Source organism: Peromyscus leucopus, chromosome 2 (genome assembly GCF_004664715.2).
Source record: "Peromyscus leucopus breed LL Stock chromosome 2, UCI_PerLeu_2.1, whole genome shotgun sequence".
Classification (NCBI taxonomy): Eukaryota; Metazoa; Chordata; class Mammalia; order Rodentia; family Cricetidae; genus Peromyscus; species Peromyscus leucopus.
In genome coordinates this window covers 147,302,479-147,444,512 of record NC_051064.1, presented here as the reverse complement: position 1 = coordinate 147,444,512, position 142,034 = coordinate 147,302,479, and the positions used below count along the sequence as shown (strand labels likewise).

The window sequence follows — 142,034 nt, the reverse complement described above, 5'->3', positions numbered from 1 at the left end:
CCTAGAAGGGGAGCAATGTGACACCCTGCAGGGCCTGGGAGAGCCCGATGGCAGTGTGCTTGGCCAACACACACAGAGCCAAGTTTAATCCCCAGAAAAGGTGGGGAGGGGAGGGAAAGGAAGGGAGGGGAGGGGAAAGAAAAGCAGAAGAGGAAGGAGAGAGGGAGGGAGGGAGGGTCAGAGGGGAGAGCAAGGGAGAAAGGGAAGGAGGGAGGAGGAGGAAAAAGAAAAAAGGAAAGAAAATTCATCCTAATGATACAAGTTTAAAAGAGGGTTTTTTGGGGGGGTCGGGGATTCGAGACAGGGTTTCTTTGTGTCACTCTGACTGTCCTGGAACTCATTCTGTAGACCAGGCTGGCCTCAAACTCAGAGATCCACCTGCCTCTGTCTCCCAAGTGTTGGGATTAAAGGAGTGCACCAGCACATGGCTTAAATATATCCAATTCATATAGAAAGAGCATTTAAATTTTGTTCTATTATGTGCGCATGCACAGGAATAAGGGTGCACTACCTCAGGAACACGTGGAAGTCAGAGGACAACTTTCAGAACTCAGTTCTCTCCTTCCACCACGTTTCTGGGAGTCGAACTCAGGTCTCCAGGCTTGTGTGGCAGGTGCCATTATCTGCTGAGCAGTCTTGCTGATCCCATAGTTAAGGTTTTTGTTGTTGCGTTCTATTTTATTTTACACGTATGAGTGCTTTGCCTGTATGACTGTATACACACCATGTGCATTAAGTGCCCGTAGATCCCTTGGAGCTGGAATTATGGATGGTCATGAGCTGCCACACGGGCACTGGGAACCAAACTTGGGTCCTCTGCAAGAAGAGCCAGTGCTCTTAGTCCCTGAGCCATCTCTCTAGGCCCGAATTCTGTTTTGCTTTTGCAATACTACAGATCAAATCCAGGAACTCACACATACAGCATGTGCTCTAGCACAAAGCCACACTTGTAGCCAGGATAGTTATCTTATTTTTATTTATGTGTATGCCACCTGTGCCTGTGCCCGGGCGAGGTCAGGAGAGGGCATCGGATCCCCTGAAGCTGGAGTTACACGTATCTGTGAGCTGCCTGGGAAGAATGCTGGGACCCGAACTCAGGTTCTCTGGACAAGCAGCCGCAAGGCATCCTCACTGGCAGACCACATCTCCAGCCCCACGGTACTTATTTTCTATTTGCGACTTTGAAGTACAGAGGATGCGTTCTAGTTGTTCCTGGTTTGCTAAGCAAGCACAGGCACTCCTGCACCTGAGCACAGCCTTTTCAAACCCTTGCCAGGAGGAAATACTTTGCTTGGGAATCACACGCAGGTGCAGGTGGCTATTTACAGAACCTCGGAAGATCAGCCCTCACCAATTCCGGGCTTATAATCCACCCTGAGGATTTCGAGATCCCCCGCCATTAATGCCGCACCATGAGTGAGGGCTCAGGCACAAAGCCACCTCCTCAGCGCCAGTCCCCACCCCACCCCACCCCACCCCACTGTTCTTCCACAAATTTCACCCAGAGGAAGCCAGGAAGAAATTAGAGACACGTCAGCGCACACTGTTCTTATTTCTTTGATAAACGTTTGAAATGCATGGCAGGGAAAAAAAAGATGAGGGATTAGCTGTGCATTTTAATTACTGTCATCCTAGGTACTAATCCCATATGCAATTTGAAACTGGCAGGAATTAGCCAGTGTACTTAAAGGTACACACAATCTGTTTGACACAGGGTTTTAATCCCCCAAATCATGCACCAACCCCCCTTTTCTCACCGTCTCTGATGAACTCAGAATAACATGTCTCTGGCAAGGTGTTGTGCGCACAAAGAAGAGGCAGCCTGCATCCTGAGGCTACTAAAGAATGAAAGCCCAGAGTCTCCCCGTGGGGCAGGGGAGGGGGGGAAGGGGGAGGGGGCAGGAGGGACCGGGGGAGCGGGAGGAGAGCATCAGCTGGAGGCTGTACACTGGCTGGTTCATCGGGAAGGCTGAGGCAGGAGGACTGTTAAAAGTTCAAGGCCAGCCTGGGGGACACTGAGTTCTAAGCAAGTCTGGGATACCTAGTTAAATCCCTGTGTCAAAAATGTGTGCATAGAGCCTGGCGGTGAGGAAGGCGGAGCTCTGTCACTTCCAGGCCAGCCTGGTCTACAGAGTGTTCCAGGACAGCCAGGGCTACACAGAGAAACCCTGTCTCAAAAAAAAAAAAAAAAATAAGTGTGCAGTATACACACACTCAAGTGTGGCTTGACCTGTAGAGTACTTGCCTAGCATGCACAAAGCCACACTCGAGTGTGAGGTGTGTGTGTGTATGTGATCCGCACCACCCATAAACTGGACATGGAAGCACGTCTCAGCTTTGTATGGAGCTGGAGGCTGGTCTAGGCTACACGAGACCCTGTCTCAAAAAATTTTTAAGTATTGGGAGGAACTTAGAATAAATATTTTTGTTTCTTTCATTTTAAAAATTAAAGATGATATTTATTCATACTAACTTTTTTGTTTGTTTGTTTTTTGTTTTTCGAGACAGGGTTTCTCTGTGTAGTTTGGAGCCTGTCCTGGAACTCACTCTGTAGCCCAGGCTGGCCTCGAACTCACAGAGATCCTCCTGCCTCTGCCTCCCAAGTGCTGGGATTAAAGGTGTGCGCCACCACTGCCCAGCTAATTCTTACTAAGTTTTAAAGTACATTTGATTCTAAAAAAAAATGTCTCTAAATGTTTTGTACTAGGATTAAAGATTGGGTAAATAAGGAACATTAATTAAAAAATAAAATCAAAGGACCAGACAAAATACTTTTCTTTTTAAACCCCAGTCTCCAATTAGCATAACAAAATATAATGACTGAGCAACTGTCATTTTCTAAGCTAGCTGTAGCCTAGGAATTCACATGTCATTTACGACGCCTTCATGAAGTTCGGCCCTGCTCAGAAGCCTAGCCCCACATTCTGCTATGAGCTGGCTCCATCTCAGATCACCAAACATGAGAACCTGAGATACTGGGTCACAAAATGTTGTGGGTCTCAGAGTGAAAAGTGACAAAGAGAGCCTCAGGCTGAGATGACGCCAAGATAGGAAAGATAGGGCTCAGTCCAAAGGAAAGCAGAGTGTGAGAGAGAGGCTTTGTGTCCGGAGCCTGTAGGTGCGCACAAGCCTGTCTGTCCCGGGGGTGGGGCTGTGCAAGCAGAGGACAGCGACTTCAAAGTTCCTCCCCACTCCACTCAAAACCCTGGGACAGACACAAAGGAAGGAACCGGTTGGGTGAAATGTTTCTTTGCCCCGTGAAGAGAAAACCAGCAACCTTCAACTTAAGAACAGACAAAGGGGAATGTTGTTTGGAGCAGAAAAATGCTCCCTCAAGTGACTGTAGAGGTCACAGGATGTCACAGTCTCTGAGAAACAGTCTGAGGTCAACCGGTTAAACATAAAGAGGTTAAACATGAGGTTAAACCAAAAGCAGCCAGGTCCGCTGACACGCACACGCCTGGGATCTCACCACTTGACAGTGGGATCAGAGAATAACAACAGCCCCAGCTCTGCAATGAGTTCGGGCTAGCCTGGGCTACATGAGACTCTCTCAGAAGAAAAAAATTACCCTAAGATCCATAAGTCCCACTCCTAAGTATATACTCAAGAGATCTTAAGACACATCCTCCCTTAGGCTGGAGAGATGGCTCAGCGGTTAAGAGCACTGACTGCTCTTCCAGAGGTCCTGAGTTCAATTCCCAGCAACCACATGGTGGCTCACAACCATCTGTAATGGGATCTGGTACCCTCTTCTGGCCTGTAGTCATACATGCTGTATACATAATAAATAAATAAATCTTAAAAAAAAAAAAAAAAAAAAAAAAAAAAAAAAAAAAAACATCCTCCCTTTAAATCCCAGCACTTGGGGATCTCTGTGAGTTTGAGGTCAGCCTGGTCTATAGAGCGAGATCCAGGACAGGCACCAAAACTATACGGAGAAACCCTATCTCGAAAAATAAAAAATAAAATAAAATAATATAAAATTAAGACACATCCTCACAAAATCTTGTGCACAAATATTCACAGTATAAGAAAGGTACTAAGTGAACATAATCCAAATGACTACAAACTGATAAATAAAACAAAATGTAGCACAATGGGATATTATTTGGCCAAAAACTGAATGAAGTTCTGACATATGCCATGATACTGATAAATCTTGAAAATACACTAAGTTGCCAGGTGCATTTTTGAGGAAGAGGTAGACAGGTCTCTGTGAGTTCGAGACCAGCCTGGTCTACAGAGTCCAACGACAGGCAGGACTACACAGAGAAACTTTGTCTTGAAAAAAAAAAGAAAAAAGAAAGGAAGGAAGGAAGGAAGGAAGGAGGGAGGGAGGGAGGGAGGGAAGGAAGGAAGGAAGGAAGGAAGGAAGGAAGGAAGGAAGGAAGGAAGGAAGGAAGGAAGGAAGGAAAGAAAGAAGGAAGGAAGGAAGGAAGGAAAAGCAAATACATTATGAGAAAGAAGTTTGGCCAAATACCATGAGAACACTAGTGTACAATGTCCAGAACAAGTAAATTCAGACAGAAAAAGCAGCGGTTGTCAAAGGCATGGCAAGTGACTGCCAACGTGTACAGGGTTTAGGATGGACTGGAATTTGACTGGGGTGATGGTAATGAAACTGTGAATTTACGAATATCACCGTCACCAAATCATGCACTTTAAAAGGTTAATTTTGGGTTCCATCTCAGCACTGTGTAAACTCTGGAGGGTGGTGCACACCCATGATCCCAGCACTGGGATGCAAGGTGACAGGAGGATTGCAAATGCAAGGTCACTCTTGGTACCTGGCACACCAGAGGCCAGCTCTGAGACCGTCTCCTACAGCGGAGACAGCTCAGCCGGGAATTAACTGGCCTGCTGCACAAGCATGAGGTGCTGAGTTCAGATCCCCAGCACCCACGGAAAGGCCAGGTGTGGTCAAGAAGGCCTATGACCCTGTCCTTGGGTGCAGAGAAATGGAGACATTTGCATTCACTGTCTAGCCAGTGAAGCCAACTGGTGAGCTCTGAGTTCAGTGAGAGACCCTGGATGAAAACATAAGAGGACAATGGAGAAAGACACCTGATGTCAACCTCTGATACACACACACACACACACACACACACACACACACACACAGAGAGACAAAGGGGGGGGGAGGTGCCCTGGGTTCAGTTAAAAGATCAAGAAAAAGGAATGTGTTAAAGAGAAAAATCTGAGAACAGCCTCAATAGGAGTTCTTGGGACAGGAGAATCAGACTGATCTGAAACAGGTAACAGAGACACTGTCCATCTCTGACCAAAAAGGCACAAAGGCAAACACGGGCCTTCTTTTGGTAGGCTGCTGCCTGCCACTAGCCTCCTGCTGGGGTTCAGAGAGGAAGGAGGTTGACCTTCAATGCATTTTACAGGCTTTTAAGGCACTTTATATTCAGTTACTTTGAAATAATTGAATCTTTGCCGAGAACCTTTAGAAAAACACACTCAGCAAGGCATCCTGTGAAAATGTCTAATCTAATAATATCATCCTAAAGCTAAATGATAGAATGAGCTAAACCACACCTAACGCTGAGACAGAGGGCAGGTCGCTTCTGTGACACAGGGGTGGTGGCTCTTCAGGAAACCTGTTCAGGAGGGGCTGTGACAGCACCAAGGCCCCACCTGTGGCCTTTCCTCAGCACCCGCTTGTGTCTGAAGGGCACCCTGGAGTTTGGGTTTTTTAACAATCAAAGAACACGACTTCGCGTAAATCACCTCTACCAGTCTAGAGTACATACTCCTCCTCACCATCTATGGGGCTGTAGTTTATAGGCAAATAGACATTTTAAATTTCCATTTGCAAACATGAATTTTGTCTGAGAAACTCTGCTTCTACCAAATCAAGACCACAAGAAAAGCAAGGTAGAATGTTCTGAAGCCTCAACTAGAATACCTGAGGGTCAGGCTCCTGGTGGCTGGCCTTGAACTCATTACATGGTCAGGCTTGCTTCAAACTTTTCACAATCCTCCTGCTTCACCCTCCTGAGCATTATGATTACAGGCATAAGTCATCATGCCTGGTTTGTTTCAATCTTTAAAAAAGATTTACCTTTTTTTTGGTGACAGAGTTTCTCTGTGTAGCTTTGCACCTTCCCTAGAACTTGCTCTGTAGCCCAGGCTGGCCTCGAACTCACAGAGATCCGCCTGCCTCTGCCTCCCCAGTGCTGGGATAAAAGACATGTGCCACCACCACCCGGTTTATTTACTTTTTTTAATGGGTGTTTTGTCTGCATGTACGTGCAGCAGATGTGTGCAATGCCTTGGAGACCGGAAGAGGGCACTAGATCCACAGGAGCTGGAGTTACAGTGCTGGGACCCAGACCTAGGTCTCCACAAGAGCATTATGCACTCTCAATCACCGGGTCGTCTCTCCAGCCCTGGGTCTATTTTTAAAGGGTTTTTGGTGTTTTGTTTTTGTTTTTTTTGGTTTGAGACAGGGTTTCTCTGCGTAGTTTTGGAGCCTGTCCTGGATCCAGGTTGGTCTTCAACTCACAGAGATCCTCCTGCCTCTGCCTCCCGAGTGCTGCGATTAAAGGTGTGCGCCACCACCGCCCGGCAGTTTGTTTATTATTATTATTATTATATTTCTTTATTTTATGGGGAAGCTTGCATGTGTCAAGACACTTTGTAGGGGTCAAAGGACAACTCGTGGGAGTTGGTTCTCTCCTCCCACCACGTGAGTCCCGAGACAGAACTCACGATCCATCTGAAGGAGAAGCAGTTTGCCCGTCAGCAGTCTCACCATCTGTCTCAATTCTTTTACATGGAATACAATTCTAGCCAAAAAAAAAAAAAAATCACATTTTCCTGTCTTACAAAGCAATAATGAAAATAATGCAATTGGTTTATTTGTTTGCAACAGAGTCTCATATGGTCTATAACTTTCTATGCAGCCAAGAAAGATCCCAAACCTCTGATTCTCCTGCTTCTACCTCCCACATGCTAGGATTATAGGTGCGCATTACGGCACCTGAGTTGCAATAATCTTTAGTATAAAATTTTCATTTATCTTAGGTTTGTCATTTTTAATATTCAGACTTGTTTTAATAAGTTTACCCAGTTACTGAAACGTGTTACAATTATACCATTTTCTGATTTCAATATAAAATCATTTCATTTGTCATTTCAGGCCATACTCTTCATATCTGAAATATAAGCTGCTCTTCTTTGACTAAAGAATGAAATCAACAGGGCTGGAGAGATGGCTCAGCAGTTAAGAACACTGGCTGCTTTCAAAAGATTGGAACTGGATTCTCAGCACCCACATCCAGAAGTTCACAACCACCTATAACTCCAGTCCCAGGACCCCTCTGACCTCTGCAGATAGCTGCACACACACACCCCCAAAAAATACAGGTTTTTTTAAAACAGGTTAGCAGCAATACAAATGATAATCGAAATGAATTTTTCATTGTTTTGGTTGTTTTTTTTTTTTGTCTTTTGTTTGTTTTTTTGTCTTGTTTTGTTTTTTTGAGACAGGGTTTCTCTGTGTAGTCCTGGCTGTCCTGGAACTCACTCTGTAGACCAGACTGGCCTCAAACTCATAGAGATCCTCCTGACTCTGCCTCCCAAGTGCTGGGATCAAAGGTGTGGACCACCACTGCCTGGCTTCGAAACGAATTTCCAATCGTCCTACGAAAAGGAATTTCTATGAAACTGCTTGGTTTTGTTCTTTCTCCTAAAGTATGTGGCCAAAGTATGAATTACCTCCTAATCCAATACTCCAAGTAATCAAGTTAAAGACTTTTGAACTATGGCACACTAAGAATTAGTAGTACTTTATTAACTTTATTTATTTTATTAATTCTTCTGCATCCAAATAAGTGTTAGACTAAGATAATAATAAATTCTATACTGAAATGACTCTCCTGCTTCAAAGTTATTTATAGAAGCCTATTTAACAGGAGCTAGCAAAATGCTAGATGGTATGCCTCCCTCTCCCCAAATAATAAACAAACAATGTAAAAAGAAAATCAATGAGGCAAATGCTATGCAAAAAATGAACAAATAAGTAGAGAAAGGGAGATTCAGGAGTTGAGAGAGAATTTCAAATAGAGCGGTAGGGGCTGGAGACGCGGCTTAGCACATTTGTTCGGTCCTGCTCAATCTCCACACAGGCACCTGTAGCTCGAGAGAGCCTTCCTTCCGCTGTCAAAAAGGACAGTGAGGGAGGGTTAGGCACTCCCATCTTCTGCCTTATTGTTGGTATTTGATTTTGAAGACAAAAAAAAAAAAAAAAAAAAAAAAAAAAAAAAACCCACAAAACTAATATTTCAGTTTTAGGCTGCGAGAGGTCTGTGTGAAAATTTTGCCGGGCAGAGATGGCGCACGCCTTTTATCCCAGCATTTGAGACGCAGAGTCAGGCAGATCTCTGTGATTTTGAGGCCAGCCTGATCCACAAAGCTAGGTTTAGGACAGCCAGGGCTGCAGAGAGAAACCTTGCCTCAAAAATAAAAAAGAAAATTTGGAAGAAACAAAAAAATAACAGTGACTATAACATCAGGTAGCTTTCTAATTTCTCTACGTCAGTTCCTATTTCCTGATAATATTTCAAGATCTCCTTCGCTAGAAGATAAGCTGCAGCAGACACAACCATCCAGGACCTGCAGAGACTTCCCATATTCTGATTTCCTTGATTTTTTTAAATTAAAGTGAAATTCTATAGTACTCTAAAACAAAACAACTAATTAGCCAGACAGGAGATGCGGGGTGTGTGTGTGTGTGTGTGTGTGTGTGTGTGTGTGTGTGTGTGTGTATCACCTCGAGTTCAAGGCCAGCCTGGTCTACACAGCAAGCTCCAGGCTACAGAACGAGACTATCTCAAAGATGGGGGGAGGGGATTAAAAAATTTTCAAGATAATTAATTAATAATCCAATGTAATTTATATTAGGATAGCTACCATTTTCACTCTAAGTCTGCATGTGAACTTTATTCCATTAGTAATTATTCAAGGAATATGGAGTATGAACAGCAGTTTATGCCTTTCTGACTTACACCATGAAACCATCTGGAATACGGAAGTGGAAGTGGGGGTTGGCAGCAGAGCATGGCCCAGCCTAGGCTAGGCCCTGGGCTCTGTCCCCAGCACCAACATCGCTGAGAGCACGAAGATGCTAATTGAAATAATAATGAGCCTACAGAAAGCGCCTCCACAAATTGCATATTTACATATAAAACTCATTTGTAACATTTCAAACTGAAATTGTTTTATTAGCATGTCATGGAATATTCATGAATGTGCACGCTGGAAAAAAAGAAACAACAAATGCAAAAGGAAAAATGATGTTTAAATGTTTTTATTTTGAAGAATAAGAACCCCAATGGGCCATACGTGCACCAGGGAAAAGCTAGAGAAAGCAGATTACAAATGACTCAAAAACTCAACCCACTGGAAATTTCCCGTTCCTTTCTGCCAGTCTGCCATAAACAGTCAGGGGAGACTGATACCATAGTCCAACCAAAGAAATTAAAAGATGAACGCAAATGTAGGAATGGGAACAAACTTAAAAATCATGGATTCAAACGAGCAGTGTTATTGCCAGCTGAACTAAATATTACTCCAACTATTTCTAAAATACCCAACCCAAGCACTTTTTTTTTTTTTTTTTTTTTTAATGTATGGGGTTTTTCCAAAACTGACTTTTTTCCCTCTTGGATATATCAGGCTTCAAACTTGGCTTAATGAAACATTTAAAAAACCAAACGCAGGCTAAGTAGCTGCTTGGTGCCAAGGAGGAGCTGACTTTGACAAGAATGGACAGAATGTTCTAAATGAAATAAAAGAAGTTTTCACAGTTTATCACCCTCTGTGTGGCACGCTGGAACAAAGGCTGCCTTGGCCTCTTCTGCCCTTTATTTAGTGAGCACAACTTTCCTATGTGAGGCTCCTTAGAAAAAGCAACCTTTTTTTAAAGCTTGCAAAGTTATAATGTGACCATCTCATCCAGACTTCTATTAATTCTCCTCCCCCAAAGTTCTTTTGATTACCAAAATATACACTCGAAGAAAATAGATTAGAGCACTCTATAGACTATAGACCTAGAATCCTTTAAGAGCAGGGAATGTTTACAATTTCAAGTTCCGTTCAAGAGCTTTTATCTGCAATGCGTAAGCTTTTTGGTGGCAAGCTCGGTCAATATCAGAAGGCTGGTAAAATGTTTAGTTTAAGTGGATGAATATTTAAAACAATCATTTAGCAAAGAAGTATTATTTGTCACCTACAATCCTAAGAATTAGCGGGGCTTCTAGTTTCTGTGGTGGTCATACAGCCTTGCACATCACCGTGAGTAAAGCTGCGGGAAATGAACACTTTGCTCACACCCGGTAGGCGAGAAATGGTCACAAACACCTTCTCAATTTCGCCTTGGGTAAAAGGGTGGGAAGGAAGCGGAGTTTTCGTCTCTGCTACTTCGGAAACCACGTTTCAAGGACTTAGAGAGGAGGCAGAAAGGGGCGAAGTCGTGGTGTCCACCTAGCCACAGCAGAGAACCGGGATCTTGGGAAAGGGATGCGGAGGAGTGGATTCTTATGTAAGCACACACCAAAATCCATGCGTGCATCCCCCAGCTGATGCACATCTGAGCACCCAATACAGGACCACTGCATCCCACCCAGGGGCGCACCCCCAGGCTGAGTGCACTCCTGGAAAGTAGGCTGACCCCCTCCGCGCGTCCCTTGATCTCCCCAGATGAGCACCTCCACCACCCTGGGGCTGCAACTGGGCTGCTCAAGACCCAGGTGCCCCGCCCGGGAAAAAACTGGCTTCCCCCAGGCAACTGCATCGCTTGCCTAGGTTCTCTGGGGCTCAGTGCCCGGCTCTGCACGCCTGCACCTGAACCTCATGTAGCGAACCGGCTCGGTGCTCCGCACTCAGCCCGCAGCCCCGCGCCCAAGCAATCAGTCCCACACTCGGGCCGGAATCCCGCGCCCCAGTAACACCACCTCACTCGGGACCGATCCCTGCGCGCTGACACCAGTCCCGCACTGGGTCCTGCACCTGTGTCCCTGATACGATCACCGCGCTGGGCCCCAAACCTTGCCGGATACGACTTGCGCATTCGGATCCGCACCTCGCCCAATACGACGCGTGCACTGGGACCTGGCACAATTCCCACACTCGGACCCAAACCCTGCAGCCCTAAACGACTCCTGCACTCTGCCCACCTCCTTGCACCCGGTTACTATTCTGGAACTCGGACCCAAACCTAGCTCAATACGATTCGCGCGCTCGGATCCGAACCATGGGCCTTGGCACTATTCCTACATTCGGACCCGAACCTTGCTAATACAATGCGCGCACTAGGACCCGAACCCTGGGCTCTGGCACGATTCCCGCACTCGGCCCAGAACCGTGAGGCCCTGCACGACTTCAGGGTTGTACCCACCTTGTCCACAACCCAGACGCTCCGCATGACTCCCGCACTCGGGCCCCCACCTTGAACCGGGGGCACCGTTCCCGCACCCGGCCCCGACCCGACCCCCGCGGCCCCGCATGACTCCCGCACTCGGCCCAACCTTGCACCCGGTTACGGTCCCCGCACCCGGCTCACCGCGCCCCGCCGCTTACCTCGCGCGGCCCAGACCCCGCCGCCGCTCAGCAGCCCGGCCAGCAGCAGCAGGACGGCCGGGGACAGCGCGGGCGCAGGGCGGCGCAGCATCGCTCGGGCTCGGGACGCCGCGGCCGGCCCGACGCGGAAGCGGCAGCGAGGTGCGCGGGGACGCTAAGAGGGGCGCGGGCAGCCGGGAGCCCCGCGGCTGGGCGGCGCGGCGAGCACCGGGATGGGAGCAGCAGCCGCCGTGCTGCTGGGCCGCGCGCGCCCTCCCCTAGTCGGCAGCGCTGCGCTGGAGGCGGCGGCGGCGGCTAAGATGGCGGCGGCGCTCTCTCTCGGGTCCGGCGAGGGTACCCGGCCGGGGGCGGGGTGGCGGCGGCGGGCGGGGCGGGGAGGGAGGGAGGGAGGGAGAGCGCGCGCGCACGCTCCCCGCGCCGCGGGTGCACGAGCTCACGGGCTGAGCCCGCGGTGCGCGCCTGCGGGGACGCGCCGAGGAGGATTGGCCCGGGAGCAGCCCGCAGGGACCTGCAGGGACCCGCAGGACGCGCCCCCCGCCCGCGGCCGCCCCAGAGCATCCACTCCTCCTCCCCGCGCGCGCCTCTGGACGCTGCACCTGGAAGCTCCCCAAGGCTCCTGCGGAGTCGCGCCTCGGTTCTCGAACCTAAGGACTTGCCCCTCCACCCGCCAGGACTGCAGATCCCAGGGCCTGGGAGCTCACTTGGGCCGAGCAGTGTCTCCTCCAAGCACCTCAGTGACCTCCTCTGCCAAGTGGAGGTGATGAGCGGAGCTTGTGGGGTCGGGAAAGGTTTCAGGGTCACAGCTCACCCCAGAGCGTTTGGTAAACAGACTAGGGTGGCTGTACTTGTTCTCCAGCTCCAGTCTGGGGGTTTGGAAAGGTACCGTCTCCAGGGAGTCCTGATTTACTGAAGAAACCTTTTGTGGCGTATGGGCTTGTAGCGCGCTGAGTCCGATGTTAAGTATCCTTTAGGAATACAGAGGTCCAAAAGAAGGGCCCCTTCTGTGGGTCTCTATGGGGTTCCCTTTTCCTTGTGCCCTTATCTGCCTCCTGGAATCTGGACACACACACACACACACACACACACACACAAGCTGCCCCACGCTAGAGGACAGGGTTGGCAGAGTCACGGTGGGCTTCAGTGAGCATCGTGCTTTGGGAGACTTAATTGGTTCTATTTTACTGACAGGAAAGTGAAATGCCTTCTGTGGCTGAGAAGAGTCCGCCCTAGGCCCTCGAGGGCAGGGTGGCCTCATTAGGGAAACACCTACAACAAAAAGCTTAACAGCAACCAAACGTTATTTAACCAAAGCTGGAAGAGCCACCAACAATGTCAGGGGCCAGGTTTGGGGGAGAATGGGGTATTGGTGGGTTGTTTGCGCCAGCTCGGGATGCTGCTGGAGGAAGGTGGGAAGTGATGGGGCAGGGTGGAATGGGTGGCCTCTGGAGAGAGAGGACTGTTTAGAGCAGTTTGGACAAAAAGCCCATAAAGGTTGACTGAGGTGCCTGGACAGGACAGGATGGGGGGGGGGGGGTTGGACCTGATGATACAGGAAGACCTTCAACAGCTGTGGAGAGATGTGCCATGACCTGAGAGTGTGTCAAAGCAAACTGTAATGGAAATTCTCCTCTCTGTCCTGTGTTTCCCCACAAAGCCTGAAGATTCCATACTGGTAATGTCTGACACGTTCCTGCAGCAGGATCCCTCCCAGGGTTCCTGCTGCCCATCCCCACCTCTAGACCACACCCCAGCACGCCTTCCAGCCGAAGATGTCATCCTCGGCCCATGGTTGCAGCTGCCCGCGGTGTTGTTGACTCTGGGAGACTTCCTGTTGCGACCTCAACCACTCTAGGACGTTCTGGGAAGACTTCCCACCTCTCAGCCTAGGCGCTACACAGCTATGACCATGCTGTCTGTCTGTCTGTCTTCACTCAAATGCCAGCATCCCCTGACCCAGCCGTCACTCCTGCCCAGGTGTGCCAGGGCTGCCTCCCTCAGGAAATCCTCCTAGCAGTCCCTGCCCGACCTGGTGTGGCCATATAGTCCCAGGCATGATGGCTGCTGCCATGTCAGTCACTATCCAACTGAGTCGTTTTCTTTCCCCCACTGCAACCTAGTGGGAAGGACCAAAAGAGAGAGTTCAGGCAGACAGGACTGGACTGGAATTCTGCTCTCACTCTGCAAGTGGTTGTGAGCAAATCGCAAATCATGAAACTTTCCCGAATCTTTTTCTTCACCTGTGAAGTGCAATAGCAATACCCACATATTTAGAGTCAGGAGATCTATTACAGATGGTGTAATCAAAGGGTCTCATGGGGGACTGGGGTTGTAGCTCAGTTAGCAGGGTGCTTGCCTAGCATTCCTGAGACCCTGGGTTCCATCTCCAGCACTCTATAAACCGGCTGGACGGCACATGCCTCTCAGTACTTATGAGGTGGAACCCCGAAGATCAGAAATTTAGATCGTCCTCAACTGCATAGGGAATTTGAGGCCAGCCTGGGCTACATGTGATCCTGTCTCAAACCAACCATAGCTGCAGAGATGGCTCAGTGGACAAAGCTGTAAAAGCCTCTTGCCACCAGGTCTGACGACTTGAGTTCACTCCCCAGGACCCCCATGCTAGAAGGAGAGAACCAATTCCTGCAAGCTGTCTTCCGACCTCCGGATATGTGTTGTGTCACACACACACACACACACACACACACACACACACACGTGCACAAACACACACACAGAATAATAAATAAAATGTAAATTAAATTTTTGTTTTGTTTCTGGGGTTTTTTGCTCTTGTTTGGTTTGGTTTGGTTTGGTTTGGTTTTGAGACAGGGTTTTCCTGTGTAGCCCTGGCTGCCTTGGAACTCACTATGTAGCCCAGGCTGACCTCAAACTCAAAGACCCGACTGCCTCTGCCTCCCAAGTGCTGGGATTAAAGGCTTGTGCCACCACTGCCTGGCTTTGTCTTAAACTATTTTATTATTTTATGTACATGGGTGTTCTGCCTGCATGCATCTTTATTTACCATGTGGAGGTGCCCGAGGAGGCCAGAAGGCATTGGATCCCAGGGAACTGGAATTACAGATGGTTGTGAGCAGTCATGTGGGCACTGAGAATCGAACCCAGATCCTCTGCAAGAGTAGCCAGTGCTCTTAACCATCGATCCCGTCCCAAAAAAAAAAAAAAAGCTTCATAGAGCCTGGCATACAATGCATGTAAATAGATAGCATGCATTTTCCCTGGGGAGTCGAAGGCTTCTGAGCCCTGGCACACTGCACATAGTAGGTACTCAGGTAAATGTCCCAGTGGTGAATTGGATGGATTTCTGTGTCCACTTTATTTATTATTCGCAGTGTTAGTATGGGACTCACCATTCAGGTTTGTTTTTGTTTTTTGTTTTAAGTACTCTGCAGTTTTCTCGGGGACCTTTGAGATTTGCAGAACATAAAATCAAGGTCTCATCTCAGAACTGGTTGGTGTCAACAGACTGATGTCAAAAGGGAAATTTCAATGTATTCAGTTCAATGAAACTCAGAAACAAAGATCTTCCCTGTCTGGAGCCCTGAGCCTGTTATCTCTCATCCTCACTGTCCCTTAGAGAAACAAAGAGGTAGATAGATGGAAAAGGCTGGCAGCAGGTGGTGTGCGCTGGCGAGGAGCTTGGGCAACCTGCCATGCTGAGACTGCCCGTAGGAGAGTCTGTACGCTGCAAAGGTCAATCTGAGCATCTTGGGAGCCAGTAAACTTGATTTCCGGTCTGCCTGACCAGAGCCTCAGCCATAATGGCACTTTTCAAAGGGACTGTTAGCTGTCAAAATGGCTCTGGAGCAGGGATAGATCTGGATTAGGACAGCAGAGAGTCTCAATGGAGTCTGGGGTTCTGGGAGGCACGGAGGAACAGTGGGAGGGAGCCATCTCCCAGGCCTGCCTTCTGGATCAAGAATAAGTAGGTGCTTTGTTAGTGGGTCAAGGAAGACTTGAACGCCATATGTGAGGCAGTGGGTGGAGAGGTCGGAGCTCCTAAGTCACCAAGTCCTGGGGAAATGGACTCGATCACAAGAGCCTCTGCTCCAAACTCTCACCTGCCAATGACACTTACATCATTCTCCACAACCCTTTCCAGAAGGTACTGTTGTTCCTGTTTCAGAGGAAGAAAATGTCAAATTTGCTTAAAGGTACACTGCTAGAGAGTAGGACTCCTGGAACTCAGTTTGGTGAGTGAGTCTAAAATAGCAGCCTATATATAAAGTACACACACACACACACACACACACACACACACACACACACCCTCCAGGATCCCACAGCTGGCTCCATTGTCTCAGAAGGTAGCACAGCAGAGATGGTGTGGTGGCACACACCTTTGATCCCAGCACTAAGGAAGCAGAGGCAGGTGGATCTCTGAGATCTCAGCCAGCCTGGTCTACAGAGAGAGTTCCAGGACAGCCAAGGCTAAACAGAGAAACCCGTCTCAAAAAACCAAAACTAAACAAACAAACAAACAAAAAACCAGCACTTTAGAGCTAGAGGCAAGCAGATCTCTGAGTTCAAGGTCAGCTAGGTCTACATATCAAATTCTAGGTCAGCCATAGTTACATGGTAACACTGTGTCTCAAAAAATTGAAAGAGAGAGAGAGAGAGACAGACAGAGAGAGAGACAGAGAGAGAGAAAGGAAAGGAAAAACTGGAGGAGCGGGGGGAGCCCTTGCTGTAAAGTCCCACCCTCTGTCTGTAGACACACTGAAGGGCAGATCTCAGGGAGCCTGAGCTTCCTGGCTGGGGGTGTAAATGCTAAGTCCAGAGCTGCATCATGAAATGAGGTCACCTGCAAGAAGGCCCTTGGCCAGCAATGCAGAGCCGGCTCACAGGCAGGCACGTTATTACTGGTTTGCATGGTGTATGCTTAGCAAGTGTTTGCAGAGGGGAGCCAAGGGCAGTTATTATGGGCACTCACCTAACCATATGTCGGGGAAACAACCACTCAGGGGCTGCAACCAGAGGTTAGAAGAATCTCCATGCTGATGATAGCAGCCGAGAAGCCACCAGAACCCCTTAGGACCTAGAGTACACAGTCTAGTCTGATCTCTGCCCTTGGGGAGCTTGACCAGGTCACTTTCTTGCATGTTGGCCTTGAACTTTCTTTCTGCAAGCTACATTGTGTGTGTGTGTGTGTGATCTGTGTGTGTGTGTCTGTGAATGAGGAGGCCAGAAGAGGGTGATGGATTCCCTGTAACTGGAGTTACAAGTAGTTGCAAGCCACCTGACGTGTGTGCTGGGAACTGAACCCAAGTCCTTTGGAAGAGCAGCAGCTGAGCCCTCTCTCCAGGCCCTTGCCTTGAAGTATTCCCCCTCCTGTCTTACCCTCCCATGACCTCCCTTACTAGTACTTCAGGTACATATCAGCAAGCCCTGATGGTTTTTCTCCTATTTGCTTGTTTAGTGGCGGTGGCAGGAACAGAACTCACAGCCTTGTGCAATCCTTGGCAGGCATTCTACCTCTGCTTGATTCTCAGATACAATGTATAATTATGTTTTTCTGGCTGGACACACTTGGGTTGAAACACATTTCTACTCACTTCTTTCCTTCTGTAAAAGCTCAAACTAATTGTTTTATAGTTATAGTAAATATCTACCTGGCTCTAAAGTAATACCTAGAAAGCACCTGTGGGGTGGGGAGACTTTTCAAGACAGGTTTTTCTGTGTAGCCCTGACTGTCCTGGAACTCCGTCTGTAGACCAGGCTGGCCTCAAACTTAGAGATCCACCTGCCTCTGCCTCCTGGGTGCTGGAATTAAAAGTGTGTGCCGCCACCACCTGTCTAAAGCAAATTATTTTGAAAAGTTCTCTCCCAATCCTTTGCATTTGCTCCTCCTGTCTCTTACAGACATTTACCATTTTGTCTACTTTCGGATCGCTCTACATTGAGACAGAGGCTCATGTAGCTCAGACTGACCTCAAATTTGCTATATATCAGAGAGTGACCTTGAACTTCCCATCCTCCTCCATCTCCCTAGTGCTGGGATTCCACCCCTGTGCCCAGCCTGGTTTCTATTTTGATTTCGCTATTTCTCTCCTCTTTCTGAGATGAAAGGCAGCGGATCACACCTGCTGTGCTGCATTTCGCTTTTTTTTTTTTTTCACTTAAGAAAATATTCCAGGGCGGGGTTTGGCTCAGCGAAGGAGCAGTGGCACAATATGTATGAGGCCCTGAGGAAGGAGAGAGAAGCAGAGACTGAGATTTCCATAGTGCACAGACATTCATTTTCACAGCTGCATAGTACTCACTCATGCGAACATGTGAACCTACAGGAACTTACTTAATGGGTCCTCTTAGGGAATGCTTCCCCCGTTCAAAGATTGTCTCCAGTCTTCTGTGTTTAAGAAGAGTGCTTTGTGCCTCTTCTACCTCTGAGACCTATGACCTTGGGTTTGTTATGAAGAAGAGCTGACTCAGCAGCAGCCACAGACAGCACAGTGCCTAGAGGTGCTCACCGCTGCCACAAGTCTGAGACAATACTCTGTTACCATCATTTATTTTGTTCATGGCTTTGACTTTTGAGACAGGGTTTCTCTGTTCTGTGTAGACCTGGCTGTCCTAGAACTCACAGAGATCAGAGATCTGCCTCTTGAGTGCTGGGAGTAAAGTGTGTGCCACCACTGCCCAACTGCACAGCATTTTTTTTTTGAGAAGGTCTCATGTATCCTTGGCTGGCCTGCAACTCAAAACAAAAGATGACCTTGAACGTCTGATCTTGTCTCTGTCTCCTGAGTGCTGAGATTGCAGGCATATGCCCTTACCCTGGGGAATTGAACCCAAGGCCTTATGTATACTAGACAAGCACTCTACCAACTGATCGACACTTCTTTTCTCTTTTCTTTTTTCCTTTCTTTTTTGAGAGTCTCATATAGCTCAGGCTGGCCTTGAACTTGATATGTAGAGGATGACCTTGAGTCTCCAATCCTTGCATTTTCACTTCAGTGCTAGAATTCCTGGCCCGGGCCACCACGTCTTGCTTTTTGTTTCTGACTCTTTCTAGAACTTTCTGTGGTTCTTTGTATGGGATAAGAAAAATCCTCAGGTTTGAAGCAGCAGCTATGACTTCAGTGATCAAAGGGGCCAGAAAGGAAATCCTTTCTTACTGTCCTTCTGTATTTTGCTTCCTCCCTCTGACCACAAACCAACAGCCATGGGCAGCAGAACCCCATCCCACCCTTGGATGGGCAGCTGGGGGAAGTAACAGACACACTTCGTTGTTGTTGTTGTTTACTCTTTTGGGGGTCCACTACCCAGCCAGCTCCCAAATAAATCACATACAGAGGTTTATTCTTGTACCTGGTCTTACCTTGGCTTGTTTCTTGCCAGCTTTCCTTAACTTATCCTGTCTACCTTTTGCCTCTGGCTTTTTCTGTTCTCTTCCTTCTGTAAGTCTTACTCTTACTCTTTGGCTTGTTGTGTAGCTGGGTGGCTGGCCCCTGGAGTCCTCCTCCTTCTCTGGCTACTTCTCCTTTTCTTTCTCCTCTCAGATTTCTCCTATTTACTCTCTCTCTCTCTCTCTCTCTCTCTCTCTCTCTCTCTCTGTCCCTCAGCCCCGCCTATCCTTTCTCCTGCCTCACTATTGGCCATTCACTTCTTTATTAGATCATCAGGTGTTTTAAACAGGCACAGTATCACAGCTGCACAGAGTTAAACAAATGCAACATAAACAAAAGTAACACACCTTAAAATAATATTCCCCAACACTTCTTACTATCTTAAAAGCCTTTAGATCTGGACTCAAATTGTCAGCTTGTTCATCAAGTGCATTTACCCACTGAGCCAAGTCCCCACCTCCTCCTTGGTGTTTTTATCTCCCTAGTGATTCTTTTTACTTGTCCTTGAAACTCAGCCATCAATTTCTAGCCATGGGTGGTGGGCACCAAGAGCCCTGGGCTTTCTAAGCCTGAAGCTCACTATGTTGCTTGGGGATACCTCCTCCCTCCTTCCACCTCTGTGCAGCAGGAATTAATCAATCACCCCTGTAGAGATGGAGACATAACCAGCTCTGGCTCCCACATTGTTTGCAGTGGGCCAGCCTTCCACAAAGGATGCTGTGTGTCTTGTCTGAGTCCACGCTGGCAGTGGTCCACACAATTGATAGAATTATGATCCCTCTCATACAGAGGAGGACGTTGGTGTTCAGAGAAGTGAGGTGGTTGCCCCAAATCACACAGCTGAGTGACAGCCTGTCCCTGAGGCCACGGAAAGTCAAAGCATGTATGAGAGGGGCAGAGAAAGGAAGGACGGGAATCTGATCTATGCCTCAGAAGGGGGCTTGCCACCTCTCTTCACAGGCCAGCCAGCTATCCCTAGATGCCAACCCTGGGGCCAACACTGCTACCACCACTATGTGTGGTGGTATTGTGTTCCCCAAAATATCTGGGGTCAGAGAACAGACAGCCACTAAATACAAAGGCTAGAAAATGGTGGCACTCACACCTTTAATCCTAGCATTCCAGAGATAGAAATCCCTCTGGATCTCTGTGAGTTCAAGGCCACATTGGAAATAGCCAAGCATGGTGACACACATCTTTAATCCCAGAAAGCCAGCCTTTAATCCCAGGGAGTGGTGGTAGAAAGCAGAAAGATATATAAGGCGTGAGGACCAGAAACTAGAAGCTTTTGGCTGGTTAAGATTTTGGCTGGTTAAGCATTCAGGCTTTTGAGCAGCAATTCAGCTGAGACCCATTCCGGATGAGGACTCAGAGGCCTCCAGTCTGAGGAGACAAGACCAGATGAGGATCCGGCGAGGTGAGATAGCTGTGGCTTGTTCTGTCTCTCTGATCTACCAGCATGGACCCCAATAACTCGCCTCAGGTTTGATTTTATTAATAAGAACTTTTAAGAATCATGCTACAACTATGACTCCTCTAGCCTTAAAAATCTGCAAGGCCATGAAGATCTATCTGCCTGCTACGGTCTGGCTCATCTGCTTCCCAAGCCAGCTCCGAGGGCTCGTGGTGTTATGGTGTCAGGGTGAAGCCGGTCTGCCTGTGCCTTCCAGATCACACCCTCCCAGGCTGCAGTCTCCTTGTTGGCACATGGCACCTGACACCTTTCCAAACACTCTTGGGTCTCTTCCTATATGACCCTGGCTCTGTCATGTCCTTTTAGCTCTGTGTGGTCCACATTCCATTTCCTCATCTACAAAAGTAGGGTGATAAGATGTGCACCTCTCAAGGGATGATGTAGAAGTGTGGCCCTTGAGAGTACTCCATAAAAGATGCTTGTCACTCCAGATAGGGATATTATTATTCATTTCACACCACACAAGTGTGAACAGCAGGAATACCTACACCCCCACCATCTGGCTGCCTAATTACTGGTTCTTTCGTTTGTTGTTAGAAGCTCGCTAGGTAGCCTAGGCTGGCCTAAACTCATGATTCCTCCTGTTTGAGTCTCCTGAATGCTGGCATCGCAGGCAGGCTCGACTATGCCTGCATCTGCTGGTTTCTGAAGAGTCCATTAAGTTCCAGGCATGATGATGCTTGTCTTGTCTTTAATCTTAGCACGTAAAATGCAGGGGCAAATCTCTGTGAGCTCAAGACTAGCCTGGTCTATATAATGCTTTCAGGCCAATCAGGACTAACTACATAATGAGACCCAGTCTAAAAAAAAAAAAAAAAAAAAAAAATCCATGCAATTGGGTGGAGTCTATGTCAAATGCCTTCCTCTCCCACGGTCCTGACTTATTTGGGTACTGGAGCCAGGAGCCTAGGACATCCTGGCAAGCCCTGTCCGTAGGGCCCAGTACTCCTTCCGTGCTTCTTGTAAGGCCTGTGAGTGAAGCCAAGGAAAGCGAGCACCCGTCTGGAGGGACTTCTCTGCACCTGCCTCTTTGTGCTCACACTGGAAGGAGGGCTGTTCCTGCTCCTCTGTCCTGCTGCCCACGTTCCCTCGCACCTCAGTCAGGTTGCAGAGCTGGGCCTCCGATGACTGATTTAGAAGATGCAAATGAGAAGGCGGCCTGTCTGGGGATGACAGTCCAATAGCCAGCCACAGAGCGCAGGGAATTTTCAATGATGAGCAGGAGCCAGGAGGAGGCCCAGAGAGGCCTGAGAAAGCAGAGGAGGCCAGCTAGCAAGACAGGTCCTCGACACCTTAAGGTTGGAGTTGGGAAAAGAAAAACTAGGGGCCCACAAAGGAGAGGAGGGCCACTCAGGAGTCGGTGCTGATGCTCCCTGAGAGCCTGCACAGGCCCAGCCAGGAGCTGTGATGGGCGGGAGCATTAAGACTGTCTGAGCCATAGACCAGAGGCACAGTTCTTCCCTGGTGTGTTTTGATGAGGCCAGGGAGTTAGAGGAAGAGGCAGATGGGAGGCCAGAGCAAAGAGTTCCAGATACGTGAAGGCAGAGGCAAGGAGGCCCTGCCTGGCCCCAGCACTGTGCAGGTGGTGCCGCTTGTCAAGGCTAACAAGCCTTCCAGCCCCTAGGCCCGAGCAGGGCACCTTCCTGGGGTGGGAGCTGGGGGAGGAGAGTAAGGTGATCAGGACTGTCACCACACAGCCTGTCCCTGAGGTCTTGGAGACACAAAGCAGGTTGTGTGCACTGAGAACGGCAGAGGAGGAAGAGATGGACCTCCTAAGCCGTGTCGGGGGTGGGGGCTTGCCATTCCTCTTCACCGCAGTCACCTGCCCCTGGACTTGACCTCTACTCCAGAGATGACCTCTACTCAGAGGCTGCAGCCCTGAGCTTCAGATTTCCAAATGCCACTCAGACCTGTCTCAGGGCCCCAATGGCCTTCACCTGTGTGTTCCCCCCAACTGTTTCCCCAATACAGCAGAGAATAAAGCCGGCTTGTCCAGTCACCTGAGCCCTCAGCCCTGGATGCCGGCGGGTTCTGTGCTCAAGCCCCTGTTGAGGTTTGTGATGCCATCAGGACTCATGGAGGGGTCTGGATACATCCTCTCTGCATCAGCATGATGAGCAATACTTCGACACCCTCACCTTGCCCACTGACCCTGGGCTGGGCCTAGGTGCCTGACTCTGCATAGGATCCAATTAGGGTGCCCGTCAGTCAGCTCCACCCTGAGGTGCCCCTGTAGCTCCCCCGGAGCAGGGTGAAGGGGAAAGGGTTGTTAATTTGTTCCTCTTTGCTAATTTGAAAAGGAGTATAAACAGCAGAGCTCAGCAGCACAGCGCTGCCGAGGGTGTAGCTGAAGTCCAATTATGCGCCATTAGTGCATTTGCTCTTTGTTCTAAAGGCATATTAATTGCAGATGTGGTTTTGCAGCAATTAACACGATTATGGGCTCACTTTCTCTTCCAGCAGGCCACAAGTCATGAGCTTTTGGCCAAGGTATTGTGCGCCCCTGAGGTAGAGGGCAGGGATGCCCACTGCAGAGAATGGTCACCACTGTGGGCTTAACCGTGTCTCCCCCCTCACCATGTGTATGCTGAATTCCTAATCTACAGGACGTTAGAATGTGACCTTAACTGGGTCTGTACAGAGGTCATCAAGTTAAAATGAGGTCATCAGGGTGAGGCCCTCCCTAATTCAGTTATGTCCATCTAAAGAGAAGGTGAGAATTCAAAGCCTGGCTAGAGGTGACAGAGTGAGTTCAAATCCCGCCTAAGCAACTTAGTAAGATTCTGTCTCTAAACTAAAAGGTTAAACAAACAACAACAACAACAAACGGCAGAGGAGGGGTAGGAGCTGAGCCCAGGTGAGAAGTGACAGGAGGACCAGGTGTCCAAGGCCAGTACCAGCTACATAGTGAGTTTGAAGCCACCCTGGGCTACAGGCAAATAAATAAGCAAATCTGTGTTAAACAAAACAAAACAACAAAAACCAGGAGTTCTGTGGCCAGGTAGGCAGGAAAGGATGTCTTTACAGTTGTTTGGCTTTTGTTTCTGTTGTAGATGTCTTTGCTGTGGCTTCTCCAGATGCTCACTGTCCATTATGTCCGCATCACTGTCCCTAGTCACTAGTCACTAGGTGCCCAGCACGGCAGGCAAGGCCACATGTCACTACAGTACCACTCTGATGGCACAAGCAGATCTACGTGTAAAAGATGGCATTTTCCCCTTTGTTTATTCACTGACAATTTCTTACGTGTATACAATGTATCCACCCCCATTCCTAACCCCCACCACACCCCTTTCCCACCAGCATATCCTCACCTTTTAAATTTAATTTTATTTTTTGGTTTTTGAGACAGGGTTTCTCTGTGTAGCCCCAAATGCCTGCTGGAGTGTTGTGTGAGCTTGCTGGCTTGTTCCTGTTCAGGTCTTGTGCAGGTAACCGTGGCTGCAGTAAGTTCTTGAACACAATGAGCATGGCATGTCCAGAAGACAGTGCTTCACAGCGCCCCTCCTCTCCGCTGCCTCTTCAATTTTCCCTCTCATTCTTCCATGATGTTCCCTGAGCTTCGGAGGTGTTAGTATAGAGATGCTATTTAGGGCTGAGCACTCAATAATCACTTAGTCTCAGCACTTTGACTGTCAGGGGTCTGTATTAACTGCTGCCCACTGCAGAAGAAGCTTCTCTGGTCAAGGCTGAAAGCAGCACAACCCTTGGGTGTGCACATGAATACTCAGAAGACAGTTTGGAAACATGAAGGACTTTGATCTTAATCTCCTGTGGAAGACTGAGTCATAAGGGTTGGTGTTACAGCAGAATTTCTCACCCTGGGGGCTCAGCCAGCATCAGAGATCTGTAGTAGACATCCTTTTTAAATTTATTTATTTTATAAGCATTGGTGTGTCTGGGTGAAGGTGTCAGATCCCCTGGAACTGGAGTTACAGACAGCTGTGAGCCACCATGTAGGTGCTGGGCATTGAGCCTGGGTCCTCTGGAAGAGCAGTCAGTGCTCTTAACCGCTGAGCCATCTCTCCAGCCCCAATGGACATCCTAAGCACAGAGCATCCTTCTTAGGAACAATCATGGTCTCGGGTGTCTCTGGTGGTGGTGTCCCTTTACAGGGTGCTCCACCCAGGTCATTTAGTCCGTGGAAATGTAACTAAGCCATCTTGATGCAAACTCTGGCTATCGGGATTGGTCCAGCAGGTGGCACACCTTGGGATTCCTCTGGGCCCTGGAGGAAGCAGCTTCCTTTCCACCAGCAGTGCTGGAGTTGAGTGACTGGCAGGGAGGAGGGTCAGTCTGTGTGGGAGCTGAGGAGAACAAAGGTTGAAGTCACAGAAGCAAGCAGAGTCCTGAAGAACAAGAGCATTCGGACAGCGCCAAGGCTCCAGAACCAGTCCCCGAGGCTGTGGATCCTACAACGGTCTTAGCTGTCTGAGCTGTGTTGTTGGCAAAGAGAAAGGTCCTGGCCATGCACATGCCCTCCGACCCCTAGCACTTCAGCAGCCCCAAACTGATGGGTCGAGAGGGCATGCAGAGTCATTTGGGCCAAGGCCAGCACCCCTAGATGTCCCATGGAGATTCAAGCCAGTGGCTCAGACAGAGCACCTTCCTCTCTGCACACTGCCTTGATGTCAGTCACAGAACCTTACCCAGCAGGGCAGCCATTCCAAGGCCAAGGTTATCCAGCAACTTGAGACTTTATGGAGAGCCGTGGCATGCCAGGTACTGGGGACACAGTAGTGAAGGATCTAAGTCCCTCCCCCAGGCAACTTCCCTTTCAGTGGGAAGAAGTAGAGAAAAAGCCACAAATTTAAAAAGTCAAAGGCGTCAGTAATTGTAGACAGAAAAATCAGAAGGGAACCCAATGTGAGGGGGATCACTGAAGCTGGTATCAGAAAAAAATTTTTTGAGACAGTCTCAAGTAGCTCAGGCTAGCCTCAAACCTGCTATGAAGCCAAGGATGACCTTGAACTTCTGATCCTCCTGCTCTCCCTCCCCAAGTGCTGGGGTTATGGAATGCCCCACCATGCAGTCTATGTAGCTCTGGGGATCAAATCTGGGCCTTCCTCCCTTCAGGGTACACAAGTACTCTGCCCTCAGAGCTCCATCCCAGCTCTAACAACAGAGAAAGGAAAATCATTTAACTATGTTGGGAGAACATTATTATTGTTGTTATTATTTTGAGACAGCGTTTCTCTGTAGCTCTGGCTATCCTAGAACTTGCTCTGTAGTCTGGGCTGGCTTCGAACTTGGAGATCCACCTCCTCTGCTGGGATTAAAGGTATGCATTGTCACTGCCCAGCTAAGGAGAAAGCATGCTTTTTTAATAGATAAATTAATAAAACGCCCTAAAATGAGAGCAGGCTCAGAGTGTCTGGAGAACAGAGGACAAGACGCCTGTGGCTGGAGAGAGCAAGCAGGGGTCAGAGGATCAAAGGAACCGATTACCAAGAGCAACATCACACAAGGAGGGAACGTTGAATTGTAAAGACTTACAGGATGGACCTGCACATCATTACTGTGTTGCCACAAGCACCAGAAAAAGCAAATGGCCGTCATTCAGCCCTGGGGAATCTTTGGATTCAGAAAATGGATTCCTTTTGGATATATCAAGAGCAGGCCTGCCTCCTACGCTTCAGGGGCTTAAGAGACGAGGCTAGGCCACCCAAATGGGCAGCAGAGGCTAGGTTGTGCTGCAGAACCAGACAAGGCCAAGACTCCCAGAGCCTGAAGCATTCCCTTCCTCCTCCATGGAGAAGACGGGACTCTTTGTTACAGGAGTGTTACACCCCACAGGCTCCCTGAGGCTCAGACACGTGGAACGCAGGGGCGGGGCCAAATCCAGCCCTGGCTCCAGGTGCGTCTGTTGCTCTCCTTGGTGCCCTACCCTTCCCCATGCAGCCCCCTGGTGACCTCCAGACAGTAATCCCCTAAGCCTCTCTGCCTCCTCACACTTAAGCCTCAGTTCCTCCGAGGGAGGACTGGGTAAATCCTCAGTGCCAGCAGGACAGCTGGGTGGGACACCCCTTCTCATCCTCCTCCTAGTGGCCCTGGAGTAGGAAACACAGCTTAGGGCGGGTGGAAAAATCGAGCCAGAACTGGCGATGGCTGCTACTCTCCAACATATTGGGGAACCCCCGCCCGGGGCTAGGGTGCTGAGGGAACAGAGCTGGCTCTCCCACAAAGCTTCTGGGCTAGCGGGGACAAATCCGCCCTGGGTTTTCCACGCCTGAAACTTTCTGGATCAGGGACCGGCAGACCCATAGGCCTCTGTACCTTCCCTGACTTTCCCAATCAGCCATACGACAAAGCAGAAAGTCCCCATGGGCATGTGTGGAAGTTCCAAAGCGACTGTGTCCCTCCCTGCTGGCAAGCCTGGGTCTGCCTGTTGCGACTCGTCCTCCTCCAGGTGATGAGGATTTTTCCGAATCCGTCTTCAGCGACCTCAGCAACTCAAGGGCAGGGCTGGGTCCTGCATCTCTGCCTGCCCAGCCTAGCCCAGCAGGTCCTGACCAGCCGAGATCTGGCAGGAGCCCAGTTGGCTCAGGGTGGGTTGGGTTAACTCTCCAGGAACCTGGGTGCCTGCCAAAGGCTCGGGGCTCACCTTGGTAGGCAGCTGTATGCTCTGGGGATCTCTGAAAGAGCTAGAGGAAGACAGAACCCCTGAGACAGACTCCAGGCTGGCCCTGCCAGGTCACTGCCTCTGGGCAGACAGCTTCAGCACTTCTGATGGGCATGTGGGTCAGCATGAGAAAAGTTCACGGGCACTACGGCCACAGAGTCCCCCAGGATGATGTAATATCCCTGGGAACAAACTCCCAGAGGGGCAGCTGGTAGCAGCAGCCTAGGCTAAGAAGCGGGGAAAATAAAAAGGAACAGCCAGGCCCCACCGGGCCCCACAGATTCCAAGGCTGGGGCTGGGAGCAAGGCCTTTCTAAGGGGCCACAGTAATGACCACACAAAGAGGCCCTGGCCATCAAGATAACCTGGGAGGCTACTTGGGATCCTGCCGGGGTGGATGTCCCGTTCCTGTCCGGCCAGGCCCTTCTGCACTGGAGGCTCAACTCCCTCCACTGAGGCTCATCTTGCGTCTTGTTGCTGTGGTTTCTGTTTCATGTAAGGGACACACAAGGATGTGCTCTGCGTAAACAAAGGGCTATTTTTACCACCTCATTGTTTTCTCACTCGCTTCCTAGCTCCTCAGCCAAGGTACACCCCAGCGCTGCCTGGGGCACACCATGGATATCACAGATCTTCCGGCACTGCCGGCTCTGCCCTGCCAGGTTACAGGGATACCAGCCATCCCCATCAGGTGCTGCCTCCAGGCCGACTGAGGGCCAAGGTGAGAAGATGAGGTCTCCACCTGACTCCAGTTCTGAGGCCGGCTGGGGAAGACAGGTGCCTGGGTTGGGGGCATTGCCCACTGAGGAGGGAAATTTCACCGATTTCTTCAGCCCCAGCCCACCTAGACCCGTGAAGGAGGCTGCATGAGCAGCAGAGCAGACAGAGGGTTGGTCCCCTAAAGGGGAGGAGGGGGGGTAAAGGTTGGGGATGGATCTCTCAGGCTCAGACAGAGCAGTCCCTGCAGGGAGAGGGGTGAGAGGTGGAGGTGGGGGTTGGGAATAGGGGAGAAAGGAGTAGACGACCTTCACTTCGTCTTACCATTTTGAAATTCTCTCCAGTCAGCATCGGCCCTTGTCTGAGTCCCAGGCAGGCCGTCCCCACACCACACCACACACACGATCCCACCCTTGGCACACCACGGCTGATGAATGCAGACGACAGCCGATGAGGTAAGTGCCATTGTTGTTCTTACATTCCAGATTAAGAAACATGGACTCAGAGACCTCCTCTGACCTCTCACAATATACAGCCAGTAACTGGCAGTCTGGACGTGAACCCTGACCCACAGTGCTGGAACCCCAAGCCCGGGACCTGTCTTTTTGGATAAAGTGTTGGACGTCCCCAGGGACGGCTACACTTAGTGAGTTCCCAGCCCTAGTAAGCCCAGGGCTCCCCATCTAGGAACACGGTGGTAACCTGGGCTCTGGGTCCCCACTGGGTGACAGGAGAAAGCAGGAGGGTGTTGGGCACAGGGGGTGTGACTCCCCTCTTCCTCCTCCTGCCTTCTGAGAACAGAGCTGGCTGCAGTGGGAGGAAGCCTCTGGCTGCGATGGCTTATTTTAACCACTTGATCATCAAGGATTTAATTTTATCCCCTTCCCTGCCTGGCTGTGATTGTGTCTGGAGTTTTCAGCACAAGGCAAGCAGGAGGCCCCCAGAAGGCAAAGCTGCTGTGCCATCTGGGGGACCCCTCTCAACGGGGTCCTGCTGGAGAAGGCCAAGGGACACTGCTCCAGTTAACACTCTCTCCCCATGGGCAACAAAGCCTCTTAAGGGAGGAGGCGGCTCTGTGGTGATGGGGAGGAGAGCTTGGCCTCGGCTTCTACTCGGATCATCCCAGTTTGTCTAGCCTCATCAGAAAGCATTTAATAGGCACCTAATTGGACCTGGGGCTGGGCTCCTCCCTAAGGACTGCAGATAAGTCTGTGTTCTGTATGCCTTAGGAGCAGGTGGGGGTGAAGAAGGGACACCTGCCAGGGTGACTTCATGGTGACCATGTGTGCTGACCACACACTGTACATAGGTCACACACTGTACATAGGTCACACTGATGAGTGTCCTCCACGTTGCCATTATCCCTCTGCAGCGGCCTCTTGGGATGGATGCTTCCCGGTTACATGGCTCTCAGTCTTGTTGGTTGTCTCCAGAGCTCTCACTCTAAGCCATGTTTCCCCAGACCATGGCCACCGTGTGGACACTGTTAGGTCTCTGACCCTAGAACAAACGGAGGTGCCTATTTAACATATCAAAGTGGATGCTGGCCCCTAGGTTCTCCCTGCATCCCTCAGTCCCTCGATGTTACAGGGTATGGCTAGTATACCCCCTCTACCCCAAACTCTCCAGCCCAGTGCTTGGCTGCACAGAGGCTCTTCCCCATGTAACCCTGACACTTTGGTAACCTCCCCTTTACCTTTGGCCCCCTTGGCTGCTGTACCTGGCTCCCCTCTCTGCCCTCCCCCTCCATTCATATGGCTCAGAGTCATGTCCACTCTGGATTCTCCCAGATGGCTCTGCTCTCCCTTTTATCTACATACAGCAAACTCTCTTCAATCATACCTGGGAACAGTGATGTCCCTTCCTTTTTTCATTTATTTTTCTCATTCAGACATAAAGATTTACTCTGTGGGAGCAAACGATGCTCTAAGTCCAAGAGTGGAAGAGAAGTTTCTAGAAAAACCAGCTTAGCTTAGTCAGCAGTGAACTGCCATGTCTGCAGGGTGTGATGGGTAAGAAAGCAGAGTCAAGATGGCAGACCAGGGGCAAACCAGGAACACATCGACGTCACCCATTCCTGGGGCTGGCACATGCAGAGCGCTACACACCACTGACCATTAGTATCTAATACTCATCAGCTGTGTTATCAAGACTAGGCCATGGAAGATGCCCGATGTCTTGGACTGTTTTCTGTTGCTTGCTGTATCCAAATACGAGACTGAGCAAGTCACAGAGAAGTCCGTTTGGCTCCTGGCTTTGGAGGCCGTGAGGTACAAGGGCATAGTGGACGCTCTTGTGCTGCACTGAGACATGATGGACAACACTTGGCGATGCAGAGCAAGCCAGCACAGGTCTCTTCCTCCAATAAATGCACCAGTGTCATCATGGGGTCCCACCCTATGACATCATCCCATCCTAATGACTTCTGAAAAGCCCTGTCCAGGTAGCATGGAAATAACAAATTTAGGGATTAAGTTTTCAACACATGAACTTCAGGGACCACACTTAAGTTACAACATGTGTGCAAAGGAATAAAAGATATTTGTGAGGCCGGGCGGTGGTGGCACACGCCTTTAATCCCAGCACTCGGGAGGCAGAGCCAGGCGGATGTCTGTGAGTTCGAGGCCAGCCTGGGCTACCAAGTGAGTTCCAGGAAAGGCGCAAAGCTACACAGAGAAACCCTGTCTCGAGAAAAAAAAAAAAAAAAAAAAAAAGATATTTGTGAATGTTGAATGTTTACCTCCTCCCACTGGAAGCAAGGCCAGGGAGTGGACACTCTGGGAGGCTCTGGGTCTGAACTTACTTCCTAAGGCTGTGCAGGGTAGGTGGGGCCCCCACAGGTGTGTAAACAGAAGCTCCTTCCCCAGAGCCTTAGGAAGAGGCCCAGGCAGAGAAAGAAGCCCCTGACTTTCCCTCTTCTTGCCCTCTGACCCCTTGGCTCTTCTCATAGTCCTGAGAGTCAGAGTCTGACTAATAAAGTATGAAGAGATACGGTGATATTTTAATTGTACTGAAATGTGATTTTATTTGTATGTTAATAAAGTTGCCTGGGGGTCAGAAAAAAAAAGACACTTGTGAGGGCTGAGAATGTAGCTTAGTTAGCAGACTGCTTGCCTAGCATGCATGGCACTGGTTTTATACCCAGCACTGCATAAACTCAGCCCATACTTGTAACCCCAATGCTTAGGAAGTTGAGGCTGGAGGATCAGAAATTCAAGGCCATCCTTGAATACATATTGTGAGGCCAGCCTGGGATACATGAGACCGTTTTTTTTTTTTTTTTTTTTTTTTTTTTTTTTTTTTTTGTTTGTTTTGTTTTTCTTGACAGGGTTTCTCTGTATAGCCCTGGCTGTCCTCAAACTCAAGAGATCCACTTGCCTCTGTCTTGCTGGGATTAAAGGCGTGCGCTGCTGCCGCCCACCCAGCTTTTTGGTTTTTTCTTAAAGGCATTTATTTCACTGACTTCGCCTCCTAAACACCCAGCTGTCTCCCAGAATATCAAATTATTTCAAAGGACAGCATAGGAGTAAATGCTTTCTAAATGGGGCGTCCATGGTTAGTTTGAGCCTAGTTCATCTTTTAGGAAAGGTGCAGGTGTCTAGGCGCAGGGGGCCTGCTCATAGGACTGATGGGGGTGTAGGGTGGTGCTGAGGTCCCTTGGGGTCCAGAGCTACCCCATTCAGGAAGTTGGTTCCTGCCTCCATCAACTGGACCAGGTGCCACAAAAGGAAGGATTTCTCCGACACAAAGGATCCCGTTTAAAGGTCGAGAGCAGCCTGAATGCTCACAGCTGCTACTCACCTACAGGGACAGAGACGCGCTTCATTCTCAACTGTCTCCTACCCTGGGAATGGGAAACACTTGCCCTCCAGCCGCCCCCCCCCCCCCCCCCCCCCCCCGCTGTCTGCGCTTCTCATCTCATCTTTATCCCAGTCCTACCCTCCAAGCTCATTATCAACAGCATGCATCTGCGACCATGAAGACAGATCTGTGAGGGGCCTGCTGTGTGGGGCCAGGGGCCCTGGAGACCCTTTCCCTTCAGCTGCGGAGCGTCCCGGCTCATTTTGAGTGACCGACTTGCTCTTACAGACTCATGTGTGTCAGACAGCTCAAGGTGAATGACTCTCAGCTCCATCCAAGCTCAGCCAGAGGCTGGACCAGGGCCAGCTTGCCCCCCCCCCCCCTCGGAGCGATTAACTAGATAAGCTGCAAGGTCTGCCCTGGGGCTTAGACCCAGCGAGGGGCAGATTCTATACACATCTTTTTTAGCCTGAGTCCTCGAATCGGCGTTTCTTCTGTGAGTTTGGTTAACTCAGCTCATCTGTCTCTTTCGCTGTGATGACAGACAAACTCTTTCCGGACAAGGAATTCCAGAGAAGGACAGACCAAGTGGATGTAAGGATAACCACAAGTCACTTCCAGAGGGAAGGGGCTCCCTTGTGGGGCGATGAGCCCCAGATCCAATGCTGGGCAGGCATTTTCCTGAGATGAGTCTGGCCACAGCATAGGCTGCAGGACTTCAAAATATGTTTTTCAACACAAAGGTGGGTTTTTGTTTTGAAGTAACTGTTATCTTGCCTTGAATTCCTGAATTTAAGTCATTTTCCTGCTTCAGACTCCCAAGTGGCTGGGAATACAGGCCCTCAACTCAAAACCAAGATTCACTGCTGTCTAAAAACCCCGAAGTACTGGGTGTGGTGGCACACACCATTAATCCCAGCACTCAGGAGGCAGAGGCAAGGAGATCTGTGTTTGAGGCCAGTGTGGTCTACATAGGGAGTTCAGGTCAGCCAGAGCTACAGTGAGACCCTGTCTAAAAACCAAACCTGGTTTAACCAAAAAACCTCACAGCATCAAGAGTCCAGAGAAATTTTTTAAAAATATATTTATTTTAGATTATGTGCTTGTGGATATGTGCATGTGAGGCACTGGATCCCCTGGACCTGTAGTTACCAGCAGTACACTGATATGGAAGATCACTGACCTCAGTGGGCCATGGGACGAGGATTCAGGATCATACGGAGTATCTCCATGGTCAGATGAACTCCCCTTCCTGAGGACCATGAGTTAGACAGATGTAGAAATCCTGAACACTGATCCAGGCCAAAAAATAAGTGGTCTGTTGTTTTCTGAGCCAGAGTCTCACTGTAGCCCAGCTTGGCCTCAAACTTCCTACTCAGTCTCGGATGACCTGGTCCTTCTGGTCCTCCTCTCTCATCAGAGGCCGGAGTGCTAGAATTTCGGGTATGTGCCATCACACCTGCCTCATGTGGTGCTGGGTGGGAACTGAGCTACATCCCAGTACTCCCCCCCCCCAACACACACTTTTGAGATCAGGTTTCACTGTGTGCTTTGGCTGGCTTTGTAGACCAGGCTGACTTTCAACAGAGATCCACCATCTCTGCCTCCTGAGTGCTGGGATTAAAGATGTGCACTACTACCAAAGCCCTCTCTCCTCCAAGGTAAGGTCCCATTTAGTCCAGATTGGCCTGGAACTAACTATCTAGCCAAAGATGACTGTGAACTCCTGATTCTCCTACTTCCACTTTACAAGAGCAGAATATACCCGGCTCTTTTTTTTCTCCTTTTCTTTTTTGAGATGGTGTATCACTGTAGCCCAGGCTAAGCCAGAACCCACCTCAATCCTCCTGCCTCAGCCTCATGATTATTGGGGTTACAGGTAAGTGTCACTGCAATTAGTTTATATGACGCTGAGGATCAAACCCACGGCTTCAGGCATGCTAAGCACTCCTGAGCTCTGTCCCAGTCCACACACACCCTTACCAAACTTCACGATGCCCTCCCTCCTCTACATCTCCTGAAGAGGCCCGGTAGTGCCAACCTTGAAAGAGAAACCAGCTCAGCTCACCCACCAAGCTATGAAAAATCTTTATTGTTTTATTTTTCTCCCTTAGATAGACTTTCAGTTGGAATAAGAGGCCACAGGACACTTGCACTTCCTCAGAGGGTGAGCCTGGCCAGTGCTGTAAGAGCGAGCTGAGAGCCACTGCTGGGATAGAGCACGTCACCACCAGGGCTCAGCTCTGAGGGAGTCACAGGAATTGACTGAAGGTGGCGACACCCTAACTTTATATAATCTCCCGAGTGAGGGGAGACTGAAGAAGCCCATCTCTGCCCAGGAGCTCAGCCACATCTCCAGTCATGCTGAGCTGGTTTTCGAGTGTCTGTATGTGTGTGAACTCACACTGTGCCTGCGCGCACACACACGCGCACACACACACACACACACACACACACACACACACACACACACACACACCGCTCCTCTCCAGGAATGATGCCTTCAGCGTAGCTGATTCTCCACTGTCCTTGCTCCCTGGAACTCAATGGCCTTGGCATGTAACAGTGACCATGTGCTGGAGGATACGGGGTCTTAGCTATGACATTCGAATTCTCCTCCTGGAACAAGGCTGGTCGGTGAAAACCATCCACCAGCAATGAGGTACCCCAGAGCTTGATCTCAAGACATGTTGGCATTGGGCTGTACACTCCCTGACACATGGGAGGCCTAAAGCCCCAAGAAGGGAAAAGACATGTAGGGGTAGGGTGGGTGAGATGATAACTCAGACCCTCCTCAGGAGTCGCTGTAAAATGTGACCCTGAGGGCTAGCCTGTGGGGCCCACTATTGAAGGTCAGCTGGTCCTCATCGTGGGCATTTCATAAAAGGAGCCTTGTTACTGTCCCTCAAGACTCGGAGAGATGCTGTGTGGTGGGACTTGGGCTCAGCTCGAGCACACCTGCTACCCAGGGGTTCTGGAGTGAAACTGGGGTGTCTGCGTGGGTAAAGACCCTCTTAGGATCCTCAGGATCTGGTGATGCTGAGTCTCAGGGAAGGGAGTGGGGGAGGGGTAAGGGCAGCCAAGAGGATGGAGCTGCCAGCCAGTGCTGCTGTGCTTAGCATTGGGCTGGCCAGGGAAAGGGCTGCATAATTCATTCTCACCCCAGGAAACTGGCTGGCTGCCAACTCTCAGAACTGAGTATATAAATCCTGCCTCCTGGTCGGTCACCCCTGAGGTCTGGGCTGCCGGCTCAGGACAACACAACGCTCCTTGGGGGCCCTGTTTTCCAGCTCTGGACCCTGCTCGGGGTCCCTGGGGTCCCTTTGCTGGTGGAGGCAGGTGTGGTCGTCAAAGCACAGCAATCTCCAGGTGTACCCTCAGGCCTCAAATATGCAGCAGAGTGGAAGTAAGACCATGGCAACGGGAGTCAGGGCTGAGCCAATGGGAAACCAAACCCACATACTGAATGCCAATCAAATTCAAACACAAACCCAATACGTGAAGGCAGCAGCAAGCTCTTTGTGTAATAAATATTGCAAAGCTCATCTGGTTTCTTTCTTTTCTTTTTTCAAGTCAAATCTAACAATCAATATCCCCAAACCCTGTTCTCTGCATCAGAATAGAGGAGGAAGTTGGTGATGTGAGCACAACACCTGCAGCCAATCAAAGAAAAGACCATTTCCCACAAGCCAGCCAATCCCAATCTTTTTCCAGTTTAAGCAGCCAATTAGGCCTCTTCACGTTCCTGAAAAATGACCTAAATAAAGCACCAGAGCTCGGAGAGCTTCGGGGGAAGCCAGACACCGAGGCGCAAATTTTTAAAAAAATAAAGAGTCAGAAATAAAAATAAAAGGTTTCCATTGGTCAAGATTTAAAAATAAAAAGGTTTCTTCCTGCAGCCAATCACGAGTCCATCCCTTCAAGCCAATCACAAACCACCACTGGCATCTCCCTTGATGCCAGCCCTGCTGAGTGGCTGGGGTGGGGAGGGTTGGGTGGGGCGAGGGGAGAAGAGGGAGGGAGGAAGGTGGTTTGCTACCGCTCAGCTCAACCGGTAGAGGAGCCCCACAGATCTCCAGGCCCTCAGTAGCTTTCAGGGTGTTCCAAGGGCTTTCAGCTACTGCCTCCGGTCTTCCGTCTCCGACCTGGAAAATGCCATCACCACGTCCTCTGCACCTGCAGACCAAGGAACAAGAACTGCTGATGGTTTCTGGTATCAGAACAAGGCAGATCGGTTGTGCTCACCGTGGAGCATCCCTTCTCTACCTTCCCACCCCTGGCAAAAGGGTGCAGAGTGCTTCAAAGTGGCTAGGGAGGTAATTCACTTGGCAGGGAGCTTGTCCTGCACGCAAAACCCCTGGGTTTAGTCCCTAGCACCACATGAACTGGGCGATGTCACTGACCCAGTACTGAGGAGGTGAAGGCAAGGGGATTAGAAGTTCATGGTCCTCCTTGGCTACATAGTGAGTTCAGGGCTAGCCTGGGGTACATGACAACCTAAATAAAAGAGGGAAGGAGAAGAGACATGCTTCTAATTCAGTCCATCTCCCCCCTTGTCTTCCTGCAGCCAAGCTGGGGACATGGCAGTGATCCCAGCCTGATGCAAGGCTTCAGGGTGTGGTCCAGAGGCTTGTTCAAGGCCACACTGCTAAGACAAGAGACAGGTCTTTGGTCCTAGAGCAGGGCTCTGCTCTGCTCACGTTCCTTGTTCCAAGGGCACCACATTAGGTGGGAGGCAAGATTTTCTTGGGAACCTCTACTTTTCAAGTTTAGATCTTAGAGCTGGAGAGATGGCTCATTGGTTAAGAGCACTTGTTGCTCTTGCAGAGGACCCAGGTTCAGTTCCCAGCACCCACATGCTGGCTCACAACCATCTGTAACTCCAGTTCCAGGGGATCTGACACTCTCTTCTGACCTCCATGGGCAAAATGCTCATATACATCAAATAAAATACACACATACACACACACACACACACACACACACACACACACACACACACACACACATTCTTTTTTGAGACAAAGTTCTTCTGTGCAACACCCCTGGCTGTCCTAGAACTCACTTTGTAGACCAGGCTGGCCTCAAACTCACAGAGATCCACCAGCCTCTGCCTCCTGAGTGCTGGGATTAAAGCCATGTGCACCACTTCCTTTGTCTTGTTTTCCCTAAGACAGGCTCTGACACTTGGCCAGAAGAGGCAAGGGGAGGAGGGAAGGAGCGAGCTGGCGGTGCCTCTCTGTCCTTGCATCCCACACTACCTGTCTGCCTTTTCTAACTGCTGGTCCAGCATTTTGCCCTGAACAGTAACAGTCAGGCTGCCTGTGGCCTTTCTGGTGTACTTCCCTTCTGCAATATTGGAGGCAATCTCCCTGGAAGAGGCAGATGGGAACAGTAGGGGCAGGAAAGGCCTCCAAGGATTGGGTTGGGTGGGGGTGCGGTGCAATAGAGCCTCTGGCACTTGGACTAGGGTCAACACAGTGTTAGCTATCCTTATCCACACAAGGGAGTGCTTCCGGCACACCCTGCTGCTTGGAGGAACCAGGAGGCACCTCAGGTGGCGCTGCAGAAGGGTGGCACATGTGATACATGACATCTGGAAGTCCTGCCTTCACGTCAGCACCGTGGTGCTAAGGCAACTTAATCTGTCATCTACCCACCCTGTTTCTGCCTCTGGGATTCTGTACTTATCAGCATTCTTGAAAGGGAGACAAGCCTCCAGAAAGGAGCATAGATATCTGGCTTCTTGGGAAGAGACACCTTTGCTTGAGAAGCCCTATGAATCCTTTCTGTTTGCTCGGCAACATTCTGTTCTTGCTCCAGTCCTGGGACCACGCAATATCGCTGCAGGCAGGATTGTCCTAGCAACCACAGACTCCGGGATTACATCATACTCCACATGGCAGCCGAGCTGGGCACCTAACAGACACTCGTTTCTCCAAGGGCTGCCTCCAGCTTGCTGGGCATGAACAAGATTGCCAGTGTTGGCAGAAGATGCTTCTGTGGCAGTGAATGGTGACAGCCCACTCTTTCTCATCTGCCTCATAGGCTTTCAAGGGACCCTGGGCCTCTGCAGTGAGGTGCAGGCGCAAAAATCGCACTGGGTCCCCAGGAGGGAATGGTGACTATGCAGAGGGAATGGGCCACCGGCTCCTTGGAGCAGCTCAAATCCCATCACTGAGCTCTACAGGCTGCTCAGTGGGTACATGCCCTGTACTATGAAGACAGGAACTGTGCTGGCTAGTTTATGTCAACCTGATACAAGCTGAAGTCATCTGAAAGGAGGGGACCTCAACTGAGAAAATAACCTCCGTAAGATATGGGTGTAGGGCATTTTCTTAAAGTGACTGATGGGGGAAGGTGCAGCCACTGATGGGTGGGTCCATCCCTAGGCTGGTGATCCTGGGTTCTACAAGAAAACAGACTGAGCAAGCCATGAGGAGCAAGCCAGTAAGCAGCTTTCCTCTATGGCTTCTGCACCAGCTCCTGCCTCCAGGTTCCTGCCTTGTTCCTGCGCTCACTGCCTGTGATGATGAACATGGAACTGTGAGTGAAATGAACCCTTTCCTCCCCAAGTTGTTAGGTTATGGTGTTTCAGTGACGACAACAGAAACCCTAACTAGGACAATGACCTTCTCAAGGTCACCAGTCACTCTGATAAGTATGTGAGAGTTTTAACTCCCACACTGCCAGCTGGCCACATACTCCCTGAATGGAATCCACAGGCCTCATTTCAGAGCCTCTGCTCTGTTGCTGGGGCTGCAGAAGTCCACAGAGGCTCTGCCCATCCCACACTTTCTCCTGTTTCTAACAGACTTGATGACCACTGGGACCTTCCTTCCTTTGAAGCCAAAGAGAGGGCAGGCTGAAGTTCCTCCAGAGCATCCTTTGACCTGTCCATATCATTAGTGGGCCAGGTACTCATTCAGTTAGAGCCCAAGGATGCTGGTGTTCCCTCTCTTCTCAGGAATTTGGACCAGCAAACAAAAAGGATGGGAGAGCTGCTCAGATTGTCATCATGGCTTGAGCCCTACAACTCAGTTCCTGAGCCAGAAGGGGCACGCAGCTCCCTCACAGACCCTCTTCGCTGTCCTGTAATGCCCATCCTCTACCCCCAGGTCAGCGGTCTATTTCTTTTGTAAGGCTCCACCTTTCTCATTGGTCCTTCTGTCCGAACTTGTGCTCAGCACTTCCGTGCATTGCTTCCCACCAGATGCACGTAAGCCCAGGCAGGGGGAGCTCCTCAGACACCCCTGAGTCTTCTCTAACAAATTAAACGACAGGAGTACTGAAACCAGACAATGCATCTCTCTCTCACACACACACACACACATACACACACACACACACACACACACCACACAAAAAGGCTAACAAATGCTAGCAAAATGCGTAGAACAACGTATCAAAAGGGATCATATATCCAGACCAAATTATTCTAGGAATACAAGGCTGGTTTAACATCGGAAAATCATTTGATGTAATATGGTCTACCAACAGAATAAAGTACAAACCCCACACCATCACCTTACACACAAAATGAATCTAACAGAATCCAGCATCCCTTCATGACAGAAGGTGCACTGAACAGGAAACATGGGGGTTTCCAGCCTGATAAAGGGCGCCTACAATAACCAAAACTGTCACCATACTGCATGGCTAAAACTCACCCCAGCAAGACGGGAACGAAAAAGTCTGTCTGTTCTCCACACTCTTCCTCAAATTGATTTTTGCTTTGCTTTGATTTGAGACAGGGTCTCATGTAGCCCGGACTTGCCTTTGACTGACAGGCCTCTTGCCTCAGCCTCCCCAGTGCTAACATTTCAGACATGTGCCACCACACCTGGCTTCTCTAGATTGTTCTGAAGTTCATTCCTGGCAATTAGGCAAGAATAAATAACTAAATAGCATATACATTAGAAAAAAGGAAGGAAACTATTTCTATTTGTGGATGTCATAATCTTATAAGTAGAAAATGCTCTGCAAATTCTACTTACTAAAAGGCTATCAACTAGTAAATATGATAAAGTTGTAGGGCATAAGACCAATATGCAATTCTATTTGCATACACTAGCAATGAACAATCTGAAAATGAAATTAAGAAAATAATTTTATTGATAGTATCATTCATCAACAATACTACAACACTTAGGAACAATTTTTATTACATTTACTCATTACTGTGTGGGTGAGAATGTGTGTATGCTACAGTACATATGGAGATCAGAGGACAACCTCAGAGGGCCTATCTCTCCTTTGACCTTGTGTGTGTGGCTTGGAGAAAGAACGCAGGCCTTACACTCTAACCACTCAAAGAAAAAAAAAAAGTTGAAGTCATCTGGTAGTGGTGATGCACGCCTTTAATTCCAGCACTTGGAGTCAGAGGCAAGCAGATTCCTGTCAGTTCGAGGCCAGCCTGGTCTACAGAGAGTTCCAGGACAGCCAGGGCTCCACAGAGAGACAAAAAACAACAAGCTGAAGTCCATTACCCACTCACCCTGCCCTTTTCAGTGATGGATTAAATGAATCTAGGGCACAAGAAGGAGGGGTAGACTTCCACTGAGTCACATCTCCAGTTTAACTCAGGCTTCTAGGAGACAGACAGGGTTGAACTATGTAGCTAGCCCAGGCTGGCCTCAAACTCACACTCATATCCCTCCGTCTGCCTCCTGAGTGCTGGGGTTCCAGGCCTGGCCAGCGAGCTCCTTAGAGCAGCTCTGCACCATTCTGGAAACACAAGTTCAAGTTCCCAGGAGGAGCTGCTCCTGGACACATGGACAGGCAGGAGGAGGGACAGACACTAACAGCGATAAGCAGCAGAGGAATCAGCTCGCCCTGAACAACCGCATACCCTTTGGCCATTCTGAAACAGTGCCCAGCCTCGCTGCTCAGGCAGCTGTGGTCATCTTCAGCGTTCTCAGCTCCACGACAGTGGGGGCTGATGAAACATGGTCTCATGAAGCCCAGGCTACCCTCACCTTCTGACCTCCTACTAGTTCCCAAGTGCTGAGATTACAGGTGTGCATCTCACACCCAGTTTCGTGAGGTACTGGGATCAAGCCAAGACTTCAGGAGTGCTGGGCAAGCAGTCTTCAACTGGATTATGTCCCCAACCCCATTAATCTGATCTGTTCTCCATGGTGCACGCGCTGCGTGACCAGGGACTAGCCTCGTTCTCAGTTATATTAAGAGCACCTGGGAAAGCCCCTCGTTCAAAGACAAGAAGCAGCTGGGTGAACTGGAGGCCCAGGGTCTGGAGCACTTTAACTACACAGAGCACCTTGTTATTTCTCCTAGAAGGGAAACAACTATCTATCTCTAGTCACAGCACTGAGGAATGCCACACCTCAGACAAAGCCTGGACCAATCTGTCTGTGTTACTATGAGAATGGAACCAAGACCCAGGATTAAAAAGTACCACCAACGAAGCCCGAGATGCCTTAGGGGAATTCAACATGGAACTCAAGTTCAACTGTCCTCCCTGCCTCTGCCTCCACTACTGTGGCTCGTGCATCTAGAAAGCAGGGCTGAGGCTCAGCTCTCTGAACAGGGTGGGGCAGGCACCACTGGTCCTTCCATCCCACGTCCAATGCCAGCTCTGGCCCTTTACTAGAGCTAGTCAAGTGACTGGGGAGAAAAAAATGTCAAACACGCAGAAGCATAGAAACAGGGAAGCTGGCCCTGGCCGGGGGTGGGGGCCAGACAATGGGCTCACTGGTCTGTTTGTGAGCTGGGGATGAATTCACACCAGCAGTGTTAAAAGCAAGGCTCTGTCTCAAGCCAGCACTCACACCCAAACCAGAACACAGCGGGGACGACATGGTGTGTGAAGGGCTCCTGAAGGTGGATGAGAATCACTCTTGCTATTTTCTGTTGTAACTTAAGTTCTCGATACGTAGCCCAGACTGACCTTGAACTTGTAAGTCTCTTGCAAGCCCCAAAGACCCACAGACGAGGATGGGCACAGCCCTATGTGGATGGCATTGGGAAAAGGGGGACTCATACGAGCAACACCAGCCACAGCTGGATACCATATGACCTAATTTTGAGCTCCTCAAAGCCCAGCTTCCATGATAGCGTGAGCCCTGGGCACAGGGGCCTTGGCTCTGCCGTCCTTAGGGTCACTGAAACTATAGCACCCCTTTACTGGCATGGTGTCCCAGGACTATTCCAGCTTCAGACATTCTGGGGTCAGGTACTCCTATGGAACCTTATACCTACCTAGCCAAAGTAGGAGATTAGAGACCGGGACTGGGGAGACGGGCCAATTGGCAACATGCTTGCTGGGCAAGCAGCAGGAGGACATGTGTTCAGATCCTCAGCACCCATGTGAAAACGGGGCTGGCAAAGTGTGTCTGAAACCTTCAAGCTAGTTTATACAGAGGCATTAAGATCCTTGGGGCTCACTGACCAGCTAGTCTTGCTAATTGGTAAACTCAGAGACTCTGGGGAAAAAAAAAGGAGGAAGGCTGACAATATGCCAACTTAAATTGAATCCCTAGAGCCTTGTAAAGGCACAGAATGTGTGCATCTGTAATCCCAGCATGCCTAGGTGAGACGGGAGGCAGAGCCAGGAAAACTGCCCAGAAGCTGTGGCCAGCTTGCCTGGAGTGTGAAGTCCAGCAGAGCCAACTAGAGAACCCTGCCCAAGCAAAGAGGGGCAAGAGCAACCCTGGACGTTCTCCTCTGACCTCCACATGCGGGGTGGGGGGCTGGGGGAGCATGTCCACACGCACTTGAGCAGGCACACGCACATGATTAGCAGCCTGTTGGGGCTGAGAGATGGCTCAATGGTTAATAGTTGTTGCTCTTACAAAGGACCCAGGTTTGGTTCCCAGCACTTGGTGGCTCACAACTGTTTGTAACTCTAGTTCCAGGGAACCCAATGCCCTCTTCTGACCTCTGTGGACACCAGGCATCCTTATGGTGCACAGATATAGATGCAGGCAAAACATTCATACACATAAAATAAAATCAATTTTTTTATATCAGCAGTCTGAAAAGTTAAGAAATTGCAACCCTAAGGTTGTAGAGACTCCCAAATTCCCAAGGCTGATAGAGGAAATCCCCTCTGTGAGTCATCACCAACATAGGGCACTTTGATTCTTAGTGCCTCTAAATCCCTAGGGAGCACCCCTGCTGAGCCTTGGGAGCGCCAAGCTCAGTGAGACATCTTCAGCACACAAGGCGCCAGCTCATGATGGAGCAAGCACCCCAGGCATACAGTGTGATTCCATGCTCTAGCCCTTCCCTGACTACCTGGCTTGGGGACAGCACCTCTCCATGCCGTGAGCTCATTATCTTTAATGTCAGCAAGCACCCAGTTCTGCCTCAGTTACCAGCTCTGGGGAATCGCTGTCTGGAAAAAAATAGGTCCCAAAGGGCCAGCGAAGGGAAGAACTTCTGAGGGGATAAGGCTGGTGCTCCCTCCGCACTGGGCTTTCTCCCACACACACACCAACACCCACTGGGCAGCATGTGCTGTTTTTAGCATCCCAAGGCTACGAGCCAGGTGTTCTATACACCTCCGCTTTGATACCCCAAAGCTCCCAGGGGATGCTTTTTACCCAAGGTAGCAGCACCACATTTGGGTTGCTATGGGAACAGTGGGTTCTGATTCACCAAGGGCTTAGCAGCAGGAGCAGACTAGGATGTGTGGTGCCGACTGGGTTCCAACAGCCAGAGATGTCATAGGTGGACTCGGAGAACAGGCCAAGGAGGGTACAGGAGACAACCACAGGCTCTCCCAGGACTCTGCTGCTGCAGACTTGGCATCTTGGCCCTGGACCTGACCCTAACTCTGACTACCTGGGCATCCCGGAAGTTCCAGCACACTCAGCCTCAGTTCATCTGTCTGCAAAATATGGTGAGCGGCACCTACGCCACCTCTAACACACTAGGAGTAATTTTTAGGGACAACTGTGGTGTCAAATTCCAGCTGCATTCCCTGAGGCCCCTGCACCCATCCCTCCCCTCCCACCCCACTGAACTTGCAAAACGTGTGCATGTACACACACACACACACACACACACACACACACACACACACACACACGACCGTTACAGTTTCCTTTCCCAGGCGAGATGTTCACTGCCCTCATTCAAATTTTTCCAATCTCTCCCCCAATATAAGCTCATCCAGACCAGAGAATTTGTTTATGTCCCAGAAGGTGTCCTAGTTGGCTTCACCTGTCAACTTGACATAGCCTACAGTCACCTTAGAAGGGAGTCTCAATAGAAGGACTGCCCAGATCAGACTGGCCTGTGGGCATGCCTCTGGGAGACTGTTTTTGTTGGTTTTTTTGTTTTTTTTTTTTTTTTTTGTTTTGTTTTGTTTTGTTTTGGCTTTTTTTGAGACAGGATTTCTCTTTGTAGTTCTGGTGCCTGTTCTGGATCTCACTCTGTAGACCAGGCTGGCCTTGAACTACTTCCCAAGTGATGGGATTAAAGGTGTGCACCACCACTGCCTGGCCCTGTATTTTATTGTTAACTGATCTAGGAAAGGCCAGCCCACTGTGGGAGGCATCATTCCCTAGGCAGGTAGCCCTGAGCTGTAGAAGAAAGCTAGCTGAGTATAAGCCAACTTGTGAGTCAGCAAGCATGGTTTCTGCTGTGCCTCCTTGGCTGTGAGTGAGTTCCTGGGTTAGAAGTGATGCTGTGTGCAACAGTGAGCGGGTCTTGAGTTCCTGCTCGGTATCCCTCGACAGTGGACTGATCTGTAAGGTGAAATGAATCCTCTCCTAAGATGCTTTTGGTCAGAGTGTCTACACAGCAACAGAATGAAACTAAAGGACAGAATGTGGGAGGTGACATAGTCCTGTCTCCCAGGGCTCAGGGGTGGCCAGGGTCTCACTAAAGACCTTGCACATCTCAACGTAGACTCTGGGCGTCAGGACCACCTTGGAGCTGTTCCCTTCTTTAGTTCCGTCCACCTCCTCACCACGACAGTTGGTTGATACCTCACCCCAGGCTATCCTGGAACTCCTGAGCTCAGGTGACCCTCAGCCTCCATAGCAGCTAGACAATAGACCAGCTCCATCATGTATACTAGCTGTTTAAAATGCGGCACCCTAGTACATCTGGTAGTCACTATGATTCACTGAATCTGGGGAAGGGCACAGGGTCCTCTATGTAGCACAGGCTGGCATCAGCTGCCGAGTGCTAGGACTACAGGTACACCACACCATGCCCTGCTTTGTCTAAAATGCAGATTACCAGGCTCTTCTGGTGGGTACTGTGAATCACTGGGGCTGAGGAAAGGCCTGCAGCCTATGTTCTAGCTTCCTGAGTGGGCTCCACTCCCAGTCAGTCCCACATGGAAATCTGTACACGTACCCTATTGTCTGTCCTTCATGGAGAACAAGGCTGTCATCGGACACCGTGCTGAGCTTATAGTAATGAGATGCTAATGTGACTGGAACTGTCCAACTGCTAGACAGAGTGGCTGGACAGAAGCTCCCCTCCCAGGACAGGGACCCACCTCTTAGCTCGGTGTTAGGAAATCCGAGTCATGCCAGGGGCTTTAATGTCTTTCAAGCATTTGTTGTGGGCTTTAAGAAACAGAACCACATGCTGGGTAAAAGTGGTCCTTCGGAAGCCAGAGCTGGGATGCTAAGCCTGCCTGCATCTCAGCACATTCTTCACTCTTCTTTTGGGTTCCTTTCCTTTCTCAGTACATGAGTTACCAACCGTATCCCTGTGGAGGGCTGTACCATGCACGTGACTTCTGGCTCAACTCTGTTACTGGGTTACAGGTAATTCTCACAGAAGTGTTGATTAAAGTTAAGAGGCTGAGCTTCCTGTCCCAGATGAACTCTCCCTGGGCTGACTCTAATTTCAGCACTGACTGTTTTCACCTGGGGCCTCTAGAAGGCGCCTTGAAGGAGCCTCAAAGGAGCCTCAAAGGGCCTGAGGAGAGGAGATCCAGAAACCACAGTGGAGGGTCAGCAGGGGCGGTACAGAGAAGCTGCTGCCCACAGGGAGGAGCCACTCGGAGCTGCTCAGCCTCCATGAGGCTTTAGTTTATGCAGGACTAAAACAAACAGCTACTCTGGGTCTGAATGTGTGGCGAGAACAGGCACAGGCCCTCTCTCCACAGACTCCTGATACTGTGTGACAACAGATTCAGAAAGCAAAGACTGGCATGGGGCTCCGGGGGCCAGAGCCGGGTACCAGCTGACCCTGGGAGGACCAGCTGACCCTGGGAGGACGGCGGGAGGGCACGGGAAGAGAGAGAACAGGCTGAATGGTGCTGGGGAGGATTCCAGAGAACGAACACACTGGGTGGAGGAATGGAGAAGCAGCTCATGAGGCACCCTCGGCCTCAGGGGCACTTTAAGGGTCAAGGGGGAGTAACTGCAGAACTGGGTCACTCCCAAAGTGCCCAGTTCCCGCTCACTTCCCACAACACAGCTATTGTAGTAACTTCTCAGCTTAACCATGAGACCAAGGGAACTTTTTATTTTTTTTTAATTCAGAGCTGAGGACCGAACCCAGGACCTTGCGCTTGCTAGGCAAGCACTCTACCACTGAGCTAAATCCCACCCCCCCAAGGGAACTATTTTAGGCTCTCCGGTAGCACCCTGAACCAGGTGCCTGTTTCTGCAGGGGAGAGACAGCAGGCCTGAAAAAGCCCACAGCCCTTTCCTGGAAATCCCTTGCAGAAGGTGGAGCCAGACAGAAGCTCTGACAGGCCCAGCGAGCCAATGTGACAACCAGTAGCTCTCAAAGGCAGAACAGGCATGTCCCCTGGAATTCCCTAGGCAGAGAAAAAACAAGAAAGTTCCTTGTCAAAATGAGCCATGTCCACCCTGGGACACTGGACAGGGCCCACCCAAGGCACAGCACAAGAGTAACAATTCTGCCAGGTATGGTGGCACTCAGTGGTAATCCCAGTGCTCGAGAGGCTGAGGCAGACCATAAGTTCAAGGCCAACATGGGCTATATTCAAAAACCAAAACCAGCCATATAAAAAACATCTCTAGGGGGCGAGAGAGAGGGCTCAGTGGTTAAGAGAATGGACTGCTCTTCTATAGGACCTGGGTTCAAGTCCCAGCACCCACATGTTGGCTTAACACTCGCACACATAAAATAATAATGAAAAAAGAATCATAACTCTGGTTGAGGGCTGGAGAGAGGGCTCAGCAGTTAAGAACACCCACGTGGTTAAGGCCAAGTTCAGTTCCAGCACCAATGCTGGGTGACTCACAACTAACTACCTGTGACTCCAGCTCCGGGAATTTTAACATCCCCTTCAAGATTCTGCAGGCACCTCACTCATATGTACACACACCTTCCACACAGCACACATATACACATAACCAAAAATAAATAAACCTTAAACAAAACAAAACTTAGGAGCCAGCAAGATGGCTCAGTGGGTAGTCACATGCAGCCAAGCCTGACAACTGGTATCCCATCCCTGGGACATACATGGTAGAGAGAACCAGCTTCCACAAGTTGTCCTCTGACCTTTACACACACTCCATGACATGTGCATGCATGTGCGAGCACACACACACAAAAAAAAATTAAAATATAAAAAATGTTAAAACCACAACTATGCTATGTAGGCAATTTGGCTACAGTGTGGCATTTGCAAGCCAGAGGCCTGCAACACCTGGTGCTCACTAGATGCCCTGTACTGTGTGTGTGGCACACTCAAAGTCAGCTGCAGGTGCAGGGGCCAGAGCAGCAAGGCGGCAGAAAGAGCCCCCAAGCTCCTACATCCCCCAGGTGACACCATGTAACCTGGTCCTCAGGTAACAGGCTGCTGTCCTACTTTTAAAAAAGAGCTGGGAGCACAGCTTAGTAGCAGAGCGCTTGCCTGGCGTGAGTGAGGGCCTTGGTTCAAGGCCAGCACAGAAAGCAAGGAAGGGAGGAAGGGAGGGGAGTCAGAGGGGGGGGGGGGGGCGCCAGCAGGTGAATGACAACAAAGCCCTCTGTGGCCTGTCAGCCATCCCTAAATCGGCCTTAACAGAAACAATAAGGATGTATAAATGCTGCTGGTCCACATCTGTCACATCTGGAACCCACACTGGCTGACTCTAAGGTCTTGAGCCACTCTCTCAGCCAAAGAGCCATGTCACAGGGCTCTGGGAACACTCTGTGGGAGAACCCTTGTGTATTCCTTTGCAAGGAACTTGGCACAGAGAAGGAGCCTAGTGAATGCTTGCCATTATGATGATTAATAGCGGAAATGAGATCCGACAGGAGAGACTGGTCAATAACTTACGATAGACAGATGCTGCATATCATGCAGTGACCAAAATGTCTTCTTGAAAACTGCTGAAGAGCTCATGAGACTGCCTGAAGTAAAAACACGTCTTACACATATATGCATGCGTGTGTGTGTGTGTGTGTGTGTGTGTGTGTGTGTGTGTGTATGCTTTGATTAATATCTAAGTATTCATCTGTGAAGTCAACTCTGTTAGAAGTAACCGCTTAGCTTGTGAGAGGCTATGAGGAGGCTAAGAAGAACACGAAGAAAAGGAAACAGAGTCCACAGCTACAGTAGAACCCAGTTTTTTAAGCTCATCAGCTTCTCCTCTCTCACTTCTACAGTGACCATGCATCACTTCAGAGCCAGGAGAGACAATCGATGCACACTCTCTGGGATGACACCGAGGAGAAGGGGATGCTCAGCATTCTGTGGCCTGCTTCAAGAAGCTGCAGCTCCAACCCCCACATCTCCCACCCCCTACCATGTCTGCAGCTGGCCCTTTTCAGAAGGACCAACTTCCGAGTGAAGCATTGATTGCCTTTGGTTAAAAGCAGAGTCCTGCCTGGCTGTCAAGTCGCTTGGCCATCCCTGGGGACCAGGAGACAGCACTCACAGAATCCACTGCCACTCTCACTCCTAGCCCCAGAACCTGCTCAATCACTGTGCTCGAACCTTACTGACCAAGAGCCTGGTGGGGTCCACAGCCACACCAGACGCACACCCAGGAGGAAGCCTCCGTCCCAAGCTGCAGGAACTCAGCACCGGGTGAGCAGAGGGCCGAGCCCAAGCTGCAGGAGGCAGGGGTTGAGGGCTGAGTTCCTGAGCCTGCCATGCAGAGGCAGAGAGGAGAACACAGCAGTCTAGGATGCAAGTCAGTCACTGACTACTAAGGTGTGGGTCAGGGTACTGTGTAAGGGTAGCAGGGAGCCACTCAAAGACTGTAACTCCTTTAGTACTGTTTCTTCTGAACCTTCAAAAGTCACTCTGGCTATGGGAGTGGAGAGTGAACCAGAAGACTAAAATCAGTCAAGATGCCAGTCAGGAGCCAGGCAGCAGTGGCGCATGCCTTTAATCCCAGCACTAGGCAGGCAGAGACAGACAGATCTCTGTGAGTCTGAGCCTAGCCTGGACTACAAAGCAAGTTCCAGGAAAGGCGCAAAGCTACACAGAGAAACCCTGTCTCGAAAAACCAAAAAAAAAAAAAAAAAAAGTTTAAGATCATTCTCAGCTACAAAACAAGTTCAAGATAAGACCCTGTCTCGAACACACAAAAAGCGTGAGACAACTGGGACTGGAGAGATGGCTCAGAGGTTAAGAGCACTGGCTGCTCCTGCTGCATTTAATTCCCAGCACACAAGCATGGTGGCTCACAATCATCTGTAACTCTAGTTCCAGGGTATCCTATGCCCTCTTCTGGTCTCTGTGGGTACTGCAGGCATATGGTGTACATCCATCCATCCACGTATACACACAGAAAATAAAAATAAATTAATCTTAAAAAACAAAACAAAACAACAACAAAAAAAACCTAAGAGAAGAATTCAAACAAGAAGGAGAGGCCGAGGACAATCTGGGGAGCATTAAGGCAGGAGGATCAAAGCCCCTAGGAACAACCACAGTGTGGAAATGAGTCAAGGCTGTGTCCTGCCCCCTACCTGGTGAGAACCCAGGTGGAGAAGCCGGTCTGGAAAGGAGGGACCCAGTTGGACCTGCTGAGCATGTAGGGCAGGGGCTGTGTCAAGACAGTAAGATGAAGCTCTGGGGATTTGGAGAGGGGTCTGGGCTAAGGGTATATTTGGAAGGTATTGACCTGAGGCCTATGGAAGTCATGTGAAATAGGGTAGAGAGGGAAGGGGTAGGGGGAAGACTGAATCTAGAGGCACCAATACACTGGAGAGGACAAGAGGAGGGAGGGGAGCACTGAGGACGAAGGAGAGGAAGGAGGAAGTTACAGTGATCTTTACTTAGTAGAGGTCAGCCAGGCTGAGAACTGGGAGGGCTGCTGCTGTTCAGTATCGGAGGCCACCAGACCCCTGCTGAGACCATGTGGCCAGTGCTTAGGTGCAGTTTTCTGCCCCAGGATCTTTCCAGCAACTGCCCATTCTCTATAAGCACAGCTAGATTGTGGGTAGAGAACCACTCAGGTACCAGCCTCCAACTCTCACCCCAGTGGGCAAGAGTGTAGCTAGATGGCAGCTGGGTTGCCAGGGGGCTGGGAACAGAGGCTGAGTGCTGTCCTTTGGGTGGGTCTGCTTCAGGACCTCTGTCTAGAGGGACAGTCCAAAGGAAGTTGCTGGAAGTCTTCTCAAGCTTTGGGAACCCTAGGGTGGAGCCCTGCCATCTGCTAAGAGACAGAGCCACCTAGTGGACAGAAGGTGGCAGATCGCTCACCCCCCAGCCCCATGTCCAGGCTTCGGCCACCTAGGCAGAGGGCAGGACACCTTGGTGCATGAACTGAGGCCAGCTCTGCCAATGGAAAAGGGGGTAGGTTAGAATTTTACTAGAGACCCACTCAGCCTCCCAGGATAGACGGAAATACAAGCTCCTGACCTAGACTATATACTAGATTGGGGTCTCTTTTTTGTTTGTTTGTTTTTTTGTTTTTTGTTTTTTTGTTTTTTTGTTTTTTCGAGACAGGGTTTCTCTGTGTAGCTTTGCGCCTTTCCTGGGACTCACTTGGTAGCCCAGGCTGGCCTCGAACTCACAGAGATCCGCCTGGCTCTGCCTCCCGAGTGCTGGGATTAAAGGCGTGCGCCACCACCGCCTGGCTTAGATTGGGGTCTCTTAATAGGTGTTTGTATGTGGTTTATTTGTGACAAAGAAAGCAAAAGAAGGCTTGAGGAGATCTTCCACGTTTGGGTGCCTTCTGACCCCAATTCATAGTCCTTGAGATCCCAAGAGCCTCCTGAAGAAGCATTTGGTCCAGGTGGTATGACTTCCAGAGGTAAGGGGCAGTCCACAGAGGCATCAGCAGTACAGATCCTCTACGTCCTTTGTCTGAACGATTCTTCCCCAATTCAGGAAAGGCAAGTATCTATAGATGCCACACCCAGGAGGCCCCAGATTCCAGAGTGTCTATGGATGGCCACACCCACCTGCCCACAGCTGCTTCTGGCCGAGTCGGCAGTTGTGGAGCCAGGGCAACACTGTGATCACCTCTTTTTTTTCAGAGAGCCCAGGCCAACCTCAAACTCACTATGTAGTCAAGAATGACTTTAACTGATCCTTCTGCTTTGCCTCCCAAGAGCTGGATCACAGGGGTGTGCTACCACCCATTTATGTGGTGTTGGGGGCTGAACCTAAGGTTCCATGGAAGTTAGGCAAGCACTCTACCACTGAGCTACATCCTCAACCTTAACTGTGACCCTTCTTCAACAACTTAGCGAACTATGCTGTACCCTCAATTGTTGCTTCAGCAATATGAGTTTTCACGCGCGCGCGCGTGTGTGTGTGTGTGTATGTGTGTGTGTATGAAATATATACGGTTTATTAAAATAGAGTCTCATAGATCCCAGGCTGGCCTTGAACTCTTGCTAGGATTAAACTGTGCATCAACATGTCACGCTAAATAATGTAACTTTAAAAATATATTTGTCTTATTACCTTTTTAATTATGTGTATGTGTGGGTCTGTGTATATGAGTGCAGGTGCCTATGGAGAGCAGAGGCATCGGATTACCCTGGAGTTACAGGTGGTTCTGAGTTATCTGATATGGGTGCTGGGAGCTGAACTCAGGTCCTCTGCAAAAGCCGTACCTGTTCTGCTGGGCCATCTCTCTGGGCCAATATTTAACTTCTTAAGGGCAAGTGGCTCTAACTCAATAGTAGAGTGCCTAGCATGTGCAAGTCCCTAGGTTTGGTCCCTGCTTCCACAAAATGTATTTTTCACTTTTTATTATAAAAGCATGGGCAACATACAAAAAACATTTTACATAACTTGCTAACTTGGAAAGTGAAAGTCCATTATGAAAACCTACATCCAGTCACTATATTCTATCAAGGGGTGCAGGCCAGTGGTAGAGCACAGTTTAACATGCAAGAAGCCCCAAGACTGATCCACAATACCACATAAACCATTTTTCCTATTAACAGCCCAGTATGTATCCCATTGGCTTTTCTATATACATACGTGATTGAATGTATGAGGCAGCGGACATGTGGTAGGTGTTGCCTATTCTGACACAGTCCCACAGCTTCTTTACTTTTCTTATTAAGGGCATGCCACTAGGGACATTTGTACAGAGACTCAGAGACTCAGTGACTCAGGAGCATATGGGAGGAAAGTATGTTCTGGGAACTCAGAACTGTCTGAAGTTTTCTGGTAAACATGACTTCGGAGCTAGGAGAGGGAAATCCAGACAGCCATGGTGAAGGAAAGGACTCATGCAAGAGACAGTGAAAATGTAGGACAGACTGTCTGCACACTCGGCCTCGGTGCTTGTCAGCACACAGCACACTTGAGCAGGCACGCCTGGGCAGGCTGTGCATTCACGGTCCCAAACTGCTCTGAGTTAGCAGAGGTTCCCTGGAAGATTTCTGCCGAGCTGGCTGGGCCACATCCAGCACCAGTGCTGTGAAGCGGCCCTGAATCAGGGCCGAGCCCACAACATGCAGGATAACCAGGGTGGCAGTCCAATGTGCTGGATCGGCTCCCCCCCGGCAGCAGCCTCAACACAGCAAACACCCTCAACACAGCAAACACACTCTGCTGTGGTGGCTGCCCCTGCCTGGACTTGCCATGGGCCACTAAAGCATCTTCTAGCCAAAAGTCCCAACAAAGCATGAGAAGAACAACTGAGAAGGAGCGGGAGGAGATGCTGTTCAGAACGCCGTGCTTCAGTGTCGGGCCGAGCTGCCCAGCAGCCTTGTCAGTGAGGAGCAGGTCTGACTCCTGGGCACCTCTGTGTGGTCAAGGGCAATGAGTTCCCGCTTCCAAACCCCTGCCTGCTAACCGGAACTAACACAAGTAATGGCTGTCAACTCTCCAGTGATGTGTACCGGTTCCTGGGCACAGCCCCTGTTGTCCAGTAAACACACACGAGACTTTTGACCACAAGGGTCCTCAGAACTCCCTTGGGCACATGGAGACATCAGGCCCCTTGAGCTGCCCCTTCCTGCTAGTGCCAGAACCACCGCCACTGCACAGAATGTTCCCCCCGGACAATGCTATCAGAACACACTGAGCGGCCTCGCTGCCCCTGAACTAGGAGCTGAGTGGACAGGGTCAGGCTGAAGGTTAAGGAATGCAATAATTGGACCCTCTGAGGTTACACAGGCCTCCAGACATGACTATCTCCTCCTTCCTCCAGGCCTGGGAAGGGATCTACCACCCGCCTTGTTGGATCCTTGACTCCTACCTGCAGAAGGGGATGGACCAGACGGGAGGCTGCCTGTGGATGAGAGGGAACAATAGCCTCTTTTTTCTTCCCTAACCCCCCAGATCACCCATTCAGCTTCGTGGAGAACACTGCCTAGAGTGCTGGGGAGGGCTGGGCTGGCGCCTGGCCCTTGACTCACCCTGGTCGATGGAGTGCTGTGGCAGCTGACTGAGCTGGCTGCTGACTACCCCCGCGTAGGTGCGCAGGAATTCTTCCTCGTTGGCGGTCAGCTGCAGACGAAAGTGCTGTGGTGAGGGGAGCATGCGCCTCCCCTCTTGCCCCCTGCCCTCTAGTCCTGCACAGCCTTTGTAGCTTCCCAGCAAGCAGAGCCTGTTTCCACCCCGACCACCGGGTCCCTGAGCTCACATGCCTTACCACTCACTTTGAATCTAGACCACTGTCTGTTCTGGCGTAGAGCAGGTATGAAAGTCGGGCCCTGGCCAGGCACCAGCAGCCAGTCAGCCATTCCAAATGCCCCCATTTCCTTTCAAAAGATGTCCCTGCACTTGCTTGTCTACTGCCCTCCTCAGTGGCCACCCTGCCAAGCTGACCCTCACTTGCTCCCAGGAGAGAAGACTCTCTGAGGTCAGTGAGGGTCAGAAAGGAAAGGAGGCCCTGCTCAAAACCAACCACGGAGTGGAAAGACTATCTCAGCAGTGCTCCCCAACTGGACACGCTGGGCTCTGGGCTCGGGGAGCCTGAACTGGCCCAACTGGCCCAACAGTCTTCTCCCCGGTTCTTGGAGACCCAGGAGGGGGCTGCAGCTGCTCTGTCCCCCTTCAGGGCAGGAGGTACCCAGCGGCTTGACACTTCGGGCACTCACATTTGACCCCATCTTCCTCAGCATGAGCAGCACGCGGACCTTCTGTTGAATGTACATCTCCTCCGGACTCTTACCGGGTGCTCCCTCACGGTTCATCCCCCTGGCCCAGCTCTGGGGACTCCTGCAAGGAGAGGGGAATCGAGTGTTATGGAGAGAATGCCAGGAGGAGACACACCCTAATACCGACCCCTGTAGTGATGTGCCCCTTTCTCAAACAGGCCTCCCCAGTAGGGACCTCATTCCCGACAGCACAGAGGTCACAGAAGAAGTAGTGGGTCCTCGATACGTCTTCACCCGGGCCCAGGCAGCATGGCTGAGGAGCTCTTATTCCAGAGCAGAGGCTGCAGGGGGCAGCCAAGGTGTCTGTGATGAGCCACAGGAGAGATGAGGCGCGAAGCCCCGAGAGTTCCAGGTTTGCAGTGCAGGCAACATGCATAAGAAGAAGTAAGAGGGACGGATCAGAGGTGGCTCGTTGGGGCCTTGGCTCAGGAAACTGAGATCAGTGACGGCCCCCAAGGCAGTGACATCACCTTGTGCAAAAGCCCCTACTGAACTCAAGAGGCCAGCTACTGGGCAAGGCACCAGGGAGTCCCTCTATAGGGATGGCTGGCCCAGGGTTACGGGGCAGAGGCCCTGGCTACCACCCTCACAAACGCACCCCACCTGTTAGAGGGTAGCTCCTGAAGGTAGCTGTGAAGGCCAGCGGCTGTGTCCAGGTGTCTCTGGCCTGAGCTACAGCCAGTCCCAGAAAGAGAAGCCCGGCGGGCGCCTCCTCCTGCAGAAGGAGCCGGGGGAGAGGAGGCAGGATCTAGGGGTTTGGGTTACACACTTGAACTCCTGGACAAGTCAGAAATAACGCGGCAGCTGGTGGGGTGGAGCCTCAGCAGCCCTGCTACCAAGGAGCTGCACTCGGAGAATGAGGGAACCCGGCTGGCAGGCTACGGACACTCCTTACACTATCTACTCCCAGTGGCCCATGAGTCCTAGACAGGGAAATGCTGGACAAGGCAATACTGCATGCCAAGGGCGTACCCGGGAATGGGCCAGAGCCTGGGCAACAGCTCCTGAGTATCTACTCGTCAGCTGCTCAAAAGCCTATTGGGGCCCTCGCCCCGAAAGCCCACACAACAGGTTAAAAACCTGGCCAGCTTGGGCTGACATCATGTCTGCATACTTGACACAGCACAGGACTCCTTCTAGAGTCTTCTTATCCACCCTTGGAGCCCTAGAACCCAGACTCCTTTCTTCTATGGTTTGCCCCCTTCAACTAACCCTGGGCTCAGAAAAGGGCCAAAGTAACACCCAGGGGCTGGGAAAAGGCACAGTGGCCTCGAGCATAGTCTCCAGGGCACACACCAGCCTGTGGATGGCCCTCACTTCCTGCAAGGCCCAGCAGGAAAGCAAGGTTCTGGGGGAGCTCTCCTTCATTTGCCCTGGTCTCCCTCTAGCACTGATGGTCTGGGGACGGACTGCACGTGGCTTCATGGTGATCCCTGCCTGGACCTTGAGTATGGATGCTGTGGCCTCCATCTCCTGCCTGGTGCTTCCATCTGGACTTCTATGGCCTTGGCCTCATAGCCCACTCACATCTTCCATGTGCTTCCCCCTAGAGAGGCTAGAACAATCTATATAGGTCAGGGGAGATGACATCCCCACACCCCTGCTAGTCATATCTGAAAATACATTTCCTAGTCCCGGCCGGTTGCCTCCGAGGCCAAGTGTGATCAACCCCACTCTCTCCACAACCCAGCTCTTCCCGCTCCTCTGCTTGTCAGCCTCTGCACTGGTATCCATCCCGAGTCCAGAACCGGCTTCATCTTGGCCTCAAGGTACCTTTCCAGGGGGCCAGTCCTGTGCTTCCACCTCTTGTCACACAGCCCTGTCTCACTGTCCTAGCTTTCTGAGTGTCTTGGGACGTCTGTTAATTGTCTCTTCCTTCTCCTGCTGTGTCTGCTCGGGTTGTCCTGTCCTCCTGGAGCCTGGTGCCTAGCAGGCTCTTAATAAGTACTGCCCACCTGGCTGAATGCAACAGGGGAGCAGTCTTCAGTGTCTGAGATTCCCCCTCTCTACTGTACTCATACCAATTCAAAACTAATGTCATTGTATTAAGAAACTTAAGTAGGAAGCCTGAGTCCCGCAAATTTTACTTTCCCAAAGGACTCTTCCTCCTGAGCTACTGTGACCACCAAAAACATCGGAAGTTTCCATGGAGCCTTCAAACTGGGAGTCAGAGTTCCCACGAGCAAAATCTTCCAATTCTGTCATGTGCTCAAGGGCTAGATTTTAGTAGGCCATCCCCTATGAAAGATGCATGACATATGCAACACACCAGCCACTAGGTGCCGCCATACACAAAAGTTTCCAAGGGAATTCCTTCTGTCAGTCCCCTGGGAAGCTCTCACAAACCACACTCCAATCACAGTGGGTCCCAGGAACTCCTATCTATTCACTCAGAGAGCTGCTCCTACAGGACGGGTCTGGTTAGTGCTGCCATGTCCCAGGACCCTTAGAGGGCTGTTCCTATAGGACAGGCAGGGGTCTGGTTAGTGCTGCCATGTCCCAGGACCCTTAGAGGGCTGTTCCTACAGGACGGGCAGGTGTCTGGTTAGGGCTGCCGGGTCGTTGCCGGCTGGAGGAATGTCACGGTGCAGTCACTTCCCACCGGGTCTACATTACAGAACTCTGTCCCCCAGCTCCACCCCCCATCCCACCCCCGTTGACTGGTGCACCCTCCTGTCTTCACTGCTGCAGACCTGCTGTGAGGTCTTGGGGTCTGCAGGGCTCAACCGGGTCTCTGGAGCCAAGTCATTCTTACTGTAACACACTTTGCCTGGCACAAGCTGTTTTCTAAACTCCAGAAGAATGGGACTTAGCATTTCTAAAAATTCTAGTCTTCACCATGGTGCACATGTGAAGGGCAGAGAGGACCACTTTCGGGAGTCAGCCCTCTCCTAGGGACTGAACTCTGCTTCGAAGATTCGGTAGCGAGTGCCTCCACCCACTGGTGATGTCGAACCTCTGCTTTGCTGACCCTGCCTTGCTGTCTGCCGGGAAGGAACGCCCAGGGCTGGGAGCTGGGAGAGAAAGTGGAGCACAGGTCCCTGCCCTGAACATTCCAGACCAAATGCTCTAGAAAGCGTCCTAACTGATGTCATTCTGTCCTAAATCGCAGGAAGGGTGTCAATGTGAAAAAAATAATAATTGAAGAGAATAAGCCATAATCATCTCAGACAAATGGCTGCTGGTGTGCCGCAAGCATGTTACAGTGTGCTTAGATTTGTTGCCTAGCCAAGCGAGTATGTTATTAAATTTTCATCACAATTCTGTCAAGTACTACATTAATGTCACTGGAGGATTCCTATTTTCTCCTATAGGGATCAAGAACTGGTTTCCATTAAAACGTGCTTAAATTACATCAGCTCAAACTGCAGTTAATTTAGATACTAATTATTCATCCAAGCTCATACCGAAGAATCAACAGTACCAATGCATCTCAGTGATGGCTTCAACTGTTCCCACACACACCCCGTCCCTAACACAGGGCAGCGCTTCCCTTCTACTAAGACAATTTCTTGGGAGTCAGATGAACCAGAAAAGGGAAAATGGAAAGATACAACAGGCAGCTGTTGATTATGCAAATGAAGGGGAGGGGAGAGGTCTGCGGTTTTGTATCTTGTGGTGACAAACCACATGTTGTGTCTAAGTGGTGCCATGCTAGAAAATCCCATCTGACGACTCAGTACAGTATCAAGGGTCACGACACACAGGCAGACACTGCACGCCGGACAGCTGGTGGCTCTCAGCCTGTCCCTCCACTGCAGGAAGCATGGCTGGTGAGCAGGGGACGATGCAGTGGTTCCCAGTCACTGTGCAAGACCCACAGGGAGGGACTGAAGTGTGGGGGACATCAGAGACATCGATGTCACATTCCCACCCAACCTCTGCAGACCTCCATGGACCAACTGATGGCACTTCAGAATTAGGAGGCAGTGCAGAAGCCAAGAATGTGACCAGTAGTGGTTGGAGGCTGGGAGGCTAGTACTGCCCATGTGGGTCTCTATCAGTGCTGATAAGAAGTCTGACAAGCTAGCTGGCCTCTCTTCCACCTGCCTGAGTGGCCCTGAGTACAAGTATAGCCCCTTGTGCTCATTTTTATTTATAAACCTGAAGCTAATGCTGTTTGCACACTCATGTTTATAAGAAAAGTATCAGTTTATAACTATAGAGGTCTCACATCTCCTTAGAAAACTGTCAAATAAACTCAAGCTGTGCCAGACCACAGGATGGGTCCTTCAGGGTCACAAGGGTCACTACTATTTGCCTTCCATTTTGTCCACGTTAAAACATACTAGGAAAGCCAGGTGTGGTGGCTGTAATCTCAGCCCTTGGGAAGCAAAGGAAGGAGGATGCCACAAGCTTGAAACAGCTCAGTCTACACACTGAGTCCCAGGCCAGCCACAGACAGACAGCGGTGTGGTGATACTGTGTTCCCCAAAATATTGTGCACCCTAATAAACTTATTTGGGGTCAGAGAACAGAACAGCCACTAGTCAGACATAGAGGCCAGAAAATGGTGGCACTCACACCTTTAATCCTAGTCTTCTGGATGAATCTCTGGAAGTTCAAAGCCACACTGGAAACAGCCAGGCATGGTGATTCATGGCTTTAATCCCAAGAAGTAATGGCAGAAAGCAGAAAGGTATATAAGGTGTGAAAACCAGGAACTAGAGCTAGTTAAGCTTTTAGGCTTTTGAGCAGCAGTTCAGCTGAGATCCTTTCAGATGAGGACTCAGAGGAAACCGTTTGAGGAAACAGGATCAGCTGAGGAATTAGCAAGGTGAGGTAGCTGTGGCTTGTTCTGTTAATCTGATCTTCCAGTGTTCACCTCAATAGCTGGCTCTGGGTTTGTTTTTGTTAATAAGACTCTTTAAGATTCATGCTACACAGCAGCATACTGTCAAAACTCCAAAACAAACACACACCATGAGAGCTGGGCATGCAGACTCATATCTGTAATCCCATCACTTAGGAGGCTGAGACAAGGAAGACTCCCTCTAGCTTGGAGCTACTTTGGGCTATACAGTGAGTTTCAAGTCAGCCTCGGCTATAAATGAGAACCTATATCAAAAATATTCGTTGTTTTGTTGTTTTGACATAGGGTCTCTCTACATAGCCCTGGCTGTCCTGGAACTCAGAAATCCACCTGCCTCTGCTTCCCAAGTGTTGGGATTAAAGGCCTGTGCCACCATGCCTGGGTCAAAAAAAATTTTTTTTTATGTTGTTTATTTATTATGTTTATAGTGTTCTGCTTGCATGTATCCCTGCAAGCCAGAAGAGGGCACCAGATCTCATTACAGATGGTTGTGAGCCACCATGTGGTTGCTGGGAATTGAACTCAGGACCTCTGGAAAAACAGTCAGTGCTCTTAACCTCTGAGCCATCTCTCCAGCCCCCCTGCATCAAAAATTTTTAAAGCATAGAAACAATTTTTTTTGTTTTTGTTTTTGTTTAAGGAGCTAGGTATAACGAACGGCACATGCCTATAATCCCATCACTTGGGAGGCAGAAGCTGAGGGATCAGGACATCCAAGGTCATCCTCAACTACACAGTGAGTTTGAGGCCAGTCTAGACTACAGAAAACCCTGTTTCCAAAACACAGCAGCAACACAGACAGACAGACAGACAGACAGACAGAGAGAGAGAGACAGACAGACAGACAGACAGACAGACACACACACACACACACACACACACCGTAAGGGCATGAAAACCGGGGATGTGGCTCAGTGGTAGCGCATGCACAAGGCCCTGCGCATCATCCGCAATGCACCACAATAACAAATACCTGCAATTTTAAAATGCATACATACTTTCGCAGGATTTATATAGACAGAATACATCATATAATTCATACCTGTTTCCACAGGGTTTATATAGATAGAATACATCATATACCTCGTAGTATTTACAGAAAATACTCAAGATAGCTCAGCAGGTAAAGGCACTTTGCTGCACAAGTCTGGTAAACTGAGTTCAATTCCTAGAACTCACGTATTGTCGGACAGAGAGACCCAACTTCACATGTGCATGGTCACTGCACCCCTGTCCCCATTTCATACACACTAATAAAATATTGAAATGTATAGCCCAGAGTCTGCTCAAATCTTAGCCTGAAAAATCAGCAGCACTGATTAAGACACTGACTAAGAATCCACACATCAGGTAGGGCAGCTCAGTGGTAGAGCATGGTTGCTATGCAGGATGCCCTGGGTTCAACTCCCAGCAGTGTAGGAAAACCACACGAAGAAAATGACCCCCAACACCGGAAGAAATAAGTATCACATGGGACCATGGAGGAAGGCAGTGAGATGGGTGAACCTGGTGTGTCTCAGGCTACCCCACCCTGCCTCCACAGCAGCACTGTCCCACAGCCACACAACAGAGCCTTCCCCCAGGTCCTTACCTGCTTCTGGAAATCCACTTCAGGCACACAGATGCTCAACTCTAAAGGGAAGGCTGCGACTGAGAAGAAATAAGAAGGTGCCGCCCTGTGGAAACAGAACACAGTCATGGGAGGAGCCAGAAGGTCCCAGTGGCTGCCCAGTACGACCTGGTGCACACCCCTACGCAGAGGGACAGAACTGCTGGCACAGAGCCTGTGGCCACGAGCTCTGTCATAGTCCAGAAATACCTGTGTGTCAGGCAGGCCCATGGAGCCTGCTCCAACACCTCCAAGACAGGGTGCTGAGTGTGCACCAAGCCTGTCATTTCCGGCTGAGGCAGGCCCGCCTGCTCCACATAACACACAACACCTCCTCCTCTGGGCTAGTCACCCTGTCTAGAGACATGGGACCAGAGTGACTCACTGGACAGATGATGGGCAAGCCCTCGAATCTGCACGAGATGACCTTCCACCCACCAAACACCTCAGATAACAAGGCCAGGTCCTCATCTTCTGTCTCCTGTGTGTTCCAATGTGTCCACCTGTGTGTGTAGTTGATCTGCAGCTGACCGCCGGTACGGATGAGTGTCACATGTACAGAAGGCATGACTGAGGATAACACACTGACCAGCTTGGCTGCAGTCTATGCCCCGAGAACATCTCTTCCAAGAACCAAAGAACACCAAAGGCTTCTCTGCCTTTCCCCAACAATCTCATCACCTGGCTAACCTGGTGGAAGTGCGGCCTACCAAGGGCACCAGTGGCAACACTCTAGGGCACAGAGAGCTTGTGAGCCTCTGTATCCCACCCTGCCTTGAGTGGCCTCCAGGTTCTCAACCCTGCTCAACCCTGCCAGGCCTGAGGGCAATGGCTTCTGAGCCAGATGGAGGAAGGATAAGGCATCCTGGGAATATCTCCTCATTCCCTTTCTGTAGACAAAGTTGCCAAGAGGCTGAGGACAGCACATTCTACAAGATCTTCCCACTGTGTGTGGGTGTACACACACACACACACACACACACACACGCACACACACACACACACACACCACCTAAACATGCATGTGGAGGTGACAGGAAGATGCAGGGTGTCCCCCTCTTATTCTCAGACTCATTCCTTTGAGACAGGGTCGCTAACTCAACCTGAAGCTTACCATAAGGCTGGCTGGCTAGCTGGCAATTTCTTAGGAACTGCCTATCTCTGCCCACCCCTATCCCAATGGGTTACAAGCACATGTGGCCATTTTTTTTTAAACATAGTGCTGGGAATTCGAACTCAGGTCCTCCTGTCTATATAGCAACTGAGGCATCTTTTTTTCCCCCCACTGAGCCATCTCCCCAGCCCCACACAGTGGGAGTGCAGACCGCTGTCTCTGAGTCTGCTGTGTGGGTCCCCCCATCTAGAGGACGGCTGGGATGAAGGGCCAGCATTCTGCCTGACACGCCCACCCACCATCGTCGCAGCCCTATAGGAACAGGCCATTTATAGCAATTAATTGCTCTCTTCTCCCTCCAGATATCAAAGCACTGAAATACCAAGGAACCCTGGGGAACTTTCTACCCAAGTCCTCACATTCCTTCAAAAAGGGATGAAAGGAGAACCTCCTCCTACTTCTGAGGGGCTTTCATTTCTTCAACTGCCGTGATCACTAATTATCCCTCCTGTCCACGGGGCGCAGGACCTTCCAAGGAGGAGAGGGAACTTTGTGACTTAAGTGAAGGCATCAGAAGGGCACGGCTACCCAGGCCTTCTCAGCCAGCTAGTCTATTTGCTGTTTTACTAATCAGGCCAACGGTCCCAACCACAAACAGAGAAATGAAGGCTCCCGGTGCCACGGTGCTGTGCAGCATCAGACACGCGGCGAGCTCCAGGAGCTGGCCTCTGTTTCCAACCAGCTGTCACTGACCAGCAGTGTAACCCAAGGCTGGTTATCAACCCATGTGCTTCATTTCCCAACAGGTCAAAAGGAGCCTGAGCTGTGCGTCTCACGGGGAGACATGGGATGATGGCTGGCTTCCTGTACTAGAGGCTGCGCAGTGACAAGACCCTCATGCTCGGCCTCATTGCTCTGCGGATATTGCTTTGAAATTCTTTAATTTTCTTTCTTCCTTCCGTTTCTTTTTGGATAGGGTATCCTATGTCCCAGTGTCACACTCACTATGTACCAGCGATGACCTTGACTCCTGTCTCTAGCTCCCAGTGCTAGGATTAGAGGCATGTACCACCATGCCTGCCTGCTCCTTCCTTCTTTCTTTCCAGTACTGGGGATTGAACCCAGAGCTTGAAGTGTGCTAGGCAAGCACTCTACCAAGCTACATACTCCTTTTTTTTTTTTTTTTTTCTTTATTTCTTGAGACAGTCTTTCCCTGAACCTGGAGCTTGCTGAAATTTGCTAGACTGACCAGCCCGGGAGCCTCCCTGTCTGCATAGATACAGCCGTGTATGGCTCCACTGGCCTTTCCACGGTTGCTGGGGATCTGAGCCGAGGTCTTCGGCTTGCAGAGCGAGCACTTGTCCTCACCGAGCCCTTCCCCAGCCCTGGCCAACACTGTCTGAGGCCAAGCTCCCTCCCTTCCTCAGGGTCTCACAACCCAGACTGTCTTCATTCCCCGAATCTTTCTTCCTTTAACCCTAGTGTGTCTGAAGTGTTGAGATCAAGTGTTACTGAGTTTGGCTAGACCTACCTTTCTTTCTTTCTTTTCCTTCTTCCTTCCTTCCTTTCTCTTCCTTTTTTTTTTTTGTTTTAAGATTTATTTATTTACTTATTATGTATACAGTGCTCTGTCTGCATATATGTCTGCACACCAGAAAGTATTTCTCTGTATAGCCTTGGCTGTCCTGGAACTCGCTCTGTAGACCAGGCTGGCCTCGAACTCACAGAGATCCACCTGGCTCTGCCTCCCAAGTGCTAGGATTAAAGCTGTGCGCCACCATGTCTGTCTTTTTCCTTCTTAAGGACAGGTTCTTATGTAGCCCAGGCTGGCTTTCAATTTTTTTTTTTTAAACAAGTCTTTTTTTTTTTTAATTTATTTAACTTTATTGTATGTGCACTGGTGTGAAGGTGCCAGGTCCCCTGGAACTGAAGTTACAGACAGTTGTGAGCTGACATGTGGGTGCTGAGAACTGAACCCGGGTCCTCTGGAAGAACAGCCAGTGCTCTTAACTGCTGAGCCATCTCTCCAGCCCCCTGACCTTCAACTCTTGATCCTACTGCCTAAAGTACTAGGAACACAGGCACACGTCACCAAAATACTTTCACATGTTTGTGAGTTCTTTATGATTTTCTTGTCTGTGAGTCATCTATCCATTGACTGACTGTGCTAGGATCAAACCCAGTGCCCCATTCATGCTAAGCCAACACTCTACCACTGAGCTACACACCCCTCAGTCTTATTTTGAAATTTGTAATAATTTAAAAAAATTATGTGCATTGGTGTTTTGCCTGCATGTATGTCTGCATGAGGATCTAGATCCCCTGGAACTGGAGTTACAGACAGTTGTAAGCTGCCATGTGGATGCTGGGAATTGAAACCTGGGTCCTCTGGAAAAGCAGTCAGTGCTCTTAACCGCTGAGCCATCTCTCCAGCCCCTGGAATGATTATTTTAAATAAAGAGTCCACCATTGGGCCTCATAAATTATATGGTTGGTTCAGAATGAAAGGGGCTTCCCAAACTGCCGAGGGCCCGTCTTACACAGACCACTCCCTGGACTCAAGAGGCTTTATCCAGCTGTTCTAGGCACACAGTGCTCTGTCCTGGGCTCAGGCTGTGGAGATACAGAAAGGGAGGCACTAAGACAGGGTCCTCTCTGCCAGAAACAACCAATTGGCTGAGGAAATCATATTACGCACAGCCAAGAGCACAAATAAGATACTGATGAGCCACAAAGACGGGTTAAAACACAAACCTTTCTAGAATGCCAAACAAAGACTACAGGCTGTGTCATGTACTGCCTCCTACCCTCCAGAAACTCAGAGGCAGGAAGAGGAAAGACCCAGGGCTTTAACCCAAAGCAGTGAGTAGCAGAGCAAGTGTACGTGTGTGTATACATGTGTGCTGTGCACGCACATGAAGATCTGGAAAAGCACAGGGTAGGAACTAGCTCTGGGAGAAGTCACCGGGCATGGGTCTTGACAGATGAATAGGAGTTAGTTAGCTGGAAGAGGAAGAGGAACACAGAGACATAGGTACTGACTGAACAATTACTGGCGTCTACTCTAGGGCAGGCACTGAGAATGCATGGACATACGGACCTGCGACGAGAGGAGACAGACACCATGCAGGTCATACGCAGGACAGTGCTTCTCAGACAGCGTGACAAAGGACACAGAAGGAAATACAAGGCATCCTGGGGACATGCTTCCCGGAGCCTGACTTGTTGGAGCTGCTGTGAGGGGAGACTGCCTGGGGCCCCCAGTGACAGCCCAGAGGACAAGCTGGACAAACAGACTGAGAAGCCTACAGAGAGATGACACAGACAGACTCTTTTTCAGATAAAGTGGGGACACAGTGAACATCTCCAGAGATCTCTGGAACCAGAGTGGAGACAGTCAGGCCTGAGAGTCATCAGGATCTTCTGAGCAGTTCTAGGCAAAAATGGGACTCTGGAGAGAAGCCTTGTGAGTCAGATGCACATAAAGGTGACAGGAAGGCCTGGCTACAGCAGAACACACAGAACAGCAGGAGAAACCTGAGGCTCAAGATGTCTGGGGCCTTCCCTGAACCAAGTCCAGCTTGCCAGAGCATCAAGCCCTGGTCTAGGGGTGACTGAGCTAAGTGCCTAGGGTGAAACCCAAGCGTAAGTGAAGACGACAGCAACGTGAAAGGACCTCAGAACAGGACCCCTTGCCAGGGGGAGCATGCAGGTCAGCGAGGCCAGCTCTGCTGGGTACCCCCTCCCTACTCTGCATCAGTCAGACCCCAGCTCACAGCTCACTAACCCAGCCCCTCCCACCCCAGCTGCAGCAGACAGGGCTACTGGGCTGCAGAGTAAAGGCCGTTCCCAGCCAGCAGCTATTGCGCGCGTGCGCGCGCGGCACACACACACACACACACACATACACACATACACACACAGACGAGAGTGCTAATCTTCCATTCTCTCCTCATGGGTTTCCAGCGCTCAGCAAGCCCACCCCCAAACCCAGCACTGGTTCAGCACTGGTGCTGCAGGCCACCTGCCTGTCCCCCTTAAGGAGCAGGGCAGAGGCAGTCTTATTTGTCCCGGTACCTGTATGGCTGCACTCCTGCTAGGTGGCCACCCACACCCCTATACTGTTTGCTGGAGACGGGCCTGGGTCTTGTCTGTGACTACTTTAATCTTAGTTTTGCCTCATGAAGGTAGAGCCAGCTGACAGTGTGTTTGGGGGTGATTCTCAAGTCACATCCACACAGTCTAAAAGAAACAAGGGAGTCAGGCGTGGTGGTACAGCCTATAATCCCAGGACTGGGAGATGGAGGCAGAAGTCCAAGGTCATCCTCAGTTATTTAGGGAGCTGAGACCAGACGAGTCTAAGCTACTTGAGAACTTGTCTAAAAAACCAAACAAATAAGCAGATGAACCAGTCTATACATGCACAAGGGGACGCAGACCACAGTACAAGACAGAGAAGAGCAGAAGAAAGCAGAGCACAGGAGGGCACAGGGAAGGGGGACCACCTACAGGCAGCATGCCCTTGAAATAAGTCTGCACAGATCAGATCACACTGCAAACACACACACACACACACACACACACACACACACACACACACACCACACACGCGCGTGCGCGCGAGGGGGGGGGCAGGGAGGGAGGGAGCAATGCTGGGCTGTGGGCTAGGATGACTGAGGTACCAGGGAGGACTTCCTAAGTGAACACAAAGGCCATTGTCTCTGGGAAACATCCCAAACAAAGCCCTCGGCCTGAAAAAGGAAGGCAGAGGTCAGTCTCCGAAGCCCTCAGCCTGAAAAAGGAAGGCAGAGGTCAGCCTCCGAAGCCCAGGCCTTCTCCTAGACAGAGGCAGCCTTGGGGCTGGGGCCCAGAGGAAAAGGCAATGGCCACTTCAGAGTTGGCAGAATGGATACCCAGGCCCTGACTGCTACAGTAGCCTGGCACTGTTTGCCTCCAGCACAGGTCAGGAACTAAATGAGAGACAGACTAACGCAAAAGCCCCTCTCCTACACACAGCCTCCAGGAAAGTCTACTGGTCTTGGTCATCACTTCAGAGTCCGCTGCCGGAGGAACTCAGCCCTTGTCCTCCTACAGGTGAGAAGGAACTGAGTCAGAGCAGCCATCCCCTGCCTCTACCCTCTAACTACGGGATGCATGGGAATAGGGGACAGAACAGTGCTGAGGCAAGGAGGCACCCCAAATGTGACCTAACCAACACCTGTGAGGTCACACAGGCAGGGGAGGGTCCTACAAAAGCAGGAGTGGGAAAACAACTGTGTCAGGACAGTGAGGCTTCGTGACTGACAGCTGGGCACCAGGGCAAGCCGCTGAAGCTTCAAGTCCCTGCATCAGGGACAGCACCTGGTCCCTGATGACTGTGTATGTGGCCTTGGGGACATGTGCTCATTTCCTCCATCAGCATGCGTACCTGCATACAGTGATAACTAGTCGAAATGACCACTGAGAGGAAAGGTCAAACCATACGCAAAAAGGAAAACAGCACTGAGTGAATACAGGTACAGAGGAAGCAGACAGGTCATGGATTTAAAACCGAGCAGAGCAAGTGAGTCAGTGTGGGGGGTGACGGGTGAGCTGGAAACAGTGCTGAGCAGAGGCACACGGGGCAGGAGAACTGGGGTGGATCACTCAGGCCATGAAGGCCTCTGTGGGAAGCTACTTTGACCTTTCGAAACAGAGTCACCACTGTGTAGCCCAGAACCCAGCAAGGTCAGGCTCAGACCTGAACCAGCAGGGCCTCCCAGGGCCACTGAGGCAGAAGCAGACACCGGGAAACGCAGAGGCAGCTGCAAGAGTCTTCATGAGGAGTGGTGCCAGGGAAGGCCAGTGGCCAGGCTGGGGACTCGCTGCGCTGACAGACCACAGGACCCGCCTTCTGTGGAGGAAGAGAGAGCGAGGGCGGCTGCTCGGTGGTGGCTCTCACAGGGACAGCCTGGCCCGACCTGGGGAACGTCCACCTGGGGAACGAGGACGACAGCGGTTCCTGCCCTGGGCTGTGAGGGCTACTGAGATGCCAGGATAAAGAAGCTCTTGTCACAGAGCCTGCTGCTCAGGGAGCACTCCACAAGGGGAGTCACTATTAAAGGACAGACGGACAAGGTGAGAGGAGAGCAGCAGACAAGAGGCCAGCGTCAAGCCACGGCAGGCCTGTGCGCCGTGGGAGGCTGAGGCAGAGGATCGTAATTCAAGCCTAACTAGGCTACAGAGTGAGTTCAAGGCCAGACTTAGTGAGACTTTGTTCTAAAATAAAAAGTTCTTGCCGGGCAGTGGTGGCGCACACCTTTAATCCCAGCACTCGGGAGGCAGAGCCAGTCGGATCTTTGTGAGTTCGAAGCCAGCCTGGACTACCAAGTGAGTTCCAGGAAAGGCGCAAAGCTACACAGAGAAACCCTGTCTCGAAAAACCAAAAAAAAAAAAAAGTTCTCTTTAAAGAGGCTGGGAGTAGGGCCACAACAACAGAACATGCCTATAGCAGCATACATTAATTTAAATAGATTTTAAAATAAATAATAAAATTAGATAATGTTAAATAAAAATAAGATAACATAAAACAAAATATAAATATGAACTAAATAAAAATTAAGTAAAATTAAATTACAGAACTGACTTCTACAGGCTGTCCTCTGATTCCCACACACAATATACACAAATAAATGAACATAAATTTTTAAAGTCTACATGCTTAAAATCCAAGCCTGAGGCCCCAGCTGGTTCAGGGGTGAAGAGGGCTGAGAGCTAGATGTGACTCTCTCCTGCCATCTGTGTCTCCATCACTGGGCAGGTCTCTCGGGGTCTCTAGACACAGCCCTGAAGACGTTTAACAGACTGGTCCCGGTTGCAGGCTGCCCTGAGTGCTGTACGATGACCACCAGCATCCTGTACTCTACCTACCAGATGCTGGTAAGGTACCACCGCCTCTGCAGATGTGACAATCAAAACAACATCTGCTGGGAAGCAAAACCATGACCACTTGAGAACATTATGTTAAACAGCGTGGGGGCAAAGCCCACTGGCTTGCCATTTGCCAAGCTCTTCCCTGGCTCTGCAAATACACCACTCTGTCCCCATCACCCCCAACCCTGCAAACTGCACCATGATGACTTGCATGTGACTGCCCAGCTTTTCTAGCCTGAATCAGGATTTGAACCCAGGTCACGTGGGCTCCTGTCGCCCTCCAGTAAATCAGTAAAAATGTGCTCTGGGCCAGATAGAGGGAGGTAGACCTGAGACATAGCTTCTGCTGGAATCCCACACAGGGCAGCGCCTCAGGTCCTCTGGGGACACAATGAACATGGGACACCACAGAAAAACTCCACCTACTCCACTCTCAGTAATTAACCTGCAACAACTCAGCTCCGGATGACGGCTCAGGCGAGTCACGCAGTTTGCAGGGCACAGTGCCATTCTTGGGGAATGAGCTTGGGATTAGGAATTTGTCCCAAGGATGCCAACCCAAATTCAAACCTGCCCCCAGTTCCTTCCTGCTGTGTGAAGCCGGGCCATGCTGCAGAACAATGATAATTAAGACTGCTGCTGTGGCATCTTCCAAGTGCCAGGCATGGAATCATTCATGTGCTATACATTGTCATATTTAAATTTAGTCGTCACAAGCCTGCAAGGTAGGAATTATTTCCATTTTATGGATGAGGCAACTGAGGATCAGAGTCTGAGCAATCACCCAAGGCCAGGAAGGGACTCCAAGGCAGAGCCTGGATTTGAGTCCCTGCTTTGAGCTGCACCTTACAAGCAGAGGACACGAAGAGCAATAAAGGACATTACTGGGCAACTGGAGATCATGTAACATACAAGAATACTGTGGTAAATATTAAAGGCGAGTCCCACAACGCCCAGTTCATATGATCAGCTCAACTCGGAGGTTGCTACTGTTAGTTCTCTCTGTCCATGTGATCAATGCCCAAATTCAATCAACTAGAGTTCAAAATATTTGGAGGGAAAGGACCTCTTCCTTATTGAAAATATACATACTTTTCCTTCATGTGATTAGTTTTGAAACAAAATAGAACCACCATTTACGCAGACTCTACATGGGGTTAGATATTAAGAGTGATGGTTTTGCCAGGTGGTGGTGGTGGTCGCGGCGGCGGCGGCGGCGGCGGCGGCGGCGGCGGCAAAACTTGCCTTTAATCCCAGCACTCAGGAGACAGAGGCAGAAGGATCTCTGTGAGTTCCAGGCCAGCCAAGGATGGCTAACTACACAGAAAAACTCTGTCTTGAAAAATCAAAAAAAAAAAAAAAAAGAAGAAGAAGAAGAAGAGTGATGGTTTAAAGCAGAATGAAGCAGCCAGCAAGACAGCTCAATAGAAGGGCACTTGCTACCAAGCCCAGCGACCTGAGTTCCACCTCCAGAACTCACATGATGGAAGGAGAAATGACTCCCACAAGCTGTCCTCTGACCTCCAATACATCAGATGGTGTTAAAGGTGTGTACCATCACTGCTCAGCTTATATATTTTTTTGAGATAGGGTCTCACTATATAGACCAGGTTGGCCTCAAATCACAGAGATCTGCCTGTCTCTTCCTCTCAAGTGCTGGAATGTGACACCATGCCTAGCAAATCAATCAATCAATTAATCAATCGTACTGGAGAACCTGGGATATAGCTCAGTTCATAGTGCTTTCCTAGCCTACAGGAAGACCTAAGTCGGATCCCTAACATCACATAAAACTGAGTGTGGTGCACACACTTGTAATCCCAGAATTTGGGAGGTGAAGTCAGGAAAATCAGAAGTTCAAGATCATCCTCTGGCATTTAGGGAGTGTGAAGCCACCTTGAGCTATAAAATGCTATCTCAAAAAAAAAAAAAAAAAAAAAAAAACATACTGGAAGATGTACATGGGAGGTATAAAAACACACTATCGTTTTACATAAGGGAGTTGAGCATCTGCAGAATTTAGTGTCCACAGATGGCTCTAAGGATACTAGGCACAACTGTACTATATCAGAGCCAGAAATCAAGGCCAAGAAAAACTGTCTGACGGCCACATCACTGCTGCCAGTCACGCCCTGCTCTACATACCTCTGGGCCTTTGCTTCTGCTCTTTCCTCAGCCTGAACCATTCTTCCTTCCTGCCCTGATTCATGACACCCAACACTACTGACTGCTCTCCGCCTATGTCATAGTGTGTGTCTACACATCTGCCTGCACCTCTTTCTTCTCAGGTCACTACACCCCAAGTGTGGCTGTGGGCAAGCAGGGGGCAGTTTAAGGCTATTCCTGGGCCCTGTGTAGCTTGTTCTCAGAAATGCACGATTAACAGACTCACACCTCCCATTAGAGATAACTCACATAACAGAAAACCTTTACTTGCCAGGGTTTTCTCTCAAGAGATTTTTACACGAAAAGGCGTTTTGCCTGCATGAATCTCTGTGCACCGTGTGCATGTAGGTGCCAGACGAGAGCAGAAGAGCACATCAGATCCCCTAGAACTCAAGTTGCCAACATTTGTGAGCTGCCATGTAGGTGCTGGAAACTGACTGGGATCCTCTGGAAGAGCAGCCAGTGTTCTTTTTTGTTTGTTTGCTTTTTGTTTTTTCGAGACAGAGTTCCTCTGTGTAGTGTTGGTGTCTGTCCTGGATCTCACTCTGTAGACCAGGCTGACCTTGAACTCACAGAGATCTCCTGCCTCTGCCTCCCGAGTGCTGGGATTAAAGGCGTGCGCCACTACCGCCCAGCTGTAGCTCCTGTTCTTAACCTGAGGAGCCATTTCTCCAGCTCCTCTCTCTCTAAGACAGGTTTCACTATGCAGCTCTGCCTGGCTTGGGACTTTATGTAGGCCAGGCTGTCCTTAAACTTAGAGATTCGACAGCTTCTGCCTCACAGTTTTTTGTTTGTTTTACAGACATGATCTCATGTAGCCCAGGCTGGCCTTGAACTTACTACATAGGTGACAGCTGAGACTGTTAGCATCCAATATCAACGGTAGGAGGTTAGTCTAGATGAATACCTCCTGTCATTCTTAGTTTAAGTTTTAAAAATCTTAACTAATTAACTTAGTGTCCATGTGTGATGTATAGATACAACATAGGTATGTCCAGTTCAGAGGACAACTTTGTAGAGTTGGTTTTCTCCTTCTACCTTTATGTGGATTCCAGGGACTGAATCCACAGGCTTATATGCCCACTGGCCCGTTTTTTACAATGAAACAGGATCTTACTAGGTAGTCCACTCTGGCTGGTCTCAAGCTCGTGATCCTTCTGCCTTCCAAGTGTTGGGATGATGGGTGCCAACCACCATGCAGGACCAATTTTTTTTTTAATTCATTGTTTTTATTTATTTGGAGGTCAGAGTCTTGCTGTGCCTCCCAGGCTGGCCTTGAACCTAAACTCAGATGACTCTCCTGCCTTAGTCTTCCTTCTTCTATTTGATACTTGAGATAATTCTCAAACATCAAGAGCTGATGGGCGCCTGTATGCATATGTGTGTGTGTGTGTGTGTGTGTGTTCAATATAAGACTATATATCTTGTCTTGTAACTGAATATTAAGCATCAGTTTAGTTCTGGTTTAACTCATGAACTTTTGTGATTCTGGTCCGACTGGCTGAAATGTCTCCTGGAGCACGCTGTCCTTTCCAGCCCTAAGAGGGTGGACACCACCGTCCACAGCAGGGCAGCAGGCCCTGCTGTGTCAGCAGAGAACAAAGCACACAGGAAGAGGATGTGGAGCTGAGGAAGCTTCTCGGCTGCTCCCAACCAACACTCCAACTTCTGAGCTGTGTTCTTAGGCTCCAGAGTTCTGACCAAGAAGCAGAGAGGTTTCATTTCTGCACAGTAGGAGACAGAGGTGAAGGGAAGAAAGGCATACTTCTTTTCCCCCTCCCTCGAGTACAGCTGGCACGCTGGAACCTGGCCAAGTCATGGTCTGAGACCTTAAGTCAGGAACCAGCTCGCCTACAGGATCCGGCTTCGGATCTTCCTCTAATCTAACCTGTCCCAGGACCATCAGCCTCTGCAAAGTCCCAGAGAGGCAGGTGACGTGGAATCTGGGGACCTGGTCTATTTATAAGCAAGTCCCTCAGCTCCCGAGAGAGTACAGCACCTCTCGAATTGCACTCCTGGGCAGAAGAACCCCAACCCAGAGGTCTTCTACCAGCACTGGGTCCTGGCAGGAAGGATCCTAAGCAAGGACATCAGAAGGAACCCTCTGCCCCAAGAATGGATAGCAGAAGGAATCCTTCCTTCTCCTGTGACCTGCTAATGCCACAGCTGTCCAGCCCCCTAAGGAGAGCCGGCTTCAGGCCCACTAATCCTAAGGAAGAAGCCTAAGCCAGGATGTTCACAGACCTTGTGTCGCTTCCACAGAAGGAGGTCAAAGCGGAAACATCAACCCATGGGAGGGATCTCCATCAACTCTGCTGTCCACAGTTAAATCAACTCCCCGTGGCCACATTTTACAATTCTAATTAAACTGAGGAATATAACATCGTTTTAAAGGGGAAGGGGGAAGCTCAGATAGTGGTATATATTTACTAGGCCAAGTCCATTCCAGTTTCTTCATGATCTGCATATGGCCTCTTCACTGAGCCACAGACCTGCTCAGTGGCCTTCACTGTCATGGCCAAGCCCGTCTCAAAAGCAGGCCTGACACAGCAGCCCCGCCCCCAGACCACCCTAGAACAGCTTACTGCTTCAAGAATCATCTCTTTGGCTCAGTGTTTAGAATTACTGGCTGCTCTTCCAAAGGATCTGGGTTCAACTCCTAGAACTCACACGGCAGCTCACTTCCATCTCTAACTCCAATTTAGGGGATCTGATGCCCTCTTCTGGCCTGTGGGCATCAGGCATGCACATGGTGCACAGACATATACTTATCTACATAAAATAATAAAACAAACAAACAAAGAGAAACATCTTCCTCCACATGTCTTCTGTCTTAGCCTCCCAAGCCACCTCCAAGGGCCCCAGGAGCCCCAAGCCTCCTATCATGGAGGGCTAGATCATTAAATCAGTAGACTGGCCTGTGGTGCGAGGGCTCATTATCCTCACTTGTATCCCCAGAGGCAGAAGGCTGGCCAATGAGCCACCCCATTTCTTTGCCCAGCTTTGGGAATGACAATTCTGGATTCTCAGACCCATCTTAGAACCTCAGGGGTGGCCTCCTGGGCTGAGCTTTGAGTAACCACCCTGAGTTGTAGGGTCTCTGGCTCCTTCTAATGGGAGCTCATCTTAGCACACAGGAATGTGGTGATCTATGCAGACACGGGTGTCTACTTACGTTCTAACATACCTAGTACTGCCGCAGGAGGCCCTTGGGGAACAGCTTCTGCAGAGCTACAGGCAGTAAGCCACCTCGGAACAGGACATAAGCTGAGGAAGGAGGCGCCCTCCCCTTCAGGAGCTGCTGAGGACTAGTTTCCTTCCTCCCCAGCTGCCTGACAAGTTGATAATGAAAAGGCAGAATGTTTTCACCATCGATGCCCTCAGGATCTCCCAGGTATTTGTTCAATAAGTGGGGAATGGTATCAAGAGGAACACGGAAGAGTGGTCACAAGGCCTCGTCCATCCCTGAGGGCATGGGCAGTGCTGGCTGTGGCTCAGGGGAGGGATGTTCAGACAGCGAGAATGTGGGTGGGATGGGGCTTACAGCCAGGGCTTTCAAGGGACAGCAAGTTCAGGAAAGTGTTCAGAAACCAGACTGGAAGCCACAGGGGCTGTCCCTACTGCCCACAGGTTTGGTATATATACCCAGAACTGGACCTATACCCTAGTAATTCAGCTCAGGAGCTAAATCCATGCCACCCACATGTAAAGGCATCCCTCATTCCCCAAACCACCAAGCCTCAAAAAGGGAGCAGAAGTTCCTGGCAAAACTGGCCTATGAATGTCCCACTGGCAAGCGCTCCTGGTTTTAAACTAAACTCACCAAAGACTGTCACGTTTCCTAACAAAAGCCTCAAATCTTCAGAAGCCTGTCTCTGGAGAGCAGAGGACCTGCCCTCCTGTGAGATGGCTCAGCAGTTAAGAGCACTGGCTGCTTTTGTCGGTTCTCAGCATCCATATGGCAGCTCAAAACCATCTGTAACTCCAGTTCCAGAGGATCTAATGGCCTGCTCCGGCCTTCTTAGGTACTAGGTACACACATGGTGCACATGCATACATGGGGAAATATTCATACAGATAGAATTTAAAAAAGAGAAAGGAATGAGCCAGGGTCCAAAGATCAGGAGAAACGAGCACACTTCACCGGAGTGGGCCGCAGAAACAGGGCACTATCTGATGTCTCCACTGTACTGAGAGGCCTCAGAAGTCCCTGCCCTGCAGGGACCAAGAAGTGAGGGTGACTGGTCACTACCCAAAGTGCGAGGACAGTGGAGGCCTGTGGCCTCTCGGGTGGCAGTGGCAGCACTTCCCCAGGAGGTGATCCTGGGCCCTGCATTAGCATCTGCACCCCATTGGGTTCTATCACAAGGTCCAGCAGGCTTTTCTGAGAGGGAAACAGAAATAGGGAGGAGGGAAGGAGGGACGCCTTACAGCCAGCTGCCTGCCTGAAAGGCCCACCACGTCCTCTCCAAAATCGCCTGCACCCATCTTCTGGCAATCCCAGTGACTGGCCAGAGGAAGGCCATGTTCCTAAGCTTGCAAGCACTGTCACCAACATTGACAGACAGGATGAGGGGCCCTCTTCCTCCATCTAGAAGTCAAGGAAAGCATACAGTTAGGGAGGGATTCACCCAGCCTAGCCACAACTGACCTTTGCATTTTCCACCCTTTGTGGCCACCTTTGTAAAGAAAATGGCATCAGTAAGAGGACAGATTTATTAGACTTCATCAGTTGTAAAACCCAAAATTATCCTGCAGTCCTCATACCTTTGTGTGTTTGCATCAGCAGCCCCCACTGACACACACGAGACACATAACAAGTGAAAGGGAACTAAATTCTTGTCGTTTGACAGAAACAGGAGTGGGTCTTACTTCCCAGCCCTGCAGTCGGGGCAGAGATGGAGGCGATGAATCGGATGGGTTTCTGGGAAGCGGGGCTGTCTAAGGCAGCAGGCTCTGAGGCCTGGGGATAGGCAGGGCTAAACTATCTCCTTGGAAACTGGTCCACGACTGGCCTCATGATTTAACAGGAAGAACAGGGGTGGGACCACACAGTAAGAGGTGTTTGATCCATGGAGGACCCTGATCTCTACAGGAAACCCCGCTGGCAGAGTCCAAGGTCGCAGGATAACAAACGGTAAGCTCATTTGCTTGTTCAGTGTAGGGACAAGAACCATGAGATCCAGCAGCAGGAAATGTGTGGTTGGACACTTAGGTGACACACAGGCCTGAGAAAAGCTTAATTGGAGCCTGTCTCAAAGCCTGCGGCCCAGCTCCCTACATAGAAGTGGGTCACATTCTCCCGGCTGCCACAGCTTCACCACGGGCTTTAACATGGCTTGAAGGGGTGCAGGTGGATGGAGCAGCCTGGTGTCCTTGCCGGGCCAGCCATGGCCGGGGGTGGGATGGGCGGGGGCGGCCCATTAGCTCAGAAGCACTGCACAACAGCCTTCCACCTTCCCTCCCTCCCAGTGGGGAAGTCATCTCTCTAGCCCTTTGCTCCCTTGACCCTGGCCAAGCTGGAGAGAGGAAGGAACACTGTGTGCTTTCACATAACCTGTTGGGTCTCCCCGACCTTGGTCTCTGAGGAGATGGACAGGCCTGGTGTTGGGCAGATTTGGGGAAGAAGGATCTCACCCCCACCCCATTCAGCACATGCTGACCTGAAACAGGTGCAGTGAAGACCTGGGTTTGCACATGCACAAGCCCCATGAAGAGCTCTGTGGACGCAGCAGAGGCCCCACAGCCCACCCACCACCATGTGCCTGTGTCTGAAGTTGGCAGCAGAGGAACCTGTCTGGAAGGAAGAGAACCCTGGAGGATCAAGGAAGGGCAATTGTTACTTAGACACACCAGGTGGCCTGGCATGGTAACACACACTTGAGTCTCAGCGCTTGGGAGGCAGAGGCAGGTGGATCTCTGTAAGTTCGAGGCCAGTCTGGTCTACACAGTCAGTTCTAGGACAGCCAGAGCCACATAGTAAGACCCTGTCTTTAAAAAAAAAAAAAAAGGCACCAGGTTTGTGGGAAGAGACCTTCAATGTGATGAAGCCTCAAGGAGTGGGCAAAGTAACAGCTGTGTGACTCTTTAGGGGAAGCAACTTCCTTTCTTCTTGACAGCACCATGGAGCCAGGTTGGTTCTTAAACTCTTGATCCTCCTGCCCCAGCCTCCTGAGTGCTGGGATCACAGGAAGGCACCAGCATGCCCACCATGGAAGCAAGTTCCTAACCCTGGCCTCCAAGTGTTCCTTGTGCTATCCTTAGACAGACACTAAGTGTAACATCTGTCACTGGAGAGCAAGGCTCTAGGCTGTTAACCCTTCCCCTGCTCTTCTTCCCAGGGATGTGACATTGGGGCTGTTGTGCACATGTGAAAACTCTACCCAAGAGTTCAAAACACTCTTGGGTTTTGACTCATATGGCTCCATTAGGGAGTTGGCCTCTTGGTGATATTTTTGCTCTCTAGCCTAGTAGTCTAGCACCTATGATCTAGGTGAGCACTATAGTGGTTGACCTACATTCTCAGTCCCCAACTATTCATTCACTGAATCAACGACTCATTAGAAGAAAGGAGGGAAGAAAGAAGGACAAGCAAGAGACAACCACTTCTGGACCTCTGTTCTTGGCCTGAATGATAGATGGCATCAGAACAGATTAGGAACCAACTTTTCCCACTCCATACATAAACCTGACATCAGCAGCCTTCCATCATGTATGACACATGGTTTACACACTTGCTTACAGAAGTTTACACAGAACACAACTATAAAACAGACTCATTCTGTGACCCCTCAGGCCTTCAGAAACTTCAGGAGGAGGAGAACAAGGTTTTAGTGCATCACACCAAGCACAGGGTAGCCTCTCTAGGGACACCGTCCTCCCCTTTCTTACAAGGCTTTGTAGATGACCAGAGCATAACAGGTCTTTAATAACTGAGTAAGCCCACAATTGGTGCTCAGTCTTCTCTCCTAAACCAAGTTCAAGCCCAAGTATCATTATCCCCATTTACCATTAGGGAAAGTGAGTAAAGAAAGGTAAATTAGCCAGGCGGTAGTGGCACATGCCTTTAATCCCAGCTGGCTGCTCAGAGGCAGGCGGATCTCTGTGAGTTCGAGGCCAACCTGGTCTACAGAGTGAGTTTCAGGACAGGCACCAAAGCTACACAGAGAAACCCTGTCTTGAAAAACAAACAAACAAAAGGTTAATTAGCTCCCTTGAGGTCAGAAAAGATAAGAGCCTAGGATTCAAACCTTTGCCACAGCCAGAGAGCCAGCTCTCTGTCCATGACGAGCTGAGCCCTCGCCACTGGTTATATGCGTGGTCATAACGATGCTGCTCCAAAACCACAGTGAAGACGATGAACACCATGCCATTGCTGCTCACGTGCTTACCTCTGAATGAGCACACATGATTCTCATCATGAGAAACCCTGCTCCATGAGTCTGCCTCTACACAGATGACATGTGACCAACTGGTGCTTCAGACTGTCCGTGAAGCGCCTCTGGACGCTGACTGTGACTTACAAAACAAGAGGCCAGTTTGATCCCTGCTAACTCCTTTGGCCTCTCAAGGTTGGCAGGCATGTGGCATCATGCACATAATAGACAATGGCATGCCTGAGGGAGGATGGGAGCTGGCCGCTGCATCAGGCCGGAGGCCAGCGCGGTTCCCAGAGAGCTGTACCTCTGGCCACTTCTCTCTGACTGCAGTAAGTTTCCAATTCTGCTCCATCCAGAGTAAAGAAGCCTGTGCTTTCTAGACATCACTGTGTTCTTATCAGGTGACCAGACAGCGGGCACTCAGAGGCGACAGCGTGCTGGTACTTGGCAGGAGTCTAGAAGAGAAGAGGAGTCAGGAAAGCTGCCTATTCAATCATGGTACATCAGAAGCTTGGGCATCATATTCAATCATGGTACATCAGAGCACTTTGTCTGGTATGTACAAGTACGGGTTAGACTGCAGCACCGCAAAATAATAATAATAATAAATAATAATAATAAATAAAAGAGGAGGAGAAGGGGGGCAGAGAGGAGGAGGAGGGAGAGAGGACTCATTTACACAGCTTGAAGCAGAGTCCATGAGACAGCCCCTGCTGGAGGGCAAGGAGCTAAGGGCTGGCCATGTGAACCCAGTGCCTTAGCACTAGGTAATACTTGCTGATTTGCAGATTCCAGGGGGAAAGAGAACTCAGTTGAGTCTATAAGTCTTGGTCAACCTACCCAGTGACTCCTAGATTACCTGAGTGTTATCCAATCAGACCCTGCTGGTTAGAACAAGAAGCTCTTACCCCAAATGTTCTTCCTAGAATCCTGCTCCTTCTCCAGGGATGAATTCAGATAACTGTAAGAGCTCCAGGAAAAGGTCCTGTGCAGCCATTTCTCACTGTCCAGAATCCCAGAGAAAACTCAAGTCCCTACCGCGGCCACAGATCCATCCCTGACTCTGCTCACCACACTCCTGCCCCCCATTACTTTGCTGCTTACAAAGCCATCCCTTTGGCCCACCAGATCATCCTGCAAAAGTCACCCCTGAGAACTAGCTAGCCCCTCACACTCAGCCTGTCTCGTAGCCAGGTTTATTTCCTCAACATCCTACATTCTTTGTTTGGGACAAAGTCTCATTCATATAGCTGAGGATAGCCTTGAGTTCCTGATCTCTCTGGGATAGTGTCATGCTCAACATCCTACATTCTTTGGCTCACTTGTTTATTGACTTATTTACTGTTTTATTCTTCATTACTAGCTACAGAACCCTGGGCTTCAGGCATACTAAGTATGAGCTCTACCACTGAGCTACAAAGTTGACCTACTAGGAGACAGACACACCCTGTAAAGGAAGAAGAAACAGTGGGGCTGGGCAATAGTTGAGTAGGAGAGAACCTGCCTTACCTATCTGAGGCCTGAAGTTTAGTCTCCAACGAAACTAAGTAAATTAGTAAATAAATCTTTAAACTTCATTAGACCACAAATCTTGGCTACATCTGCAGCACAAGAGTGACTATTATCTGGTGTCAGTTATTTTAACTTCTTTTTACTTTGCTTTGCTTTCGAGACAGGGCTTCAGCTATGTGGTCCTCCCTGGTTGGCCCCAGACTCAAACTCACAGAGATCCTCCTGACTCTCCCTTGCAAGTGCTGGGATTAAAGATGCCACCATGCCCAGCTTCAACTAAACAATTATTTACCGTGCATCTGCTGAATTGGACTATAATAAAAGACAAGGACAAACTCTGCTCTCAAAGAGCTTAAATTCTCACAGGAAGTAAGAGATAGATAGATAAAAAGAAAAATGAAATAATAGAGCTGATGAGATGCTTAGCAGGTAAAAGCACTTGCCTGGCAAGCCTGACAACCTGAGTTCAACCCCCAGAACCCACATAAAAGAGGAAGAAGAGAACCAACTTCCAAGTGTTACACACACACACACACACACACACACACACACACACACACACACACAAATTAACTAATTTTCTTTTTCATGTATGAGGTGTGCATGTATATGCATGTTTTGCATGTGTGGATGGCTACATGTATGTACACATGCATGAGGTTGCCCAAAGTTAATGTCTGGGATTATCTTTGATTGCTGGTTCACTGGGGCAGGGTCTCTCAATGGAGGCCAGAGCCTTCTTATGGCTAATCTTGCAAGCTGGCTTACTCTGGGGGATCTCCTGTCTTGCGAGTCTGGAATTACCAGCAGTCCGTCACACCCACTCAGCATTTGTGTGGGTTCTAGGGATCCAAACTGCAGTCCTTACTCTTGGGTGGCAAACAGGTTACCCACTGTGCCATTTTCCCAGCCCTAATCTTTTAAAAAGTGAAGTAACAGCTAGCAATTCCATGAAGCAAATACTAAGTGCAAGGTACCATCCATCCCAAGCACTGACTAGGTGTTACTAATTTAATCCATTCAACAACTCTACGGGGGAAGGGGCACTACCTTACAGACAGGCAAGCTCAGACACGGAGAGGTTAATGACGTCCCAAAGCTCACGGAGCCAATGATGGCAGAACCAGGATCCAAGCCCAGAGTCTCGGTATAAAGTCCGGGCTCTAATTAAGAGCTCCACTTCATGTGTGCGGAGTGTTAAATAACTACATGGTCAGCACCCTCGGCAGCTGTTCTCTGGGGGCAGGGCTGGACAGAGAACAGCCCCATCTAGGAAGAGCTGCCCTCTCCAGGGAGCGCAGTCAGTGGCAGCCTGCAGGGTTTCCACCGGATCTACGAGAGGCATGGTCCGATGAAAACAGACATGGGCACTGGTGGGACTTCTGGCCGTCAACCTTTACACTTTGTGCAGGTCACTGACCTCAAACCCTGTGAAAGACGCAAGGTGAGTCCAGTGGAGATCCTGGCCTCAGACAGCTCGGAGACACAGACACAGACACAGACACAGACACACACACACACACACACACACACACACACACACACACACACACGGAGCTGAAACAGAGAACGTGACAGGCACCAGAGGAAAGGAACAGCCTGCCACCGGACTTCAAAGAAGCCTAGCTCCTCGGTTCCCACTGTTCACATATGGGACCTCCAAAGGCCTCTGTGACAGACAGAATTAGAGCAGCATAGGGAGCAAGTTTAATTCTATTTAATTGCTCAAGTTCACGGCCACTCAGGTGCTCCCCTGCCTGTACTGAAACCATCCTTACTTCCTTTTCCTTTTCTTTCTCCTCCACCATCCTTTTTTTTTTTAATTTTAAACTTTTGATTTTTTTTTTTTTTTTTTTTTTTTTTTTTAATTTTAGAGTCTATGTAGCTCCTGGCTGTTCCGAACTCACTCTGTAGACCAGGCTGGCCTCAAACTCACAGAAATCTGCTTGCCTCTGCCTCCCAATTGCTGGAATTAAAGGTGTGAGGTCAGCGACCTCAAACACTGAAAGATGACTCCAGTGGAGACCCTGGCCTCAGACAGCTCAGAGAAAAATTCCTTAATTTTGGGGGTCCTGGCACCAAACCCAGAGCCTCACACATTTTCTATAACTGAGCTATATTCTTAGCCCCTTTGGTTTCCTTGTGCAGCATCTCACAATAGAGGCAGGGCACTAATGCTTCCCTTTCAATGATGCAGCCGGATATGGGAAGGAAGCCCAATGTGTTCTCTCTCCTCCACCTCTAACTGATTTAGAAACCCACAAGCTCTCTCTCTTCAGAGGGAGTAACCTATCCTATGAGTACACTGCTGTAATATGGAGACTGCTCTGAGTTAAGCCATGAGGTCCACCAGACTGCCAAGTCAAAGAACTCACATCTCATCTGTGTCTGAGTCTAACCCAGTACCTGACTCACAGCAGGTCCTGAAGAAGATCTGAGTTTGCTTCCCGGCTCCCTGCATCGAGAAGGTGGGGAGGGGGTGACGCCAAACTGACTCTAGTTCCGTCCTTCTGCGACCATCACTAGTCGGGCAATTTCAACAGTCAACTGGCGTCTTTTCCTCCACCTCCACTCCCCACAATTCTGTCTCTTTATGGCTGCCAGAACAACCTTTTAAAACTTAGATCATATCTTAATACCTTTCTGTTTAATAGACTCTAATAGCATCTAACTCTTTGGATAATGTACTATAACCTACAAAATACTCTTTTAACCTACACATTCTTCCTTCCTGTCTCTCCCGACAACCCTCTCTTTCTTTGAGAGGGTCTCATGAAGCCCATGCTGACCTTGAGCTCATAATCTCGCTGCCTCCCAAATGCTGTGCCACCACACCCAGGTTATCGCATCTTAGTGTTCTGGCCCCTTCACAGCACTTAATACTACTAAATGATTTTTATCCATGTATTTATTTACTCATTTATTATCTGTCCTCTTTCCTTCTTAGAATGTCATTTCCCAGAAGACAAGGATTGTATAAGCCCCATGAATGAATCTCCACCTCACAGAAGTGATTTCTGTCCACATGGACCACACACTGACTGTACCAGGAAGCCATGAATGACACACTGGCACTTAACAGTTGGCACCTTTATTTGTGATTCAAAGTCCTGCTTTGAATCCGAGGAAGTGCTGGCATCTCTGGACACTTTAATGGCAGAGGAGATCAGTTATCACAGGGTTTCGAGCCAGGAACAAGAGCCCGGTGGTTATAGCAGGGAGCCAGAAGCCAAAGCACTTGAGAAGTAAACCTTAAGAAAAACTGACTCGCCTCCAGATCCCGTATCAATATACTCTGTGCCTCAATTTACCCAGCAGTTATCTAGGCACACTTCCTCAAGATCTGTGACAGGAGACAAAATAATTAAGAGCTAGGGCATAGTTAGATCCTCAGATAGGAAGTGCTGCAAGCCACAAGTCTCATTATTCATAAAACTCTTGATTTGTGCCCAACACGACACCCCTGGGCCTTCCCATAAACTAACCCGACAGATACTGCTCAGACAAGTTCCATGCACAGGAACAAGCAAAGACTGCAGGGCCTCAAGAGGTAGGGTGTCCAGAGCTCCAGGCTCAAGAAAAAGGGAAGTGCAACATTGATTGGGGTAGCAAAAAGGAGGGGATGAGTGCAGTTTGGGGGTTCAAGTGGTTAATCTGCAGGTTCATGTTCACAAGTACCCTGCGAAGATGAGGCACGTGTCTCTCCGATATACCTTCAGGAAACACCAGGGAGAGGTGGAACTGGGGAGCGGACAGTGCATCCCAACTAGAGGGAGGAAGGGCGGCTGGGCAGCCAGACAGACCTTGGCAGCATCTAGTAGGGGAAACAAGGAGAGTCAGGATGCTGGGAGAGGGGTGTTGGTGAGGTAAAGAAGGGACAGGGCAATGGGACCAGGAGGGTGGACAGGCGATGTCAAGCACACGGGCCCAGAGGGTGAGCAACTGGGACACCTGTGGAGGAGAACCCCAAGGGAAAGGGAAGAAGGTAGCAGGGTGGTCTGCGGCGGGAGGTAGCAGCGCCGGGCGTGGTGAGGACGGCGGGTCCAGGCCCAGGGCGTCGCGCTAACGGGGCCAGCCCGGTGGGGTCCTGACGGGGTCGAAGGTGCCTTCCGCGGCCCCTCCCCGGGAGACAAAGGGCCGGCAGCTCCCCCGTGCCCCGGCGCAGCGCCGACCCCGTGCTGCGGCGCGGCTCGGCCTCGCGCTTACCTGGGCCGCCCGAGCGCGCGGCGCCGGGGGCTGCGGGTCCGGAGCGCGGCGGCCTGTTCCGGGGCGCGCTCAGCCGGAGCAGCAGCCGCAGCGGCGGCGGCAGCAGCAGCAGCAGCAGCAGCAGCAGGAGCGGCCGCTTCAGCCTCCGCCTCTCCGTGAGTCACCGCGGCGGGGAGGGAGGGAGGCGCCAGGCCGCCGGAGGAGGGACCGGCGGAGGGGGCGGCATTGGGCTCCGCGCGCGCGGCGGAGGCGCGGCGTCGACCACGCCCCGGAGGGAGGTACCCTGGAGAGGGCGGGGCCTGAGGGGGTGGATCCCGGGGGCGGGAGGGGGCCCGGCATTGGTCAAGGCCGTCTGTGGGGCGGGGCAGCTTGCTGGAGGGCGGAGTCCTGAGCCTCACTACGAGGAAGACAGTTCATTGGGCATCTCCGGCGGAGGGCGGCTCGGAGGCGGGGCCTCGCAGTGGGCGGGTAGAGGCTGCGTCTGTCTGCAGAGCCCAGGGGAGGAGCAGGCTCTGTGGGAGAGGGGTCATATTGGGCTAGTTGACCTAGAACCCCGCAAAGAATCTGAAATAGAAGAGCTTGCAGACTATTTAGGGGCGTGGTACCTTGGAACACTTAGGTCTGCTCTTGAATTTGTGGCCTAGCCTGGCATCTGCGAAGCTCGGAGTGCCCAGGGGCTCTGTTATAAAAAATGTTTCTATATGTATCTGGAGAGGGTAGAAGTGGGTAATAGCACATTTTAAACAAAATGCGAATTGCTTTTGGTATCTGACATCCTTTTAAAGGGACAAGAATGTTTAAGTATGGTCTCATTTTCAGTATTTTTTAAAAAATTTATGTGTATACCTGCATGTATTTATGTGTACCATATGTATGTCTGATGCCTTGGCATTGGATCCCCTGAAACAGACGGTTGTGAGCAGCCATATTGGACTGGAAACTTAACTCTGGTCCTCTAAAAAGGAAGCAGCAAGTGCTTTTAACAGCTAGGGAGTCCATCTCTCCAGTCCCTGGTTTCAAATGTTTTAACTTACCGGTTACAGCAATCAGTACAGAGACCCTCCTTAAACACTTCTCCACCGTTCACTGACTTCTCTACATTCTCCACTCCCCTTAGGAAGGGGAATAAACCCGGTGGCTAGAGAGATGGCTCAGTGGTTAAGAGTTCATAGTGCTCTTGCAGAGGACCCAAGTTTGATTCCTCATATCCATGTCAAATGGCTCATAAACCACCTTAACTCCAGCTTCAGGGGATCCAATGCCCTCTTCTGCCCTCTGTGAGCGCCACATTCACATGTACAAAACCACACTCTGAGAGACACACGTATATATAAAAAATAAAAATTAGGTGTGGAAAAGATGGCTTAGTGGTTAAGAGCACTAGCTACTCTTGTAGAGGACTTGGGTTTGGTTCCGAGCACCCCATCAGGTAGCCCATAAGTGACTGAAATTCCAGTGCTAGAGGTTTTAACACACTCTTCTAGTGCACATGGGCACATACACATTATATACATAAAACAGGCAAACACATATAAATTATTAATTAAATTTTGGCAGCTCATATACTAAAATTTAAATGATACAGAAATTAACATGGCCCCTGTACAAAGAAGACACAAATTTGTGAAGCATTCCATACTTAAAAATAAAGTTTAATCCCAGCACTCAGGAGGCAGAGCTAGATGGATCTCTGTGAGTTTGAGGCCAGCCTGGTCTACAGAATGAGATCCAGGACAGGTACCAAAGCTACACAGAGAAACCAAACCTACACAAAAAACCAAAATAAAGAAAAAGAAAACAGAAAAAAGTTTAAGACAACAAACATTAAAACCTTAAAAATGGGGCTAGAGAGATGGCTCAGAGGTTAAGAGCATTGGCAGCTCTTCCAGAGGACCTGAGTTCAATTCCCAGCAACCACATGGTTCACACCCATCTATTATGGGATCTAATGCCCTCTTCTGGCCTGAAGGTGAACATGCAGATAGAACACCATATACATAAAATAATAAAATAAATAAATCTTTAAAAAAAAAAACCTTAAAAATACAATAAACATCTGTGTATTGCTGCTGTGTGGCACTGTTCCTGGGGAGACCTGGACAGACACCTGCTCCTCTCAGACAAGGAGCCAACTACAGACCAAACATCTACCCAAATCCAACTTAGTAAACCAAATGAATTTTGTTGGGATTATTTACAGGAGTATAGGTGAAGTTACAGGAACAGGAATGACTCAAGGGCAGCTGTCCTGAGTATCGCTCACAAAAGCTGGAAACCTGGGATGCACTGCACAATCTGTAGGCAGTTCCATGGGTTGGAGAAGAGGCATGGACCAGCGCTGGTCCATGCCCCTTCTAGGTACCTCAGCAGGCCTTACTGCCTATATATGCTTGGGAAGGAGGGACCTAGTGAATCTGGTCAATTTCAGGAACTTCCTGAAGCCACTAAATTGTTTACCTCCTGAGCTTAATAAGTTTAGCTGTAGGAAAGAATGTTTCACCTTCTCTTCAACTCCACTTTGACATCCTGTGTCTTTTTTTGTTTTTGTTTCGTTTGGTTGGTTTTGGTTTTTTCAAGACAAGGTTTCTCTGTGTAGCCCTGGCTATCCTGAACTCACTCTGCAGACCAGGCTGGCCTTGAATTCACAGATCTACCTGCCTTTGCCTCCTGAGTGCTAGGATTCAAGTGATGTGCCACCACTGCCCCAACTTAACATCCTGTACCTTACGGAGCTTCATTCAAAGACAGGTTATAATCTTGGAGGAAACTGCTACACAACAGTTATATGTGTACATATTGTTTGTGTGTGCACATGTATGTGGAGGTCAAAGTCAAAGTCTGGTATCTCCCACTATTCTTTTTCTACCTTATTCTATTATTATTAATTATTATTATTATTATTATTATTATTATTATTACTATTATTATTATCATCATCAGTTCCTCTCATAGAACCTGGAGCTGAGGAAAACTTGAGGTGTTTTTTTTTATTTTTTTAAATGATTTATTTATTTTTATTTCATGTGCATTGGTGTTTTACCTACTTGTATGTCTGTGTGAGGGTGTTGGATCCCCTGGAACTGGAGCTACAGGCAGTTGTAAGCTACCACGTGGGTGCTGGGAAGTGAACTCAGGTCCTCTGGAAGAGCAGTCTGTGCTCCTGACCACTGAGCCACGGCTCCGGCCTCCTGATGAGTGTTCTTGCCCAGCACCTCCAGCACTTTGCTATCCAGGATGGAGGAAGCTGCTATCTCAGTGTCAGCTGATTTGCCCGTGTGCTGCAGCCCAAGTGTACGGTGTCTTCAGCAATGTAGTGGGGGTGATCAAGAGCAGTACAGTGCAATGGCACCTCCACTGTTCTGGAGCCTCTGCGGCTCCCTGGCCAACCGCTCACAGGGAGAGACCCCATACCTGACACCGGGAGTTTTGCTTAAAGATCTATGGCTTCTGGGAGCAGCACTACCCATCCATAAAGCGTACTGCCATTCAAACCTGTTAAATTTTTTTTAAATTAATTAAGTCTAGACTGGCTAGACTGGCAAGTCCCAGGGCTCTGCCTACTCAGCACTTTGATTACCAGCTTTTACGTGGGTGCTGGGGATTCAACGACCAACCTCCAGACTCTCAGAGTAAATATTTTAAAAACACCATGCTTACATTCGGAATGCTCAGATTCCTCTCTACTTTTGATTCCACAGACTGTACTGTAATCATGACTGAGGGACATGGTAGTTACGAGATTATGAATCCTCAAAGGCCAGAAATATGCCTTATTCATGACTATATCTCAAAAAAAATCCAGAAGGCTACTGTACCTGGATCCAAAAGTTCAACAAATATTTGCCAATACAGCTTACCAATGGGTCCTCCTGGCTTCCCAGTGAACACATCGATGCAATAACACAAATTCACATTGTTTTTTATGTCAATATTGATGTTTAAACAAATCAATAAAAACTGTTCATGTTGCTTGGTATTCAAGCTATAAGAGTATGGATTATGTTTTTTAAAAGATATGTTTAAGGACTAGGTGGGAAAAGAACACAGAAGATTAAAATGCATTAGTTAGTGTGAAATAATGGATGCTTTTTCTTATTTTTCCCAAACTTTTCATATGTATTTTTTAAAGATTTATTTGTTCTGTTTTATGTGTATAAGTGTTTGCCTGCATGTATGTCTGATTACCATGTGCATGCAGTGTCCTCAGAGTAAAAAGAGAGCACTGGATCCCCTGGAACTGCCTGTCATGTGTGAGCTGGGAACCTAACCCTGATCCTCTCTCTGCAAGAGCAGCCAGTGCTCTTAACCACTGAGCCATCTCTCCAGCCCCCTGTATTATTTCTATAGTTTAAAATTACAGTAAATTCATCAACACAGTCAGTCTCTCAACTACCCCATGAACTCAGAGTTGGGCAATCTGTATTTCTAGGCAGCAGGGTTACTTTAGATTAGCTCTGGCTCCATCCTATGCCTAGGGAGTAAGGAACATTTGTCAGTTCTGACAGTCCCACACCATCTCCCCTCCTTGGGGAAATGAGCCTCAGCCCTCTGGCATATTCATGAGGCTGTCAATTACAGTATTTTATCTCTCCCCCTAAAGTAGGGGAGACATATGACACAACGTGGACCAATTTGAGTCTTTTCTTTAAACTCTCGGAATTAGTAATGAATGGAAGACAAGATGACTCAGTGGGTAAAGGCCCTTGTGCATAACCCGGATACCCTGGGTCCTATGCCCTCCCCTGTCCCAGAACTCACAAAAAGGAGGAAAGAGAGAACAGACTCCACAACCTTGTCTTCTGACTTGTGCATCCTGCTGCAGGACATGCATGCTTCCCTCTCCCCTATGCACAAAGACACACACACACACACACACACACACACACACACACACACACACTAGCAAAATAAATAAAGTTTGAAGAGAATAGTGGCATGAGTTTAAGGCCAACTTGGTCCGCCTGGCGAGTTACAGGCCAACCAGGGCTACAAAATAAGACCCCATCTCAAAAAAAGGAAGCAAGCAAGCAAGCAGCTAGAATCCATAGTTGGGTAGTTGGCAAGCAAAAGCAGGAGGAACTTAAGTTCAGGGCCAGGATGGGCACCAGTTAACACAGCTCAAAACAAACTCAGAAACAGACCCAAAACATTACCATCAGACTGTGATGTTTACATTGGCTGTCAATGTGACAGGGTCTAAAATCACCCTGGAGACAAACCTGTGACCCTGTCTGCAAGGTATCATCTAGACTAGGTGAATGAAATGTGGGCAGCCTACCCCATGAGCTGCAGTCCCGGACTCACGAAAAGGAGAATCAGTCGCCGCTTCCCGACTCTGGATGTGCCTCCCTGTCGTGATGGACCGTCAAGCAGCACAGTGGAATAAGCCCTTCCCTAGTTGATCTTGGCAGAGAGTTTTATCCCGGCAACAAGGAAGTAATGGATGCATGGGTTGAAGGTGCACTTCTGTAGTGACACGCTTGCCTAGCATGCACAAGGCACTGAATTTGACCCCACTGCCAGAAATGGAGGGGTAAGCCAATTTTCAAAAAATCTAAATGTAACAATCATTAACTAACAAATAATATAGTAGACAAAGCCAAGCATGGTGGCTCACCCTTGTAATCTCAGGAGCCTGAGACAGGAGGACTGTCATGAGTTTGAGGCAAGACTAGACTTCACAGTGATGTACTGAGCTGAAGGCTAGCCTGGGAATCTATGGAAGTGAGATTCTGTCTCAAAAATACTAGCAAAGGGCCACTGATGTAGAACAGTGGGTAAAAGCACTTGACACATGAGCTGATGACCTGTGTGGTATCCTGAACCCATGTAAATATGGTAAGAGAGAATCAGCTCTACAAAGTTGTTCTCGCTCTCTGTCTCTGTCTCTCTGTCTCTGTCTCTCGGGCTGGACAGATGGCTCACTGGGTAAAGCAATCATTATACAACCCGAGCTGAGTTCTGATCCCCTGAACTTTACGTTTGTCTCACGTAAAGCCAGACAAGGGAATGAATGTCTAATCCAAGGCCTGGTAAGAAGGCAGAGACATGGGAATCGTTGGGAGCTCAGAGCCAGCGAGTCTGGTGTACACATAGGCCAACAAAAGACCCTGTCTTGAACAAGCTGGAAGCTAAAGACTGACACTCAAGATTGTCCTTTGACTTCAATATGTGCATCAAGATGTATGTGTGTGCCTGTGTGCGCACACGCACACGGAGGCTTTTGTTTTCTAAGTGAGACAATTGCCTTTCGTTCTCGTCCCTATGCCTGTGATCTGCTTATATTCGGTACGGCTCTAACTTTTCAGAGGGCAGATATGCACAGGGGACAAAGACTGGCAACATGTTCCATCCTACTCAGTTGTGCCTTGGCAAAAATTCAACCAATTTTCCTTTGGAGATAATAAGGAATTACTAAAAATAATGATGAAAGCATTTTGTACATTAGTGAATATACATATTTTGTGTCCTGAGTAGGGCAGGGGCAGCTGTGAACATCTGGCTAGCTGCCAGCCTGCTCCCAGAGTGTTGGTCTCCACAGCATCCGATAAGCAGACTCCCCCACCACCTTACAAAGCCCTGATATATATGCTAGGGGCCAGGGTAAAGAAGTCATACCTCGTTCCTGAGGCATGCTGGTGAGAATGTACCCTATCAGACTGCAGGTGCAGCTGCCGACAGTCTAATCACGATAAAGATAGTGACGGAGATCTCCCCTTGGAGCCACACACTCAGCCTGTTGCCTGTGAACATAGTCTGTGCTGCCTTCTGACTGCTGGTTATTGTCCAATTAAGGACTGAAGAAAAAGACAATCCCTGAGGCAAATGGCCTCTGCGCTCTGTGAGTGAGGGCTAAACAGCCACTGCTCCCTCCTAGAACACAGCTGACTGAGTATCATTACCTGCAGACACTGCGGGACTGAGTATCCGGAGCGGCCCGAGAGGCCATGGCTGACCAGCAACTCCTTCCTGGCCACGGTGAGGGACAGACTGCTCAGCAGAGTGTGAATGACCAGCCCAGGGTCTGCCGCTACCATCTGCAGCTTTGTTCTGCACGTCCCCTCACAAGGTGGCAGGACTTGTCAGCCTCCCTGAGACTACACCCTCCTGGGCTTCTTTTATTAGGGTCCTCTGTGATTTATACAGCTGAGGTCTAACTTTCGCCGTCCCACCTCACACTCCGGGACAGCCAGAGTTTGTTCTGTCCAGCAGAGATCGTTCAACCTAAATGAACTTTGTAGTTCTGTTTCTCCGCAGCCCGGCCTTTGTTTCCTCATTACAATTACTGTGGGAAATCACTTCCCATCGGCAGTACCGCCTCCCAGCTGGTTAGTTGGAGAGGCCTCCTTTTTAAAGTTAATAAATAGTAAAGGCCGATGCCTGCTAATGAAGAGCCTCACACAAAAGCGTATGCAGAAGGGACAGGCACGGTGCACGTGTGCGGGGATCTGAGATTCCTCACTCTTCCCCCACATGCTGCCTGGCGGGCAGGAATGACTATTAATTATTTAAGCAATGAACATTAGAGCCAACACAGGCAATTTTTTTTAAAAAGGAAGCTACTCTTGGATCTTCTGTTGAAATCATTTTAATTAACATAAGCTATAGAGCCCGGAGAAATATATGATACTAGTAAAAGAATATTTTATTTTTTTTCTATTACTTTTTCCCTTTAAAAAATAACAAATTAGGTTATGTTTGGAAACATCGTGGACAAAGTAGAATTTAAAACGACACTGCTTCCATTTATGATAGCAAAGAAAGGGCATGAAATGTTGATGAGATTTGTGTATGCATGTGCTGTATGTATGTATGGAGTATGCACACTTGTGTAGGGGTGTTATGCCCATGTGTGCCCGTGTACAGGCCAAAGGAGGACATTGGGTGTCCTGCTCTATCTCCACTCTGTTCCCTTGAGGCAGGGTCTCTCACTGAATCTAGAGCTCACTGCTTTGCTTGTAGTCTGGCAGTTCGCAAAGCCCAGGGAGCCTCCTGCATCTGCTCTGCACAGCTCTGTGCATCTGCTCTGCACAGCACTGGAGCTACAGGCTCCTGTAGCCACACCCACTTTCTATGTGGGTGCCGAGGAGTTGGCCTCTGGTCCTCATGCTCATGAAGTAAATATTCTTAGCTACATGAGAGCCCTGAACGTGTAAGACAGCCCTGAACTCACGATCCTCCTACACCAGCCTGCACTATTCCTGAGATGCCCTTCAACTCCTGATCTGCCTGCTTTCACCTCCCAGGTGCTGGCATTCCAGGTGTGCACCACCAGGCTCTCCTGAGAATTTCAACTCAAAAATCAAATCGTACAAGGCTCTACTTGGTCTCTGTACATCCTGTGGTACTTATAATAGTGTCTTTCAAAAGCTTTCCCACTATTTTTAAAGTTAAGAACCCAAAAGGGGGCATGGTTTTGATGTTATTTTCATATTCCAGGACTGCTGTCACCGGTCTGAAACTCACAGACTATTCTATCAGAGACTAGTTTTCCACGTTGCCGACCTCCCTGCTACTAGTGATATTCCTCTTACACAGTGCTCACTTCCAGCTCAGTTCCATTTAGACATCTCTCATGATTACTATCACTGACCTGCCTCTGAGGCCAACAGTGTCTCCGTGTCTCCTTTGCAGGTGTCTTTTGCTGAGCCTGTTTTAATATTCATTCCACCTTATGCTCAGTTCCCATGTGACCTTCTAAATACAGATTCATGTGTGTGCCAGTGCCACATGTGTGCTTTGACTTTAGTTCAAGCACAAACTCCTTTATTTTTATTTTATGTATGAGTGTTCTGCATATACACCTTCATGCCAGAAAAGGGCATTAGATCCTATTACAGATGGGTGCCGGGAATTGAACTCAGGACCTCTGGGGAGCAGCCAGTGCTCTTAACCACTGAGGCATCTCTCTAGCTCCCCATATTTTATTATGTTTAATTATGCGTATAGGTATGTGTGTGCTGGCACTGTTGGAGGCCAGAAGCACCAGATTCCCGGGGAGCGGAGTTAGATGAGTTTGTGAGCCACCTAAAGTAGGTGCTGAGAATTGAACTTGGGTCCTCTGTAAGAGCTATACACTTTTAACCACTGAGCCAGCTCTCCAGGGTCCAGACACAAACTCTAGTCTATTAGTCACTCAAGGAACAGTCAGTGACTACTTCCCAGGTGCATGGCACCCTGGGAAGCAGGGGTTAAGGTAGCAAATCACGTAGACTGTCTTTGCCCTCATAGTGGGCCCGACACACGCCAATGAGATGAAGGATGAGTAATTCTTTGTCACTGTAGCTAAGTGCTAAAGGCTGAACTATTTCTAGGAAGATAACCTTGGATTAGGATCAAGGCTCTATCAGGACCTTCATCCTCAGGAAAGTAACATTTAAGTTTATACTTGAAACGGATGTGGCAGCACTAAAGAGGCTGAGGCAGGAGGATGGAATTCAAGTCATCCTCTCCACTATGTAACAAGTTTGCAGGCAGCTTGGGCTATATGAGACCCCGCCTCAAAGCAAAGCAAAACAAAAAAAAAAAATCTCCAAATAAAAACTAATAAAAGTTTGTTTGTTTCGAGACAGGGTTTCATTATGCAGCTCTGCCTGCCCTGGATCTCACTCTGTAGACCAAGCTGCCCTGGAACTCACAGAGATCCTCCCGAGTGCTGGGATTAAAGGCGTGCGCCACTACCGCCTGGCTTGGTCATGATGTTTAACACAGCAATAGAAAAGGAAATAACACAACAAACCACCTACAATTTGCTGGTTATGGGCTCTTCCTTTTTATCCCCCCTCCCCCCCCTTCTCAAGGGCTAAACCTGTCAGGTTTCAGGCTGTGGGCTGGCCTGGTTGGGCTGGATCAACAGGGTTCAGGAGCTGACTGGACTAGGATTACTCCACCTCTCTTCGGCCCAGGGGCTGGCTAGTCAGCCATCTTATTCTTCTAAGAATGACAGCAGAAAAGCAGGGCAACAGCGGGAAGCTCACTGAAGCTCCCTCGGGGAGTCCTACCACAAACATTCCAGTGGCCAATTGTCTCATGGCCAAGCCCCAACTACCAGGCGAGAAAGCTTACTCCACCCAAGGGAAGAAGGTGTGAAGAAATAATTCTCTGAGTAATGCTGCCGTATCTCAGAGCAACTCTGCTCAAGGAACGTCCTGTTCCTGTTGTTTCCTAAGACAGGAGAGGGTAGAGGCAGGGGATGGAGAGAGAGGTAACTCAGTGGTTAAAGGTACATGCCACCAAGTCTGATGATCTAGTTCAATCCTAAGATCCACACAGCGGATGGAGAGAAACTAACCCTGAGTTACCCTCTGATCTCCACACACAGCTATTTAACACCTCCTATTTAACACACACACACAAAATAAAATTTTAAAAATGTAATTTAAGGTAGGGTCTCATATATCCTAGGTTCTTCTGAATTCAGTATGTGGCCAAGGCTGACTTTGAACTCCCTTTCTTCTGTGTGCCCAAGGATAACCTTCCCCCCCCAAAAAACCCACTTCTGATTCTCCTGCCTCTTGCTCAAACTCTGTTTTTGTTTTTGGAAACAAAGTTTCTCTGTGTAACAGCCCTGGCTATCCTGGAACTCATTTTGTAGACCAGGCTGTTCTCGAACTCACATATGCTGGCATTAAAGGTGAGCCACTACCACCTAAGTTCAAAAGCTGGGATTTAATAGGTATGTGTGCCACCACACCTGGTTTATGTGGTGATATAATTTATTATTTGCTGGGAAGATAAAATCTCAGCCTTTTTCAAGACTTATTAATTTTTAGTTTATGTGTATGTTTGGTGTGCACTATGTGCATGCTTGGTGCCTACAGAGGCCAAAAGAGGGCACTGGATCCCCTGAAACTGGAGTTAGAGATGGTTGTGGGCAGCCAGGTGGGTGCTGGGAACTGAACCTGGGTCCTCTGCAAGAGCAAGTGCTGTTGACTGCTGAGCCATCTCTCCAGACTCGGTCTATTTTGATTTGAGATGAGGTCTTATCTATAGTCCAGTCTGGCCTGAACTCACGATGCGCCTGCCTTTCTTTGGCATTAAGGGAGTGTAGGTATGTGACATCATGCCCGGATGGCTTGAGTTTTTAGTAAGCAGCTTATCTTGTTGGACATCAGTATTTTTGTTGGGGGTGAGGCTGGTGGAGATGGGGCGCCCTTGAGCTGTGAAAGTGAGCTATTTTTAACGAATTCAAGGAGAGGTGATTCATGTAAAGAATCTAAAGGTTTTAGTAATATCTTAAATTGACTTTAATGAGTAGTTAGATTGAAATAGCTACAGGCTCCAGGGAGTAGACCAAACCTATTGAGTCCTTTCCTGGGAGATAAAAGAGCTTTAAAAGTAGCTTGCACCAGCAAGGCAGTGTCAGCCTCTTCATGCCCCCGGCACAGTGCGCAGCAGGGCAGCATTTCTGCTCATCTGACTAATTGGTGGCTAAGTACGCACAGAACAGAAAGGGACGCTTATTTCGCTAACTAGCAGGAAAGCTGTCTTAGGCTCGCAGGGAAGGAGGCAAGGAGTCTCCAAGCACACCTACAGGTGACACAAACCTTCTAAAACAACTTGGAGCTGGCCATTCCATTCATTTTCCTTTCAGAAGCAGCAAGCTAAAGGGTTGCAGGGGCTGGAAAAGATAAAGGAACTAGTTTTAATTTGGCTTCCATTTCTGCTGCCAACGATGCCCTGCTGAGACAACTCAAGTATTAACACTCTAGTTCCCACAAGCCCATTCATACTCTTTCATCAGGCTGTTACAAGGTCTCTTAAAGCTCATTTGCATCATTAAGAGGAAATATAACAGAGAAAGTTCTTCACCTCACCTCCGGAAGGGAACCGCAGGAGGGACAGAGCTGTGAGCCATTTCCCACATAGGGTGCTCCAGTGTCTCCTAGGACCTTCTTCCCATCCCTCCAGACCCCTAGACTCTCACCACACACCCCTAGGTAAGCCAGACAGTGCCACATTTCACTCAGTATTCTTTAATATTTTCACGAGTCTGTGTACGTATATGGTGGGGGTGCGGCAGACGTGCGGAAGTCGGAGGATGATGCTCGGGGACCGGCTCTCTCTTCCGCTGTGGGATCCAGGGATAGGTTTTCACTCAGCGAGCACTCCTACCCTTCCAGCCATCTCACCAGCTCCTGTCTGAAAGCTCGCATTCTTTTTCTTTTTTAATTTGTTTGTTTATTTTTGAGATGGGCCTCAGTGTAGTAGCCCTGGCTGGACTGGAACTCACAGCAATCCTCAAGTCACTGCCTCCTGAGTTAAGGGATTAAAGGCGTATGCTACCCCACCTGCCTTATTTTGCCTTTACAGTTTTGTGTTTGTGTGTGTGATGTATGTGCGTGTGTGTGAGGGTGGACACCCATGTGGAGGCCAGCGGAGGCTGTCAGGTGTCTTGTTCTGTCATTCTTGAGCCTGCAATGAACACAGAGCTAGGCTGGGGACCCACACCCAGGCACAGCCAACACACTTTTCCACTGAGCCATCTCCCTGGCCCCCACACAATTCTTTATACGGCAGCTTCAAAGCAGCTCTTCACGAAATATTTATGAGTATATAGAAGGCACTTGAGAAGTGGGGGAAAAACTAGGTATAAACCTGTAATCCCAGCACTCAGGAGGCTGAAGCAAGAACACTGAGGTCAGCCTGAGCTATGTAGAAATTCTGAGGTCAGGTCCAGAGAGATGGCTAGCAGTTAAGGGCACTTGGCCCTCAAGCCCGATGACCTAAATTCAATGTGAAACCCACATTGTGGAAGAAAAGAATTGACAACTGGAGGTTGTTCTCTGACCTGCACAAGTGCACCATGACACATACTCACTCCCTCTCTAAATGTTAAAATAAATAAATAACACACAAACTTAAAAAGCAGGTGTGAAAGAGGTGGAGCCGGGTCAGAAGAGAACTGTAGAGCTGGAGTGCGGCTCAGGGGTGGACCATTGCCTAGCACGTGTGAGCTCTGGGGTTTGATCCCCAGCACTGGTTAAGACAGAGAGTGAGATTCCCCAAAGGCAAACAGTCTGGCACAATGTACCTCCCACTCTGGCACAAGTAACACAGGTGGTCAGAAATGCCAAGCTGGCGAAGGTGCTGCGGGGCGGTCTGACTTCCTGAAGAAAGCTATCCATCTTCTGATACCTTCCGATGGAATCTCGCTCTTGCTATTTCCTAGCATAGCAACAAGCCATTCACACTTCCAGAAGACAGCCCGAGGGAGGAACCAGGAGGCTGAGGCCGAGGTTTGCTGGGTGTGCTCCATGAGAACAAGTGCTCTAAGTAAGTATGAAATAATATTTTCATTAGGTCTAAACTTTACAAAGTGGACCTAAGGTACAATTTGTCAAGACTCAGGATAAACTTGCTCTAACCTTCAGATTCCAATAAAATGACTACCATTTTCAAAGATAAAATAACAAAGCTCCATATTTCCTAAGATCATGGCCAAACCCTAGACATGGCCATGAGTTACAATCTAATCCTGGAAAGACATTTACATTGACCTAAACTGCCTGTCTCTTTGATTATCATTGAAGCAAAGCACCTCAGTTTCCAGTGGGACATGGCTAATGAATCCTGGGGAAAGAAGGTCAGAACCAAAGGAAATTTTTGTTTTGTTTTATTGAGACAGGGTTCCTCTGTGTAGCCCTGGCTGTCTTGGAACTCTCTATGTAGACCAGGCTGGCCTCGAACCCAGAGATCAGCCTGCCTGTGCTTCTCACATGCTGGAATAAAGGTGTGTGCGATCACCACCCAGCTTAAAAAAAAAACATTTTCTTTGTGTTTGTGTGTCGGTAGTACGGTCAGAGGACAACTTGGGGCATTTGGCATTCTCCTTCCATCATGTGGGTCCCCAGCACTGAACTCAGGGTGTCTAGCTTGGCAGCAGGTACCTTTACCCACTGAGCCATCTTGCCAGCCCTACATAAACTCCTCTTATAGTATAGTCTCAAATAGTATGGCAATTTGACAGCGATAAAAATAAATAAAGAGCTGACTGCTAACCTATTTCAGAACAAGCAGACAACTTGATGGCACGCTCTCAGGCGCCAGTGTGGAGCTGCAGGTCTACAGTGCCAGTGTACTACCCAGGATGTTCTAGGACAGCCTGGGCCACTGAGGGAGGCTGTCTAAAAAAGACAAGTGGGTAAAATTTAAAAGATAACTTGGGGCACAGGCAGGTGGGTCTCTGTGAGTTCGAGGCCAGCCTGGTCTCCAAAGCAAGTTCCAGGAAAGGCACCAAAACTACACAGAGAAACCCTGTCTCGAAAAACCAAAAAAAAAAAAAAAAAAAAGATAACTTACATTCTTTTGTTTGCTTGTTTTTCAAGACAGGGTTTCTGTGTAGCCCTAGCTGTCCTGGAATGCTCTCTATAGAACAGGCTGGCCTTAAACTTGGAGATCCGCCTGCCTCTGCCTCCCAAGTGCTAAGATTAAAGGTATGCACCACCACTGCCCATCTGATAACTTACGTTCTTAATTCAAGCGTTGAAATTATGTCTGGAACATGGTTTCATCAGAGGTATTAGAGAATCTACCAGAAGTTCATGGTTACAATTGCTAGAAATTGGAACAGAGGCTCCATGGCTGACACATGATCTCAGAAGTAACCCTTTCAGGACTGCTGTCTTTCAAACACTGGGGTGGGAGGGCCGGAACCTAGAGGGACGAATCAGTAAGTACACTGGTTGCCTTGCACATAGGGACCTAAATTTCACCCTTAGAACCCAGAACCCAGTTTGGTGCACATGCTGGTTAATCCTAGTACTAGGAAGGCAGAGACAGGCGAATGCTTGGGGTTCCCTGGCTAGTCTAACCTGAACATTGATCCTGAGGCCAATGAGAGACCCTGACTCAAAGCGGATGATGGCTTTCCTGAGGACAGCACTGTATGTTGGGTGTACACTTTTGATACAGCAATTTTACAGTAATTAAAAATCAAAACCATGAAGGGTCTTGCACGTGTGTAGCGAGTGCTCTTCCCTAAGATACATCCCCAGTCCCAGCTATTTGAGCCAGTCAGGTGACAGAAGTTGTAAGCATCGAAATCCTTACAGACAAATGACAAAACATTAGGAGGCTTCCAATTGACAGCCTCAGACTTGTAATTGCCAAGTCTGTGGGGAACAGCATGTCCTCTTGTGTTCAAGGCCCTGCCAGCAACATGGTCTCTATACTGAGAGGTCAATTTAAATAGTGAGAAAAATTTCAAAATGGAGGTGAGTTAGGGTATCAAAGGGCATAGACTTGGGGATTATCTACTAAAAGCCATACTTTTAGCTCTATTTTAGAAACTTGATGAAATATTGAACACACTTCTCCAGTTTCTAATGTCTTTTTTGACTTCCAGGGCCAGACAGAATGGAAGCAATTATATGGCGCTATTTGTTCCTGGGAGTCTGTGTGTGGGATGCTGACAGTTTTAATTTACATACTAATGTTGGAAAAACATTTTGAGAGGCAAAGTAACAGAAAGGTCTTTGTAATAGAAAGAATACGGAGAAAAACAAAATACAACAAACAGCAGACAGAAAGGTGACTGACCGCTGTGGTGATGGCCGGGTTCACTTAGTCCATAGTAATTCCAACTGTCCATCATTTACTGTGGAAGACACCACATCAATGGAGGACTTGCCCAGTCTTTTAGTCACTAAAAGACTTGGTGTTCTGCCTTCAGTGAAAGGTCCAACAATCAAAGTTAACAAGCTGTTTGCCCAAAAGCCTTAGTTTTCTTCTTGAAAACCCATCTATCTAAAATACCTGTTGTACCATTCACAAGATCAAACAAAATGCTGAAACACAAAGTCTTGTTTTATTGATTTCACTAACAGCCCACTTAGACATTCTCTTATTGGAACTTATTTTTTGCTTCAGCCCTAATTCTTTGAGAAATGAGGAGATTTATTTATTTTGAGACACAGTCTTGGTATGTAGCCCTGGCTGGCCTGGTACTCACTCTGTAGCCCAGGCTGGCCTGGAACTCAGAGACGTGCCTGCCTCTGCTCCCCAATGCTAGGATCAAAGGTGCATGCTACCACATCTGGCTTAAAATGCAGTGATTTCCCCAAAACATCCGGACATAAGAATATTAGAAGTCAGCTGGGCAGTGGTGGCGCACACCTTTAATCCTAGCACTTGGGAGGTAGAGCCAGGCAGATCTCTGTGACTTCGAGGCCAGCCTGGTCTACAGAGTGAGATCCAGGACAGGCACCAAAAACTACAGAGAAACCCTATCTTGAAAAACCAAAAACAAACAAACAAACAAAAATCATTATACACACACACACACACACACACACACACACACACACACGTATGTATACATACATACATATATATATATACATTATATATATATATATACACACACACACATATATATGCTAGCTGCTGTGTATCAGGACCTTCTAACTTCCAGAGATTGAAAAGGTATGCAAATGGGAACAGGAGCCATGGCTTACAAGCATTTAATAACTGCACTGCACAGAACTCACTGATGAACACGAGTGGGGACGCAGGTGTCACTCTGCTAAAATGAGCAGCCGAATGGCAGAGCAGCACCAACGCTAACCCTGAGGAAGGAAATGCAAACGAAGGTGTAAGGGAGGCTTTACTAGCTCCACTGAAAAAAGTGAGGCTCCATAAGATGAAGTAACTTTGCCGGCTGCAGTGGCACCCTGTGAGTTTGAGGCCAGCCTGGTCTACAAAGCGAGTTTCAAGACAGTCAGGACTGTTACACAGAGAAACCCTTTCTCGAAAAACCAAAAAAGACAAAGATGAAGTAACTGATGTAACGACGAGTGTCAGCATCTTTTAATAGAGTATAACTTTAAGTAGGACAGGTGGGTGTGATGAACAGTAAGTACCTCTCTATGCTCATCTGGTTGTTTGGTTCGATTTTTGGCATGAGACAGGGTTTCACCAAGAAGCCCTGGTTGGCCTCCAATTCTTCATGCCCCAGTCTCTGCTTCCCAGTACTGGAGTTACAGGTGATGCCACCATACCTAGCCTCCTGGTGCTGTTCTTTAAAAATGTTTAAGGGACACCAAGATTAAGGGCTCCAGATTGACATGAGGCTCTTTCACATGAAAAATACTCTTAGATCCTTGGTTTACTGGGGGATCATGAGGCAAAGGATAATCTTGCTATGGCTTAAAAATAACATAACAATTCTATTACTAGGTACTGATCCAAAGGAAACTGAAAAATAGGCATTCAACATGTACTTGTGCAGAAATTTTCATAGTGGCACTATTCACAAGAGCTGAAAAGTATGAAAATAACTCAGACGTTCATCAAACACATGGCTAAACAAAACATAGTATTTATACTGTGAAGTATTATTCAGCCATTAAAAAGGAATGAAGTGTTGAACTGTGTTACAATGTAGGTTAGCCCTACAAACATTGCATGAAGTGAAGAAGCCAGACACATAAGGCCATATAGTGCATAATCACACATCCATTCATGTGCACTATCCAGAGAGTAAGTCCATAGGGACAGGAGAGCAGACCAGTGGATGCTGGAGGGCTGGGAGGAAGGCATGTTGGAGTGATTGCTTATTAGATGCAGGTTTTCCTGCAGGGGGATGGGAACGGCCTGGCACTAGGTTGGGAGCTGCACAGCACTGTGAGTGTACTGATCACTCCTGAATCTAAGTTACACAGTGACTTCTGTGAACATGAACTTCATCTCTATGAAACGGTGGCAGCATACACACAGCCCCGTAGGTGACAGCGGTGGTTGGCCTTTCTTGGTGTGCGACACTTCAGTGAGTGATGGTCATGAGACAGCAGAGACAACCACTGCTACGGCACCACAGCACTCCTCTGCAGGCCCGGCTTCCGGGGAGGCCAAGGCCAGACAAGAGTTTGAACCCAGGACTCCAACACAGGGAGATCCCTTTTCAATTTTTCTTTTATTTATTGAGTGTGTATGTGGGTATCCATGTATATGTGTGCACACACATGAGCCATGGCACATATGTGGAGGTCAGAAGACAATTGGTAAAAGTCAGTTCTTTCCCTTCACCATGTCGATCTAGGGGATTAAACTCGGGTCATCAGGCTTGGCAGCAAGCACCTTTTTCTACTGAGTCAACTTGTTGAACCAGAGACCCACCCCTCTCAAAAAACCCAAAAGACATGACAAGTTCCAAATAAGGCATTTACATAGCTGAGGTACCCTAATTTGTTCAGTTGGCAAAGCACCTAGTAGAATTTAAGTTTATAAGAAGCAGTAAAAATGTTTTTAATTTGTATAAAGTGCAAAAAAGGAGAGAGAGAGAGAGAGAGAGAGAGAGAGAGAGAGAGAGAGAGAGAGAGAGAGAACATTGAGAAACACAGGAAGGACGCCTGGGGAAAGTACGTGTATGGACGTGGCTGTGCATCTGCCCATGCAGTCACCACTCTCAGGGAGAAACTTGCTTTCTTCATAACTGAGTTTGTGTTTCTCCCCAAACTGCACAGTTTATAGTACTTCACTGTCACCACCCTCAGAGGGCCTGGGGCTGCCTTTTCCTATTGCTTCCTCACTGAGACAAGGCAGGAGGTTAAGTTACTTCAGGAGGCTCTCAACAGGGCCTCCCATTGTTGCTTGTTGGAAATCCAGAGATACAATGGGCCCCATTCATGCTGCCCACTCACAGGCTGGGAACAGCCCCACAGTGTCCATTCAACTCTGGGCTAGGACACTGAATTTTCATAGATGCCAACTTGCACAAATACAAGTTAATTATTTTTTTAAAAAAATACAACAACAGTACAGAATAAAGAAATAAAACCAGGAGTCAGGATACCTGAGCCACAGTCACAGCTCTGTCCCTAATGTGACTTTAGACAGATCACATGCTCTTTCTGTGTCTTGGTCTCCTTGTGTGGAAATGAAAAGGTTTCTGATTCAGACACAGGAGGGCTAGTGACATCACTGCCCTGGTCACCCAAGGCGTGCAGACAAGAATCAGGACAATCAGCAGCTCACAGCTTTCACTCTGAGCAGCACTAAAACACAAGGCGTCTTAACAAAACAAACCACAGGATGAGTCCAGCAGGTCCCCGTCCCAACAACCCAGGGTCAGTTAAGGGAGCCCCACAAAGAAGGACAAGGGCCTCCGGGGAGGAAAGGCCTAAGCAGAAGCCGCTGTTTTCATGTCACCTGTTCTTGGGCATTCTGAGAAGCTCTATTTCTTTGCAATGCCTCCAAGTCCTCGGGATGACAGCACCATGTGCGGTTAGGAGGGGCTGGGGGCGCCAACCACCACACTGTCATTTCTTGGCTTTTTCAACCTCAAAACCTGCCAGAGCAAGGACCTTATCTCCAGAGCCTAGGAAAAGACACAAAATAAAAAGGTTATTTCAAAGCACTCACAATCCCAGGTAACGAGGGGGCATAACACATAAAGAACAGAAATCAGACGTGTTCATCCCGACAATGGCGGCTGCCATCTGGAACTCCTTCCCTCTGACGAACAATCCTGCCAGGAGAATGGCTTACTGGGATGAATCCTAACTCAGCTCTAGGTCTGAAGGCAAGTATACAAACTCCGAACTCACTTTTACAGTTACATGCTGCTGACGGGTACTGTAACACAGTCGCTGCACAGCCGGGGTGCTGGGGCTGAGGAGCTGCCCAGTGGTTAAGAGCGCTTGCTAGAGGACCCAGGTCTGGTTCCCAGCATACACATCAGTTCACAACTGGAACGCCCTCTTATGGACTCCAAAGGCACCATATACATGTAAGCAAAACACTCATACATGTAAATTTTTAAAATAAATAATTCTTTAAAAAAAGAAAATAAAAAGCTGTGAGTGTTGGTGTGTGCTACCGTCTTAGCTACTTGACAGCTGAGAGCTGAAGGCCAGCCTAGACCAGACAGTGAAGGTTCACTCCAAAAGGAAAGGGAAGCCGCACAGCGGTGGCGCACGCCTTCAACCTGAGCATGAGGAAGGCCGAGGCAGGAGGATCTCTGTGAGTTCAAGGCCAAGGCCAGCGTGGTCTATGGAGCTAGTTCCAGGACAGCCAAGGCTATACAGAGAAACCCTGTTGGGGGTGGGGTGGGGGACATTTAGATGGCTCAGTGGTAAAGGCACCTGCCCTCATGCCTGACAACCTAAATTTAATCCTGGGACCCACATAGGAGAAGAGAATCAATTCCTGAAAGCTATCCTCCGACCTCCACGCCCACATTGTGACATGTGCATCACGCACACGCACACGCGCGCGCGCACACACACACACACACACACACACACACACAAATAAATAAAAGAATTTTGTTTAGGAGACAGAGTTTCTCTAGGTAGCCCTGGCTCTCTCTGTAGACCAGGCTGCCCTTGAACACACAGAGATCTGCCTGCCTCTGCCTCCCAAGTGCTGGGATTAAAGGTATGTGCCAACCCCCCCCACACACACACACATACCCCAGCTTAAAAGAAAAAAATTTAAAGTAAAGGTATGTAATTTTTAAAAATTTATTTCTGTGTATGGGTGTTTTGTGTGCACATATGGATATGCACCATGTGCATGCCTGGTGCCTACAGGCCAGAAGAGGCCATCAGATTCCCTGGAACTGGAGTTACAAATGGTAGTGGGTTATTATGTGGGTGCTGGACATTGAACCAGGCCCTCTGGAAGCCAGTGCTCTGAACTATCTTTCCAGCCCCATGGCATGTAATTTGTTGAAAGTTCATCTGTCTTACTTTCTTTTTCTTTTAGAGTACTGGAGCAAAGTGGGTGGTCCATGCTCAGGGCTCTGGCACCTGGGAGGTCAAGGCAGAGAGATCCTAAGCTCAAGGATAGATGAGGGTCCCTGGTAAGACCCTGCATGGAAAAGAGAGGAAGTGTGGGAGGCTAGACAGTCCGTCCAGTGGCTAAGAGTGATTAGTGTGCTATCTGAGGAGTTGAACTGGAGCCTAGCACCCACATCAGAAGGCTCACAAACGTCTTTTAACTCTAGGTCCCAGAAATCTAATGTTCCATTCTGTGGGTATCTGCACACAATATGTGTATATATACTACACACACATAAATAAAAAATAAATCTCTTTAGAGCTTAAAATAAAACCAACTAAAGGATTTAGGAAGAAAATAGTTCTGGGCTGGGGAGATGGCTCAATGGTTAAGAGGGCTGGCTGTTCTTCCAGAGGATCTGGGTTCAGTTCCCAGTGCCCAGTGGGTAGCTCATAACCACCTTTTAACTCAAGTTCCAGGGGATCCGTGCTTTCTTCTGGCTCCTTTGGACACTTGCACTCATAAAGACACATAAAGAAAATTAAAAATAAAATAATTCTGTGACTTTAAACTCAAGGAAAGGTCATTATGTTGTCTCAAGTGTGTTCCATCAGTATAGAGCTGTAGTACAAGCCCAGCCTTCAAGAACGAGAATGCTCAAGTCCTGGGTTTAATCACCCACACCATCAAAAAAAAGTTACTTCTCCCTTAGAGACCCTTCTACTTTTGGGAGTTCTTTTACTTTTCCTTAATAAATCTATGTTTATTCAAAAAAAGGCAGACAGACGGACAGAAGAGAAGGAGTGAAACCGAGCAGAGGAGCAGAGGGGAGGAGGGCAGGGAGGGCGAAGAGGGAACTCCCTTACCAAGGTCTGTGGAGACTTTCTCGAACTGGCTGAGCGCAGCACCGGCGTTTGCTGACAGGAAGGCCTCGTCATCTTCTGTCAGCTACACAGAGGAGACAAAGTGCAGTGAGTGACTCCAAACGTCAGAGCAAGTTCTAGGAGCCACAGTGAAGAAGTCTTAGGGGCTGGATAAGGCTCAGCAGTCAACAGTACTTTCTGCTCTTGCAGAGGACCTGGTTCACTCCCAGCACCCACATGCTGCCTCACAACCACCAGCACTCCAGGTCCAGGGGATCCAATACTGTCTCTGACATCCTTGGGCACCAGGCACACACATACATAGTATAATACAAGCAGACAAAACATTCACACACATAAAATAAACCTAAAAACATTAAAAAAAAAAATTCTTAGGTCTCCAGACCACATCACAGGGCAGTTCATTCCGTAGCAAGCACAACACAAATGTTCTACCAGCGTATCACATCAAGTGGCAGGACCTTCTCTCCAAGCTTCCTGAGAGCAGTTAGTATCTCCACCTTCTGCTGGGTGTACAGGTCCCGTTCCAGCTTCCCCACCATCAGATCTCTATCCATCTAGAAAGACAAACGCAAGGCATGTGCACGGGAGAAAAAGCCACTCTGTGCAGGAAACCCAGCTTTCCAGTCCTACTTCTTTTGTTTGTTTTGACACAGGGTTTCTCTGTGTAGCTTTGGAGCATATCCTGGAACTCACTCTGTAGACCAGGCTGGCCTTGAACTCGTGGAGATCTACTTGTCTCTGCCTCCCAAGTGCTGGGCGTGTGCCACCACTGCCGAGCTCAGTCTACTTCTTAAGACAAAAAACTATTTGGTTAATACAATTTCTCTCCTTCTCCCGTGTGGGTCTGGAGAGGGAAATCAAACTCAGGTCTGGCTGTCAGGCTTGGTGGCAAGTACCCTTAACCACTGAGCCATCTTGCTGGCCTAAAACAGTTTTAACACTCCATTTTTTGTTTTCCAAAACAAAGTCTCACTCTGTGGTCCTGCCTCAGACTCCTGTGATGGGAGAATTGCCCCTGGGTCTCACCAGGCCTGGGTCACACCCAGCCTGTCGCCAGGGTGCCAGCACCTCACTTTAATCCACCTTTTGCTTCTTGGTCACCTTTATTTCCCTAGTGGCCTCTATGTGAATCTTGCCTGAGTATCCCAAGGGTACAAAGTGTATGCGAAACGTGGCTGGGAAAAATCTGGCACACTGTGATACTCCATAATCAAGAATTTGCGCCGGGCGGCAGTGGCGCACGCCTTTAATCCCAGCACTCGGGAGGCAGAGGCAGGCGGATCTCTGTGAGTTCGAGTTGGCATTGTCCCCTTGGAAGCTTTATCAGGATGTTTTGGGGATATGGAGATCAACTTGCTAGAAGTGTAAATTTGAATTGCAATAAAAATGTCCTTGGCTGAGGGAAGGTGTCTCGGTCCCTCTAGAGACTGAATCCTCCTGCAGCTGGAAAGATTAAAGGCATCCTCAAAGTGCCCTGTGTCTTCTTCCCACAGACCCGTGTGAACCCACACCCATTCAACAATACTCCTGAACGCTAAGACCACAGGCACGAGCCACCACATCAGGACAGTTTTCATAGAGTTTAAAATTATCATTGTTTTGAGTGCATGTGTACAGGGTGTGCACTTTCACAGTGCACACGTGGAGCTGAGAGGACAACTTGTGGAGTCTGTTCCCTCCTTCCTCCTTGACACGGGTCCACCACACACTAAGCCATCTTGCTGGCTCCTAAATTGAATTACATCTAAACAGTGTCTATGCTATGAATTTAGCATAGACACTGTTTAGATGTAAACTCTACTGAGGTCAACAGCTTCCACTGGAAAGAAACTGCTTTCTAAAAACTTTTATTTTTGTGGAGACAGGATTTTTTTTCTTTATCTTTTTAAATTGTATGTGTTATTGTGTGTGTGTACCATATGCATGTGAGCATGCAAACCACAGCATGCATGCAGAGGTCAGAGCACGTGGAACTGGTTCTCTCATTCTGCATTTACATGGGTCCTAGGGATTGAACTCAGGTCTTCAGGTCTGCATGGCAAGTGCCTTTACCCTCTGAGCCACTTCACCAACAGCAGGATTTTGTAAGTTATCTATTATTTTAGTTTTTTGAGAGGCTGGTCTTGAACTCAAAGCAATCTTCCTGTCTCAGTCTCTCAAGTGTTGGGACTGCAGGTGTGAACCACCTTGTCCAGCAAAAATCTTAAAGTGTATTTCATTTTTATTCTGCTGGAGATTTAATCCAGGGCCTTGATCAGGGTGGGTAAGAACTGTACTACTGAGCTACATGCCTAGCCTACATTTTTTTTTTTCATTTTTATCTATTTATTTATTTTGTGTTTGCGGTGCATGTGTGGAGCTCAGAGGACAATTTTCAGGAGTCAGTTCTCCCCCTTCACCATGTGGCCGAAGCGTGGAATTCAAGTCATCAGGTGGCTTGGTGGCAAGTGCCTTTACCCAAAGCACCACCTCACTGGCCCTTATTTTTGAGACAGGGTCTTTCATGTTGTCCAGGCTGGCCTCAAATGATCCTCCTTCCTCTGGCTCCCAAGGAGCTGGGACTGCAGCCAGCTTCTAAGTGTCACCAAACCCACATGACAACCACAAGTAGAAACTGTCATAATCACCTTCTTACAGATAAGAAAATCAAGGTACAAGGTACAAGGGTGAATTCAACAACTTGCCAAAGATCATGTACCCCACCCAGTACCTAAAGCAGGAACTCAAACCCAACTGAGCTCTTCTTTTTTCATAATTTATTTATTCTTATTTTATGTGCATTGGTGTTTTGCCTGCATGAATGTCTATGTGAGGGTGTTGGGTACCCTGGACTAGAGCTACTGAGGATTGTGAGCTGCCATGTGAGTGCTGGGAATTGAACACTGGTCCTCTGGAAGAGCAATCAGTGCTCTTAACCACCAAGTCATTGCTCCAGCCCCCCAACCGATTTCATCTCAATCTGATTTTCCTTCATGTGTATACAAAGTGTTTGGGTGAGGCTAAAGGTCAATGTTAGGGTCTCTCACTGGCAAGAGCTCCAGGGACCCTCTGGTCTCTGTCTCCCAGTAGTAGGACCACAGGTGTGTGCTGCTCACCTGGCACTTTACCAACTGAGCCATCTCTCCTTCCCTAAAGTTATGTTCTCACTATTCTACTGAATTACTTGTGTTAGTCCATAATCATATTCAAGTCATAGACAGATTTCTGGAAGTAACAAGTTTATAAAGATGCTTGGCAGCTAACGGGGGGGGGGAGGGGGGGGGATATGGACAGGCAGTTGGTGCATGCCTTTGATGCCAGCACTCAGGAGGCAGAGGCAGGTGGATTTCAGTGAGTTCTAGGCCAACCTGGCCTACAGAGCAAGTTCCAAGGACAGCCAGGCTACACAAAGAAACCCTGTCATGAAAAACAAAACAAAAAAACAACAAAAAAGATGCCTGACAAGCAGGAGAGGGGCTCGGTGGTCAGGACTGTTCCCAGTCCTCACATCGGGCAGCTAACAACCACCCGTGACTCCAGCTCCAGGGCATTTGATGCCTCTGAGGGCACCTGCATACATGTGCACACATGTGCTTAACTACATACATACACATCATTCCAAATAGGATCTCAAGCTAGGGCCCCAGACATAAGGGCAAAATATTAAAGGTGGAGGCCAAGGAGAAGTGGTCGGGGTGATTTAAATGGCCACATACTGTTCATGCATTCATTTATTATGAATTATAATTGCCCAAGGTACAAACTGTCAGAAAATGGAGGGCCGTGGCTCTAACACCAACTGGGCAAATTCTAAACGGTAGACTAGTACAATAAGTACAGTCATAGGCTAGGAAGAAAAACACACACACACACAGCAACTGGATCAACGTGAAGAAACTTTACCTCTGCTAACCTTGTCCGAAGTTGGCCTGGTTGTTTCTTCGCAAACAATCTGATGACTTCAGGTGTTTTAAAAGCCTGGCTGATGGCTGCCTGGATAGCCTAGAAACACAGGAATGCAAAGACTAGTCAAAATGTTCCACACAATTACATCTGCAATATTAGACTGAGGAGTCTTAATAGGTTTTGTGCTTGAAATTAGTATTCATTTGCCATTTCTGAGCACGTTATCAGAGCCAAGTAGACACAAAATCAAAAAGCTATCTCGTAAACATAGCACTTTTTCTTTCTTTTTTTCATTTACTTATTTCTTTTTTATTTTGGGTGTTGGGATATATCTAGGGTCTTGTACATGCTAAGCAAGTACACTACCACAGAGCTACATCCTCAGCCTTCAAAGTGTACGTTTTCTATCTGAAATATACTCACACAAAAAAATAAGCAACACATAAAAGGATCAGTGAATCCTTCTTACCAGCTGCATCCCACTGAGTTCATCGACCAAAGTCATATTCCCCGACATAATTTTCTTCAGGGAATCGTTGAATTCACTCAGCTGCTCCAAAGTTTCCTTTTTCGTCTCCTCATACTCATCGGCGTCAAGCTCCTCTCTGCAGCAGTGTTCCCATCAGAGTGCAGAAAAAAACCCACACGTCTAAGTCTGAACATCTCTGCATCTGACCGACAGTAAGGCTAGAGGGGACACCAGCTGCAGTGGCACACATGGCCGCAGAGGTAAGCTCCTGGCATCCTCACTGCCTTTCTGTGTGGCTGAACCCAGGGCTCAGGCGTGCTATCTGCCCTCGCTCCAAACAGTTTCCCCAGCTATGAGGCACACTTCAGGCACACAGTAACTTCTATTTAAGTGATCAGTTGTATAACTCTAGGCATGGCATGAACAGAGCCAAACCTCAGTTTGTCTGCACAACTTCAGATAATTATAGTGCCTTTTCCTAAGGGCTCTTTAAGAAGTAAATGCCTGGCGTCCACAGTCATGTTAAATAGTTGCTATTAGCATCCGTCTCATCAATGGCAGGAAGCACCTTGTGCACCTGGCAAGCAACAGCAGCACACCTGTCTTCTGAGTAGAAGGCTATTTCATTCACCCAACAGGCTGCTTATTAAATATTTGCTACAAGTAACAACAACTCCACACAGTGAACTACTATTTATGGGCACTTACTCTTGGCCAAGCACTGGATCCTATCTTTCATTTACATATTTATAACATCCTTGTGAGGCAACTAAAAGCTACAATTCATTGTTGTTTTCTTCTGCTTTATGGAAACAGGTCTCATATATTCGGGCTGGCATGGAACTCACCAGGTAGCCAAGAAGGACTCTGAGCTTCGGATTCTAGGAGCGTACAACCTCCCTCTCCCTCGATTCCCTCCCTCCTCTTCCTCGATGCTAGGTACTGAGTCCAGAGCCTCTAGCATATTAGGCACCCACTCACCCACAGAGCCACACCCTCAGCCCAATCATAGTATTTTGAGCAATTAGCTGGGAGTTCATTCTAGGCAGAGCTGTTTTAAATACTAAAGACAAAGTCAGCTTTGTTATTTCCAGAAGGTTAAGTATTTTAAGTCTTCCATATCCCAGGCTTTATGACTCCAAAGTCTGAGAAGTTTCCTTCTCCAATAAGCAAAGTGCTGTAAAATCCTACAGAGGAGACCCAAATCACACATAAGCCTGCCTCCATGGAGCTTGAACTCTCTCTACCAGAAACAGAGTAACAACATATAATTATGCTATTACCTGCATTCTTCCAGATCTTGTAATTGCTGCATCAGTCTATCTAACTGTTCTTCTAAATTCTGCTTTAATTTGCTTGTCTCTGTCTTTCCTCTGGAAGCCATTTTAATCACTGTAAGAACAATAAACCCACATGTAGTACATTGCATTTGGATACTTAAGATTCAACATATCAGTGCAATTCAAAATTAAGGAAATATAAAATGCTGGGTGCTGGTAGCAGAGGTGGCACACGCTTTTAATCCCAAGCACTTGGGAGGCAGAGGCAGGCTGATCTTTGAGATCGAGGCCAGCCTGGTCTACAGAGTGAGTTTCAGGACATCCAGAGCTACACAGAGAAATCCTGCCTCCAAAAAGCAAAAACCAAAAAAATAAAAATAAAAAAATAACACCCCCCAAAAAACCCCAAACCCCCAAACTGAAAAGACTGTATTATTTCTAGAATTACAGGTATGTGCCAACCTGCCCAGCCTTCCCCCACCCCAAAACAGGAGATTGAATCCAGGGCCTCATTCATGTCTAGGCAAGCACTCTACCATTAAGATATATCCCCTGCCCAGTAAGTTATTACTGTTTAATAGAAAAATTTATCTATCTCCTTTTGGGGGGGAAATGGGAAGAACCAGCATGCTAAGTATGCACCCTATCAATAGGCCACATCCCCAAGCCTCAATACAGTCTCAAGAAGCAAAGTTATTCTGAATAAATTTCAGGGATTATAGAGGCTTTTTAAAAAGCTTTCACCACACGCTACAGATTTAGGCCAGAAAGATTTAACTCACTGGCACCACCTAGTACTGAAGAAAAGAGGTGCATTTTCCTCAAAACTGCAGAAATGGCTCTCAAATACTGTCATCTGGAGTGAAGTTATTCATGCTCACCAGGCTCCTCAAATTGCACAAACCGCCAACTTTGGAAGCCCTGAGTGTCGTCAATTTGAGGAAAGCGTAATTGTTCATAGGGTTTACAGGAGGCTCAAACTTCAAACCTCCTAGGGGTGGAGTTGGCTAGACCAAGGGAAACTATGAAGTAGTTTTATTTGCTAGATATGAATTTGGCCTACAGCCGTACTTCCCCGTAAATAGCCTGTAATTGAAATACACTCTCCACTCCTAGGAAGACACAAGAGAGGGTAATTCCTGAACTGTGCCTCCTGTAGCTTTTTCTGAGGTTTCCTCTGATGAGGCCACAGCACCCAGGGAACGCCTTGAGGAAAACCTGTCAAACCCAGGAGTACGAAAGGCAACAGCAGAAAGCACACCTTCTCGGGGCAGGAAGCGAGCAGCGCTCGACCCAGGACCAAGCGGGGACACGATTGAAAGAGAAGCGGCACCCTCGGCCGCCAATCTCCTCCCCGCGGATGAACTCGAAGCTGCGGTCTGCAGGTCTCGCCGAGGCCGGGTTCCCGCAGGCGGTGGTCACCTGTTGTGTCGCGGAGTCCTTCGAAAAGCCTCTCGCGTTTGACCAGGAACAGGACAACCTCGTCCTGCCCTCGCGTTCCCCGCCCGCCGCTGCTCTCCGGATCCTAGTGTTTGGAACCAGGGGCCCCGCCCCTGACAGCCTCGACCGGGCGGACCACGCCGGAGGAGCACTTCCGCTAGACGCATGCACTTCCGGCTGCATGGAACCAATGAAAGCGCGGCCGCAGTGTTCCCTGCGCTGGCTTCCGGGCCGAGGTTGTCTGCTGGAGGACTGGGTCCGTTTGGCCGTCAGGGCCCGGTAAGGACCCCGCACTCGGCCCTAGAGTACCCGCCTTTGGGAGCGTTAGCCCAGTGCCCCTTCTTGTGCCAAGCAAGGGGGAATGCACAGTGCCTGGGCCTTTAGAGTCCTTTGTAACGGCCCCTGAAGCCGGATCTTCATAGTCGACTCTTGCCCTTTACTTCTATTTCGGTTCCAAAGTTAGTAATATTTCCTGTAGCCTTGGTGCCCGTCAATTCACGTGGGGACCCTCAGTAGAGGTGTCTTGAGAGCCAGCGCCCATGTGCTTAGAGGGCTGTGGGTAAGAGGCACTGGGGAAGAAACCGGCTTTTGTGAAGGACTTTTCCTTTCCTCCTAAGTTCTTTCCAAATCTGGAAAAGATCAGATCCACTTGCCTGAAAGCGGTTTGTCAAACCCTTTGAGAACTAGGAAAATATCTGCTGAATGGACTTGAAACGTTACCTGGGAACTGAGTGGAAAAACTTTGGGGGTGATTTCTTCTTCCTTGAGAGGCAGTACAGAGATCCACAGGCCATCGGGTTTTGTGGTAAACTTCGTTCAAAGACAGTATTAAAATTTGCATTTCATTCCATCAGTTCAAACTTCAAGCTTGAATTATCATAGCGCTCTAAGGGGTGTGTTGCTGCAGGCGCTTTGCCTCGGTTGTTGTTGTTGTTGTTGTTGTTGCTTATTTTTTGTTGTTGTTGCTATTGTTTGCAGTTGCAATTTTGTTTTTTTGTTTTTTTTTTTTTTTGTTTTGTTTTTCGAGACAGGGTTTCTCTTGTGTAGCTTTGTGCCTTTCCTGGAACTCACTTGGTAGCCCAGGTTGGCCTCGAACTCACAGAGATCCGCCTGTCTCTGCCTCCCGAGTGCTGGGATTAAAGGCGTGCGCCACCACTGCCCGGCTGCAGTTGCAATTTTGAAACGGCTTTTCTATCCAACTATCAGCCTACTTTGCAAAAATGCTTCCAAGTCAAGACGGTGTGCCTGTTGTGTTGATGCATTTATCTCTAATTTTTGATGTGAGAATGTGTGCTAACTTCTTAGTTGGAATGCAACGAGTGTGAGGGAACTTTGTTCTACTAGAACGGAAGCCTAAGTTGTGGGAACTTTTCAGCCAAAAGCTGAAATTGGAAGGGGAGAGAGATGAGGAGGAGGCAGCCACCAGTAAGTGAGATTCATGGGGCTGGAGACAAAGCTCAGTTCTAGCTCGGTTGCATAAAGCCCTGGGTTTAATCGCCAGCACCACGTAAGCTGGGGATGGTGGTACACTCTGAGGTGGAGGCTCCAAAATGAGTTCTAGAACAGCCTAGGAACATGAAACCCTGTCTTTGCGGGGAGGGGGGCGGTTCTCTATGTAACAATCCTGGCTGTCATGGAACTCACTTTGTAGACCAGGCTGACCTCAAAATCACAGAGATCTGCCTGCCTCTACCTCCCAAATGCTTGGATTAAAGGCATGGGACACCACTGCCGACTGAAACCCAGTCTTAAAACAAACAAAATCCAACCAAACAGCATAAATTAAAAATGAGTGCAATAGCCAGGCAGTGGTTGGCACAAGCCTTTGATCCCAGCAGAGGCAGGTGGATCTCTGTGAGTTCTAGGCCAGCCTGGTCTACAGAGAGAGATCCAGGACAGGCTCCAAAGCTACAGAGAAACCCTGTCTCAAAAAACAAACAAACAAATGAGTTCAGTAGTCCACAACTGTAATTCCAGTGCTTGGGATGCTAAGGCCAGACAACCAGGAGTTCCAGGCCAGCCTAAGCTACATGAGCCCTTATTTAAAAAAAAAAAAAAAAAAAAAAAAAAGAGGAGGAGGAGGAGGAGGAGAAAAGTGACAGATTCAGAGCCAGGCATTGTGATACACATCTTTAATCCCAGCACTGTGAGTTCAAGGCCAGCCTGGTCTATAGAGTGAGCTCTAGGATAGCCAGAGCTACATAATGAGGCCCTGTCTCAGAGAGAGAGAGAGAGAGAGAGAGAGATTTCAGGTTGCCATTTGACAGGAAAGAAAAAAGAATAACCTTGGGCTAGGGTCATAGTTCAGTGATGGAGGGTATATTGCCATGTGCTTGATCCTGGGTTCTATCCCCAGAACTATGGGGTAAGGCATAGAGAAACAAGGTCCTTTTGAATGTTACTCAAGTGGTTTGGATTTTTTTTTTTCTAGTAGTCATATGGATGACAATTCTCCGAAATTTTTTTCTAATGTAAACACAGGAAAGTGGCCGATTACTCTTGAGGGACAGGATGTCACCACTATACATCTGGGAGTTTTGTCCTTGTAAGAAAACAGGATAAGGAAAAAAGCACATTCCATATAGTGCTAACAGGAGATGGAAGAGACAGTTTTACTTTGCTCTGGGTAGTGAATTAGGGCTTGGAATCAAGTCCCGTGTGGGTTTGCTTGTCCTCCCTATCAGAGACAAATAAAGTTAATGTTAAACAAGCAAAATGGAGTTCCACGTCAGCCAGGACTTCACAGCAAGGCTCTGTCTCACAAATAAAGCAAGCGAAGGAGCAAGCCTGGAGACTTCAACCGTTTGAAGGATTCGCTGAATGGACTCTTGTTCACAGTGTACTTCTGTAGGTTTGTTTGTTTGATTTTGAGACCAGCCTAGGCTCGAACTCACTGGAATTCGAGGATTAAAGAGTGTGTGACCACTCTAAGTGACTAAGGCTCCTTCCTTAGTGTTGATAATGATAGAGCGTTCCTGGTTTCAGGCATGGTCGCTGGTGTTAGTGTGTGCAGTCTTAGCTGTGGAGGAAAGTCCTGCCTTCTGTGTACTGCAGTTGCTTCCTCTGGGTCAGGATTCTGCAATTCCATGTTGAGTCTTCTGGCATGCCTTTGGGTTCTTGTGTAGAGGCAGGAAGGAGGAATGATGTGTTAAGATAGTCACTCAGCAGTGGGAATCCTAATTGGGAAGCTAAATAAATGCAGGGCTTGATAGGAGGAGCTTAGGGGACCTCGGCTTGGACTTAGTATACGGGAGCCATACTGGGGCAGATGGAGTGTGCGTAGTGGGAAGGACCACAAGCCAAAGGCTTTCTGTACTCTTGGGCCGCCTTTCTTAATTTATGTGGTGTCGGGGGTTGAACCAAGAGCCTCACACCCAAACCTAATGTTCTATATACCTAATGCTCATGTTGGATTTAATTATATATTTCACTCATTTTTGAGGCAGAGCCTTCATGTAGCCCCTCTCGGCCTTGAACTCGATGTGTAATGACATTGAACTCCTGATTCTTCGGTTTCCACCGCCCAAGGTTTACTACCCATCCTGTTTATGCACTGCCAGGGCTTGAACTCAGAGCCTCCTGAATGCCAGGGGAGTCCTGTATATCTCTAGTCCTGGGTCTCTTTTCTCTGTCCACTAACAGATATCTTGTAAGTCTTGCATGATGGGTAAGAGCTTTGACTTTTAGAATTAACAGTGTTACTCCACTTGTCAGATCCTGGGCAAGTTAATCAACCCCTCTAAGCCCCAGTGTCTTCATATGAAAAGATGGTGTGTTTGGTGATAGTCCCACCTCATTGTGTGGTCAGGATTCCATGAGTTCATAGGAGATGCTCGACATGTAGGAATAAGTCAGTGAACATTGCTATTGTTATTATCATGTTCAGCATCATTATGATAGGAATATAAGCCTAATTGAAATAGACACATTCAAGGAGAATGAGTCGCTGTATTGTCATTCTAAGAGAGGTACAGGAAAGAGGGTGGGGATACCATAAGTAAGAATCCCGAAGATGCCTTCTCCAGTGCTTAACACTCCCAACTCACCCTAGGTAACCACCGAGTCACCTTCTGTCATTATATAAATATGTATCATGACCCAGATAGGACTTCTTATAAGTGGACTCCAACAGCGTATTCTCATGTCTGGATCCTTTCACTCAGTGTGTGAGATTTGATCATGAAAACTTAATGGGCTGTTTTTAGGAGAACTTAGATGTTATTACTGAGCAAAATGCAGACAGTGGTGGTCTGGCTTGTGAAGTTTCAGAGGGAAGAAAAGAATATCAGGGCTATTTGTGTGATGTTTTCTTTCTTTTCTTTTCTTTTCTTTCTTTCTTCCTTCCTTTCTTCCTTCCTTTCTTTCTTTCTTTCTTTCTTTCTTTCTTTCTTTCTTTCTTTCTTTCTTTTTTTTTTTTTTAGACAAGGTTTCTCTGTGTAGCCCAGGCCCTCACTCTTGCTTTCACTCTGTAGACCAGGCTATCTTCAAACTCCTCTGCCTCCCAAGTACTGGGACTAAAGGCATTCGCCACCTTTATGTTTTCTATTAAGAATCTGTGGTGCTGATCAGCTGGGGCCAAACGGCCAGTTTAGTAAGAGATCAATGACATTGATGTGAAATTTTCTGGGCTTCATTGGGACAAATAGGAAAATATTTCCTCAGGGTCATTACATGGAGTTGTAGTCCAGAGGGGGCCAAGACTATACTCAAGCTAGTAGCTGAACTTGGCAATGTCTGAGGTCTTCTATGAGGTTTTTGTTTTTTTGTTTGTTTGTTTTCTTAATGGCATAAAAGCTATTGTATTGAGCAAAGCAGCAGTGGTGCATGACTTTAATACCAGCAGTGGGGAGGCAGAGGCAGATGGATCTCTGTGAGTTCAAGGCCAGCCTGGTCTACAGAGTGAGTTCCAGGACAGCCAGGGCTACCCAGTAAAACCCATCTCAAAAAACAAAAAACAAACAAAAAAAAAAGTAAGTAAGAAAGAAAGAAAGAAAGAAAGAAAGAAAGAAAGAAAGAAAGAAAGAAAGAAAGAAAGAAAGAAAAGAACTTTCAAAGAGACTTAGAATTTTAAAAGTATTGAAATTTTTAAAGACTGAGAATTTTAGCAGTTGGCCTATGCTTTGTATTATAATATTAACATGAGACTTTGGGGACAAGAAACTGAAAAGTTATGGTTTAAAGTGATGTGTTAGTGTGCCAAGTTGAAAAGGGGTAAAAGTTCACTGTCAGCTTTAACTGTTAACTGCCATAGCCTAACGTCATCAGAAAGGAATGACTTGATGAAGAATTGTCTAGATTAGATTGGCCTGTGGGCGTGTCTGTGGGAGACTGTCCTGTACTTTGATGGAGAAGGGGCCCAGCACATTGGGCAACACCATTCCCTGCCAGGTGGTCTTCGCTATGAAGGAAGCCAGCAAGCATCGTCAGAAATCTCTACTTCTGCCCCAGCATCCTTCCCTGATGGACTGACCTGGGAATAGAAGGTAAATGAGCTTTTCCTCCCAAGTTGCTTTTGGTCAGGGTTTTGTCAGAGCAACAGAATGAAACTCAGACACTTGGCTACAAAGTGATTGGCTGTAATGATATGAAAGATTGTTGTAATCCATAAAGAGAGCCTCTTTATCCCAAATTCCCCACAACGTGAAGAATCAGTAAATTGATCTTGGGAGATGACTGGTCCGAGTCACCGTGTCCTTGCAAGGCTGGTTCTGAAATAGGCGATTTCCCTTCTTTCATCCGTGCTTACGTTCTGCGGCCGACGCCAGCTCAGATCCTAGCTTCTCTGGACAGGAAACTGAGGTTTATAGAAGCCAGAGCAACAATCTTGAGAGGTGTGAAGACCCCCACTCCTCCTTTGCGTGAATTTGTTGGTGATGGCAATCCTGTGACGTCACTTGACCAATGAATTCATTTCCTGCTTCTTCAGTGCTCATTCATGTTTGAGAGCCACTTCCTTCCACGATGGCTGGTCTTGGCATGCTTCCTGTTGTGGCCATGGTGCAGAAGTGGCAGCTTGGAGACAGTCTTTGAGATGCTTGATGGCAGCGGCAGTGCTGCTGGGGCAGGCTCAGTTGACCCAGGCTGTAACCGAGGCAGGAGAGCAGCAGGACCCGTGGGCTAGCCTCAGACTGTTGGCTTCGCATCTGGCCTTGGACAGGTCACTTTGGACAGCCAGATGAGCCCCATGCCAGAGAAAAGCACTGCAGGACAAAGTGCAGGGTCTAATTAAGGTGGAGCGGAACTGGGAGGAGGGGGGCTCTAAAAAACCAATTCCTTCTCACGGAAGCTTCTTTTGCACTGGTGTCGGTGACAGCAGACTCACGGTTAAGAATAAGAGACACAGAAGGCTTCTGTGAGGACCTCTCTTCCCCACCCCACAAAAAGAGGCCTGAACAGGAAGCCATTGAAGAGAACTCTTCAAACTTGTGAGAGGGACGCTGAAGCGTGGCTCCCCACAGGTGGTGGCTCGTGGCGGGGGTGGGGAAGGACTCCCTTTTCTTTAAGGGGCTGGCCACTGCGAGTGTGACCATGCTCCAGTGAGCATAAGGGCAACACAGATTGGACTTGGTATGTTTTTTTTCTTCTCTTCTCTTTTGGGGGGAGGTCACAAGGGTGGGAGGGGTGGACCTGGGAGGACTGGGAAGTCGGTGTGATGGGGTGCATGATGGGAAATTTACAAATAATCAATAAAAGTGCTACATTGGAAAAATGATTGCTTCAAAAGTTCGTACACATGGGGGCCACATATATAACACGCTTGTTGGTCATATTCCAACAGTAGCCTCTTGTCCCCTCCCCTCCATCAAAACCCTCCTTCCCAGCAAGTCCCTCCCACCCCCAGGTCTCCTTTTGTTCTCTGTGGCCCAGAGGCTTTAATTAAGGTTCCTGTGCATGCATGCGTGAGTGCGTGCATGCGTGCGTGTGTGGTGGGGGAGTAAGAGCAACTTACCAGGGGGTACACCAATGAGAAACCTGACACCCTGCACCAGCAACCATCAACTTCCTATAGCTGCTCAGGGGGGTGGGGCCTTCCAGGCCCCTCCTCTGGCATGATGATGGAATGTTGAGAGAACTAGTCCTGTGCAGCTAACCACTGCTGCTGTGAAAAGATCTGTCTTTGAGACAGGGTTTCTCTTTGTATAGTTCCTGCAACTTACTATGTAGACCAGGCTAGCCTCAGACTCACGGAGATCCACCTGCGTCTGCTTCCTGAGTGCAGAGTATCTTATGTCCCGGGTGGGCCAGGAACTGGTTGAATTACTGCTCCTCCTGCTGTCACCTCAGGAGTGTCTAGAATTACCAGCTGTGTGCCACCACCTGGGCATAGGCAGTGCTCGTGAGCCCAGGACCTCTGCTGTGCTGGGCCAGCACTCTCTCCGCTGAGCTACATCCCCAGGGTGCTTCATATCTCATGCCAAGCCTCCCATTCCTGTTGAACTCTGTTGTCTCAGAGGGTCCTGCAGCAGGAGCCAGGGCTCCTCACAACATACTGAGCTTTCTTAATTAAGCAGTGTCTTCTGTTGAGGGGTGTGCAAGCATCTGACCCGGATGGGAACTTGGGAGTGTTTACTTACCCGTGGATACCAGGTTGCCCACTGACAACAGCACAGATAAATAGTAAAGTTCAGGGGTAGTTCTCTCCTGTGTGAGAAGCAAAAAGCACCATCAGGAACACCTTTGTTATTGCGCCAGTGGTGTTTGGTTGGGTTTTGTTTGGCTTTTTGTTGTTGTTGTTTTTCAAGACAGGGTTTCTCTGTGTAGCTCTGGCTGTCCTGAAACTCACTCTGTAGACCAGGCTGGACAAAAACCCAAGTGATCTGCCTACCTCTACCTTCTGAGTGTTGGGATTAAAGGCATGCACCACCACTGCCCTGCTTTGTTCGGGTTTTGATATAGTGTTTCTATGTAGCCCAGGCTGACCCAGAACTTGTTTTTAGGAATGTGCTGGCATGGAACCCGGGTCTCATACATACTAAGCATGTTTTCCACCAATGAGCTAAAAACCCATACTCCTTTAAAAAATGGTTTCTTCTTTTTTGTGCACATATTCATGTGTGCATGAAGGTGTACATGTTTATGCAAGTGCGTACTGCATGTAGAGGCAGGGGGATACCTCAGATATCCTCAGGAATGCTGTCTGCTCCTTTGAGACGGGGCCTCATGCTGTTAGACTAGGCTGGCAGCCCTTAAGCCTGGGGGTCTGCTTGTCTTCACCTCCCCAACACTGGAATTACAAGTGTGTACCACCACACCCATCATTTTCATGTGTGTTCTGAGGATCAAATTCAGGTCCTCAAATATGAGGCAAACACTTTACCAACTGAGCTCTCCCTCTGGCTCCTAGAGTGGTTTTGACTTTCCTAAAGTAACTGCACTGTGCATCTCACTAGGAATCCCATGTCTGTATATTTCTATCTTCTGCACAAGTAGATAGTAAATATTGAAAAGTGATGGTTGTCTATTTGTAACCAAGCTTTCAGAGTAAGATGAGCATTTTGAAATTCTTTTGGTTTTTCGAGACAGGGTTTCTCTGTGTAGTTTTGGTTCCTGGAGCTTCTCTGTAGACCAGGCTGACCTGGAACTCACAGAGATCTGCCTGGCTCTGCCTCCAGAGTGCTGGGATTAAAGGCGAACGCCACCACCTGCCGGCATGTTTTAAAATTCTTAAAAACAAAGCTAGGTAGTGGTAGTGCACACCTTAAATCCCAGCACTCAGGAGGCAGAGGCAGGAAGATCTCTGAGTTTGAGGCCAGCCTGGTCTACGAAATGAGTTTCAGAACAGCCAGGGCTACACAGAGAAACCCTGACTTGAAAAACCAAAGGAAAAAAGAGATGGTTCACTGGGTAAATGTTTGCTGCTGAGCCTGGTAGCCTGAATTTGATCCCTAGAGCCCACATAAAAGATGGAGGAAGTGGTGCTGGAGAGATGGCTCAGTGGTTAAGAGCAGAGAATGCTCTTCCAAGGACCTGGGTTCAATTCCCAGCACCCACATGGCAGCTCACAACTGTCTGTAACTCCAGTTCATGGCAAAACACTAATGCACATAAAAAAAATTAAAAAAAAAAAAAAAGATAGAAGAGACCTGGAACCCACAAGTTGTCCTCTTCAAATATTGTGGCATGCATGTAATCATACACATAGATAAATTTATGTTAAAAAAGAAAGAAAGAAGGAAAAAACATACACAATCTGATGCCAAGACTGTCAACAGCACTGTGCACGCTCCTTCACTAAAGGACCCGGCACCAAACACAGAGAAGGTTACCCTCAGGGCCTGTGGGGCCGGCTCCATCTGAGTGAGCAGTACCACGAGACCTGGAAGGACAAGACGCAGTGCTCGTTAGGTGTCATTGGCTCAGAGACATGCCCCTTTTCGTTGTTTTGTTTTGTGTCTTGGAACAGACTCTTATTGTAGCCCAGGCTAGCCTCAAGCTCACAGTCTTCTTTCCCCCTCTCCTCAGCCTAAAGGGGTTCAGCCGAAAAGAGCTTAATTCCTGTCTCCTCACACCTTATATACCTTCTCTGCCCAGCCATATCACTTCCTTCCTGGTGCTGGGATTAAAGGCATGTGTGCTTCCCAAATACTGGTAGCAGAGGCATGAGATCTCAAGTGCTGAGATTAAAGGTGTGTGTCACCACTGCCTGGCTGTTTCTCTCCTAGACTGAGCCAATCTCATGTAGTCCAGGGTGGGTTTGAACTCAAAAAGATCCAGACCGATCTCTGCCTCCCCAAGTGCTAGGATTAAAGGTGTGTGCCACCACTGCCTGGCCTCCATGTTTAATCTAGTGGCTTGTTCTGTTCTCTGATCTTCAGGCAAATTTTATTAGGGCACACAATATGTCACCACAGTCTGTTCTCTCCTTCTACCTTTCCCATGGATTCCTGGAATAGAACTCAGGTTGCCAGGCCTACCCAGCAAGCACCTTTACCTGCTGAGCCAGCTTGGTGGCCCAGCACTATTAATTGAATGAATAACTAAATCCAAAAATTTCTTTCTTTTTTTTTTTTTTATTTTTTTATTTTTGGAGACAGAGTTTCTCTGTGTAGCTTTGGTGACCATCCTGGAACTCACTCTGTAGATTAAAGGCTTGAGCCACCACCGCCTGGCCCAGAACTTTCTTATAACTATATAGACTGTTACAGTTCAGGCATGGTGGCCCATGCATGTAATCCCAGCATTGAAGGTTGAGAGGCAGGAAGATTACCATGAGTTTGAGCCTAACCATACACGCTGAATGCAAAACCATCCATCTCAAGAAACTAACACCGTACCCCCCAAATAATGAGTGGGAAGAAAGGAGAAAAATGTGATTTATTTTACTACATTTAGCCTCAGTTTCACATTCTAATTGTAGGATAACTATGAGCGTTGCTACCCAATAAGTTTAAAAGATTCTCGTCATTTAAAGTTTTGTTTTTCTCTGTGTAGCTTTGCGCCTTTCCTGGGACTCACTTGGTAGCCCAGGCTGGCCTCGAACTCACAGAGATCCGCCTGGCTCTGCCTCCCGAGTGCTGGGATTAAAGGCGTGCGCCACCACCGCCCGGCCTAGTTTTGTTTTATTTTTAATGATAGTGCCAATCAAACTCAGGGCATCATACATGCTAATCGAACATTCTACCTTTGATCTGCAACCCAGCCAACCATCGGAGTTTTCACTGTGATTTTTTTCTTGTGTACCAGTCTGTGAATGTCTCTAGAGCAGAAGCCTTGTCTTAGCCGCTTTATCAAACAATAGACACCTGCTGAGTACTTACAGGCAGCCGCACACCTACCCAGGGTGAAGAAGGTGAAGATGATACTACCAACCAGGTTGGCCAGGAGAGGCTGACTGCAGTACCTCGAGGATCTGGGCCTGAAAGGCAATTCACAGGCTGGTACCCTTCATCACTGCAGAACCCTGTGTCTGCGGAGCATCAGGCGCACCCTTCGTGTCTAACTCTACTCTGACAGTGGCTTCATCTTGGCTCCTGGCAGCTTGGTAATGAATACCATTAATCGAAACTAGGAAATAATGCTTAGGTTCCTAATCCTCATTTGATGGTTTGGCAAAAATGCTTCGTAGAAATTCTGACCTTTGGGAGTAAAGAATTGCACTGTATTGTGTACAAACCTCCTCTGGTAGACTTGCATTGTGCAATTACCACCAGCTCATGCCTTCTCTTTGTATCCCCATCAAGTCAATAGATTCTCAGTTTTCAGATTTTTCGTAGAATTTCCACATTTTTAAGATTGTGACTATTTTAAGCAACTAGATTGTGTTTGCTTTGCTTCTTCCATGATAGCTGTCAGTGGACGGTCTCTAGCCTCCACAGTTGTTAGTGGACGGTCTCTAGCCTCCACAGTTGTTAGTGGACGGTTTTTTTTTTTTTTTTTTTACGGTCTCTAGCCTCCACAGTTGTTAGTGGACGGTCTCTAGCCTCCACAGTTGTTAGTGGACGGTCTCTAGCCTCCACAGTTGTTAGTGGACGGTCTCTAGCCTCCACAGTTGTTAGTGGACGGTCTCTGAATATGAATGGCACATCAATTCGGAATCCAACTGATTGATTGTGTCCGCCTTGCCCTCAGCCTTGCAGACATTAGCTAACACTTAGACCCTTGGGCCTGACCTCTAGGAAATCCGTGAATGGTGACACTGGTACCCTCACCATCTCCCATTGAATGACTTCTTATACTGTAAGTAAATATTTGTTAAAAGTTAAACTTAATCTGTGCAAATCTCTGCAGCCTTCACTCCACTGAGGTTTTCAAGAATGCAAAGAGGTGGACTTGACTGCCACCAGTAATAGGAGCAGAGGCAAGGGGCAGGCAGCGCCTAAGCATGTAGCAGGAACTCCAGGGGGTACCCGCACCTCCCCACAGGTGAGGCCTCCTGGGCCGTGACTCACCTTAGCAGCACATAGAACTGGAGAGTCAGGGTGCCGATCCCAAACAGGAACACCGCCACCTGGCTGCACGGCACAGGGACAGGGAGGTACACCTTTAGGACTCCAAGGAACCAAATTCAAGTTCTGTTTCATGCTAATTAAACCAGGCAAAAGTGAATTGCCATGCACTCCACTCTCCAGTGAAATATACCTGTTAATACCTAAGCAAAGAGTTACTAGCTGCCATTATTGGGCTCGTTAGGAAATCTGTAGAACCTTGATCCCTTTACCGTAATTAAGTTAATGTTATGAAACAACACACAAATAGTGAGAAGTATTAACTCAAAGTAAGCATAAATAGAAAAAGAAAAAAGTTCATATTTGAAACTGGATAAATATCTTGAATATCTTATTTGCATTATCTTATTTAATAGTCACAAAATTCTATAAGGTAAGGACTATGTACTCCCCCTTGCCATTTTCTTTTTCTTTTTTTACAATAAGACCTCACTACATGTCTTTATGGCCAGAAACTCCCTACATATACCAGGCTGGCCTTGAACTCATTCCTGCTTCTGCCTTCTGAGTGCTGGGGTTAAAGAAAGCACCACCACCACACAAGCACATGAATGCACACCCTTTTTTTTTTTTTTGAAGACTAAGTCTTCCTACGTTCCCCAGGTTCTTCTTGAACTCCTGTGCTAAAGCAATCCTCCTGCTTCAGCTCGCCAAGGACTGGGACTAGAGGTACATGTTGCCAAGACTTGGGTCCCTATTTTAAAAATGCAGAAACCAGGGTTCAGGAAATTTGACAGGGACAAACAGCAGCAGTAAGCGAAACAATTAGGATCCTCGCCTACACCTCTGATAGCGTTGCCTACAGTTGGTGGAGCCACACTGAGTGTGACCAGTCAATGGAGGTAGCCTGCTTACCACAGCCTGCAGACCAGATGGGAATCACTGCTAGCTGCTGCAAACATTAATCGTTAAATAATAGTCCGTCTCCTCCCCAACTAGCTATTCTCACTTTAATTGTTTCTTTTATTAGTAGGGTTTAGGGCCAGATGTCTGTAGGATATTCATAGAAAACAATTATTGCACCTTCAAATGAAGGTGCTCTAAGGAATAGATACCTTCAAAATCTACACTATTTAAAACACCTGTAGCAGCATCGGAACAAGATATAGGCTCATGCTTAAAGTTACTAGTTTGAAAGAAATAGCATCCATTTAGGGGCGGTTGTGAGAGGTAGTCTGATGGGCAGGTCATTTAACAGTGCGCCAACATGGCTTTAGACTGAGCATCTGGAAATGGGACAAGGGGAGCCCAGGAGAGTCACAGTGCTCTTTGAGACAGCTGTAGTTGTAGTTAATGCTTCCAAGATGTTACATTAATGTTCCCATCACGGTGTCTTTAAAACTCAAAAGATGGGTAATTTAGAAGTAAATTTTTAGTTAAACTTGAAGAACTGCCCCAGGAAGCAGTGAACCTTCTGACACAGTGTGCTGGGGAGGAGCACTTACAGCCTGAGCCGGTGTGACCTCGGCAGTGTGCTGGGGAGGAGCACTTACAGCCTGAGCTGGTGTGACCTGGCGGTGCTGGGGAGGAGCACTTACAGCCTGAGCCGGTGTGACCTCGGCAGTGTGCTGGGGAGGAGCACTTACAGCCTGAGCTGGTGTGACCTCGGCAGTGTGCTGGGGAGGAGCACTTACAGCCTGAGCCGGTGTGACCTCGGCAGCCAGCAGTGCAGGCGATGGGCTGTGTGGACCACACAAAAGTGAATCATGGCGACACTGGTCCGGTGGCGATCCCAACAGTTCTGCCTGAGATTCCACACCCATCGGTCACCTTCATGTTGGGACAGGCCACGAGGTAGGAGCTCACTGTAACTTAACCCTTCTGTGCCTTGGAGGGTCAGGAGTCTAGCTGAGATGGCTGAATTGGTAAAGCCAGGATGGATATCTGAGACAGGTCCTCAGTGTGACAAAGGACGAAGAGTGCCTCCTGTGCGCTGAGAGATCAACTTCCACCAGCCTTCTCCGTCACCAAGGGGAAGGAAACCTGAGCTCATCCCGCAGCACAGGGTGGGGCTGGGAGCATTTTGTTCCATCTCTGTCTCTAGACCCCAGGCAGCTCCCTGACTCTCCACAGCATGCTCTTAGCCTTTCCTTCCTTCGGCTCCGCTTTTCCTTGGGGGTTCCTTAGTGTCTAGAACCTGACTTGGGCATTCCCAGGGCTGGCAGATATCCCAGTTCCCTAGGCCTGGGAGATGTTATAGCCCAGGCTGGCCTTGAACTTCTGGCCCTTCTGTTTCTCCCAGCTCTCCAGCAGGTGCATCGTATGGGAAGTGAGTGGATAGAGGTAACACTAGAAGGGATAGAGTTAGGGAACCCTGGTTTTGCTCATTCTTCTCTCTCTCTCTCTCTCTCTCTCTCTCTCTCTCTCTCTCTCTCTCTCTCTCTCTCGGAGGGGAAGAACACTAGTGGGGAATGAACCTAGGGCATCCGGTACCTGCATGTGAGGCAGGCACTCGACACTGAGCTATAGCCCCAGCCTCAACTCATTTAACAGTATACTAAACATAATGGCTGTTCCTAATTTTCTGTCCACATTTAGGAGTTTCCCTGTTGTTTGGTTTTATTGGTTGGTCAGTGTGTGTGTGTGTGTGTGTGTGTGTGTGTGTGTGTGTGTGTGTGAAGGTGCACATGTATGTATGTATGCATGTGTATGCATGTGGAAGCCAGGGTAAGTATGTGGTGGTGGTGTGCCCGAGTCACAAGACCCCCAAGCAAGACCCCCACAGAGCCAATATCCGATGCAGAACACAAAAGGGTTTATTGATAACAAATAAGCTCCGGCTTGGTCTGCATCCACCATCCAACACAGCGGGTGGAGAGGATGTCCCTGAGCACTCACTTGAAGGGGTTTATATAGGAAAGGTTTACACACGGCTTGGGATTGGACGAGGCGGCTAGGGGTGAGGTAGTTCTCTGAAGTTATAAGCATGAGGTTACTGATGGCAAACAGGATTCAGGGTATCTACAGGGACATAATTTTTTACTCCCTATGTCTTGCTTTTGTTGAACCCAGGATATATACACATTCAGATTTATTGTTCCAGTCCTACTTTCCTCTGAGGTCAAGTTCTGGTCAGTTGAGCCCATTACTCCTCATATCTTGTTTTGCCAAGCCCAGGATACATAGATTTATTGTTTCAGCCTTATTTTCCCATAAGTTCAACTTATGATCAATTCTAAAACTGCTGGCCAGCAAATACCTTTGGGGGGAGGGGGGAGTGTCTCTCAAGATGGCCACTGAGTTTTTTCAGTGTCATCCTCAATAGCTGTCCACCTTAGCTTTTGAAATAGGGTCTCACACAGAACTTAGAGCCTGTTGATTGAACTAGACTGGCTGGCTCTGCTTTGAACCTGGAACTTTTGGATTTGGAGAGACTGGCTAGCCAGAGATGCCTTGACACCCTCCAGTCTGTGCCTGGCTTTTTTATGTGGTTCTGGGGATCAAATTCAGGTCCTCATGTTTGCGGGACGGAAAAGCACCTAAGACTTTACTGACGAACCGTCTCCCAGACCCTGGTGGTTTTTGTTTGTTTTGTGCTATTGTTTTTGTTCTTGTTTTTTGAGGAGGGGAGATTGGGAAGATTTTTTGAGATGAAATCTTGGTCTTTCGTCCAGGTCTTCTCAGATCCTTGCCTCACCCTCCTCCCACCTCCCCACGCCCCCACTCTCCCACCCCGCCCCAGGCAGCTGGAACTCCAGGGGACTGTTTGGTTTGGGGGCCTCAGACATGCTTCCCTCCATCCCACTGACGCCGTCACTGCTGCTTCTCTTGTTTTTTTTCAAGAACTATATAAATTACCTTGTTTGTGTGTCTGTTTACTCGTTTGCTATGGGGAATTGAACACCTCATATACGTTAGGCAAGTGTTCTGTCACTTGGCTAGATCCCCAGCCCTGTAAATTACTTTAATAAAATTCTGTCACAAAACCTGAGTGACATCCATCAGTACATATTCACTTCTGCTTGTGACTCAGGACCACCTGTGGGTTTGCTGATCGTGAGCTTCTGGTGTCACCTGGGCTTGCTGTGGGAATCGGCATCTTGGCTGTGGCCTGGCTGTGGCCTGGCTGTGGCTTGGCTGTGGCCTGGCTGTGGCCTGGCTGTGGGAATCAGCATCCTGGCTGTGGCCTGGCTGTGGCCTGGCTGTGGCCTGGCTGTGGGAATCAGCATCTTGGCTGTGGCCTGGCTGTGGCTGCTGTTTGGCTGTGGTTGTGTGGATCTTGCATCTGTGTGGCTGTGGCCTGGCTGTGGCCTGGCTTGGCTGTGGGTTGGCTGTGGCCTGGCTGTGGCCTGGCTGTGGCTTGGCTGTGCTGGCTGTGCGCTGTGGCCTGGCTGTGGGGCGGGTGGCTGGGTGGCGGCCTGGCTGTGGCTTGGTTGTGGCCTGGCTGTGGCTTGGCTAGCCTCTATGGCTGCAGCCACCTATTGAGAGGTCAGCTGTCTTAGCAGCAGCAGGGTGGTGGGTGCAGCTGTCATGGCCGAGCAGTCTGGCAGGGGCTTGTTTTCATGGTAGAGGCCGCAGCAGAAGACAGGGACGTCTGCTCTAAGTTGAGGTGTTTGTTGTCTGAGTGTTTCCTCAGAAGTCCATGTGCTGGAAGCTTGGTGTCCAGTGTGGCCCGGCTGAGGTGGCTCCTTCAGGAGAAGTGCCTGTGGAAAGCAAGGGAGTCAAGAGGGTAAATTGGATCTATAGAGCGAGATCCAGGACAGGCACCAAAACTACACAGAGAAACCCTGTCTCAGAAGAAAAAAAGAAAGAGAGAGAGGATAAATTGGTTCTCAGAAGAACAGGTTTTTTGTTTTGTTTTGTTGGTTGATTGGTCTTTTTTGAGACAGGGTTTCTCTGTGTAGCTGTGGCTGTCCTGGAACTCGCTCTGTAGACCAGGCTGGCCTCAAACTCAGAGATCCACCAGCCTCTGCCTCCTGAGTGCTAAGATTAAAGGTGTGCGCCTTGTTTCAAAGTTAGGCCACCCCGTAGGCTTGGCCCTTTCTGAACAGCACTGGTTTGCCTCCTCTTCCTCCACCGTGCCGGGACACAGCCAGGATGCTGGGCTATGTCCTTAGGCCTGTGCAACCTCTTTTCTTTAAAATGTACCCAGCTTTAGCCAGTCATGGTGTCACACCTGTAATCCCAGCGCCTGGGATGTGAAGGCAAGAGGATCAGGAGTTCAAAGGTATCTTCGGCTTCGTAGCCAGTTTTAGGCCAGCTTGGCCTGTGAGACTTCGTTGCCATCTCCTCCTGTGTCCCTCTCCCACATTCTGGAGTTAGAGACATGTATCCTCTAGCATGTTATTATATGTTACTATAACAGCAGAAAACTATGATCTAATAGCCTCTAAGTGCTAGGCTCAGGACTAACATGCTATCTTTTCTGCCATATTCTTTTGGGCAAATCGAATCATAAGGAATAGAGAGTTCTATCCCACTCTTCTCGGTAGGAACTGCACACTCTATCCAAACAAAGGGCAGAAAGTGAAGCCGGTTTTGCAGTTCATCTCAATCAGTGAAGCCAAGATTGTGCCCACCATTTGCAGGGAGAACCCGGGCGGATGTCAAGAGATCTATAAATGAGCTTGCTTCCTTTTTCCTTTGTAGACAATGGTGTCAGAGGTTTCCACTTAGATCAACAACTCCAACTTCTCACCATGGACTCATCCGAGAAGACAGAAGTGGTCCTCCTGGCCTGCGGTTCCTTTAATCCAATCACCAACATGCACCTCAGACTCTTTGAGCTGGCCAGGGACTACATGAATGCAACAGGTAGGAGCGATAACCTAGGTAGCTTAAGACTGGAGGCAAAGCTGGGTGGTGGCGCACGCCTTTAACCCCGGCACTCAGGAGGCAGAGGCAGGCGGATCTCTGTGAGTTCGAGGCCAGCCTGATCCTCAGAGAGAGTTCTAGGACAGCCAAGGCTACACAAAGAAACCCTGTCTCGAACACCAAACAAAAACAACTAGAGACACTTGACTGTTTCGGTGTGAGTGCCTGATCCTGGACACAGCATGTTGCTCTGTTTCCTAGCATAGAAATTTAGCCAAAAAAAGTGAACGGGGCCAGCGAGGTAGCTCAGCAGGAGAGGTGCTTGTGCAAAGAATGCCGCAAGGAGGTGTGCATGCGGTGTGATGGTGCATGTCTTTAATCCCAGCTGAAGGAGGTGTGCATGTGGCCGGGTGTGATGGTGCATGTCTTTAATCCCAGCTGTCAGCACTCGGAAGTCTGAGGCAGGTGGGTCTTTGTGAGTTCCAGACCAGCCTGGTCTAGTTTCCGGACAGCCATGACTACACAGTGAGACCTTGTGTCAGGGAGAAAAGAGAAGGGGGGGGAGGGGGGTGGGGGTGTGACTAACATAGGAAAGGGCGGGGCAGAGCAGATCCTGCCCGGAACATGCTTGCTTGTGCTGTCAGTGCCGAGGTGGAGAGACGGATCCCTGCATCTGCTCCAGGGAACAGTGCAGGTTGATTCAGGCTTTTCACAAGGGAACTCAGCAGTTCTGATTGGAGTTCTGACCAACAAGAACTTTAAGTGTAAGCCATGTTGGCACACTCACCCAGAGTGAGTGTGTAAGGGGTGTGTAGGGCTTTAGTTGGAGAAAATGAAAGTTGTGAAGGTTGTGTAACAGCGTGCATGTGCTCAACAGTACAGAATTGTACACTTAAAGTACTTTCAACGATAACTTAAAATCTGTTATTACAGTTTCTTTTCTAATTTAAAAACTACTTACTTACGTGTGCGGGTGTTATGTGTGACATGGTATACACGAGGGGTCAGTGGAGAAAAAGTCTGTTCTTCCCTTCACCATGGGTGTCCTGGGAATTGAACTCAGATTATCAGTCTTTCCACAGTTTCAGTTAGCTACTAAATTTGACTCTTTGTGAGAGAGAGAGAGAGAGAGAGAGAGAGAGGTGGAAATTGTAACTATAAAATAGTATCGGTCATATTTCCTGTCCATAAAGTCTGGTTTGTTATTCCTAATATCAAGCCAACTCTTTAATCCAGGAAAATACAGAAGTTATCAAAGGCATAATTTCACCTGTTGGCGATGCGTACAAGAAGAAAGGCCTCATCCCTGCCCACCACCGGATTATCATGGCAGAACTTGCCACCAAGAATTCACAGTGGGTGGAAGTGGACACGTGGGAAAGTCTTCAGAAGGAGTGGGTGGAGACCGTGAAGGTGCTCAGGTAACTGTAGTGCGGTCCACATCACTGGTTCCGGGGAAGGGGGCGGGATTGTTCCCGTTGCCATGTTTTCTGTTCTCCTGCCTCTGATTGACAGGTCTGAGGTTGTCCCCAAGGGTCTTAGTCACTGCTCTGTATCGAGGACTATGGGGGTCCAGCCCCTCGATTGTCCCCTCCCAGGGTCCGGGAAGAATCTACAACCAGCTGATAATTAATCTTTAATGAGAAGAAATGAATCTATGTACACGAAACTCCTTAGTTCATACACTTTATTATTCTGTGATAGTTCTCTCTCTACACAGCTTCTATTCTGCTGATTTCTCTGTATTTGTCTACTGTCCCCTCTAGGTTCTATCTTAATTCCTTCATCTAGTTCTTTCCCTTCTAGGTTCTCATCTATCTAGTTCTTTCCCCTATCAGCTCCTCTCCCGTCTCCTTCTCTCTCATCTGGCTCTTCCTCATCTTGTTCTTCCCCATCTGGCTCTTCCTCATCTTCCATGTCATTCCTCTTGTCCTCTCTTCTAGCCCTTCAATCCAGTTCTTCCCCATCTCAGTTTGTTCCTCTCAAGTTCTTACCCATCTAGTTCTTCCATTCTCTTTACTCTTCTCTGTCCTCTCGTGCCCGGGAAGTCCTGGTATATATACACTTACAAGCAGTATTCCCTTAGCAGTCCAAAACCAGGCTTCCAGGGTCAAATGGAAGGGTGATAAGAATCACATAGGGAGGCAATAACTGTTAATTATCATTTGCAACCCCAAAGGGAAGTGACCAATGGGGAAATGAATTAACTAAAGGCTAAATTCAGGTAATATCTAAGAAGAGGTCTCTTATGTGCTCAACTATAATCTTATAAAGTGTTAAGAATCTATAAGTTGCTAGGTCAATGGGAGAAAATAAAACTGTCTTCTTTTTTTTTTCCTGTAGCTCCTATCTGTCCAAGCTATCTGACATTTTTCTGCAGAGTGGGGGAAAGTGTGCTCAGTCGCTAGGCAACCTGTGTACAGCTAGATGCCTCTGGTGATAGTTAAAGGGAGATTTGGAACTAGAGGTAAGGTTTGGGAAAGGAGGAAGTAAGGCTTAATTGGCACATCCGCCAGGCCTTCTCAAACAGGTGGCCCGGATGCTTAAGTCTGTTCTTAGAGAGTACAGAGGTATCTCTGATAAGGCACTTTCCTCCATCTGGGGATGGACCTGGCCGGATGATGATAATTACAGGGAGACTTGAACTGGGAGTTCTGGCTGAGCATAGCTGTCAGCACAGAAAGTTATCTAAATATTCCTAGAAGTGGCTAGGTAAGTAGTTAGAGGTCTATAAAGTTAGTAAAGCTGTAAGAAAGGAGGGTCCGAGCTGAATTGTGTAAAGCTATTACTTAACATCCATCTGACCTAGGTAGTGTCTCCTTGTGGAATTTACCTTAAATCAGGAGACTTGCATGTGGACTGTTATTACTGCTAGTCCTTGAAAGTGGCCAAGGGAGATATCTGATTCCAGAGAAAGCCTTTCCTGAGGCTGTTCTCCAAATACCTGGAATGTGTATGTCCAGAGAGTGATCAGTCCACACTGTTAGCCCTTCTTAGGGAAAAGTCAATTGGGAAAACTATGAAGGCACACATGATTTTCATAACAGAAGACAGCTGACATATAACAAGCCAAGTAACACCAAAAACTCCTTGGGATTTGGCTTCCTCTGGAGGAATTCCCTGATTCCTCCAGGTAGTGACTTTGCCATAACCAGCTGAGTTCTTATGATATATTCCTACAGCCCGCAGCAGCTCTGTTGCTGTGAAGAGACACCGCGACAAGGCAATGCTTATAAGAGGAAGCATTTTACTGGGAGCTGGCTTACGGTTTCAGAGGTTTGGTCCATTATCATCCTGGCAGGGAGCATGGAGGCAGACAGTGTGCTGGAGCAGCAGCTGAGAGCTACATTCTCATCAGCAGGCTGAGAGAGACCCAGGCCTTGGCATGGGCTTTTGAAACCTAAAACCCACTCCCATGACATACTTCCACCAACAAGGCCACACCTTCTGGCTGTTCTGATCCTTTCAGAGTGCCAGTTCCTGGTGATGAAGCACTTAGATACGTGAGCCTGTGGGGACCATTCTTATTCAGCCCACACACCAAGGCTGCACTTTCCTACAAAAGGCTGCCACAGGGTGCGGAGTCTAACTAAGCCTCTGCATCTTTTTTTTTTTTTTTTTTTTTTTTTTTTTTTTTTTTTTGGTTTTTCTGTGTAGCTTTGCGCCTTTCCTGGAACTCACTCTTCAGCCTAGCCTCGAACTCACAGAGATCTGCCTGCCTCTGCCTCCCAAGTGTTGGGATTAAAGGTGTGCGCCATCACCGCCCAGCAAGCCTTTGCCTCTTTAAGCATGGGGTGACACATTTGTTCTTCAGAGATATCTCTGTCAGAGAATAAAGGAAAACTCCTAGAGTTCCTCAAGGAGATTGTGGTGATCAGTCCTCTTAGGTGTGGAAGAGGGAAGGAAGGAAATGGCTTAAAGGGGAGGCTAGAGCATAGGCCTACCTGTAAAAGATAATGATTACTTAAAAAGGCCGGGGCCGGCCGGGCGGTGGTGGCACACGCCTTTAATCCCAGCACTCGGGAGGCAGAGGCAGGCGGATCTCTGTGAGTTCGAGGCCAGCCTGGGCTACCAAGTGAGCTCCAGGAAAGGCGCAAAACTACGCAGAGAAACCCTGTCTCGAAAAACCAAAAAAAAAAAAAAAAAGGCCGGGGCCACAGCCTGAGGCCATGAAGTCAAGACTCCTGCAGCATCTCTGGGTCAGGGTTCATAAGCAGGCTGAGATGTGACCTGACAGTTCTCCACTTAGGATCTGGCTCTTCTGTGCTCTTTGTCACTTACACTGTGTTAAATTAAACCAGAAGATGTGAAAATTCCTGCCAGCCCCCCCCAAACTTATAAATGTCTGAACTTTTCTTTGTTCTTAGGATTTGCTCGGGAAGAGTACTGACAGTTCTGAAGAGGTTCCTCTGCCCCACATCCCTCTCCCAACAGTGCGCGCTCGTGTGCTCTCTCTCTTCTCTCTCTCTCTCTCTCTCTCTCTCTCTCTTCTCTCTCTCTCTCTCTCTTCTTTTCATTTCTTTTTCTTTCTTTTGGTTTTTCAACACAGGGTTTCTCTGTATTAACAGCTCTGGCTGTCCTGGAACTCATTCTGTAGACCAGGCTGGCCTCAAACTCCCAGAGATCCGCCTGCCTCTGCCTCCTGAGCTCTGGGATCAAAGGTGTGCGCCACCGCCGCCCGGCTTTGTCATGGTTAATGAGGAGGAGTGTCAGGCAGTGCTTGCCCAGGGTCCAGCCAACCGGGCGTGCTGCTCCAGGGGCACCCAGGAGGCTCTCCAGACCTCTGTGCCCAGACCTATGAAGGCAGTCCAGGGAAGGAGGCAGTGTCTAACTGTCTCTTCATAATATTGAGAGTGGATTAAGGGGCTTTCTGAAGACCCTATCTAATGCCTGTTCTTAGGATCTCAGTCCTCCAGACTGGCTGGATAAGGAAGGGGTCAGAGCAGGACACGGAAGCCACTCTGGGCACTGTGAGTGCAGTATGCTGGGATGCTGAGAGCCACGTGTTAAAGAGACTGGAGACAGCACAGTGGCCCTTGAACAGTAGAGGAGGACCTGATCTGCTCCCACTGAGCTCTGTGGCTGCTGATGTCACAGACAGAGGGCACCAGGCCCTGAGCTGTGGGTCATGGAGGGTGCTACAGTGTGGCAGTGGCATCTCTCTCCCAGGACTCTCCCCGATGGTCTCACCTACAGAATCTCAGCCACACTGGAAGTTTCCATGAGGTCTCTGTCTAATGTTAGGGTTGGACGGGGCATTGAGCAGAAGGTGGCAGCTGTCTGGACTCCCTTTTTAGGGTTAACAGAAGAACAGTCTCCCTGCTGATGGTCAGAACTCTCCCCTGGAGGCCATGCTCCTGTTTCATCCCCACTCGTCCCTCTCCGGCTCCATGGCAACTTATCACACCTCCCGCACATTCAGTTTGGCCCTTGAGCAGGAGAGGGATTAGGGGGACCCCTGCTGGGTTTGGGGTGCTGTCCAGTCCCTGTGCTGGGGTAGCTTTGCAGTGACTGAGGACTGAACCTCTGCTGCCGCCGGCCCAGCTCCTGCAGTGTGGCTGCTGCTGCTGCTGCCTTTGAAGGCCTCGGCCGCCTGCCTCCCAGTCCCTGTCCATGCCGTGTGCTTCTTCATTGCAAGATCGGGCCCTGGTCTGTCACGGTCAAGGCTGTAGGCTCTGGACCAGACTGCTGGGTTCAAATCAAGGTTCTGTTGAACATAAAAGACTGGGCAGTTTAATCAGCTCCTCTCTCAGAGGGGCTGACAGCGCCTGACAGAGCCGACAGTGTCTTCTCTCCGTCAGTTGATGAATGTCAGGAACCCTGCTCCAGGTGCAACTCTGACCTCTCTGTTTTCCTCTCCGTTACTTCTCCTACTTCTCCTAACGTGAGAACTTGAGAAGATTGGGTCAGAGGTGTGCAAAGGAACAAGTGATTACTATTAACTCTCACTGTTGCAGCGCACACAACATTCACAAGAATACTTCAGAGAGCACTCTGACATCACATTCTTTTTTTTCTTAATTTTATCTTTTTATTTAATGTACATTTGTGTTTTGTGTACATGTATGACTGTGTGAGAGTGTTGGGTCCCCTGGAACTGGACAGTTGTGAGCTGCCATGTGGGTGCTGAGAATTGAACCTGGGTCCTCTGGAAGAACAGCCACTGCTCTTAACCACTGAGCCATCTCTCCAGCCCCCTAAGGAACATTCTTTTGTGTTGTCATTTTGTAGACACCATCAGGAGAAGCTGGCAGCTGGCAGCTGTGACCACCCACAAAGCTCTCCTGTGCTGGACAGGCCTGGGCGGAAGAGGAAGTGGGCTGAACAGAAGCAGGATTCTAGTCCAAAGAAGCCCCAAGAGCCCAAACCAACAGGTTTGTGGTGTTTGACCAGGACCCCAAAGGTTGCTAGGACTCCACAGCAGGCTTATTTCTTATTCCATACCTGCTGGGTTCCTGATTGTAGGATGGGGAGATTGGTTCTGAGGTAAAAGAGCAGATCTACTTATCTTGCATTCATGCACATGCACAACCACTTTAATATGGGTGATTATTAAGAAAATGAGCCCACCAGTTGGTGGTGGTGCACACCTTTAACCCTAGCACTTGGGAGGTAGATCTCTGAGTTTGAGGCAAACCTGGTCTACAGAGCGAGTTCCAGGACAATTAGGACTGTTACAGAGAGAAACCCTGTCTTGGAAAAAGAAAAAAGAAAACAAACTCTGAAGCTCTGTTTGGTTCTTCCTTCAAGGTGTGCCCAGGGTGAAATTGCTGTGTGGGGCAGATTTACTGGAGTCCTTCAGTGTCCCCAACTTGTGGAAGATAGAGGACATCACGCAAATTGTGGCCAACTACGGGCTCATATGTATCACTCGGACTGGCAGTGATGCTCAGAAATTCATCTACGAGTCCGATGTGCTGTGGAGACATCAGAGCAACATCCACCTGGTGGATGAATGGATCACCAACGACATCTCATCCACTAAGATCCGGAGAGCTCTCAGAAGGGGCCAGAGCATCCGATACTTGGTACCAGACCTTGTCCAAGAGTACATTGAAAAGCATGATTTGTACAGCTCTGAGAGTGAAGACAGGAATGTTGGGGTCATCCTGGCTCCTCTGCAGAGGAACATCGCTGAGGCGAAGCACAATTCCACAGCATGATGCTATGCATGACATCAGGTGCCTTTGTGGAAATTCAAAATGACCCAGTGTTAGTAGCTCAGGGAAGGAATCGCCATCCTGTTTCGTAAACTCAAGTTTAAAGGTTTGATTAAAAACCAACAGGAAATTAAGATCAGTTGCTAAGATGAATGTTTTAAATAAGGCCATTTAAAAAAAAAAAAAGAGAGCCGGGCGTTGGTGGCGCACGCCTTTAATCCCAGCACTTGGGAGGCAGAGCCAGGTGGATCTCTGTGAGTTCGAGGCCAGCCTGGGCTACCAAGTGAGCTCCAGGAAAGGCGCAAAGCTACACAGAGAAACCCTGTCTCGAGAAACCAAAAATAAATAAATAAATAAAAAATAAAAAAATAAAAAAAAAGAGTAAATCCATTCAAAAGCTCCCCTTTAGAGGCTGGAGAGGTTAAGACACCCAGTGCTCTTCCAGGGGACCCAGATTCAGTTCCCAGCACTCACATGGCAGTTCACAACTGTCTGTAACTTCCCTTTCAGGGGATCTGATGCCCTCTCTGGCCTCTGAGTGCTCCAGGCACATGCATGCTGCACAGACATACACGCAGGAAAACACCCACACACAGAAAGAAGGAAGAACGGTCTTACTTCAGTCAGGTCAGTGATGCACACCTGTAACCCCCGCTGCTCCAGGAGCTGAGGCAGGAGAATCGCTCTGACCCCAGGAGTTTGAGGGGACAGTGGACAACAAAGACCCTTCCTAGCTTTAGTTGTGAAGAGAACTAAAGTGTTGTTTAGGCTTGCTGCCAGCCATCTTTATCCAGGATAGACGAAGGAATTCTTTAAACCATGACCTTGGCTGGGGATGTAGCTCAGTTGGTAGAGCACTTGCCCAACAAGCCTGAGGCCCTGGGTTAAATTACCACGTAACTGGGCACGGCAGTACACTCCTATCCTCCAGGTACTTGGAGGACGGAAGCAGAAGGATCAAAAGTTCAGCATCCTTTTTGACAACCAGCAAGTGTGAGACCATGAGGGATGCTGGAGACCTGTCCCTAACTAAACGAAATAAGTGCTCCTGTAAAATGCACCAGTACCCAGTGGTCCTCCAGCTTTGCAACATGAAAGTTGTGGGTACACCTGGAAGAAGTCAGAACATACAACAGTTCTCACTGCTCCACGTCAGAATGGCTGACCAAAGGGATGGTGCAGTGGCCCAGCGGACACAGGCACCTGCTGCCAAGTCTTGCACTCAGTCAAGCCCCAGGACCCACGGAGCAGCTAGGGAGAACCCATTCCCGGGAGGTCGCTGACCTCCACATGAGATAAATACAGAGAATAGCCGGTTAAGCTTTGCCCAGGTGTGGCTGCTCGATGCCCACCTTTGGAGACGGGGTGGGCCAGGCTCTGCCCTGAGTGGTTTCTCAGCAAAGCTTTGTTGCTGACCCATCACCGCCTTTGTAACTTTGGGGACAACTTCAAAGATAATGTCACAGTGCCTCTGAGAAACCACAAAGAGCAGGGCAGTAGTGGCACACACCTTTAGTTCCAGCACTAGGGAGGCTAGAGAGAAATCCTGTCTCAAAAAACAAACAAACAAATAAAGGTGAAGAACGTTCATACTTTTACTATTCATTCCTTGTGGTTTTCTTTCTTTCTTTCTTTTTTTTTTTTTTTTTTTTTTTTTTTTTTTTTTTTTTTTTTGTTGTTGTTGTTGTTGTTGTTTTGTTTTGAAACTGGGTTTCTCTGTGGAGCCCTAGCTGTCCCGGAACTCAGTAGACCAGACTGGCCTTGAACTCTAGGAAATCTGCCTACCTCTGCCCTCTTCTCCTTTATTTATAATCTTATAATTAAAAGATGAAGGAGCCAGGCGATGGTGGCACACGCCTTTAATCTCAGCACTTGGGAGGCAGAGGCAGGCGGATCTCTGTGAGTTCAAGTCCAGCCTGGTCTACAAATCGAGTTCCAGGACAGCCAGGATTGTTACACAGAGAAACCCATGCTCCATCTGAAACTGTCAAGTCTCTGAAGAGCGCTGCAGTCTCTTGTCTCAGTGCCATATGAACCTGCATCTCCTTCTCTGACCCAAAAACTGAGACCATAGTTTTTGTTAAAACACAAAGTTGTTGCGTGATTTGGTACTGATTGAAATCCTACAGGAATTTGCTCCCACACTTTAGTCAGTTAGGATGTTTTCCTGGTGCGGTCTTCAGGATCAGGTCAGCCCTGCATCATGAGTACAGCCAGGTGAGGATGATGGGACCAAGAACTGTGGGCCGCAGTGTCTGCTGGAGTCCCCATTTCCCAGGAACCAACCCACCATACCCTGCCCTGCAGTTGACAGGGGCAGGACCAGGACATAAATGGCTCCTACCAGCAGCCTGTGTGTAGTGTGCCTGGAACCCCCAGAAATCAGCCCCACAGGGTTTCTGCCATCTTTAGGGAGTTCTGGAATGAGCCCTGGAGGTCTTTCCGTGCAGTCAAATCAGAGTGAGGATTTAATGGAGAAACAACCAGTGTGGCAAACACCCCATGGTAGAAAAGGTTCAAGGCTTCTACTGGCCCCCACTGACTTCACCAGTGGCAGACCAGCCTCCACTTTTATGACCCAGGGTACTCTTGAGTAGGGAGAAGTGAGAAATTTGTAGACAGAAGTAGAGAGAGAGAGACAGAAAACACGGGACAGCTCAGGAGGGCCAGGATCCTAACCCATGGGCCCTGAACTTTAGCCAAGGGGAGGAGCAAAGGACCTCCCCCTTGCTCAATACAGTCAAGTGTAGACCCTTCCAAACACCTGATTCTCTGGCCCATGGTTCAGTCATCCTCTTTATGCAGACCTGTTGGGCAAAGCCACCAGGAAACCCAGATGGGCTCCAACATTGACCCGTGGTGTCTCTGATTCCGTGTCTTTGGGAACCTCATGGTGTCTGAGACACAAAAATGGTCCTGTTTCTAGCAGCCTGCAGAGGAGGGGCTGGGGCTGGATCAGTGTAGACAGGGAGTCCCACCCCCCACAGAACCCTCCCCAGTCTCTGCATGGAGGGTGCCACCACACCTTTAAAACAAAGATCAGCCATAGCCTTTTATGGGATATAGACCAGAGACAACTTTTTATGTTTTATGAAAAGTGGTCTTGCAATTGGTACGGGATAAAGTTAAACTCCTGGACTGGACATGGTGGCACACACTCATGATCCCAGTGCTCAGTTGATGGAGACTGGAGAATCAGGAGTTCAAGGTCACCTGAACAACCATGGTATCAGGCCAACCTGGGCTACATGGCACTCTGTTTCAACAACATCAACAAAAGAGCTAAATTCCTAATGAAATTATGATAATTTACTTTTTTAATTTTTGAGATGGGGATCTCAGTATGCAGAAGAGGCTGGGCTAAAACTCACAAGAGATCTGCTTCCCCCTGTCTCCCAAGTGGCCTAATTTACCTTTGAAATTTGTGTTTTGCCAGGCAGTGGTGGCACACGTCTTTAATTCCAGCATTCAGGAGGCAGAGCCAGGCAAATCTCTGTGAGTTCGAGGCCAGCCTGGTCTACAGAGCAAGATTCAGGACAGGCACCAAAACTACACAGAGAAATCCTGTCTCGGAATAAAGAGAGAGAGGGAGAGAGAGAGAGAGAGAGAGAGAGAGAGAGAGAGAGAGAGAGAGAAATTAATGTTTAATACTTGCCTCTCTAGATGAAGACTTGTACTTCTACAGAAGAAAAAAAGGAATTATGAAGTTGTCTAGTCATATCCAAATCTGACAGTCAAGAAAGGGAAAAAGTTTATTTGTCTTACTAAAGCCATCCAGCAGATGTCAAAGGCAGAGGGGAAAGCCTGGCACCCATGGCCTCGGTACCCACTGGCTGACTGTGTGGACAGCCAGATCTCAGCTGGTAGAGACAAGGACCCTCTCCCCTTATTCAGGTTTTGGAGCTGAAGAGTTGAGGCAGGACTGAACATCTTTTCATAGTTTGCTTGTGTCTTATGAACTTGAAGTTTAGAGACTGTGGAGCATCCATTTCATTTTGTTTGGTACTGGCAGATTTTATGTGTTGAATCCTTTATCCCTTGCATTGAATAACTTGAGTGCAGCAAATGCAATTCCTTCACTGACCTCTTCATTGAGAAGTTAACACACACAGAGCTTTTAGATTATCATTTACCTGAGTGAACGGCAAACTTTCTGGGGACAAAGTGTGGTTCCCATGCATTGTAGGGATTGCTCCAACGGGATAACTGAGTTCATCTGAGTCAGAGGATGTAGTCTGTTCCTTGCCACCTAGGTCCCCCTGGTCAGTAGGTAAGGCATCAGGGGGGCTGCTGTCTACCCCCAGCCTCTCTGACTCATTTCTCTGGGAGCCCAGAAGTTGTTCTGTCATGACATAGACTCCTCTAATTTTTGCTTCAGGGTGCTATGGGGAGTCTTGTAGCATGAATCTTAAAGGGTCGTATTAATAAAAATAAACCTGGAGCAGGTATTGGGGGTGAATGCTGGAAGATCAGAGAAGCAGAACAAGCCATAGCCACCTCACCTTGCCAGTTCCTCAGCTGATCCTGTTTCCTCAGACTGGAAGCCTCTGAGTCCTCATCCAGAATGAATCTCAGCTGAACTGTTGCTCAAAAGCCTAAAAGCTGCCAATTGCTTCTAGTTTCTGGTCCTCACGACTTATATACCTTTCTGCTTTCTGCCATCACTCCCTGGGATTAAAGGCTCACTTCCTGGGATTAAAGGTGTGTGAGTCACCAAGCCTAGCT

The 142,034-nt window shown here is 48.7% G+C and overlaps 3 protein-coding genes and 1 pseudogene across 8 annotated transcripts; 2 read left to right on the top strand and 2 right to left on the bottom strand.

Moving 5' to 3' along the window:
- Window positions 1-35,071: 35,071 nt before the first annotated feature.
- Window positions 35,072-83,849, bottom strand: Ctnnbip1 (catenin beta interacting protein 1). Of its 4 annotated transcripts, none has more exons than XM_028893618.2 (5): window positions 83,766-83,840; window positions 60,459-60,543; window positions 53,995-54,115; window positions 53,311-53,401; window positions 35,072-35,748 (listed from the first exon to the last, which is right to left on the bottom strand). In XM_028893618.2, the coding sequence occupies exons 3-5, from the start codon at window positions 54,088-54,090 to the stop codon at window positions 35,690-35,692; spliced, it is 246 nt and encodes an 81-aa protein (XP_028749451.1). In that variant the 5' UTR covers window positions 54,091-54,115; window positions 60,459-60,543; window positions 83,766-83,840; the 3' UTR covers window positions 35,072-35,689. The 4 variants fall into 4 exon arrangements, with proteins under 4 accessions (XP_028749451.1, XP_037059087.1, XP_028749453.1 ...); XM_037203192.1 differs by lacking the exon at window positions 83,766-83,840 and adding an exon at window positions 78,352-78,473; XM_028893620.2 differs by lacking the exon at window positions 60,459-60,543 and having other exon boundaries at window positions 83,766-83,849.
- Window positions 83,850-85,310: 1,461 nt separating this feature from the next.
- LOC114709677 lies at window positions 85,311-85,408 on the top strand (annotated as a pseudogene).
- Window positions 85,409-100,212: 14,804 nt separating this feature from the next.
- Lzic (leucine zipper and CTNNBIP1 domain containing) lies at window positions 100,213-112,356 on the bottom strand. Of its 2 annotated transcripts, none has more exons than XM_028893625.2 (7): window positions 112,272-112,356; window positions 111,014-111,122; window positions 109,731-109,866; window positions 109,259-109,357; window positions 105,835-105,930; window positions 105,356-105,437; window positions 100,213-103,083 (listed from the first exon to the last, which is right to left on the bottom strand). In XM_028893625.2, the coding sequence occupies exons 2-7, from the start codon at window positions 111,112-111,114 to the stop codon at window positions 103,025-103,027; spliced, it is 573 nt and encodes a 190-aa protein (XP_028749458.1). In that variant the 5' UTR covers window positions 111,115-111,122; window positions 112,272-112,356; the 3' UTR covers window positions 100,213-103,024. The 2 variants fall into 2 exon arrangements, with proteins under 2 accessions (XP_028749458.1, XP_028749459.1); XM_028893626.2 differs by lacking the exon at window positions 112,272-112,356 and adding an exon at window positions 111,915-112,081.
- A 284-nt stretch (window positions 112,357-112,640) lies between these two features.
- On the top strand, window positions 112,641-137,490 carry Nmnat1 (nicotinamide nucleotide adenylyltransferase 1). 2 transcript variants are annotated; one of them, XM_037203191.1, is made up of 5 exons: window positions 112,641-112,729; window positions 129,985-130,149; window positions 131,386-131,570; window positions 136,381-136,523; window positions 136,900-137,490. In XM_037203191.1, the coding sequence occupies exons 2-5, from the start codon at window positions 130,141-130,143 to the stop codon at window positions 137,310-137,312; spliced, it is 750 nt and encodes a 249-aa protein (XP_037059086.1). In that variant the 5' UTR covers window positions 112,641-112,729; window positions 129,985-130,140; the 3' UTR covers window positions 137,313-137,490. The 2 variants fall into 2 exon arrangements, with proteins under 2 accessions (XP_037059086.1, XP_028749457.1); XM_028893624.2 differs by having other exon boundaries at window positions 112,647-112,729; window positions 129,985-130,167; window positions 131,396-131,570.
- Window positions 137,491-142,034: the final 4,544 nt, after the last annotated feature.

What these genes read in the sequence shown, in the direction of transcription:
- Ctnnbip1 (XM_028893620.2), bottom strand. Translation starts at nt 54,090, where the DNA reads ATGAACCGTGAGGGAGCACCCGGTAAGAGTCCGGAGGAGATGTACATT. An exon ending in TGAGGAAGATGGGGTCAAAT is followed by an intron (nt 53,402 to 53,994) that starts GTGAGTGCCCGA and finishes TTTCGTCTGCAG; the next exon opens with CTGACCGCCAACGAGGAAGA. An exon ending in ACAGCACTCCATCGACCAGG is followed by an intron (nt 35,749 to 53,310) that starts GTGAGTCAAGGG and finishes CTTGGTCTGCAG; the next exon opens with GTGCAGAGGACGTGGTGATG.
- Lzic (XM_028893626.2), bottom strand. Translation starts at nt 111,969, where the DNA reads ATGAACAATTACGCTTTCCTCAAATTGACGACACTCAGGGCTTCCAAA. An exon ending in CAAGATCTGGAAGAATGCAG is followed by an intron (nt 109,867 to 111,013) that starts GTAATAGCATAA and finishes ACACTGCTGCAG; the next exon opens with AGAGGAGCTTGACGCCGATG. An exon ending in TCAGGAAGCTTGGAGAGAAG is followed by an intron (nt 105,438 to 105,834) that starts GTCCTGCCACTT and finishes TCCTCTGTGTAG; the next exon opens with CTGACAGAAGATGACGAGGC.
- Nmnat1 (XM_028893624.2), top strand. Translation starts at nt 130,035, where the DNA reads ATGGACTCATCCGAGAAGACAGAAGTGGTCCTCCTGGCCTGCGGTTCC. An exon ending in AGGTAGGAGCGATAACCTAG is followed by an intron (nt 130,168 to 131,395) that starts GTAGCTTAAGAC and finishes AGGAAAATACAG; the next exon opens with AAGTTATCAAAGGCATAATT. An exon ending in CCAAGAGCCCAAACCAACAG is followed by an intron (nt 136,524 to 136,899) that starts GTTTGTGGTGTT and finishes TCTTCCTTCAAG; the next exon opens with GTGTGCCCAGGGTGAAATTG.